The sequence below is a fragment of the Dipodomys spectabilis genome, unplaced genomic scaffold, assembly GCF_019054845.1.
Source record: "Dipodomys spectabilis isolate Male_0828 unplaced genomic scaffold, ASM1905484v1 ptg000416l, whole genome shotgun sequence".
NCBI lineage: Eukaryota > Metazoa > Chordata > Mammalia > Rodentia > Heteromyidae > Dipodomys > Dipodomys spectabilis.
The window spans coordinates 1618048-1740000 of NW_024871093.1; the positions used below are offsets into that span (position 1 = coordinate 1618048).

The 121953-nt window shown below is 46.6% G+C and overlaps 1 protein-coding gene across 3 annotated transcripts; it reads left to right on the forward strand.

The window, feature by feature from the left end:
• Positions 1 to 13599: 13599 nt before the first annotated feature.
• On the forward strand, positions 13600 to 113451 carry Nf2 (neurofibromin 2). 3 transcript variants are annotated; one of them, XR_006145485.1, is made up of 17 exons: positions 13600 to 13784; positions 46203 to 46328; positions 48657 to 48779; positions 51283 to 51366; positions 66577 to 66645; positions 67643 to 67725; positions 70570 to 70645; positions 73974 to 74108; positions 77741 to 77815; positions 79549 to 79662; positions 81782 to 81904; positions 83580 to 83797; positions 87030 to 87135; positions 89593 to 89720; positions 91166 to 91331; positions 103724 to 105102; positions 113438 to 113451. XR_006145485.1 is itself a non-coding variant. In XM_042667639.1 (17 exons), exons 1-16 carry the CDS (start codon positions 13671 to 13673, stop codon positions 93209 to 93211), a joined length of 1776 nt encoding a protein of 591 aa, XP_042523573.1. In that variant the 5' UTR covers positions 13600 to 13670; the 3' UTR covers positions 93212 to 93220; positions 103724 to 105338. The 3 variants fall into 3 exon arrangements, 2 of the variants coding, with proteins under 2 accessions (XP_042523573.1, XP_042523572.1); XM_042667639.1 differs by lacking the exon at positions 113438 to 113451 and adding an exon at positions 93176 to 93220 and having other exon boundaries at positions 103724 to 105338; XM_042667638.1 differs by lacking the exon at positions 113438 to 113451 and having other exon boundaries at positions 103724 to 105338.
• Positions 113452 to 121953: the final 8502 nt, after the last annotated feature.

Consider the following 121953-nt stretch of genomic DNA (forward strand, 5'->3'; position numbering starts at 1 on the left):
CTGAGCTGGCTCCTCATCTATCCATCCTTTCCTCCCTGCCAGGAATGGACCCAGATAGCCTCTTCTCCAAACTCCCTCCTTTCCCAAATTGCCCTCCCAGCAGCCACCTTCATACTCTTTGCCAAGGCCTACTGTCCACTCGTGAAATGGAATCAAAGGAGCCAGGGACAGAGACAGATGAGCCTTGCCGGGTACAGAGGTTCAGGCAGGTTCATAAGTGTAAAATATGGACAAACCTGCCATCATCCATTCCCCAGGACAAATAGATCATCGCCGAATAGGCTGCAGAAAAGCAAAGAGACAAATGACCCAGCTGTGGCGGTGTCACCTGCTCTTTATTGATGGGCTTTTATGACCAGGCCTAACTGCTCTCTGAGAACTATGTTCTCCAGCGCCTAGGGGACCCCAGACTGGAAAGTTAGGGAGAAGAAAGCTTTTATGTCTCCACTGGGACCTGAGCCTCAAGACTAAGACGCAGCCTTTCTAGGCATTATATACAGATAAGAATTATGTGGCTTTGACATACTGTCACATAAAAACATTAACAAAGTTCCACTCCCTGTATAAATGATAGAATAATGCAAATACCGAAAGGAATTCTTTTTTTTTTTTTTTGTCGGTCGTGGGGCTTGAACTCTGGGCCTGGGCGCTGTCCCTCAGCTCTTCAGCTCAAGACGAGTGCTCTACCACTTGAGCTACAGCGCCACTTCCGGTTTTCTGGTGGTTTATTGGAGATAGGAGTCTCACGGTCTCTCCTGCCCGGGCTGGCTTTGAACCGCGATCCTCAGATCTCAGCCTCCTGAGTAGCTAGGATTACAGGCGTGAGCCACCAGCGCCCGGCCCGAAAGGAATTCTTAAGCATTGAGTCAATTTACCATTTCAAATCTGTTGGCATGCAAAGAATTAGAAATTATGTTTATGCTATCACCACAAGGTGGCGGTATGTTATCCAGGAAACAAAATATTGTGTGTGTGTGTGTGTGTGTGTGTGTGTGTGTGTGTGTTTGTGTGCACGCGCTCGCGTGCATGCATGTGTGCACACGTACTGCATTTTGAACTTAGTACCTAGGCACCGTCCCTGAGCCTTTTCTGCTTAAGGCTGGTACTTCAGTGATTGAGTCATACTTCTGCTTCCAGCTTTCTGGCAGTTAATTGGAGGTAAGAGTCTCATGGACTTTTCTGCCCAGGCTGGCTCCAAACTGTGATCCTCAAACCTTGGTCTCCTGAGTAGCTAGGATTACAGGCATGAGCCATCAGCACCCAGCTTTAATTTTGCTTTTGAGATGGGATCTTGCTAAAAATGTCCAGGCTGGCCTGGAATTTGTTCTCTTTGCCTCCACTGCACTTCCTGCCTTATCTGAGCAGGTCATACTGTTGGCATGATTTGGACTCTGTCAACTGCTCTACCACTTGAGCCACAAGGCCACTTCCGGCTTTTTTCTTTTTGCTTATGTGGTGCTGAGGAATCGAACCCAGGGCCTCATGCATGCAAGGCAAGCGCTCTACCACTGAGCCACCTTCCCAGTCCCCAAACATTCTTATCTCCAACTAACCACCAAAAAGCCAGGCGTGGAGGTGTGGCTCAAGTGGTAGAGCACTAACACTGAGTGGAAAAGCTAAGGGTCAATGCCCTGAGTTCACAGAAAAAAAATGAATTAAGTAATAAGTACTAGCAATATCATTTAAACATTTATGGAGTAGAGACATTAATGCCGAAAAGCACATTCATAAATCAATGTGTTTGGAGTAGGTGTGAGACAGGATAAAGCACAAAAATGAAGGAGACTGAAGTCCCCTGTGGTGGGATGTGTGGTTAATTTAGGACAGGCCCAGTGGGCAAAGAGAATGCTATAAAGACTCAAAACAGCATCAAAGGCAGAGTGTGTTAAGATGGCTGTATAGATTTATGAACTGGGGGAGTGTGTTTTATTTAATGCCTTTCCATTCATTACTATAAGGGGAAAATAGGTCCAGCCAGACGGTTTTGAGTTGGAAGTTTACAAAAAAAAACCCTCCTTCTTGAAAAATGTGACTTCCTTGGCCCTTTGCCACTACCTCAGTAAAAATATGGCTACTAGAGCCCATTTCTTAAAGGGGTACTATGAGCTATATACTCCCCTTCCCAAGTGGAAATATTATAACCCCTTGTACCTCAGGATATCAGTTTATTGGAATTAAAGGTAATCAAATGAAAATGAGGTCATTATGGTGAGACCTAATCAAATATTACTAGGATCTAAATGAATTAAGGAGAGGAGCTAGGTGCTGGTGGCTCACATCTGTAATCCTAACTACGTAGGAGGCTGAGATCTGAGGATCATGATTTGAGGCCAGCCTGAGCAGGAAAGTCTGCGATACTCTTATTGACAATTAACAACAACAACAACAAAGTCCAAAAGTGGGAGTGTGGTTCAAATGACACAGAGCCACCCTTGAGTGGAAAAAAACCAAGTGAGAGCTTGAGGCCCTGAATTTAAGGCTCAGCATTACAAAATAAGTAAAATTAAAAGAGGACATTTGGGGGGAAAGGGAAAAGAAAGGATTCGGTCAGGCACAAGTTGACTTATACATCTATTCCTAGCTATTCAGGGGACTGACAACATTGTTTGAGGCCAACCTAGGCAAAAAAGAGTTTGGGTTGAGGGCTGGGAAGGTGGCTCAGTGGTAGAGCGCTTGCCTTGCATCCTCGAGGCCCTCAGCACCACATAAGCAAAAAGAAAAAAAAAGCCGGAAGTGGTGCTGTGGCTCAAGTGGTAGAGCGCTAGCCTTGAGCTGAAGAGCTGAGGGACAGCGCCCAGGCCCAGAGTTCAGGCCCCACTACCGGACCCAAAAAAAAAAAAAAAAAAAAGAGTTTGGGTTGAGAACCCCTTCTCAACCCATAGCTGGGCAGGGTAGTGTGTGCCTGTCATTTCAAACTATGTGGGAGGCTGTGATTGGGAGAAATACTGTCCTGGGCCAGCCAGGGCAGAAAATTCTGACTCCTTTCCCATCATGGAGTTCAGCTAGATGCAGAGGTGTGTTCTGTGAACTCACCAACTATACGGAATCTAAACATAGATGGATCACAGCATAGGTGCTGATCTAGGTGAGGATCTAGACCTCTATTCTAAAACTAAAAACAAAAAACTGGGCTGGAGCCAGGTGCTGGTAATCCTAGCTACTTAAGAGGCTGAGATCTGAGGACCACAGTTCAAAGCCAGCCTGGGCAAGAAAGTCTGTGAGATTCTTACCTCCAATTAACCACCTGAAAGTCTGAAGTGGATCTGAAGCTTAGCGGTAACGTGTTGGCCTTGAGCAAAAAAACTTCAGGAACAGTGCCCAGAACCCAAGTTCAAGCTCCAGGACACATTCTCTCTCTCTCTCTCTCTCACACACACACACACACACAAACACACTAGGGCTAGAAGTGTGGCTCAAGTGGTAGAGCACTGGCTAGGAAGCACAAGGCTTTGAGATCAAACCCCAGTAGCATAAAAAGGGGAAGGAGTTGACTTGAAAGAGATGGGCAAACACAAAGGGAAGGTGGTATACAGACATACAGGGAAAAGGTCTAGATAAGATTTGAAGTATACTGCCACTAGCCAAGAAATATCTGCAGCTACCCCAAACAGGAAAATGTGAGGAAGCCTCCCTCCCCTGTAAGTCTCAGAGACTGAGTATGGCTGTGCTGACAACCTGATCTCCAACTTGCAGCATCCAGAGCTGTGACATAAAGAAGTTGTGATCCTAAGTCATGCAGTTTGTAGTACTATATTACAGTGGTCCTAGAAGACAAATACAGAATGTCAGCTTAAGACCCAAACAAACAGCCAGGTGCTTGTGGCTTATGGCTATAATCCTAGCTACTCAGGAGGCTGAGATCTAGAGGATCAAGGTTCAAAGCCAGCTTGGGCAGGAAGTTCATGAGATTCTTACCTCCAATGAACCAGCAAAAAGCCAAAGTGGAGGTGTGGCTCAAGTGGTAGAGCACCAAATTTGAGCAAAAAAGCTAAAGAACAGACCCTGAGTTTGAACCCAAGTACCTGCTCAAAAGAAAGAAAGACTAGAAGGAAGGAAGAAAGGACGGAAGGAAGGAAGGATGGATGGATCATAGAAACAATGGCAGATTGCAAAGTACTGCATATTAGGAAAGAAAAACATATTTCAGTAGCTCCTGTAGTAAAAGTTCTTTATGATCTTTCAAGCATGATCTTTGAAAGGTTGTGGTTGGGGATTTAGGTTAGGCATTATTCTATTAGGCATTATGACATTTGGCCAATAATTTGGCATTTAGGCATTTGTACTTTCTTAACTGTCAAGTGGGTATAATAACCTAAATCTTGAGGCCCAAGTGTGGTGACACATGCCTAAGTAGTTGGCAGGCAGAGAATGGGAGGATCACTAATGAAGGCCATCGTAGCTTTAAAAAGTCAGTGAGCCAACTACTAGTGGTATACGTCTGTAATCCTAGTAACTCAAGAGGCTGAGATATGGAGGATCACAGTCTGAGGCTAGCCTCAGCAAAAAACTTCTCTAGACTCCATGTCCAAAAATAACCAGCAAAAAAGCAGGCCTGGGGGCTGGGAAGGTGGCTTAGTGGTAGAGTGCTTGCCTTGCATGCATGAGGCCCTGGGTTCGATTCCTCAGCACCACATAAGCAGAAAAATCTGGAAGTGGCACTGTGGCTCAAGTGGTAGAGTGCTAGCTTTGAGCTGAAGAGCTGAGGGACAGCGCCCAGGCCCAGAGTTCAGGCCCTAAACCAAAAAAAATAAAAGCAGGGCTGGCTCAAGTTGTACAGCGCAGGACTAAGTATTGTGAGTTTGAATCCTTTTGTTTGTTTGTTTGTTTGTTTTGAGTCTGGTCGTGGGGCCTGAACTCTGGGCCTGGGCGCTGTCCCTCAGCTCTTCACCTCAAGGATAGCACACTACCACTTGAGCCACAGTGCCACTTCTGGCTTTTGTTTTTTCTGCTTATGTGGTGCTAAGGAATTGAACCCAGAGCCTTATGCATGCAAGGCAAGTGCTCTACCACTGAGCCACCTTCCCAGCCCTGTTTTTGTTTTCTTAAAGCTAGTGATTGAATGGCAACTCCTTTGTAGAACTATTTAAAGATTATTTTATAAAAAGTTAGTGACACCCCACCCATTCTCAACCAATAAACGAGGGTAGATGGGAGGCATAAGTAGGTGGATCTCCCTTCAAGGCTGGTCCTGGGCACCAACTTAGAGCCTTATCAGAAAAATAACTAAAGCAACAGGGCTAGGAATGTGACTCATGATAAAGCACCTGCATAGCAGGTATGTGGCCCTGAGTTCAAACACTAGTATTGCTCAAAACAAAAATACAATAAAACCCAAAACCAACAAGCAAAAAAAAAAAAAAAATCCTTAAATCTTCAGAATTACATGAGAACTCACACATGGGAAAATGAGTGCTTGGTAAACAAGTTTAGTGTGTACTTTAGGCTTTGCTACTGTGATCTCATTTTCTATTCTTCCCCTTTTTGTCAGAGAAAGGGGGCACTGGGGATTGAACTCAGGGCCTTGCAAATGCTAAGTATACATTGTACAGAACTACATACTTTCCTCTTCCTCCTTTTTTTTTTTAATGGCCAGTCCTGGGACTAGAACTCAGGACCTGGGTGCTGTCCCTGAGCCAATCTGTGCTCAAGGCAAATGCTCTACCACTTGAGTCACAGCCCTACCTTTCTTTTCTTTTTTTTTTTTTTTGAGGAGTTTATTGGAGATAAGAGTCTTATAGACTTTCCTGCTGGGCTGGCTTCAAACTGTGATCCTCAGATCTCAACCTCCAGAGTAATTAGGATTACAGGTGTGAGTTACTGGCACCTGGCCAGTCAGATGTTTCCTTGTTTTGAGAAATTGAATTAAGAGAAGAGGGAATGATTCTGGGTTCATGGTTTCAGTTCATGTCGCTTGGCCCCATTGCTGTGAGTCTATACTAAGGCCAAATATTATGGTGAGTATGAGCAGAGCTGCTCACCTCATGGTGGCCAGGAAGCAGAGAAAGAAACAGAAAGGGATTGGGGACCAAGGATATCCTTCAAGGACATGCCTGAGTGGCTTCATTCCTCCAACCATTCTCTATCTTCCAATAGTCTAGTAGGCTGTGAATTCATTCTTAATTCATTGATGAAGTTAGTGTCCTTATGATCCAATCACCTCTCAAGGATTGGCCCCACTAACTGGGGACCAAGACTTTAACACATGAACCTTATACCTCATATCACAACTGTAGCACCATGGTTATGCTGCAATCATTGAATTTGTTAATTAGGCATTGTAGCCAGGCATCAGTGGCTCACGCCTATAATCTTAACTATTCAGGAGACTGAGAATTAAGAATTGAGGTTCAAAGCCAGCCCAGGCAGAGTGGTGCTGTGGCTCAAAGTAGTAGAATGCTAGCCTTGAGCAAAAAGCTCAGGGACAGTGCCCAGGCCTTAAATTCAAGCACTATGACCAAAAATAAATTGTGCATTGTGAGAAATTAACAATAACTAATAACAAAAACTTTTTTTGTCAGTCATGGAATTTGAACTCAGGGCCTGGGTATTTTCTCTGAACTTTGTCACTTGAGACTAGTGCTTTGAAATTTAGTTCCACTTCCAGTTTTCTAGTGGTTAATTGGAGATAAGAATTCTATGGGTAGGGGAGATAGAAAAGAGGGACTGGGAATGTGGCTTAATGGTAGAGTGCTTGCCTAGCATGCATGGGGTGGATTCCTCAGTACCACATACACAGAAAAAGCTGGAAGTAGTGCTGTGGCTCAAGTGGGAGAGTGCTAGCCTTGAACAAAAGAAGCTCAAGGACAGTGCCAAGTTCAAGTCCCAGGACTGGCAAAAAAAAAAAAGAATCTCATGGACTTTCCTGCTCTGGCTGGCTTCAAATCCTGATTCTTAGCTCTCAGCTTCCTGAATAGCTAGGATTACAGGCATGCTAGGATTACAGGTGTGAGCTACTGGCACCCAGCTTGTTTTTTATTTCCTTATTCTTTCTTTTGATTTTTAGCAACCTGACCTTATGGTTTCTTTTATTGGATCAAGAACTTCTATGTGGAAGTGGTGCTGTAGCTCAAGGGTAGAGCGCTCGCCTTGAGTTGAAAAGCTGAGGGACAGCGCCCAGGCCCAGAGTTCAAGCCCCACGACCGACAAAAAACAACAACAACAACAAAAGAACTTCTATGTTGTTGTTGTTGCTGTTAGTAGGATGCACTTTATGGATTCCCTTTGATCTGTGTGTGTGTGTGTGTGTGTGTGTGTGTGTGTGTGTGTGTGATGATACTGGGGCTTTAACTTACCTCCTTGTACTCGCTTGCTTGATTTTTTCACTCAAGGCTAGCACTATACCACGTGAGCCACATCTCTACTTCTTTTTGCTGGTCAACTGGAGATAAGAGTCTCTCAGATTTGTCTGCCTGGATTGGCTTCGAACCTCCATTCTCCCATCTCAGCTTCCTGAGTAGTAAGCTTTTTTTTTTTTTTTTTGGGTCCGGTTGTGGGGCCTGAACTCTGGGCCTGGGCGCTGTCCCTCAGCTCTTCAGCTCAAGGCTAGCACTCTACCACTTGAGCCACAGCGCCACTTCCGGCTTTTTTCTTTTTGCTTATGTGGTGCTGAGGAATTGAACCCAGGGCCTCAGGCATGCAAGGCAAACGCTCTACCACTGAGCCACCTTCCCAGCCCCCTGAGTAGTAAGCTTTTAAGCATAAGCTTCCAGCATCTGGCTCTCTTTGGTCTATCTAAACTGCCAACATCACCAATGTTGCATTTGGGTGCCATGACTAGAATTAAAAAAGGTTTACTGGGACATAAATCCTGTGCCTAATAGCCCAGATGACTAGAAGGTGACTAACAGCTGTGGAAAACATCACTAACCTGCACAAAGTACAACTCACCTTCCAGGTGAGACAAGGCAAGACAGGGCAAGATTTCATTACACTAATCATCATCTAACGCTATAAACCATCAAGTACAAATAAAGTAACATAAAGGTTGTTTTACTTCGGGGATTTTTTTTTTCCGTGTAACATTTTCAGATCACTGTTACTTTACAGAGAAGTTAGTGCCTGTAGTTTACTATCATTCAAACTGTCTCAGGATGGTACTGTAAAGGTATACTCACTGTACAAAGATCACCAGGGCCAAGTGAAGTTCAATGAGTCAGGTACAACCCAAGCCTCAGGCTACAGGTAGTCAGGACATCTTTGTGTACTTGGCTTCTGTCCACCCTGAAAAAGCAATGTGGTGCTGGGTGCTGGTGGCTCACACCTGTAATCCTAGACACTCAGGAGGTTGAGATCTAAGGATCACATTTCAGGAACATCGGTGAGACTCTTATCTCCAATTAACCACCAGAAAAGCCAAAGTGGCACTGTGGCTCAAGTGGTAGAGCATTTGCCTTGAGCTGAAGAGCTGAGGGACAGTGCCCAGCCCCGGAGTTCAAGCCCCACGATGGACAAAATGTGAAATCTGCTGCAGTGGGTCAGACCTGTAATCCGTGCAAGTTGAAGTCCATCTTGGCTACACATTCAGACTCTTGCTCAAAAAAAAAAAAAAAAAAGTTCAGAACATTAGTCTAATCTTGAGAAAGCAGAAGACAATCCCACTCTGAGTTATTTGGCAAATACTTGGTTGATACTCTTAAAAAAAAAGCATGTTGCCGGGCACTGGTGGCTCACACCTGTAATCCTAGCTACTCAGGAGGCTGAGATCTGAGGATCACGGTTCAAAGCCAGCCCGGGCAGGAGAGACCGTGAGACTCCTACCTCCAATAAACCACCAGAAAACCGGAAGTGGCGCTGTGGCTCAAGTGGTAGAGCACTCGCCTTGAGCTGAAGAGCTGAGGGACAACGCCTAGGCCGAGTTCAAGCCCCATGACCGACCAAAAAAAAAAAAAGCATGTCAATCTAGAAAAACAAGGAGAGGGCAGAAGTGTTACAGGTGTAGTTGGTGGTTTCAGAGGCTTCATTCCTGAAAGGAGAAATAATCAAATGCATTGTGGGATTAGCATAGGATTCAGGAAGGAGGATAAATGAAAAAAAGTGCTAAATTTTCAATAAGAGCTGTAATTAATGGTAGTAGCATCTCTCTCCTTCCCTCCCTCCTTTCCTTCCTTCCTCTCTTCCTTTTCCTTTTTTTTTTTTTTTTGTCAGTCATGGGGCTCAAACTCCGGGCCTGGGCGCTGTCCCTGCACTCTAGCTCAAGGCAAACACGCTACCGCTTGAGCCACAGCGCCACTTCCAGTTTTCTAGTGGTTCATTGGAGATAAGAGTCTCACGGACTTTTCTGCCTGAGCTGGCTTTGAACCGTGATTCTCAGATCTCATCCTCCTGAGTAGCTAGGATTACAGGCGTGAGCCACTGGCGCCTGGCCCTTCCTTTTCTTTCTGTGGCAGTTCTGGGGTTTGAACTCAGGGTCTGGGTGCTGTTTCTGAGCTTTTTTGCTCAAGGCTAGGGCTCTACCACTTGAGGCACAGCTCCTCTTCTACTGGTGAGTTGGAAGTAAGAGTCTCATGGACTTTCTTGCCTGGGCTGGCTCTGAACCACAATCTTCAGATCTTAGTCTACTGAGTAGCAAGGACTACAGTCATGAGCCACCAGTGCCCAGCTTTGATATCTCTCTTTTTCCTTTCCATTTCTTTCTTTCCTTCCTTCCTTCCTTCCTTTCATCCTTCCTTCCTTTCTTTCCTTCTTTCTTGCTTGCTTGCTTGTCAGTTGTAGGGCTTCAACTCAGGACTTGGATGCTGTCCCTCAGCTCTCTTGCTTAGTGTTCTACCTCTTTGAACCACATCTCCACTTCCAGTTTTGAGTGGCTAATTGGAGATAAGAGTCTCACGGGGATTTTTTTGCCCAGGCTGGCTTTGAACTGTGATCCTCAGATCTCAGCCTCCTGAGTAGGTAGGGTTACAGGAGTGAGCCACCAGCACCCAGCTTGTTTGCTTGCTTGTTTTCTTCCTTCCCTTCCCTGCCTCTCTCCCTCCCTTTCTTTTCTTCCATGCTGATGATGGAGCCCAGAGATCAATGCATATTGGAATAAGCATTCTACCACTGAGCTTACACCTTCAGCCCTCTTTATGGGGGCCAGTAATGGGCATTGTGCTCTTCCTTGACCTTTTCACTGAAGGCTAGTGCTCTACCACTTGAGCCACAGCTCCACTTCAGGCTTTTTGGTAGTTAATTGAAGATAAGAGTCTCATAGACTTTTCTTCACAGGTTGGCTTCAAACCAAGATCCTCAGATCTAGCCTCCAAATTAGTTAGGATCACAGGTGTGAGCCACCAGTGCCTGGCCATTTTATCTATTTTTATTTCTGACCTTCTGAGTCCCAGAAGTACATATCTTACCTGCATGTCTTCCCAGACATTTTAAATTGGGTATATTTTGCCAATTAACCAGTTGCCCAGAACCTGGTAAGTCTTCTATAAAAATGAGCTATTACTGTTTGTCAATGTCATATTTTAGTCCCTGCTGTCTGATCAGTTTCCTTTTGCTGCTTCTCAGTGGGTTGCAGAACTCACTTATTTTTTGACAGAATCATTGGCCCTGGGTTAAAGGCCTGATTTGCTGTCCCTACAGGGAGCCCAGGGGAGAATCCACTCTGATTCTCCCACCTACAGGGAAGATTTGAAGCCATGGAAATGAAGACCCTCCCATGCCAAGCCTGAAAGTGCCCTGAACTATCAGTTTGGTGGTGGAATTTACTAGCAATATTCAGGGCATAAAGTTCCCCCAATGCAGCCTCCCTGGTGGTGTACCAGAAAATGAGTTTTGGGTCCTGATTTGTGCTTCTCAGAACTGCAAGAGATTGTTATTAGTTCAGTTACAGCAAGTGTATACTGAATATGCATAACCATAGTTCATGCTTCTTGAGGCTGCAAGGAGAAGCTGAAGGCTTGAGCCAGGACAGTGCATGGGTAACACTAATAGCTCTAGATGGGGGCTGGGAAGGGTGAAATTTGAGCTTTGCCTCTGGCTGTAGCCAGCAAGAGTTTCTATCAAGCAGAGCCTCAGTTTCTTCATTTGTAAACCAGGGGTACTTCTACCATACCTAACACAGTGTTTATTGTTCAGTCAGAACACATGTCACTGACTCTATTTCTCCGTTAAAAGCTATTAAAAATAGAACTTAAACTGTGTGCTAGTGGCTCATGCCTGTTATCCTAGCTACTCAGGAGGCTGAGATCTGCTGTTAGTTCAAAGCCAGCCCAGGCAGGAAAGTCTGTGAGATTCTTATCTCCAATTAACTACCAGAAAACCTGAAGTGGATCTATAGCTCAAGTGGTAGAGCTCTAGCCTTGAGCAAAAAAACAAAGGACAGGGCGCAGGCCTTGAATTCAAGCTCCAATGCCAACACACACACACACACAAACACACACACTTAAGACTGGTAGCTTGTGGCTAAAGCCCAGTGATTTGGGCGGCTGAGGTAGGAGGGTGGCTTGATTCCAGGAGTTCCAGGCTAGTCTGGGCAACACAGACACTAGTCTCAAAAGTTAAAAAAAATAAAAAAAAGTGTAAATGCAGAGAGATGTAAGTCTCTTATACATTTTATCACTTTGATGACATTAAAAAGTAAATATTAGATACAGTTAGGCACCTGTGGCTCCCATCTGTAATCCTTGCTATTCAGGTGAGATCTGGGCTGGGGATGTGGCTTAGTGGTAGAGTGCTTGCCTAGCATGCATGAAGCCCTAGGTTTGATTCCTCAGTACCACATACACAGAAAAAGATGGAAGTGGTGCTGTGGCTCAAGTGGTAGAGTACTACCATGCTGAAGAGCTGAGGGACAGCCCCCAGGCGGAGTTCAACCCCCATGACCGACCAAAAAAAAACAAAAAAACAAAAAAACCGGTGAGATCTAGAGAATCAAGGTTCAAGGCCAGCCCAGGCAGAAAAGTCTATGAGGTTCCATCTCCAAACTAACTAGGAAAAGAAGCAAGGGTGCAGATATGGCTCAAGTGGTACAGTTCTAGGCAGGCCAACAAACCCAAGAGGCCAAGTTCAACAACTATCCTCTCCCTACCTTATTGTTCAAAAAAAAAGATACATATGGTGTCTCACACTAAATCACATACAAAGTGAAAATGCTTTATTTCCCATCTTTTCTTATCTATAAATAGATCCAGTTCAAAGGATTCAACTATGTGGCTTTATATGCACTAAACCCGCCTCAAATACAATCATCTACTTTTGAGAACAGTAATTCCCTTGGCGAGGTGGAAAGATTGGGGCGGAAAGTAATGGTAATGTAAAAGTTCTTTACAAGTGTTCTGAAAGTTGTTTTCTTTTGTGCCTGTCCTGAGGCTTGAACTCGGGGCCTGGGTGCTGTCTTTTAGCTCTTTTGCTCAAGGTTGGCGTTCAACCACCTGAGCTATTGCTCCACATCAGATTTTTTTTGGGGGTGGGGTGGTGGTCGTGGGGCTTGAACTCTGGGCCTGGGCGCTGTCCCTCAGCTCTTCAGCTCAAGGCGAGCGCTCTACCACTTGAGCCACAGCACCACTTCCGGTTTTCTGGTGGTTCCTTGGAGATAAGAGTCTCGCGGACGTTTCTGTCCAGGCTGGCTTTGAACCGCGATCCTCAGATCTCAGCCTCCTGAGTAGCTAGGATGACAGGCGTGAGCCACCGGCGCCCGGCCACATCAGATTTTTTTTTAGTGGTTCCTTGGAGATGAGTTTCCCAGGCTGGCTTCGAACCGCGATCCTCAGATCTCAGCATCCTGAGCAGCTAGGGTTACAGGTGTGAGCCATCGGTGCCCGGTGGTGGTTTAAAAGTTTGAGAAATGGCCTGGATCAGTGCCTGTAATTTAGTGCCAAATCGGAAAATCCGTCCTGGGCTCCGAAAGGCAAGCCCCGTGGGGCGTTGTGCCGAAGGCCCTGATTCCAGCGCCGCCTCCTCGAATTGTCCCGGGAAAAGCGAGGAAGACGCCAACGCCTCAACCAATCTTGCTAGAGTAGGCGTACCTTTTTAGAACAAAAGCATTCGGAGTGACTGGCGCTGTAGCTACTCAGCGCCGAGCACAGGCCCGCGCCTGTATAGCTAGAGCGGAACTTCCAATTGGTGGTGTTGCCCTGGAGGGGGCGGAATTGAGTAAAAGTCCCACCTCCCCCTGAGTTTTAAGCCAATTACAAGGCCTGAGCACTAGCTATTGGGTTTGGTTACACAGTGTGTAGCGTTCTGGTGGGCCTGAGGGCGGGGCCGGTGTAGGCTCGCCGCTTCTGGGAGGGGGGGCGCTTCCCGCGGGCACGCGGAGCGAAGACGGTGACAGCCCCGCGCACGCGCGTGCGCGCCCGGTTCCAGCGCGGCCCCGCGACCCCGGTTGGCCGCTGAGAGGCGCGCGGCGTCGTGGCCGCCGCCGTCTAAGGTTCCTGTCCCGGGGCATTCTTCGCCGTCCGCGGCTCGAGCACCCCGGACGCCGGCGCTCGTCTCCCCCCACGTCAGGGCCTGGTCCCCGCTCTCGGCTCCCGGGGCTGCGTCCTCGCGGCCCATGCTGGCCGCCGCGGGGGACCCACGCAGCCCGCGTCGCTCCGGGGCCGGCCGGCCGGCCACCATGGTGACCCTGAGGCCTGCGCGGCTCCTCCAGGGGGGCTAAGCGGTCCGAAGCGCCAGGCCTCGGGGCGGGGTGCGGCGGGAGAGGGGGCCCGGCCCGCGCCCCGCGCCCCGCGCCCCGCGCCCCGCGCGCCATGGCCGGGGCCATCGCCTCCCGCATGAGCTTCAGCTCGCTCAAGAGGAAGCAGCCCAAGACGTTCACGGTGCGGATCGTCACCATGGATGCCGAGATGGAGTTCAACTGCGAGGTACCCGGCCGGGGTGACCCGGGGGCCCGGGCGGTTCGCTGTGGGTCCTCCTCGGGGCATAGGTTAGAGACCTGGCAGGCCCGGCCGACCCGGCGGAGGGGAAGGGGCCGTCGGGGCCCAGACCTATCAGTTAAAGTTCATTGCTTCTGTTGTTTTCTCTTCTTTCTTTTTCCCACGCGCAGCTCTTAGGTTTGTTTTTTTTTTTTTTTTTTTAGCATTTTCCTTTTGGTTGCAGCTCATTCATTGTTTATTGGAAGAGGCTGGGAGAAGCTTTCGTGGTAGCGAATTCTTGTAGTAGTAGCTAACTACTACTAAAAGGCGTTCTTGATGTTAAGAAGTTTCATCTCGTTCGTTGCAAAGTTAATACTTGTTTCGCTTTTCCCAAAGCTTACATTTTTCTGGAAGAAACTTTGAGGGAAGGAGGCGGCACCTTACACTTACTTTCTATCATGATTTGCTAAATACTTTCTTTTTTTCTTTTTTGGCTGTGGCTGGCGATCTAACCCCAGGGCCTTTGTGCATGCTAGGGCAAGTACTGAACCACGAAGCTACAGTCCCAGCTTAGATACTTTGTAAACGCCAGTCTTTCACGTATTTAACTCTTAACAAAACTCTGTGACTGAGGAATATTTGGTCTGGTTTCTTGGGTTGCTACTTCTAAAATGCTTGGAATCTCCAGTGATAAGTTTTCTTTTTGTGTGCTAATGAGCTAATGAAGCTGGCTCAACCTCATAGCTGGAGGTTGCTTACCTTGAGGTAGTTTAGGATTGAGATTCGGTCACCTGAAAGAGCAAAGCTTTTTAAGAGGTCTGGAACTTTTCAGCTCCATTCCCTCAGTCTGGAGGAGAAGGGAGAGGGACTGAAGGTTAAGTTGATGCCTATGTTAGGCCTGAGTGGTTCAAGCCTGTAATCCTACCTACTTTGGAGGCTGAGATCTGGAGGATCGTGGTTCAAAGCCAGAGGCAGAAAAATCCTAGAGACTCCATGTCTATGTAACCAACAAAATGCTCAACAACAAAATGGAGGTGTGGCTCAGGTGGTAAAGCACCAGCTATGAGCAAGCTAACAGAGGGTGAGTGAGGCCCTAGTTGAAGCCATGGTATCAGGGGAAAATAAAAGTTGATCTCTAATGGCTGATTTAATCAGCCATGCCTGTGTCGTACAGCCTCCAAAAACTCCAAAGGAGAGAGTTTGCAGATAGCTGAACCAGTCCAGTTTCCTGGAGCGTCAGTGCTCCAGCTGAGTACATAGAAGTTCTGCACCCCTCCCCCATGTCTTTATGCATTTTTTCATCTGTGGCCTTGATAATAAATAGGTAAACCCAAGTGATTTTTGAGTTCTATAAGGTTCTCTAGCAAATTAACTGAACCCAGAGAGTGCAAGTGGGAACCATGTTTTGTAGCTAGTTGGTCAGAAGCCCAAACTCAGCTTTTTTGGTGGGGAGGAGGAGATCTATCATGGGTCTTGAACTCTGGGTCTGGGCTCTGTCCCTGAGCTCTTCAGCTCAAGGCCAGCACTCTACCACTTGAACCACAGCACCGGTTTTCTGGTGTTTAGTTGGAGATAAGAGTCTTACTGACGTTCCTGCTCGGGCTGGCTTTGAACCGTGATGTTCAGATCTCAGCCTCTTGAGTAGCTAGGATTACAGGTGTGAGCCATCGGTGGCCCAGCCACAAGCTCAGATTTTTTTTTTTTATTCTCCCCAATTGGTTTTTGTGAAGACTCAGCTTGAGGGGTGTGTGTGTGTGTGTGTGTGTGTGTGTGTGTGTGTGTGTGTGTGTGTGTGTGTGTGTGTGTGTGTGTGTGTGTGTGTGTGTGTGTGTGTGTGTGTGTGTGTGTGTGTGTGTGTGTGTGTGTGTGTGTGTGTGTGTAGAGTGGGGAGACGGATAGACAATCTTGTGGTACTGAGCCCTGAACCTGTGGGATCTGCTGCTGTGTCTAGGTAGAGTGTGTGAAAATTGAGTTCAAGGGCCCTGGCTGACGTCTGCTTGCAGAAAATTGGATTGATTGCTTCTTGGTGAAACTCATTGGATCAGGCATGCACCATCATGCCCAACCCAACTCAAGTAATCTTTTTTTTTTTTTGGGTCCGGTCGTGGGGCCTGAACTCTGGGCCTGGGTGCTGTCCCTCAGCTCTTCAGCTCAAGGCTAGCACTCTACCACTTGAGCCACAGTGCCACTTTTGGCTTTTTTCTTTTTGCTTATGTGATGCTGAGGAATTGAACCCAGGGCCTCAGGCATGCAAGGCAAGCGCTCTACCACTGAGCCACCTTCCCAACCCTCAAGTAATTTTATTTTGTTATTTATTTAGTCGGTCTTGGGGCTTGAACTGTGGGTCTGGGCACTGTCCTTTAGCTCTTCAGCTCAAGGCTAGCGCTCTACCACTTGCCACAGAACCACTTCCAATTTTCTGTTGGTTAATTGGAGATATGCGTCTCACAGACTTTTCTACCCAGGCTTTGAACCAGATCTCAGCCTCCTGAGTAATTATGGGAGCCACTGGTACCTGGCTTTATTTATTTATTTGGTGGGGGCCAGTCATGGGGCCTGAACTCTGGGCCTGGGCACTGTCCCTCAGCTCTTCAGCTCAAGGCTAGCGCTCTACCACTTGAGCCACAGTGCCACTTCCGGCTTTTTTCTTTTTGCTTATGTGGTGTTGAGGAATCCAACCCAGGGCCTCAGGCATGCAAGGCAAGCGCTCCACCACTGAACCACCTTCCCAGTCCCTATTTATTTTTAAACCCAAGTATTTATACCTTTTGGGAATGGTTCTAAGGGCATACACCAAATGTAGACTTACTTATCCAAGAAATCTATAAAACTTGATAAGAAAGTCTAGAGTCAATGGAATTGGAACCCCTCCTTCCTTTTCCCTTCTCAGCTCTGTGAGATAGAGAATCCATTCAGCTGCTGTGTCCTGAAACACAGGACCCCGCCCTTTACCCCCTCCCTCTGCCCCCCCCCCCCAACCCCCCCCAGCTCCTCATCAGATTACTTTGCTCCCAAGAAGGACAGAGAACAGGATGTCAGTTTTCCACATCCTACACACAGCCACTTGTTGCTGAGGCTAAGTGGTGGGTGAGTGCCTGTGCCATGGGGCTTCCTTCTTCCATGCAGACCCTGCTATGGAACAGGGCTTAACTTAGACCCCAACCACTCTAGCCCCTGCTTATGAGGTTGTGGTTTTACTGTAGGGCAGGCAAGCTGAAAGACCCCAGGCTAGTGAGCTCCCTTTCAAGTGCTCAGTCCTATAGTGGTGCTGTCACTCAGAGAAGCTTGTCTTACTTTCCTATCTGTAGCATCCTGGGCTCAGAGATTTTTTATTAGCTTAAAGCAGCTCCAGGAGGAAGGTGTAGCTCAGTGTGGTAGAACACATGTACATGTCCTGGGTTTATAATTTTATTTTATTGTCAGTCATGGGGTTTGAGCTGGGCCTGGGTGCTGTCCCTGAGCTCTTTTTTGCTCAAGGCCTGTACTCTACCACTTTGAGCAGCAGCACTGCTTCTGGTTTTTGAGCGGTTAATTGGAGATAAGAGTTTCCAGGGGCTGGGTGCTCGTGGCTCACACCTGTAATCCTAGCTACTCAGGAAGCTGAGATCTGAGGATCACGGTTCAAAGCCAGCCTGAGCAGGAATGTCCAATTAACTACCAGAAAACCAGAAGTAGTGGTGTGGCTCAAAGTGGTAGTGCGCTTGCCTTGAGCTGAAGAGCTCAGGGACAGCGCCCAGACCTAACACTCAAGACCCATGACCAGGGGCTGGGAAGGTGGCTCAGTGGTAGAGTGCTTGCCTTGCATGCATGAGGCCCTGGGTTCGATTCCTCAGCACCACATAAGCAAAAAGCCAGAAGTGGCGCTTTGGCTCAGAGTGGTAGAGTGCTAGCCTTGAGCTGAAGAGCTGAAGGACAGCGCCCAGGACCAGAGTTCAGGCCCCATGACTGGACCCAAAAAAAAAAGACCCATGACCAAAAAAAAAAAAAAAAAAAAAAGAGGGGGGGAGTCTCACGGGGACTTTTCTGGCTGGCTTTGCACCATGATCCTCAGATTTCAGCCTCCTGAGTAGCTAGGATTACAGGTGTGAGCCACTGGCCCCTGTCCTTCTGGATTTAATTTCCTAGCACCAATGTCCTCCCAAAACCAACACAAACCCAGATGGCTCTTAATCTTTTCCCAAAGAAGTAACTGCAGCTGCAACTCAGTGTGGAGAAGTTCATGCTTAAAGGTACTCCAGAGTAGTAGTTTTAGTGGATTTAATGGAGATGATACAGCCTTTGACCACTGGTCTTCCAGTTGCTAAGAAATGATGGAGAAACAAGACAGGTGGGAGGAGCCCTGCTGGGATCTGAAGTGTCAGACAAGAGAAGAGCTCACAAACACTCTCTCAAAACAGCCATCATTGATAGGATAGTTTGTGCAACAAGTTATGCCTCTGGGCACTGTTGACAATAATAGAGCCATAAGCCCCAAATTGTTGAGTTTAACAATTGAATGTGTTCGTGGGAAGGGAAGAGAGCTACTGAAACCACTGTCATCCCCCCCAACAACTCACCTCCCCCTCCCTTTCCCCTCCCCTCTCCACCTTTCCCTTTCCTCTCTTTCCCTCCTCTTCCTCCCTTTTTTTCTTCTTGCTCTCCCCCCCCCCCCCCCATTGTGGGGTGGGGCTTGAACTCTGGGCTTGGGCGCTGTCCCTCCGCTCTTCAGCTCAAGGCAAGCACTCTACCACTTGAGCCACAGCGCCACTTCCGGTTTTCTGGTGGTTTATTGGAGATAGGAGTCTCACGGTCTCTCCTGCCCGGGCTGGCTTTGAACCGCGATCCTCAGATCTCAGCCTCCTGAGTAGCTAGGATTACAGGCGTGAGCCACCAGCGCCCGGCTCATATCCTTTTTTTTTCTGCCAGTCCTGGGACTTGAACTCAGGGCCTGGGTACTGTCCTGTCCCTGAGTTTCTTTTGCTCAAGGATAGCATTCTACCATTTGAACCACAGTACCACTTCTGGCTTTTTTGTTTATGTGGTACTGAGGAATTGAACCCAGGGCTTCATGCATGCTAGGCAAACACTCTACCGCTAAGCCACATTCCCAGCCCATAGCAAATATTTTTTAAAATCTTATTGTTATTATTAAGGTGTTGTGCAGAGGGGTTACTGTTTCATGAGCCAGGTAATGAATATATATATATATATATATATATATATTTTTTTTTTTTTTGAACAATGTCATCCCTTCCTTGGCTTTTCCCCAGTTTCTGTTTCCTGTCAGTGTTGTATGGCTAATTTCCACATAGTGTCTGTTGATCTTGACTGCATTTGATTACCCTTCCATTTCTGCACTCCCCTACTCATCCTCAAAAGACACAAAACAACAACAAAAATAAATAAAACCCAAATGTGAAAACAAATGACACCTCTACCATCATCACCATCAACAAAAAAATCCCATATTTCCATTTCCTGGAATTTGTTTTGATAAATAGTATTTAAAGGGTTCAGCAAAGTTGTGTTTAGGTACCTCTCCTGAGTATTCTCCTTTAGTCTGTTGTGTGTGTGAATGCCTAGAGACTTATATAAATTATCATGTCCAGTTGTATTTTAGATCTCGCTCAAGCAAGTATTTGAGAGATTGAAATCTGTAAATTTATTTAATTTTTAATTCTTTTTATTTTTAAGCTTTCTTTGGTGGTCACGGGGCTTGAACTCAGGGCCTGGGCACTGTCTCTGATCTTTTTGCTCAAGACTAGTCCTCTACCACTTTGAGCCACAGTGCTATTTCTGGTTTTCTGGTGGTTAATTGGAGATAAGAGTCTCACAGCCTTTCCTGCCCAGGCTGGCTTTGGATGGTGATCCTCAGATCTCAGCCTCCTGAGTAGCTAGAATTATAGGCATGAGCCACTGGTGCTCGGCAAAGTATTTATTATTTCACTATATTTTTTAGATTTCATTTTATTTAATTAATTTATTATTATTATTTTTTGGTTGGTCGTGGGGCTTGACCTCTGGGCCTGGGCACTATCCCTCAGCTCTTCAGCTCAAGGTGAGCGCTCTAATATTGAGACACAACGCCACTTCCAGTTTACTGGAGATAATAGTTTCATGAACTTTCCTTCCCAGGCTGGCTTTGAACTGCAATCCTCAGATCTCAGCCTCCTGAGTAGCTAGGATTACAGGCATGGGCCACCAGCACCTGGCTAGATTTCTTTTTAAATAGTTCCTCTAGCACTTACTATATGATCCTAACTTTCCAGAATCAACTTCAGATTTATACTATTTAGTTTGAGTGATATATAGAAATACTACTCACACATAATTCCATTCTTTGTGGATTATTATTATGCTTCTTATGTCTTACATACCCAATAACTTACACACCCAGTAAACTTACACATCCACTAACTCATTGTTAGTGGCTATCACTTCACCATATATAGTCATTTCTGTAGGCCATTACAGCTTTGCTCCCACTGACCTTTTTTGTGCTGTTATGAGCTTTTTTTTTTTTTTTTTGTTGGTTGTGGGACTTGAACTCTGGGCCTGGGTGCTGTCCTGAGCTCTTCAGCTCAAGGCAAGTGCTCTACCACTTGAGCCATAGCACCACTTCTGGTTTTCTGGTGGTTAATTGGAGATAAGAGTCTCATGGACTTTCCTGCCCCAGCTAGCTTTTTTTTTTTTCCCTGTCAGTTGTGGGGCTTGAACTCTGGGCCTGAGCATTGTCCCTTAGCTCGTCAGCTCAGTGCTCTACTGCTCGAGCTACAGCGCCACTTCTGGTTTTCTAGTGGCATATTGGAGATAAGAGTCTCATGGACTTTCTTGCCCGGGCTGGCTTTGAACCATGATCCTCAGATCTCAGCCTCCTGAGTAGCTAGGATTACAGGCTTGAGCTGCTGTGCCCGGCTTATGAGCAATTTTATTATACATATGTTACACTTCTTCCTTTCCTCCTTTCCCTCACTCCCTTCTTCCCTTCCTCTCTCTGTCTCTGTCTCTTCTCCCTCTCCCTGCCTCTCTCCCCTACCCCCCTTCTGCCTGTGCCAGTACTAGGGTGAACTCAGGGCCTCGAGTTCATAGCTTTAACCATGTCTCTACTTCTAACTTTTTGCAGATTAGCTGGAGATGAGTCTTTTGAATATGTCTGCCTTGGCTGACTCCAAACTATGGTTTTCAAATCTCAGTTTCCTGAATAGCTAGGATTATAGGAGTGAGTCACTGACACCCGGTGTGCTACATCACCTTTTTTTTTTTTGGGTCCGGTCGTAGGGCTTGAACTCTGGGCCTGGGCGCTGTCCCTCAGCTCTTCAGCTCAAGGCTAACGCTCTACTGCTTGAGCCACAGCGCCACTTCCGGCTTTTTTCTTTTTGCTTATGTGGTGCTGAGGAATTGAACCCAGGGCCTCAGGCATGCAAGGCAAGCGCTCTACCACTGAGCCACCTTCCCAGCCCCTACATCACCCTGTTTTGATGGGAAGTGGACACTTGGCAATATATTGTAGTGACTCTGGTTGTTTGGCACGTGACCACTGTCCATACAGCACTATGGAGGGCACTACCTACATCTTGCTCTAATTAGTCCACGGTTGTATTCAGCCGAATGACCTCTGCTAGGAACGCACAGAATGAGGTTCTGAGCTGTTGCAACATAGGAGCCACCTTCCCAGCCTGGGAGAATAGTTTAAAATAGCTTAAGTAGTAAAGTTCTTTTGATTTTTCTGTTCGTCCTAGGGCTTGAACTCTAGGCCTGGGCACTGTCCCTGAGCTAGCGTACTACCCTTGAGCAACAGTGCCACTCACGGCCTTTTCTGTTTATGTAGTGCTGAAGAATCAAACCCACGGCCTCATGCATGCAAGGCAAGCATTAGTAGAGTTCTTTTGTAGTATGTACAGGCCTTGGGTTCAATCTGCAGGACTACAAAAATTGTGACTTTACAATGGTAATGTTACTGAAGCTAAGAAAGGACATCACAAGCAAGGAAAACTGTAGATCTATGAATGTGGCAGCAATGTCCTCAACAGAATATTAACAAGCCAAACCCAGCAATGTATAAAAATACTATATCCCAGATAAAAGTAGAATCTATTCCAGGAATACAAGGTTGGTTTAACAGCTGAAAATTCAGTTAATATGGATAAAGTAACATATTAGTAGACTAAAAATAGAAGTCATATGATCATCTCAATAGAAACATAAAAAGGCATTTGATAAAATCTAACATGCTTTATGATGACGATAACACCCATAAACTAGCAATAGAAGGGATCTTTTTGTTGTTGTTGTTCTGGTACTTGGAACTTGAACTCAGCTTGCTTTGTTCATAGCTGGTGTTCTACCACTTGAGTCACACCTCCAGTCTAGCATTTTGCTAGTTAATTAGAAGTAAGTCTTGTAGACTTTTCTGCCCAGAATGGCTTTGAACTGCAGCCATCTAGGTCCCAGCCTTCTGCGTAGCTAGGATTACAGGCATGAGCCACCAGCATCTGCCTTCTTCCTACTTTACTGAGCAATGTTCTGGAGGTTTTAGCCAGGCCAGGGAAACATACTCAAAGCTATGCATATTAGACAAGGAGAAATCAAATTGTCTTTTTACAAATGATATGGTCTTGTAGATGGACCCTGAGGAGTCCACTAAAAATGATTACAACTAACAAGTTTGGCAGGGTTGCAGGCTATGAGATCAATATACAAAAATGAGTTATAATTCTACATACTTGCATTAAGTAATCTAAAATTGAAATTAAGGAAATTTCATTTATAATAATATCAAACAGTATAGAGTAGTTGGCTGGGGATTTCACTCAGTGTTAGAATAATTGCATAGCATGTGCAAGACCTTAGGTTTGATTTCCGGAATTGTAAGATATCTATATATCTATATATCTGTATATATTTAAAGTTTAAAATAATTCAAAGTAAACTTAACAAAAGAAGTATAAAATTGCTGGATGCTAGTGGCTCATGTCTATAATCCTAGCTACTCAGGAGGCTGAGATCTGAAGATTGAGGTTCAAAGTCAGCCCAAGCAGAAAAAGTCTGAGAGACTTTTATCTCCCATTAACCACAAAAAGCCAGAGGTGGAGCTGTGGCTCATGTTGTAGAGCATTAGCTCTGAGCAAAAAAGCCCAGGGAAGGTGCCCAGGCCCCCCAGTACCAGCACACACACACACACACACACACACACACACACACACACACACACACACTACAAAATTTATACTATGGAATTAAGATCTAAATAAAGGAGGAAATATCTTGTTCAAGTTGTAAGAGTTAACAAAGTTGGCAATATTCTGAAAATTGATCCATACATTCAGCCTGTAAGAATCCAAGTTTGCCTTGTGACAGAGATCGACAAGCTGAGCTGGGTGCCGGTGGCTCAAGCCTGTAATCCTAGCTAATCAGGAGACTGAGATCTGAGGATCGAGGTTCAAAGCCAGCCTGGGCAGGAAAGTCCGTGAGACTCTTATCTCCAATATGCCACTAGAAAACCAGAATGGTGCTGTGACTCAAGTGGTAGAGTGCTCTCCTTGAGCTGAAGAGTGCAGGGGCAGTACCCAAGCCCAGAGTTCAAGCCCCATGACTGACCAAAAAAGTAAAGATAAAAAATAAAAAAAGAGATCGACAAGCTGATTCTAAAATCATATGGAATTTCAAGGTAACTAGAATAGCTAAGAACAATCTTAAAACAGCAAATCAGTAGAACTCATAATTCCAAATTTCAAAATTCACTACAATACAACTATAATTTAGAGTGTGGTATTGGCTTAAGGCTAGAAAATGGACTAGAACTGAGAATCTGGAAATAAACCCATACATGTAATGGTCAACTGTTTTTGGTTTTGTTTTTCCTTTTTGAGTATGGGGAATTGAATTCAGGATTAAACTCATTTGGTATGACCCATGCCTTGGCCAACTTATTTTTTTTGTTGTTGTTGTTGGTTGTGGGGTTTGAACTTAGAGACTGGGCCCTGTCCTTGAGCTCTTGTGCTCAAGGCTAGCACTCTACCATTTTGATCCACTTCACCACTCCTGGTTTTCTGGTGATTCATTGGTGATAAGAGTCTAGTAGGTTTTCCTGCCTGGGCTGACATTGAACTGTGATCCTTAGATCTCAGTCTCCTGAGTAGCTAGGATTACAGGCATGAGCCACCAGTACCTGGCTTCAACTTATTATTTATTAACAAGGATGCCAAGACCATTTAATATGGGGTTGAAAACTCTTGTCAACAAATGGTACTGAGACAATAGGATAGCCATCTGTAAAAGAAATGAAATTAAACCCTTAGGCCACATATAAACAATTCAAAATAGAGCAAAGCCCTGAAGTATGAGATAGAACAACAAAACTGGAAGAAGCCATGGAGATATTTATGTCCTTAGATTTGACATTGGGTTTTTAGATATGACATCAAAAGAATGAGAAACAAGAACAAAAATAATAAGGACTTAATCAAAATTGAAAACCTTTAGTTTGTTGCTGATGGCTCACACTTGTAATCCTAGCTACTCATGAGGCTGAGATCTATTTCTTTTCTTTTTTTTTTTTTGCTGGTCGTGGAGCTTGAACTCTGGGCCTGAGCACTGTCCTGAACTCTTCAGCTCAAGGCTAGCACGCTACCACTTGAGCCATAGCACCCACTTCCAGCTTTTTCTGTGTATGTGGTGCTGAGGAATCGAACCCAGGGCCTCATGCATGCAAGGCAAGCACTCTACCCCTGAGCCACGTTCCCAGCCCCGAGGCTGAGATTTAAAAGACTGAGGTCCAAGGCTAGTCTAGAAAGAAAAAATATTTTGTTGGGCTTCATCTCCAGTTAACCAGCAAAAAGCCAGACTTGAGGTGTGGGTCAAATGGCTTAGCACCAGTCTTGAGTAAACAAGCTCAAGGTCCTAAGTTCTAGTCCAAGTATTCATCTCCTCAAAAAAAGGAAACTTTTATGTTTCTGAGGGTACCATTAAGTAAGAGTAAACTGTAGTAAGTCATGTATCATATAAGAGACTTTAACAAGAATTTGTGTGTGTGTGTGTGTGTGTATGTGTGTGTGTGTGTGTGTGTGAGTGTGAGAGTGATTGAACTCTCACTGGGCTTTTTTTGCTGAAGGCTGGCACTCTACTACTTAAACCATACCTCTACATCTGGCTTTTTGCTGGGTAATTGGAGACAAGGGTCTGTTCTTTTTTTTTTTTTTTTTATAGCCAGGCTGACTTTAAACTTTAGATCTCAAATTTCAATCTCCTGAGTGGCTAGAATTATAGACGTGAGCTTTTTTTTTTTTTTTTTAATCATGGGAATGGGCTTGAACTCAGGGTCTAGGTCCTGTCCCTGAGCTTGTTTGCTCAGGGCTAGCACTCTAGCACTCTACTTGAGCCACAGCACCGCTTCTGCTTTTCTGGAGACAGGAGTCTCATGGACTTTCTTGCCCAGGCTGGCTTTGATCCGTAATTCTCAGATCTCAGCCTCCTAGTAGCTAGGATTACAGGTGTGAGCCACCATTGCCGACTTTTTTTTTTTTTTTTTAACACAAATATTATATGTATATATGGTGTGTGTGTGTGTGTGTGTGTGTGTGGTGTGGATGGATGGATAGATAAATGGATGGACAGATAGATCTCATAGAGGCCATTGACTCCAGTAGAACACAGATGCTCTATACACAGGAAAGCCACAGTGAGTCAGCCACCAGGATTCCACATTCCTGGAATCAAAAGATCATTTAGTATTGGCCAGGATGTGGCAAAGAGGAAGTAGGCTGCCAGTTCCTCAGTTCCACTCATAGATACCGACCCAAGAGAAATGAACACATGAATAGAGAACCGTGTCTTAGTTATTACCACCTGAAGAACGATCCCAAAAATGTGGTGTATCAATACAATGGAATATTAATAGAGACAGACTGTAGATCTGACAGACTGTAGGTGGAGGCAAAGCAGTAATAGTTAAAGCAGAAAGAAACTTAGAACTTTCTTTTTGAGGTACTGAAAATGCCCTCTGGGCTCAGTGGTAGAGGAAGTGCTTAGCATGCTTAAGGTCTTGGGTTCAATCCCCAGCCCTGCAAAATAAACAAAAAAATTCTTAAATTGACTGTGGGAATGGTTAGACAGCTTTGTGAGTATGCTAAAAATACTGTGTTATATTAATAGATTTTATTTATTTATTTGCTTTTTTTGAGGTAGGATCTTGCTAGATGGCTCAACCTGGCCTTTAACTTGTGATCCTCCTCTGCCCCAGCCTCCCAAATGCTAAGATTGTAGACATGCATCAAGTATGTGAATTATATGCAAATGAAACTGCTTTTAAAAAACAACCTTAGATAAAATGTAAACAATGAGTGTTTACTATGTTCCCACAAAACTTTATGGATACAGAAATTTGCATTTCATGTGATTTTCACAAGTGATACGGAATTTTTAAGTCTATTTTTAAAACATAAAAATCATTCTTACTCAGATTTCACGAGTGTAGGCAGTAGTCTGGATTTGACCTGTGGGCCATAGTTGAGTGAACTTATCTTAGTATTTGATTTAAGTGTTGTGAGAGAGTACGACAAACTGGCTAGTAGAAATAAAAGGATTTTGCCTGGCACCAGTGGCTCACACCTGTAATCCTAGCTACTCAGGAGGCTGAGATCTGAGGATCACGGTTCAAAGCCAGCCTGGGCAGGAAAGTCCTTGAGACTCTTCTTTCCAGTTAACCACCAGAAAACTGGAAGTGGCGCTGGGGCTCAAGTGGTAGAGCACTTGCCTTGAGCTGAAGAGCTCAGGGACAGCACACAGGCCCAGAGTTCAAACCCCAGGACGGACAAAAACAAAACAAACAAACAAAAAAGATTTTGTACGACATTTCTTTATCTATAATTGTGCCAGGAAAATCTCCTCTTTTCTTCCCTATCTCTTTCCCTTTCTTCCATGCTCCCTCTTCCATCCCTATCCTTTTCTTCCCTTTATTCCCTCCCTCTTGCCCCTTCCCTCATCTAGTTGGTTTCCCTTTCCCCTCCCTTCTTTCTTTTTGTAGGGCTGGATAATTCTTTATTATTGATAGCAGTCCTAAGCCTTGTAAGATATTTAGCACTCAGATCGGTCAATTGTAGTGTAACTCCCTACCTTTCTCAGTTGTGACAGCCAGAAATGTCTTCAGGGGCTGGGAAGATGACTCAGTGGTAGAGTGCTTGCCTTGCATGCCTGAGGCTCTGGGTTCGATTCCTCAGCACCACATAAGCAAAAAGAAAAAAGCCCGAGGTGGCGCTGTGGCTCAAGTGGTAGAATGCTACTTGAGCTGAAGGGCTGAGGGACAGCGCCCAGGCCCAGAGTTCAGGCCCCACTACCCGACCCCAAAAAAAAAAAATGTCTTCAGATATTCAGTGTCCTTAGTGGGACAACTTCATCTCTTCCAGCCCCCTCCCCCTTTGAGAGCCATTGATGTGTAGAAAGGGATTATAGTAGTGATACTTAGGGAGGCAGAATTGTAGTACAATGTTTGTTTTTTATTAGCTGATGCTAGTTGTACAAAGACATTGCACTGTGACATTTCCATACACGACATACAATGTATTCTAATCAAATCTCCTTCATCTCCTTTACCCTCCTTCCACTTTGATCATATTTATCCTCATTCACCCTCTCCAATTGCAATAGCAATTTTACTTTAGTCTATTTTACTTTCCAGTCATTCATTTAATTTTTTGTTTAGTATATGTTTTCACCAGGGTATTTCAGACTTGAAAAGCCTTTTTATGTAGCCCAGGCTGGCTTCAAACTCTGATTTTCCTGCCTCAGCCTCCTGAGTGCTGAGATTATAGGCATGCAACATTTCACTCAGCCTGGAAACTTGTTAAACTTCAGTGTTCACACAAAAGGCATTGAGATCTTGGAAAATGCCATCTCACTTTGAGTTTTGCAGTGGAATTGAAAAGGCTGCATTAGTAACAGGTGACAACAGTGCTACTAGTCCAGGCACTACATTTTGTAGCAGAGCAGTCATAGAAAGTACATGGGCTTTGAAGTAAGACAGATCTGGGCTTCAGTTCCAGCTCAGCTATTTCTGCTTTAGCCATGCTATGAGTAAGCTCTCTGGACCTCAACTTCCACATCATAAAATGGGACTAACAGTAGTGATCTGGCAGAGTTGCTGTAAAGATTTGCCGCATGTTCAATGCCTGCTAGAGTCAAAGGAACTGGAATTGGCCTAAAGCTGAGGATTGGGTCACCTTGAACACTGTCCTGTTGTGCTTTTTGTCAAGTCATCACATCTCTCTGAAACTCAGATTCTATTGGAAACTGTTGGAATATTCTGTTAAAGAAATAGTTTGATTTATGATGAGAGAGAGAACGCATAGGTGATGAGTCTCTGCTCTCTGTTATACATTGAGCAGGCAAGGTGCTGATTTCAGGAGATGAAGAGAGATGGTCCTTGTGGAACTCTTGGCTGTCTTAAGGTCAAATGTTGGTGGCCTTCCAGGAGCCAATGGTCGTTAGCATATGAGTCATGTTACTTTATGGTAATCAGCTCAGGCTTCTTGCTGCAGAGATGGGGGAAAACATCTTTCTTGCACTACTTGCTGCATTGCACCGTTGGCTTGATGCTCTGGAAGATTTTTCCACTTGAAAGATTTGCTATTTGTCATTTTGAGAAAGTGGATGCTGAATGTAATTTGCCAGGAGGCTAAATGGTTATGTTACTTCTTATCTAGACTGGAATTTTACTCTAATAATTCAATCTATCAGTAAGAAGAGCCAAATATGAAAGATTTTTCAAAGTTGACTTGTAGGAGATTCTAATATCATTTTACATTGAAAACGGTCTCCACTTAGTTTGCATTCTGGTGATTTCACCAGAGTGGGTCAAATGCCAACCTCCGTCATTCCTGTAGACAAGTGGACATAAGTTGTCCTTCATGGAGGGAGCTTGTGAAAGGGTAAAATGGAGAAGTTCCATAGGCTGGCGGGCACACTGCCCAGGTCTGGAACACAGACGGACAGGTGAATGTTGAGTGTGTGCATGCTGGTGAAGGATGGGTGCTGGATCGCGCTGCAGTCCCCAGTGCACCACCCGGCAGTGAGCAAGACTATTTTGTGGAAATGGAGACCCTCACAGGCTAAGGAGCCCGAGAAAGCTGTGTGTGTGGTGTGTCTGGTGGGGCTTGAACTCAGGGCTTTGAGAACTGTCCGTGAGCTTCTGTGATCAAGGCTAGCATTCTACCACTTGCCACAGCTGCACTTCTGGCTTTTTTGGTAGTTTATTGGAGATAAGAGTGTCACAGACTTTCTCACCTGAGTTAGCTTAGAACCAGGATTCTCGGATCTCAGCTTCCTGAGTAGCTAAGATTATAGGTGTGAGCCATTGGTGCCTGGCTTAGCCACTGTCTATTCTGAAAGAGAAGGAAGATAGGAATGGGAGGAGGTAGTGGTTATGAGAGAGTAAGTGAACCCATCATTTACAGTCATGTACCCCTTAATGACATGTCAGTCAACAATGGGTTCCTGTATGATAGTGGGCCCATAAGCTTATAATGGAGCTGGAAAATTGCTATGCCAAGTATTTTTTCCTTGTAACTTTCCTCTGTGATGAAGTCTAGATCTACAAAAAGTTACCACTGTGTGGTACAGTTGCTTAAGTTACTGTACTGTATTCAGTACATTCAATGTAGTAAATACTTTGTACAGGTTTGTATCCATAGAGCCACAGGCTATGCTGCATAGACTAGACGAGGTGTGTAGTAGGCTGTACCACTTAGGTTGGTGTTTGGGAATGGTCTGTGATGTTGACACCTCATGGAGTTGTGTAATGACTCATTGCTTAGAATGGATCTGTCTTTAAGCCATGCATGGCTAATTTGTTAACAGCCAATAGGGCCTACAATGGCTTCCTTGAATCTCACAATGAAACTTTCAAGTAGGTCAGGCAAGTCTTAGCTTTCTAGCTTCATAGTCCTAGTTAGGAACCGCGGGGCAGCACAGCCTAGCTAGCTAGCGGGTGTGGGCAGGGATATGATCACAGACTTGGAGCCTCGCTCCCTGGCGCTGTCTCTGATGAGCTAGGCAAGCTTACAGAAGTTCCCTGACCTTTTCCTCATCTATAAAATGGAGATTGTGATTGTTCCCGCATAGGCTTGTTACAGGGATTAAAATGGAGTGATTATTGGTAAAGCAATTAGCCAGCACAAGGTAAGTGGCCTAGAAGGGTTGTTACAGAGAAAGAAGGAAGTACAGAGCCCCTCATCATTCCTTTTACCCATGAGGCCTATATACTTTTTTTTGGTTTTTACTGTAAAAATACTGTACAGAGGGGTAACTGTTACATGAGTACGATAATGAGTACATTTCCTATCAAACATTGTTACCTCCTCCTTTCTTTTTCCCCTACCATCCCTTCCCTCCCCGCTTGCTGAAGTTGTAAAGTTCGATTTCAACATAGTGTCTTGTGCATCTCATTGTTACAATGGGTCATCCTGTATCCTTATTTAAGCATTTTGAGGCCTATATACTTCTATACGTACATACTGTAAGTATCTACTTCCTCCTTTGCTCTGAGATGTTGTCCTGATGGTTCTTTCTCAAGTGCTGTACACACTGCCACACCTTTGTATAGCTTGCTCCCAGTGCCTTAAATGCCCTTTTCACTTGTCACCTGGCAGAAGTACCCACTCTCTTCCTAAGCTCTGCTCTGTGCTTTCTTCCTCTTTGCGGCCAAGGTCACACAGCTGCTAAGGGATCAACCAGTGCATCTGTCACTCAGGTCAGCTCTCTTCACCATGCTGTACCACCCAAATAGAAAGCTCAAAGTAGAAAAAGAGAGGAAAGGTTACAAACTTTTTTTTTTTTTTGCCAGTCTGGGCCTGGGCACTGTCCCTGAGTTCCTTTTGCTCAAGGCTAGCACTCTACCACTTGAGCTACAGCACCACTTCTGGCTTTTTCTGTGGTTCATTGGAGATAAGAGTCTCATGAACTTTCCTACCTGGGATGGCTTTGAACTGAGATCCTCAGATCTCAGCCTCCTGAGTAGCTAGGGTTACAGGCGTGAGTCACCAGCGGCCAGTTTGGTTGTGGAGAGAACGCAAGTATTTGGTAAACAGGAAAAAAGAAAATGGAAAGAAAAGACCCTTCAAAGGACTCCCTAACCGACAGCTATTTGTATGTGACATTATTTTATTTATTGCACTTGGTGTAAGATATCATCTCAAAGCCATTTTGTGAACTTGCCAGAGGCCTAAATTTTGCTGGGTAATGACATGACTAACAACCCCTGCTACAGTGGTTTGGTGTCTAGTTTGTCTTTTTGAATCCTGTGGACATTTTCCAGAAGTGGATCTTTTACAGTTGCCCATAATCTGCTTGGAACTCTTTGCCTTTGGCCTAAAAGGAAGCTTGCTTTTCAAGAGATAAGTATTTTCTAGTTGCATATTTCACGTGCTTTATGGCCAGAATGGACTTCTGTATTCATCCAGTGTCCTCTTATCTCATTCTGTGTCCGCAAAGATGGCAGTTGGCTGACATCTCTCTTCTGAGACCCGTTTGTGTACTTTGAGAAGTTCACCAGTGCATCTATTCAAAGCACATTGTTTCATCTTCTTTAACTCCCTTCCCATCCCTGCCCCTTGGTTCACTTAGAAACAGAAACAGCCCATATTTAAAGCATTGATGTGTATTTCTGAATAGTGAGAGGAAAGGTGCCAGCTTTCCCACGTGCTTATGGTCTAGTTGGAAAAACAGGACACCAATGAAAACAAAATTGAAAGGTCTGTGGAGAGAGAGAGAGAGAGAGAGAGAGAGAAAAAGAGAGAGAGAGAGCGCTGCTGTGGGTAAGAGGATATGGCTTGAGCAAAAGCAGTGTGGGAATCCTGTGGTTTTGAGGGGTATGTGTGCTTGATTTGGTAGGTTGTATGTTGGGGCCCTATGAAGGCCAGGTTAAAGGAGCTTGTACTTACCTGTCAGATACAGTAGAGCTCTGAGGTTTTTACTAGGAACATGATAAAGTGATCACCATGCAGAGCAATTTGGAATGTTGGGGGTCAGGGAGTGAAGATGTCTAAACACCTGCCACCTATGTGGGTCTTGGACATATCATTCCCCCTCCTCCATTTCTTCATCTAGAAAACTAGAAGAAAAACTCAGTATCAAAGGCTCTGGGCTCCAACATTGTATCTTAGGTGACAGAAGCAGAGGAACTTTTTTATTTTACTTTTTTTGTCAGTTGTTGGCCTGAACTCTGGGCCTGGGCGCTGTCAGCTCTTCAGCTTAAGGCCAGCGCTCTACCGCTTGAACCACAGCACCACTTCTGGCTTTTTCTGCTTATGTGGTGCAGAGGAATCGAACCCAGGGCTTCATGCTTGCAAGGCAAGCACTCTACCACTGAGCCACCTTCCCAGCCCCCAGAGGAAGTTTTGTTTCCTCCTTTTCTCCCTCCCTGTCTCCCTCTCTCCCTCCCATTCTTCCCCCTCTCTACTGTTCTTCCCTCCTCCCTACCATGCTTCTGCTTTTCTTCCTCTATGTTCTCCTCTTTCCATTTTTTTTTTTTTTTACTTTTTTGCTTTCAAGACAGGGTCTTACTATGTAGCTCAGCTTGGTTTGGAACTATGATCCTCCTGCCTCAGCTACCTGATCTGGTGGGATTACAGGTATGGACTACTTACTATATGCCCGGTTCTCTTCTTCCATATTTCCTTCTCAGATAGATAGTCAGCTCAGGATCTGAGCACACAAGTGTGAGAAAAGTCTGCCAGAGGACAAGGAGGAGATTGTTCTGGTAATAAGGCCCAGAATCCAGAAGGGGTAAATTAGTCTGGGAATAGCCTGTCACTGCTACCTCCTTCCAAGTGGTTTTGTGTCTTTAAACCACAGTTCAGAATGTGTAAAGTGAGATCAATGCTTTATCTGTCTTATTAGGTGGTTTTTTTTAAAATTTTTTTTTTAGGTCCAGTTGTGGGGCCTGAACTCTGGGCCTGGGCGCTGTCCCTCAGCTCTTCAGCTCAAGGCTAGCGCTCTACCATTTGAGCCACAGTGCCACTTCTGGCTTTTTTCTTTTTGCTTATGTGGTGCTGGGGAATCGAACCCAGAGCCTCATGCATTGCTAAGCAAGCGCTCTACCACTGAGCCACCTTCCCAGCCCCTATTAGGTGGTTTTGATATGAGCAAGGTAGAGCTTTGCAGGCACTGGGTCTAGTACCTGACCCATAGTAAGCATTTATAAATGTTAGCGCCATATATTGTCATGTATTAGGAAGGTGGAAACAAGGAGGAAAAGTCTCTTTGCTGGAAGCAAAATGAATTTCCTCAAGTAATCTCAATTTTCTTTGGGCATTCTTCATATTTTCTGTGCCTTTATAATTATAGATCCTCTAAATTCTGTTATTTGTCTAAACACAATGAAACCTACTCTGTGTCAAATTTCTGCTAAGGGATTTTTTTTTTGTAATGTGCAATATACTTAGATCTCTTAAGCTGGATGTTCACCGTGATAGCAGGATTCTTTTTCTTTTTTTTTTTTTTTTTAAGCAGGATTCTTTTCTGCAGTTCTTCCCCATTCTTTTGTCCTCAATGTGTCATTTTAACATTGTTCATTTTTCTTTAATTTTGATGACCTCTCCAATTCATGCTAGTTTTGCATTGCTGTCCAAGAACATTTTTGGTGGCTGTCACATTTTTAATTTCAGCTAAAACATTTGAGGTTTAAAGCATGTTAAAATTGAGTTTTCTTATAGCTGCTAATCTTTTTAGCCAGCTGGTGATGAGGCTTCTCCGGTTTGTTACAGGATGAAATGTTCTATCTGCTTGTCTATCCTTCATCTCATTTACATTCTAAATCCATGTTTTCTGACATTTTTATTCGACAAAAAAAAAAAAAGAAAGTGTGCTAAAGTGGTGCTGACTTCAAGGTAGAGTCTTGGTTGGCCCTGGTGCTCAAGGTGCTGGTCAATCTTGAGGAGTCACTGTGGCACCACTAGGTGGAGTCAGAGCACCTCATTTCCAGAGACAGTGGCCCTTTTTCTCTGAGATCTTTTACTATTCCCTGTTTTGCTTCTTGGCCAAAGTTGGCCTAGCTTTGTAACTTCACAGAAAATCTCTGCCAGTTAGGTTGCTATGGCTTTCCCATTCAGCTCGCCAGCTTGAGTTTCCTACTTGGAGTCGTTTTCATAGTTTGATTCTCCAGTAAAGCTTAAAACAAGCCCAGAGGAGTTACTAAACTTATCTGATCAGTGGTTTTAAATTCCCCAACAGTACATTTACCTGTGATCTTCCTCATGTTGATTTTGAGATTAAATCAGTCTCATAAATACTTTAAAAAAGTCTTCAGTCCACAGTAGTTCTCATCTAGCTGTAGAAATTTTTAACCAGTCCTAATGCGCACAATACCTCTACCTTCTAATCCATTAAGTCAATGCTGTGACCATTGGTGATTGAGACACTTAAAGTGTCAAGCTAGAAACAAACTCAGAATGCTTACAGCTTCTTTTTTTTTTTTTTTTTTTTTTTTGGGTCCGGTTGTGGGGCCTGAACTCTGGGCCTGGGCGCTGTCCCTCAGCTCTTCAGCTCAAGGATAGCGCTCTACCACTTGAGCCACAGTGCCACTTCCGGCTTTTTTCTTTTTGCTTATATGGTGCTGAGGAATCGAACCCAGGGCCTCAGGCTTGCAAGGCAAGCGCTCTACCACTGAGCCACCTTCCCAGCCCCGGTAGGGTAAGTTTTTTGGGGACATGGATCCAGGGCTTGTTCTACTTCTAAGCTGTACCCATGATCCCACTGGAAGCCTTTTTTTTTTTTTTAAAGAAATACATTTTTATGTATAAGCTATACATTTTATACTGTCCGGGTAGAAATAATCACTTGGATAATCCTTTATCATAGATTATGTTTAACAGCCTGCTAGTTCCCCCCACCCTCCAAGTCCTGGGGCTTGAACTCCAAGTCCTAGGCTTCTCCCTGAGTTTCTTTTGCTCAAGGCTAGCACTCTACCACTTGAGCCACAGTACCGCTTCTAGCTTTTTCTGTTTATGTGGTACTGAGGAATCAAACACCCAGGGCTTCATGCATGCTAGGCAAGCACTTTACTAATAAACCACCTTCCCATCCCCAAGTAGTTATTTTTTGTTTGCTTATTTATTGATACAAGTTCTTACTATATAGCCTCAAACTCATGATCCTTTGCCTCCCAAACTGTTCGGATTATAGGCATGTGCCACTACACTCAGCCAAATAGTCTGCTAATTTTGCCTGATGTTTAGGCATTTGAAATGTAGCTTTGTGTCTCATTGTCACTGAATTTTCTGTTGTTTGCTATTTGTAGCTCTCTGTAGAATTTTTATTGTCTGTATTTCAAACTCTTGAATCATTGATAATTGCTGATTATCAGCAGCATGCTATTTGCTAAAAACTTGTACTTTTCAGCAGCATTATTATAATTTCCATTTTTGTTACATTAGGGAGTTGATTATTATACAGTCAAATCTTGATTGTTAGCGGTAAGGAACTTGATAGCAGACCCCAAATAAGAGAAAGAATGCAGAAATGAAATATTAAAGTATCATTTACATTCCTGAAATGACTTTAAGATATAGAATGATGTCAAAGGAACAACAGAAAGCTATTACAGGAATTATAAATTAAAAAAAAAAAAAAGCCCTGTCTAGTTTATACAAACCTTCTCAAGCTCATGGACTCTGAGGGTGGGATTAATTTTGAAAGACCACTTGATGATTGCAGAAACTGAGCCCAAAGAGGTTAAGTGATTTACTCAACACAGCGGGCTGGGGTGTTTTATTGCTGTTTGACGGCACTGTGATTGATCTCATGTTGTGAGCTCCATTCCACAGTTAGAGATTGTCTTCTTTGCTGTGGAAGCAGTTGTCTTGCCGTTACATGTTATAGTACGGTAATCATATTGTTTCTCTTTGCTTTGTCATCTGTCAGCTGATTTTGAAACAAGTACATCTTTATTTCATCACATCTTAGGATCTAGGGGTTGCATGGGCACAGGTTTGAAGATGAAGTTGCTGAGTCCTATTTGAACGACTCGGTTCACTTAAGTCATAGGCTTGTGTGATGGGGGGAGGGAGTCCAAGATTTTTATCTTTCCTTGGGTTCTCTGAGGAGCCCATAACCTTTTTCCACTTGAGCAGGGAAGATACCAAAGCTGCTAACATCAAAACCTTTCCCCCCTAAAACATATAACTCATTTTGTTTGGAAAGATTAAGACTTAGCAAAGTTTAAAAACCTCCATTTTGTGACTTCTCAAGGTGCTGTGATTTGTTTCTTCCCAGGCTCTCTTGGTCTGTGGAAAAATTTTCTTTTTAGTTCTTTGGGATTTAGATTTCTTTGCCAAGACATTTTTAAGAGGGAGGGAATCAGTAGGTGTCACCAAAAGGGGGGGGAGAATATGAATATACATATATATATATACATATATATATATATATATATATACACACACACATACACCTTAAGGCCTAGTTACGCAATTCGAATTTTAATAAGAAGCGTCATAAATTCTAGCTTCATTGCAGTCATTACTGAGAAGTCTGTTCTGCTCAGAAGCCTCATCACGTTATCACCATTATCATCACCATTACCAGCCAGCCACAAGCATTTGTGGAGTGTCCTCAGATTGAACAGCCTTACGTGGGTTCTAGGAGGTGTTAAGTGTGTGTGTGTGTGTGTGTGTGTGTGTGTGTGTGTGTGTGTGTCTCGGTGTCCTTGCCTTCAAGGAGTTTGTGCTCTGCAGAGTTGGAGGAATGAATCATCTTAGGGAAAGACAGATTCCTCCTTTTCTACTTATGTCAAGTGTAGAATGAGTCTGCGTGCTGTTGTGGGGGAGGGGGCAAGGGCGGTGATGAGATGAACGAATGGATCTTTGAGAGGTCTGGTAACAGCTAAATGGAACAGTAGCTTTGCTGAGTTGGCAGTGCATAGCTGGGCTGTAACAAGGCAGGGTAAGCGGCTGAAGGAGGGAGGAAGCAATTGGTGGAGAGTCTTGAAACCAATAATTTAAATAGATTGGACATAATAATGGAGATGATTAAAGCACTAGAAGAGGAAAATTAATTGCTATCATTGATTATGACAGAAACTGACAGGACGGGACATTGGAATTGGTTTTCTTGGTTGTTTTTAATTTTTATTCTTTTGCAAAGAGGAGGTTTTAGGTTTGGATGTCACCCAGCTTTTGATGAAGGATGCAGGATTTAGGATTGGCAGAGCAGAGCAAACAAATACCTCTGTGTGTGTATATATATGTCTCTCTCTGTCTCTCTCTCTCTGATCTTGTTTCTATTCGGGGGATCCCTGTTTCCTTCTCATTGAGAAATAATGCCTGTGTAGGAGTGGTATATTCTATAATTGCAAAAGGAAACAGCAGGCTGTTTTTTAAAATTTTTTTCTTCCTTTTTTTTTCAGTTTAAATTCATGAGATGGAAGAATCTGCTTTATAGTGTAGTGGTTCTGTATCCCAGGTCAGAGAGTATGGGCACTGCACTGGTATAACTACACTTTTAAAACCTTCTTTGGTTAACTACAATAGATTTTAATGGTGTTCATTATTCGCTCAATGCACAGCAAAATCATTTTTAATACCTTTTTTGGGGAGGTGTTGCTGGGGATCAAATATACTAGGCAGGTGCTCACCTACCGAGCCACATCCTCAGCTTCTATAACTGTTTCTCTTGTGTCTATATTCTGAATCAAAGCATTTGGCATCTATTTTTTTCCAAACACAATAAAAGGTGTATTTAGACACAGATCTTCACATGAGAACCTTAAATTCTCAGGTCTTTTATAAATCGATTCTCACAGGCTGGCTCACACTGAATAAGTCACACAGGGATAAACATGGAGTAGGGAATCACGGCCACCCTTGGTTTTTCCCTTTCTGAAATAATAGCAAATGTAAGCATACTCTGAGTCCAGTGAGACACAGTGCCTTCTGGTGTGGGAGGGGGCTAACCTTTGGACAGTTTTTATGTCAAATGTGAGGGCAGCTTGTGAGCTAATTAGAAGAAACTATGATAAGTGAACACCAGGTTTGCCAGATTCCCCAGTTCTCTTTCATCCTGTGGGATTGATAGGCAGGCAAATAGCATTGCTTGTGTGGCTGGTAACTGAGGCCACCACCCCCCCCACCCCCATCTCTTTGATACATGAGCATTGCTTCTTTCTTAGCTTTTTCTGCATGGAGTCATCTGTAAAGCCCAAATGTCTCTGGGGATTCTAAGTCTTAAGCATTTCGTATCTAGTAGCCAGACTGTTTTCATTTTATTCAAGAGAGTTGTCCTTGTCTTGCTGTGGCCTTTCCCCAACATGTGGCTGGTCCCTTGTTTATCCTGCAGTGTGGTTATCAGAAAGCACGAAAGGTTGGATTGTCAGAGGCTGCATGGCCCAAAGAGTTGCGATGTGAAAACGGACAGAGCCAAAACAAATGGCAGTTGCACGGTTCCAAAGAGCACTGACCTAAGATGGCTGTCAGCCGAAGTTACTCATGAAGTTTCCCGGGTTAATAGACCCCAGTCAGCCCTGCAGGTTACTCATGCCATTTGCTTCCTATAACAGAAAACGTACTGCATCCTCACTTCGTTCCTGCTGCGGAGGCTAAGTGCTTAGTGCTATTTACTTAAAACATTCTAGGTTGATAAATGACAAGTACTTCACTCTGGGTAAAGCTCATAAATCCAGCCCCTACAAAAAAATACCAAGCTGGCAGCACTTAGTCCAGTTTATAAAGTTCATGTGCATCCATCTTTGATACAAGTGCAAGTATATATCTATGAAATTGCTCTGCAGCCTGTTAAAGTCACAGGAAAGAAAGCACAGGCAGAGAGCCCAGTGGCATCAGGCTTGCGGACACCCCGTCCCCTCCCCCTGAAGGGCACCTGGAGGACAGGCCTGCCTTCCACAGAGTCCAGATTTCTGCTCCTTCCCTCTGCCCCTCCCTGCAAACCACCTTTCTCTCTCCCTCTCCTTCTTTCTGCAGAATGAACATCTGCCCCTCAGCTTCTCTCCTCCTTGCTGGGCTGACACCAGGCAGGGGCCTGCAGTGAGGGAGATCAGGTGGATAGAGATGAGTTTAAATGCACACTTCATCAGAACCAGGAGCTATTATTCTATTTTGAGCAACCTGTTCAGGATAAACTATAAGGCCTAACAACAACAAAAAGCCTGTAAACAGTGGGAATTCAGGGACTGAAGGGCTTATGAGGTATTAGGTATCATTTTTATTTTATTTTATATTCTTATTATTTTATTATTATTATTTGTATGGTTCTGAGAATCATGCTCAGGCCCCTGTTGTATCCTAGACAAGTACTTTGCCACTGAGTTATGCCCCCAGCCCAGTGAAGAGAATGTTTTAACAAGAAAATAAATAGAAGACTCTACTTCTCTACTTCACCCCTACTTCTCTGAGCCCCTCAAGTACTATTTCCAGAAGCATCTCTGCGCAGCCTGGTTCCTGACCAGTGTGAAGGGAGAATTGTCACACACACCAGGCCACCGTTACATATTCAGTACTGCATTGAACATTCAGTACTGCAGATCGAGTCATTATGCTGTTTGTCAGATAACTGGAAAAGTGTAGAGAACATTCCTTCACTTTGCAACAGCTTGGACCCAACGGCAGACATGCTGTTCCCTCCTGCTGGAGTGACTGCCCTTTCGTGAGCCCCTTCTCCACAAGCCCAGTCTCCATGTGACTTCTGACCCAGCTCAGTGTCTCCTCAGTGAAGCCCCCCAGCCATACCCTGCAATGCGCAGGCCCACGTTTTGTTCCCATAGCACCTGGCTCAGTTAGCACTTACTTAGCAGGTTCTTTTTCATTATCCGTTTACCTGTCTTCCCCATCAGACAGGAATAGGGACTACAACTTGTCCCAAATTCATCATTTATCTCCTGCGCCGACCCAATGACTAGGACATAGTGGGTGCTCAATAAATGTTTGTCAAATGACTGATTGTGTGGTTAGCTCGATGAGAATTGATGGCGCCCTTTCCCATCTGTCATCCATCATCCATGGTAGGAAGCTAGGCTGGGAGAGTTTAAGCAGCACCACTTGAGAATTTGTGGAAAGGAGGCAGGGTGGGAATTAATAATAACTCCCCTGTATTGAGTGTTTATTTACTGTGGGCCGAGCACTGTCTTAGTCTTTTTTAATGTATTAATGCACTTAATCCTTAGATCAATCTGTTAAGACTGGTTCTGCTTATTATCCTTGTTGCAGCACAGGGAAGTTCAATAACTTGCCCAAGGTCACACAGTGACAGCAGAGATCCATACCAGCGGTAGATAACGATGGCTTATCTATGGTTTCTGGAAAGAATCAAGTCCTACTGTCCAGAGACATTCATCTTATGTGACCATCCAATTTGTCTCTCATGTAACTAGAATGGTACTAGTTACATTCTATCCTTGGGAGATGAGAAAATTATTGTTGGATCATCTTCTGTGTGCTGTGGTTCAGATGCAAGAGGTGGAGTTAGACAACAAAGAATTGGCTTTAAGCTGTGTTCTGGTGGCTCATGCCTGTAGTCCTAGCTACTCAGGAGGCTGAGATCTGAGAAACATGGTTCAAAGCCAGCTGAGGCAGGAAAAGTCTGTGAGACTCTTATCTCAAATAAACCACCAGAAAACCGGAAGTGGCCCTGTGGCTCAAGTGGTAGCTAGCTTGCCTTGAGCTGAAGAGCTGAGGGACAGCACCCAGGCCCAGAGTTCAAGCCCATGACTGACCAAATATAAAAAAAGAAAAAAAAAGTTTTAGATGGTAGGCTTGTTTTTGTTTTTTGAGATGGATTTGCTTCACTGCCTAGACTGGTCTGAAACTAGTAATCCTCTTGCCTAAGCTTTCTGAGTGCTGGGATTACAGGCAGATGCCACCATGCCTAGCTGTAGAAGTACTTTCATGGAAACATAGAAGTAGTCTCCACTCAGACTAAACTACACTTCTTTATTTCCTACAACCATCTTCTAGATCTTTTTTTTTTTTTTTTTTTTTTGGGTCCGGTCATGGGGCCTGAACTCTGGGCCTGAGTGTTGTCCCTCAGCTCTTCAGCTGAAGGCCAGTGCTCTACCACTTGAGCCACAGCACCACTTCCAGCTTTTTTTCTTTTTGCGTATGTGGTGCTGAGGAATCGAACCCAGGGCCTCGGGCATGCAAGGCAAGCGCTCTACCACTGAGCCAACTTCCTAGCCCCCATCTTCTAGATCTTTGCAGGTACCATTCTCACTGCATGCTTTTTTCTCTCCCTCCCTGCATGCTTTTCTGCTGCTCCTTCTCTAAGCCCTATCTTTTCTCTTCTTTCTTTCTTTCTTTTTTTTTTTTTTGACCAGTCCTTGAACTCAAGGCTTGGGCTCTGGCCCTGAGTCTCTCTGTGCTCAAGGCTAGCGCTCTACCACTTGAGCCACAGCGCCACTTCCAGCTTTTTCTGTTTATGTGATACTGAGGAATCAAACCCAGGGCTTCATGCATGCTAGACAAGCACTCTACCACTAAACCACATTCCCAGCCCTTCTAAACCTTATCTGTACTTGTGTTCTTTCCCACAACAAGCCAATGTATATGTCATTTCTCTGCCTCTCTGATAGGAGCATCCCTTCCCAAGGCTCCCCAAACCCCAATACTTCTTGGGGCACTCACAAGAGCTGCAGGATTGAAAAATCACAGCTGAAGTTTGTTGTTGTTGTTGTTTTTTTGGGGGCAAAGCTGGTGCTGATCAGTTCCCAGCTGACTTGTATACTAGCGCTGTGAGTGGGGGACTTGCCCCTTGCTCTCCTTTTCTTTCCTCTCTCTTTTTTTTTGGTCGGTTGTGGGGCTTGAACTGTGGGTCTAGGCGCTGCCCCTCAGCTCTTTAGCTCAAGGCAAGCACTCTACCAGTTGAGCCACAGCGCTACTTTCAGCTTTTTCTGTTTATGTGGTGCTGAGGAATCAAACCCAGGGCCTCATGCATGCAAGGCAAGCGCTCTACCACTGAGCCACCTTCCCAGCCCCTTGCTCCCCTTTTCTCCTCTGCACCTTTGGTGGGCTTAGACACTAAGTATTTGTGGGAGGAGTAGATGTGGGGAACTCAGGTCTCTGAGCCTTGAGTTTTGACGTCGTGTGATCAGTTGTGTTGGCCAGCAGCTCTTTGCCGCTCCTTCTGCACTGTGGGGAAGAGGAGGATGACTAATGCTGCCCGTACGGTCCAGGGAGACCTTCAGATGACAGTGAATCACTTCACAGCAGCAGCACAGTGCAGTGGACCAGAGAGAAAACAGGACAAGCTGGGCTGTGTTCTGGCAAGTCTGCCCGGACCAAAAAAGCCCCACCCACAACCCAAGACCCCCCCTTTCTATGAGATCCTGAATCCCACCCCACTTTGAGCAACAGTTCTTGTGTGTGAAGACATAGAAACACAGAATTCCATGATCTTCCTTGATCTCAAGCGTGTGTGTGTGTGTGTGTGTGTGTGTGTGTGTGTGTCTGCCACTACCAACGGAGCCACATCTCCAACCCCAGGAAACTTATTACTTACTTGAAGACAGAGCATTCTCTTATTTGTACCTTATTTTGCTTTTTTCCGGGAAGAGGTCAATATATTACGGCATCTCTATCTGCTTTTTTCAGGCAGCGTAACTAATGTCATTCAGCCTTAAGTAATTTAATGTGTCATCTATCCCCCACATTTCTTCCCCCCAGTTTGCTGTTTTTCCTTGTTCCATCTTTCCCTTAGTAGAACCACCTGATGTGAAGCCAGAGTGCAGGAATCCTCCTGATTCTTCCTCCTTTAGGCTCTCTTCAGGCACCAGCCTTCTTTCTATTCTCAGGCTGTCTTTCTTCTGTGCCCCTCCCTCTCCCCTCTCTACCTCCTCTCTCCTTTCTTCCCTCTCCCTCTCCCCGTTTCTTTCCTCCTTCTCTCTTCCTTTTCCCCCTTCCCTCTGCATCTCCTCCACCCTCCATACCCCTTTTTTTAAATGGCTGGCATAGTTTCCTTTCTCCCTTCCAGGTCCAGGCTCCTTTCTTCCAGCTCATTCTCTTCCTGTTGTCAAGAGAGAGTCCAGAGTGCAGATCTGAGTGTTGTTCCATTTCCCCAATCCTCAAAGCCTCTGTGGCTTTTTGCTCAAGTCCAGCCTGGTCTGGCATTCGTTCCCACCATGCCCAGTCCAAGCCCAACTGTCATTTTCTGCTCCACCTAAGGACTTGGGGTTCCCTGTAGCTGTCATGACTTTTTAGAAGATGCATTTTCTTCCCTCCCTCATAGACTCTCCCCTGGGTCTCTCCAGTCTTCTCTGTCCTGAGTTCTTGCCTGTTTCTCCTGTGGGCACATTGCTGCCATTGTTTTGTGTTCTCAGTGTCTGATACTGGCTGGTACCCTGAGTGTGACTAAATAGGAAGCCACAGGATCTAATCCAAGCAGTTATAAATGAAGCATGTCTGAGTCTTCAAAAAAGGGGTTTTGTTTCTGACACTGGTCACTTACTGGCAAAGTAGAGAGCAAAAAGAGCAGAAGACCGTAGAGCAGAGAAAGGGCAGCCAGGGATCTGGGGACTTGCGGATCTTAGATCAGCATAAAGGCCGGGGACTGCCAAAGAATCTGTGACTTATTTGTACAAAATGGGGGTGGGTCTGCAATAGTTCTTCAGGCTTAGTTCTAACACTAAGAGCCTGTGATTCTCTGCACCAAAGTTAAAAGTCCAAGTAGGTAAGAAAAATCTTAAGTAGGGCATTCTTAGTAGTGAGGATTCTTTCCCTCCTCCTCACTTTATTGTAAGCTCCATAGGGGCAAAGACATTGTCTTTCTGCATTCAACAAAAATACATCTGCATTTTAAAAACAAGTAGAAAGGAATACAGGAAAATTGCACTAATACAATATTATGTTTGAGGGTTTCAACTCCCAGGTTGGGAATTTACTCATGGTTCCCTTGGCAGCTTTTCTTCCGACTTGCTGCTCATCCCACTTGCAGCCAGCCAGCCCCTTCCTGCCAAAGCCTGGCCTGGCCATGGTCTTGAGTTATGGTGGACTGGGAATCATTACCTTCATCCTTTGGCCCTAGGGTGTTTAACTTTTCCACGTTAATGCCTGTTCTTCAGTGGTACATTATCTTGTAGCGAGGTAGGCATTTATAATTTATATACTGTGTGCTGGCTTAAAATAGACAAGAGGGTAATCAGCATCCTGAAGCTTCCAGTTTTCCAAAATAACATTTCTTCAGTGAAGTCTGCCTGTAGGAATTAAAACCTGCTGTGAATTAAAAAAGAAAAAGAAAAGAAAAAAACCCACCATTGTCCAATTGTCAGACAGGGAAGTGAGCATACTCAGCCTTACAAAAGGTGGAAGATGATCTTCCTTTTAAAATATCAAACTTATGATTAGTCTCTGTTGGTTCATGCCTGTCATCCTAAATACTCAGAAGTCTGAGATCTGAGAATTGTGGTTCAAAACCAGCCCAGGTAAGGGGAAGTTCCTGCAACTCTTATTTCCAATTAATCACCAAAAAGCTAGAAGTAGAGCTCAAGTGGCTCAAGTGATGGAGCACTGGCTTTGAGCAAAACTAAAACAAAAACAAAAAACAACTCAGGGATAGCACCCAGGCCCTGAGTTCAAGCCCTAGTACCAGTACACACACACACACACACACACACACACACACACACAAAATCAAACTTGTTTTCTTTTATCTAAAGTAGTCTAAAGACATCAGTCTTTGTAGTATTCCAGATGAGGCCAAGGCTGCAGGACAGGCAGGAGAAATGCTTTAATGAAGGACAAGGGCTGATATGCACCTCAACCACTTGTCTGCTGCAGCCTTGGTGTCCTTCCATCTGGGCTGCTGACTTTGACTGTGAATGCTGAGAAGAGATGGCCTCTCCTGTTGAGTGCCCACAGAGAACACACAGTTCATTCGCATCTATTAAAAATAGAAGGCCTGGAGCTGGAGCTGTTGCTCAGTAGTAGGGTGCTAGGTAGCACACTGCAGACCCTGGCATCTGTCTCCAGGACTGGCAGCCCACTTGAAAATTCTCAGTACAATTGGGTTTTAGTAAAAAGCACACTGGCTATCAGGAGTCTACCCTATTTTTTCATCTTGCTTTTACTCAAATCTTTAGACCATACATTTTTCCTCTGTTCCCTCCCTCCCTTTCTCTCTCTCTCGCTTTCTTTTTGTCAGTCAGTCATGGGTCTTGAACTCTGGGCCTGGGCGTTCTCCCTCGGCTCTTCATCAGCTCAAGCCGAGTGCTCTACTGCTTGAGCCACAGTACCACTTCCGGTTTTCTGGTGGTTAATTGGAGATGAGAGTCTTATAAACTTTCCTGCCTGGGCTGGCTTTGAACCGTGATCCTCAGATCTCAGCCTCCTCAATAGCTAGGATTACATATGTGAACCACCAGCACCTGGCTGGGTAGAGATTTCTAATGTGGGCATTGGAACAAAGGTTCTGCAGTTGAACGGTCTCAATTTTCATGTCAGGCAACTTTGCATTTGAATTCATTATGGATCTTACTGTGGTCACCATTTATGTGCTATGCTGTGCTGTGTCAAGTGTGATACAATTGCATGCATGTCCCCCTGATACTAGGGGATGGTTGAAGTGGAGAAGGACCCTGCAGTAGTGGGTGGTATTGGACCATCTTCGGTGCTTTAACTTAAAAGCCACTAGGTGGCAACATTTACTAAGCTGCCCAGAATCCTCTTCCCCTACTAAGATACTGAACTTGCTTTTTCAGTTCCAAGATTGAATAAGCTTTGAAAGGGTTTAGCTTAGTAGCCATTGCTTCCGGTCCTTTTAAAAGTGCGGCTATAGAATAAACACACCACAGTCTTCATGTCTGATGTCTGTCTGTCACCCGTGTTTGGATACTGCAAGTTTGGAATTGCTCTGTGTGACCATGGGCAAATTGCTTCTCCTTTGGCCCAGCCAGGTATGGTGAGAGTGGAAATCTGTCACTAGATGATCTGGTTTCTCTAGGTTCTTTTTCTCCATGAATTATGACTTTGCTTACAACTTAGTCCCCTATATTAAAAAAAAACACTTATTAAAACTACACTTTAGGTTAAACATACACAGACATACAACACCAGCCTTTTTATCAAAGGGCAGAATTATGATTTAAAAAAAATCAACAACATCAAGGGAATTACTGCCTCAGAACCGGGCCATCATCCTGGGTTAACTCGGGAGATTCCACTCTCCTAAATGAGGCTGCTTATTTACCAGGTTTCCTAAATTAGCAGCTTTGGGGATATTAAGTAAGATCTGTAAAGAACTGTCCAAGGGAGGTATTGTGTGCGCTGTGCAGTGATTAAGCTATTAAGCTCTAATTGGTATTTTCCTACTCATGGTTTTGTGTGGGAAGCTTTAAAATTCCTTAGGAATTCAATGCTCATCAGCCATCTTCGTGACAGTAGAGAGTGCGGGAACAGTTTTGTAAGCGAGTATGTTGTGAATTTTGCTCCCAATGTCCTTTCCTGTTGGTCTATTACATTGCAGATGAAGTGGAAAGGGAAGGACCTGTTTGATTTGGTGTGCCGGACTCTGGGGCTTCGGGAAACCTGGTTCTTTGGACTGCAGTACACTATCAAGGACACCGTGGCCTGGCTCAAAATGGACAAGAAGGTGGGCTTGAACTCGGTGACACCAGCGGAATGGGGCTTGTGCTTTCTGGTTTTTCCCCTGAGAGAGCCCCTAGTTTATTTGCTTATCTACTGCTGTGACATGCAGGAAAGGGGGTAAGTTCCTAAGCTGTGCAAAAAGAATGTCCTGCAGGCTCTGCTAGACAAGCAGCATTCAGTTCACTAGGATGAAACCCTTATCTGCCTTGGCTTTTTTTTTTTGCCGTTTCTTTTTGGCTTTATGCCCTTTGGTGTATTAAATCATTCATCAAGCTATATAGATACAAATGACTACTGTCTTCTTATACATAAAAAAAATCTCTGAAAGATTCTCTTGGGGTATGTGTTCTTCAGGGAATTTTTTTTTTTTTTTTTTTTTGGGTCCGGTCATGGGGCTTGAACGCTGGGCCTGGGTACTGTCCCTCAGCTCTTCAGCTCAAGGTTACTGCTCTACCACTTGAGCCATAGCACCACTCCTGGTTTTTCTGCTTATGTGGTGCTAAGAAATCGAACCCAGGGACTTATGCATGTGAGGCAAGCTCTACCACTGAGCCACCTTCCCAGCCAAATTTTTACAAGTCTTTACAAGAATACCAAGGCCCAACTGCTCATTAATGTGATTGAAAGAATAAAGAAGTTGGTCCTCGGAATCTTCTGAAGTACAGAATGTCTGGGCCCCTGATAATTTTAAGGTGACTTGAAAATGAATATGGCTTTGGGGAGCCACCTTCTCAAGAGTTCATATAATCCCACAGACACTTTCCTATTTTCCTGTTTGCCTTATCATAAAGACAGCTGGGGAGCTGGGCCATGTGCTTTTGCCAGCCTCTCCTAAAAGACACTAAGGCAGCAGAGGGTACCCCTAAGTGATACCTCTACAACTGCCCGCCCTTGCCAAAGTCATCCACTGCGTAGCCTGATAAACAAAGCTGTGTTTTGCCAGTGAGAATCTAAGCCAAAGTGTTCCAATTATGTTCACATGTATACATAGTCCTCCACTTTCATGTTGGAGTCCCTGCTGGTTGTAAATTTCAAATGCTAATTCCTAGGGATCATAAATGGGCCAAGTGCCACAGAAGGCAGTGTCAGCGAAGTTGTCCTCAATCCTGTTTTTTTTGCATCTCCTCGGTCTTGTCCCTTGGAATTTGAGCAGGGGCATGGAGAGAGATATATCAGACACAGCAAAACTTTCTGCATCTTTTTATGATTCTCAGTGAAGTGAATTTTAAATCATACCTGAGTGGTGGCCAAATGGATATTAGATTGGGGGCACGAGGAGCCATGGAGCCTGCTGCTCAAAGGAAATAAATTACGACACATGTTAATGGAGCCTGGTAGCCTGTCACATGGCATGTTTATGTCCTAAAATGAAATTCACTCTGGAGAGCAGATGGTTCAAGCTTCTCAGGGGGTGGATGGAATTGTTAGAAGATTAAAGGCAGTGGTTTACTTACTGTGCTACAAGCATTTTGTGGGGCGTCTCTGGAGGGTCCTAGAAACAAAGGGTTGCCACATTTCGAAACACGGACACATTTTGCTTCGCTTCTGTTGCTTAGTTAACATCTAAATGAAGACACATTTAGTTCATTGTCTCTAAGCTGTATTACCTGGTCCTGCATAGCAGAGGTGGGCAGCAAAAAGTAAAGAAAAAATAAATAATTCTACTACTTCAAATAATTTTCAGATTATCCTCATTCTTCACCAGGTATGGTATCACATGCCTGTAATCTAGCCACTTGGGAGGCACAGATCAGGAGAATTCTACTTCCAGGCCAGCCTAGGCAAAAAGTTTGTGAGAGATTTACCCCCCACCCCCACCCCCATCTCAGCCTATAGAAAGCTGAATGTGGTGGCATAAGTCTGTCATGTCATTTACAAGAGGAGCATATACAGGAGGATTGCAGTGCAGGCCCACCCAAGCTTAATGTGAGACCCTGTTTGAAAGACAACTAAAGCTGAAAGGGCTAGAGGCATCTTCCATAAAGGAGAGTGCTCGGTACCTCTGTGTTACACATTTGTAGCTTGTAACTGTTTCTGTGACCTTGAGAACATTGGTGCCTTCATCTTAGCTCCACTTACCCCTTGGGAATAGTGATTGATTTGGTTCAGAACCCCCTCGTGAAGCGGATATTACCCCTTGTTATGGATGGCTCTGTGAATGCTTCCAACTATGGAATCATAGCCTTGGGGAAATGTGAGGAACATAACACGGTGTGTGGGGGTTGGGCAGGGAGATTTATACCTTCCCTGCAAAATGGGCTTTGATGGTAGCGCAGGATAGGGAGCACCACTGTGTGTGTATGTGTGTATCTTTTGCTCTGCAATCCTGCAGGTGTTAGATCACGATGTTTCAAAGGAAGAACCAGTCACCTTTCACTTTCTGGCTAAGTTTTATCCTGAGAATGCTGAGGAAGAGCTGGTTCAGGAGATCACGCAACATTTATTCTTCTTACAGGTACGTCAGCCCCCATGCCGCCTTCCCCCTGTATCCCTTCCCTCCTTCCACCCCGGAATTCTGGGAGGCAGCCTGAGTGGACCCCTCCTTTAGAGTTGACCACTAACACCTCCCTATTGCAGAAATGCTCTGCCTTTAGATAGGCAGTTCTTTTGGTTCTGTAATGGAAAAAAATCTTCCAGAACAGAACTATAGCCAAGTGATGAGATTGGTGTCAGATGAAATTGTGAAGGTGTGATGATAAAGCATGGCTAGAAGCAGCTACCTAATCTAAGCCTGCTTGAAGATGGATCCCTGTTTCTTCTAACTTGAAAGTACCCTGCAGTTGCAAAAAATGTCTAAGAAGAGTTTATAAAGCAGCAGTGCTCTGAAGTTCAAAAATCAGCTCTCATTAAGACAGAACTTCTGAATGCCAGCAATACTTGTTTTAGCTCAGGTCTGCTGTACTTCAGTCATCCGGCTGCAAGCTACTCTTGGTAGTCTTCTTTCTCCCCCTCCTCCACTAGAGTATAAGCCCCTTTAAAAGCACAACTTTCTGAATCCTAAGTAATTGCTCAACCAAATTAAAGGAATTAGAGGACCCATAATTGTAGGATGACCACCTAGTGTTTCAGGGAAGGGGATTCGCCTGAGGACACAAACTTTCGTCATCTTTATGTGTGTACTGCTTGGTTAGAGCACTTCTCTAATTTCCTGGCTACTTGCAGTGATCAGCACTGGGGCTGCTTGTATACACCAAGGTATCCACTGTTCATTGCATGATTTCCCAGGAGCAGGTGTGTGGTTTCTCCACAGTCCTCATAATTAATTTGAGGTTCAGTGTATTGTGTTCAGCAAACAGTGAGATGTAATAAAAAGTCCTAAAGAATGTTTTTTTTTAAAAAATATCTCATTGTTTTGTTTTGAAACAAAAATCTTGCTATGTAATAGCCCAGGCTGGACTTCAACTCTTGATCCTCATGCTGCAGCTACCCAAGTGCTGGGATTATGGGTGTGCACCACTATACCTAGTTAAATACCTAATAATAATGTTATCAGTTAATTACATACACATAGATGTGTATGTATACACAGTCACCTATATATATATAGTTCATAATGTATTATATACTGAACAGAATATGTATTATGCACTATATATAGTTCATGTATATGTTTATATAAAAGGAAATATAAGTGTATGTGCATAGATCGGGATATTCATATATACATACACATAGTATAAGACAAATTTCTCTTCATTTTCAGGTCAAAGGGTAGCTTTTCAGGTTTTTGGGTTTTTTTTGGTCTATTGTGGGGCTTGAACTCAAGGTCTGAGTGCTGTCCTTGAACCTCTTTCTGTTGAAAGCTAGCACTCTACCAATTGATCCACAGCTTGCCTTGCATGCATGAGGCCCTGGGTTCGATTCCTCAGCACCACATAAGCAAAAAGAAAAAAGCCGAAAGTGGCGCTGTGGCTCAAGTGGTAGAGCGCTAGCCTTGAACTGAAGAGCTGAGGGTCAGGGCCTAGGCCCAGAGTTCAGGCCCCATGACCGGACCAAAAAAACAAAACAAAATTAAATACAATTTTTCTCTTTGAAAAGAAACTAAGGGATTTGAAAGTTGCTCTGCTTCAAAATTTCTCAGATTTTGCTTTCTAAGAAAGTAAAGTCAGTCCTCTTCTGGGAAGAAGTCATGAGTGCAAAGAAGCCACCTAGAGACCGCCTGGGCGCAGAAGATCTTAACATTATTGAAAAGTGCCTGTCTCTCCTGTGAATTTGGCTTGATTTTCCTTGAGCTATTGGGGTGTTTGGGGTCTGAGCACGGCACCATTTACTACTAGTGACATGTGACAGGAGCTGGCCTTGCTGTGGTGTTTACTCCAGTATGCATTCACTTCCTGCAGCTCTCTTGCCTCTGTGGCTGGAAAATCATATGCCGCACCATTCTACAAAATTAAGTGCAATGAGATATGTTAATTCAACATTATGGGGTTTGGAATTATATTTCCTGGACCTCATGTGTACTTAAAAGTTGAATCGATCAAATTTTATTGCTTCCTTTTTCCTTACAGCAGCACATTGAAAGTGCTGGCGTTTTTCTGCAGTCATTGCTCTGTGGCCTTGGTGGCTTTTGTGTGTGAAGACTTGAAAGTAGAGTCTGTTTCCTCCGATGTTGTGAGTGCTCTGTGGGGGCTGACGCTAGTCACCCTTGGAGCACTCCTGACACTTCTCTAGCTCACAGCTGTCACAGCCCAGATGTCAACCTCTGTTGGGGCCAAGATCATGCTTACTCTCCAATCTTGATCGCTAAGAGGGTTTTCATGCAGAGCCAGTGTAACGTCGTAGAAACTGAACTCTCAACTGGTCTGCTGCAGTAAAAATGGTCCCCTTTGTCAGAAAATCCACGAACAGGCTGCTTTGGCATCCCTCATTTAGAACACCCTGCAGCCATCTGCCGTGAGCAGTCTGCACGGCGCACTTGCACGCATGCAGTCTCATGTCTCCCTTGTTGCCCCTTTCAGGTGAAGAAGCAGATTTTAGATGAAAAGATCTACTGCCCTCCTGAGGCTTCTGTACTCCTGGCTTCCTATGCTGTCCAGGCCAAGGTAGGCGCAAGGGGAAAATGCCCTCTTCCTGGACATTAGCTCCTGTCACAGGATGACTTCCTGAGATGTCATGAGACTACTGGACTTGAGTGCTGTGGCTGTCCAACTTCTGTGGAAATGTACTTGTGCACGCGCGTGCGAGTGTGTGTGTGTTTAGACAAATAGTAAGTATTACTCTAATGAATTAGAATTCATTCTAAGTGAATTCACTCAGAAAGATGAAATTTCTGTGCAATCTCATTATGCATATGTGATTCATTACATTGACCATGCCAACTTCTTTTTCTTAACCAGGAAAAATGAATTTATGATCTGTTCTTATGGCCAGATGTGGCTTTTAGATCAGTGTGGTTCAGGTCCTCCCTCTAGCCTTCCTTTCTGAGCGCCAGCTGCCCTGTGTGAGGTGCACCTTTATATGTTCTCACAGAAGCCACACCCTCACAAGTCCTATCTGCTCAGCTCCACTGGTGTTCACCTGCTTGCCACTATTGGCTTTGGGCCCGCTGAGCCCAGCTGAGTTTCCAGGTAGCAAAAGTTAATCCACTTTTATATTTCATCACTGCAGACTGAGAATGGTGAGAGGAGCATCATCATGTATTTATGTCCACCCTGGTTTTTTTTTTTTGGGGGGGGGGGGCTGGTCCTGGGGCTTGAACTCAATGCCTAGGTGCTGTCCTCGAGCCTCTTTGTATTTTTATTTTCAAGGCTAATACTCTACCACTTGAGCCACAGCATCTCTTCCAGCTTTTTTCTGAGTAGTTTATTGGAGATAAGAGTCTCATGAGACTTTCCTGCCCCAGTTGGCTTTGAACCATGATCATCAGATCTCAGCTTCCTAAAGCAAGGATTACATGTTTAAGCCACTGGTGACTGGTCTCTTTTTTTTTTTTTTTTCCCCAATACTGGGGCTAGAACTTAGGGCCTCACACTTGTTAGACAAGTGCTCTACCTCTTGAGCCATCTACCTAGCCCATTTTTAGTTACTTTCTCACTTTTGTGCTCCTTGGACTATGGTCCTCCTACCTTTGCTTCCCAGGTAGCAAGGATGACAGGCTTGTGCCACCACTCCTGGCTGATTGAGATGTGTGTGTGTGTGTGTATGTGTGTGTGTGTGTGTGTGTGTGTGTGTGTGTCTATTTTGCCCTAGCTGGCCTTGAACTATAATCCTAATGATCCACCTCCCAAGTAGCTGGGATTACAATGGTGAGCCATTCAACCTGGCCTATTCCTCTGTTCCTATAAAAAGAATAGAGGGCTGGCTAGGAATGTGGCATAGTGGTAGAGTGCTTGCCTAGCATGCATGACACCCTGGGTTTGATTCCTCAGTACCACGTACACAGAAAAAGCCAGAAGTAGAGCTGTGTCTCAAATGGTAGCGTGCTAGCCTTGAGCAAAAGAAGTTCAGGGACAGTGCCGAGGTCCTGAGTCCAAACCCAGGGACTGGCAAAACATACACACGCACACACACACACACACACACGCACACACACACAACACACACACACACACACACATACACACACACACACACACTCTAGAGGATCAGCCCACAGTGCCTCATGTCCCTTGGATTTCCTACTTTAATCACATACTACTTTTTTTGTTGTTGTTGGTCATGGAGCTTGAACTCAGGGCATAGGTGCTGTCCCTGTACTCTTTTGCTCAAGGGTAACACTCCAGCACTTTGAGTCACAGTGCCACTTCCAGTTTTCTGTTGGAGATTTTCCTGCCTGGGCTGGCTTTGAACCTGGATCCTCCTGAGTAGCTCGGATTACAGGTGTGAGCCACCAGCTCCAGCCATACTACTTTCTTTGGTCCTCTTGCTTCCTGACTTTCATTAAAGCATAAGAAGATGGCTCCAGAATTAAGACACTTTGATGACTTGCCACTCTAAAACATAATCTTTTCAGTTTATTTTTCTTTTTCATTATAGGTTTTTATAAAGCTATCTCTACAGTATTAGAAACATTCATAAGATAGTCTTCTTAGCTCACTTCTTTTTAGATAGCTTAATACAATTTTAGATCAAAGCCAGGAAGAGTAGCTGGCCTGTCATTGAGTTAGAGAAAAGGCTGTACCTTGTCACACTGGACAGGCCAGTAGAAATACCAGAGTCAGTTGAATCATTTGGTGACTCATTTAATGTCTGCTGAGTAGTCACCAGATCTTGGGGTGCGGGGTTTGACTATCCTACATGTAGGTACTAGAGCAAGTATCTAACCTCAGTGATTCCCCAAGGTCACTGGGCAGTCTTGGGTTACATTAAGGACAGAATCCATGGGTTGGGGATTGCATTTTGTGCCTCCCTCTTCATCTTCTCTGGAAAATGAGTAATTGAGAAAACAGAAAATGGGCCTTGATTCAACTAAAACATATGCTTCCTTTTATGCTTTGATCAAGGATATTAGTAACAGGAAAAATGTGTTCTTTCAATCAGTAGCATCTTGACAGTGATGAAGCAGTCATTGTCACAGTCATTAAACCTGGGCACTTAACTGGCCCAGAGTCCATTTTTTTTCTGCTGTACATTTCTTTCTCCAGCAGAGGGAAGTCCCAAGCTCTCAAGGACTTTACCTCAGCCTCAAAGGCTACATTTTTCTGTGTATGGATTTGGTCCACAAATTCAAAGGCCACCTGTTGGGAAGAAAAAAAAATCACTTTTCAGGGAACCAGCAGATGTTTGCTTAAACAGATTTCACTGTAGGAAAGCCCTACTGATTTGGATCCTACTAATTTGGAGTTAAAAGTGATTCACAGATAGCATATGTGGTTCATATGGAGGAGGCTGTTCTAACTACTTTTTTCCAGCGTAAAATTTAAGGATCTTACAAATAAAGGTAATCTCTGGCTTAAAAAGTCTGCATTTGGTTCAAACTCCAATACCACCAAAAAAAGTCTTCATTCTGGAAACTAAAGTTTACTATAAGAAGCTTGCAGTTTCTATTTTCTAGTTAATATTAAAATGGTATTCCTGGTTATAATATTAATAAGATCTTGCATCTCTATACTGTTTTTGTGGGGGGAGGGCGTTGGTTGATACTGGTTTTTGTTGTTGGCAGTACTAGGGTTTGAATGCAAGGCCTAGTGCTCACTCCACTTGTTTGCTCACTCCCTTGGCTGTACTTTGCCATTTGAACCACACCCCTAAACCCCTCTTCTTTATTTTTCAAGTAAGTTCTTGAGTTTTTGCTTAGAGCCAGCCTTGCTAAGACCTTCTTACCTCCACCTACCTCTGCCTAGATGGAATTATAGGCATATACCCCCATTCCTGGCTTGGTTTTGAGGTAAGATCTCACTTCCTTTCTTTCCCAGGCTGTCCTTGAACTAGAATACTCCTATCTTCTGAGTAGCTGGGATTATAGGTGTGTGCCAACATGCCCTCCCCTGTCTCTACTGTTTGAAAAAGTGTTATAATAGAATATCTCACATGTTACCTATAATAGATCATGTAGTGTTTTTTTGATGCCAAGCCTTCACGAGTATTATGTCTTTCGTAAATGGGGAATTTAAGGATCAGAAAGGATTAATGATTTGTCCAAAGTCCCCCCTTTTTTTTCCTCTTTTAAATAGGGTATCAGGGTTGGGGAGGTGGCACAATGGTAGAGTGCTTGCTTCGCATGCATGAGGCCCTGGGTTCGATTCCTCAGCACCACATAAGCAGAAAAAGCTGGAAGTGGTGCTGTGGCTCAAGTGGTAGAGCCCTAGCCTTGAGCTGAAGAGCTGAGGGACAGCGTCCAAGCCCAGAGTTCAGGCCCCATGACTGACAAAAAATAAATTAAAAAAATAGGATATCACTGTGTAGCCCAGGCTGGCCTCAAACTCAAGGCCCTCTTGCCTCAGTTACCTGAATAGCATAATATTTTTATATTAATGCTGCTTCTATTTTTATGGTATACACATACAATTTTTTTTTTTTTTTGCTGGTCCTGGGTGCTGTCCCTGAGCTTTATAGTTCAAGGCTGGATAGAGCTCTACTGTTTGAGTCATTACTTCACTTTGGCTTTTTGAAGATAAACTTCTCACAGACTTTCTTTCCTGAGCTGGCTTTGAACTGTGATCACCAATCTCATTCTCCTTCAGTAGCTAGGATTACAGATGTAAGCTACCAGTGCCCACCTATAAAACACACTCTCTCTCTCTTTCTCTCTCTTCCCCCCCATATGTATGTATGTATATATTTTTATATATATATTGTAGTAGTGGGGATGTAACTTAGGACCTCACCTATGCTAGGCAAGTATTCTACCACTGAGCTGCCCGCTTCTCAATGGGGATTGAAGCAGAGTGGGCCAAGGGAGTGGAGCCTGGCCGGGAACGCCTTTGTCTGGTCCCTGAATCAGCACTTTGCTCTTTCTCCCTCACCGTCTGTTGAGAATGAGGTCTTTGGGGATTACATGTTGCTTTCTACTGGCTTCCAGTACTATTTGTGTGACACAGGCAGTAGTCTAAGCTTTTAGCAAGTCATACTGGTTCCTTCCATTATATGTGTTTCTTTTCTTCCACAACCTTTCAGAGACTGAAAGGAACTTTAGAACTATGGAATTGAGCTCATTAACACATGCAATGTAATTATGCACAGATATATTCATTACAGTATTTCAGCTGTTCAAATGATATAGGCACAGTCAGTTATAAAGCATAAAGAAACAATTACACTCAAAGTATAAATACAAATATTAATCACATTGTTCAGTTAACAAGAGCCATATTTTTTGGTTGGAGTTTGAATTATGCCTGAATCAAAAGTATGGGCATTTTTATTTTTGGTCCAGTCACATGACACAGAAAACCATCTTACAATGTTTGCACCACCTGTTGAATTTTATATTGGCAATCTGGTAGTTGAAAAGTGTTCTTAGTAAAAGTGACTTTGAAGCCAGGCACTGGTGGCTCACGCCTGTAATCGTAGCTACTCAGGAGGCTGAGATCTGAGGGTCACCGTTCAAAGCCAGCCCATGCAGGAAATTCCAAGTGGTGCTGTGCCTAGAGTAAAAGAGCTCAGAGACAGCACCCAGGCCCCAAGTTCAAGCCCATGACTGGCAAAAAAAGTGACTTTGAGGTATATAATTTATGAATCTTTTAGTGCTAGTTAGAAAAGAATGGTGGGAGAGGATATGTGTGTTTCTTCTCACTTAGTACATTTAACATAGGCAGTTTATGGTTCTAAGGAGATTACTGCTAAAGAAAAACTGAATATTCAGGGTGCACAGAGCTCAAGGATGTACCGTGGATACTCAGTTCACTTCTGCTAATGGCATATCACCTTCTAACAAACCTCACATTTTATCACTTAAATTGAGCACATTTACATTTTGTGTGTGTGTGTGTATGTGTGTGTGTATGCCTGCATGCTGATCCTGGGGCTTGAACTTAGGGACTAGGTGCTTTCCCTAAGCTTTACCATTTAAACCACTTCCCACTTTTTATAGATTTATTGTAGATAAGAGTCTCACTGCCTGGGGTGGCTCTGAACTGTAATCCTCAGATTTCAACCTCCTGATTGGGTAGGATTACAGATGTGAGTCATCAGTGCCTGGCACATATACTTTCTTCTTGCTATGTGGGCATCATTTGCTTTTTGGGAGGCATGCTTTCACACAATTCAATGCAGGGAAACACTTAGATGATGATAATGAGAGACTAACAGAACTTCTCTAGTAATCTATGTGTAATGCATGTGGAAATTTAATTTTTTTGATTATTTATTTTTGGTTTATATTTTTGACTGTGCTTGGCCAAAACTGCATATTAAAAATTGTGGGAAAAGTTGGGCTTATGAGGCTGGGAAGGTGGCTCAGTGCTAGAGTGCTTGCCTCGATTCCTCAGTACCACATAAACAGAAAAAGCTGTAAGTGGTGCTGTGGCTCAAGCAGCACTGGCCTTGAGCTGAAGAGCTGAGGGACAGCTCCCAGGCCCAGAGTTCATACCCCACGATCGACAAAAAAAAAAAAAAAAAGTTGGGTTTACTGAACTTTTTTTTTTTTTTTTACTTCAATTCTGGGCTTGGTTGCTATTCTTGTGCTCTTCAGCCACAGCCACTTCTGGCTTTTTAATGGTTTATTAGAGATAAAGGTCTCATGGACTTTCCTGCCTGGGCTGGCTTTGAACTGTGATCCTCAGATCTCAGCCTCCTGAGTAGCTAGGATTACAGGCATGAGCCATTAGCACCCAACTTCTTTCTGTACTCTTTTTTTTTTTTTTTTGGTTGGTCGTAGGGCTTGAACTCTGGGCTTGGGCACTGTCCCTGGGCTCTTCAGCTCAAGATGAGCGCTCTACTGCTTGAGCCACAGTGCCACTTCGAGTTTTCTAGTGGTTTATTAGAGATAAGAGTCTCACAGACTTTCCTGCCTGGGCTGGCTTTGAACCGCGATCCTCAGATCTCAGCCTCCTGAGTAGCTAGGACTACAGGCATGAGCCACCAGCACCCGGCTCTTACTGTACTCTTGAATGTAATCAGGGATGGGGTGCCAAAGTTCAGTTCAGTTAAGAAACTGCATACATGTAAAATGTAATTGTGTCAAGAATTGAAGCTGAAGAGATCTACAGAGGAACAGATCATAAAAGGTCTTAATTTTACAAACCTTTGGGTGAAACTAAGTCAGTGAAGTTTATATTGTAGACAGATCCTGCAGTAGCAGAATTGTCAGGTTGTCATGCTGATGAGATTCACACTTTGTTAGCAGTTGGCTGGCTAAGAGGAGATTTTAAAATGTTCAGGAGTTTTTAGTATATTCAGAACGTGATCAGTCATGACCACTACCTAATTGTAGAATATTTCCATCGCCCCTGCCCCCACCATCGGTTACTCCTGCCCACCCCTCCCCCTTCCTCTGGCAGCCACTAATGTGCTTTCTGTCCCTATAGACTCACCTGTAGTAGACATTTCAGACAAGTAGAATTCTATAATATGCAGCTCTTGCACATTTCTTCTTTTTTGCTTAAAACCATCAGAGCAGATTGACTGGCTTATTTTTTTTAACTGCTGAGCAGCGTTTCATAGAGACACCATGGATTATGTAGACATCTTTATTGGCAGATATTTTGTTAAATTTTGGCAGCCCTAAGGGTTGAACTCAGGACTTTGTACTTGCTAGGTAGGGTGCTTCACCAGTTGAGCCGTACTTCTAGCACTTAGTTACATTAATTTTATTTGAGGCAGATCTTACTTTATGCCTAGCCAGTCTGGACTGTGATCCTCCTATTTGTGCTTCCTTTTGTGGCTGGCATGAGAGGCTTATACCACTATTCTCAGCCCTTATACTTTCTCCATAGCCTGGGATTGCTAGTGTGCATTGTACCCAGCCAATGGTTGAGATAGATTTTTGCAAACTTCTTTTTGCCCAGGTTGGCTTTGAGCCCTGATTGCCCAGTCTCTGCCTCCTATAATCCCATAGCTAGGATTATAGGCTTCAAGCACCATAGCTTTGCTTTTCTTTCTGTTATTTCTCTGCTGTTTATAAACAAATACAAATGTCACTTAAGGCATATATTAATATTTCACTGTGATAGACACTATAAAATGACAAACTGAGTTTTGTGGAGTTTTTTTGGGTCGGTCATGGGGCTTGAACTCTGGTCTGGGGCACTATCCCTCAGCTTTTCAGCTCAAGGTGAGCTCTCTACCACTTGAGCCACAGTGCCACTTCTGGTTTTCTGAGTGTTTTATTGGAGAGAAGAGTCTCATGGACTTTCCTGCCTGGGTTGGCTTTCAACTGTGATCCTCAGATCTCAGACTCCTGAGTAGCTAGGATTACAGGCGTGAGCCACTGATGCCCAGCTGACATACTGAGTTTTAAAGGATATTAAAAAAGTCTTTTTGGTAGTATTGGACATTGAAGTTGGGGACTTGTGCTTGGCAGGCAAGTGTCCTGCCATTTGAGCTATGCTCTTAGTTCTTTTTACTTTCATCTATTTTTTAGAGAGGTACTATCCTTTTGCCTGGGCCAGCCTCTCCTTGTCTTTCCAGTAGCTAGGATTATAAGCATGAGCCACCATGCTGTGCCTCATTTAAAATTTATGTAATGTTTAGCCAAGTGTGGTGGTGCATGCCTGTAATCCCAGCACTCAGGAAACTGAGGCAGTAGGCTGAGCCTGGGGCATGTGTCGTTTTCAAGGCTGGCCTATACTACAAGGTGAGATTCTGTCCTACAAAAACCAAAAATAAATAAAATGGAAGTAATATTAAATAAAAGAAGTCAGAAACAAGACCACATATTGCAAGATTCTGTTGAAAGGAAATGTCCAATGAGGCAAATCCACAGAGACAGAAAGTAGATTTAGTGGTTGCCAGAGGGCAGGAGGAGGAAATTAAGAGTGACTGCTGTAGGTGTGGGTTTTCTTTTGAAGGTGATGGAAGTGTTCTAGGAGTAGAGTAGTGTTGGTTGCACAACATAGTGAATATACTAAAACTCAGTGGAACGTATACTTAAAATGATAAACTTTACATATGCAAGTCTTATTTTTAAAACATTTAAATATATATACATATGGCCAAATCACCCTATGCAAGTGTTGTCCTAATTAACTTCTAACAACAATGTATGAGAATATCCAAATATATACGTGTTCTCCAAGAGTGGCTACTGTCAGCCTTTTAATCTTTACTAATCTGATAGAAAAATGGAACTTAAATAATTTGCATTTCCATACTTGTTGTACTAAGTATCTTCTTTTTTTTGGAGGGGGGGCGGTCCAGTTGTGGGGCCTGAACTCTGGGCCTGGGCGCTGTCCCTCAGCTCTTCAGCTCAAGGCTAGCGCTCTACCCCTTGAGCCACAGCGCCACTTCCGGCTTTTTTCTTTTTGCTTATGTGGTGCTGAGGAATCGAACCCAGGGCCTCGTGCATGCAAGGCAAGCGCTCTACCACTGAGCCACCTTCCCAGCCATGTACTAAGCATCTTCTAATAGGTTCATTGGCTGTTTGTATTTCTTTTCTCTGCAGCATCTGCTTATGACTTGTCCTGAATTGTTTATCTTTTTCTGATTGATTTATAACATACTTGAATTTACGGTTTCTTTACTTTCATTTTATTGATTTGTGATCCATATATTCTGGATATCCACTTTGTGTCTATTTTTACATCAGACTTGTCAGTCTTTTGTTTATGTTTAGAGTGACTTAGAAAGGCTTCATCAACCATCACTAACTGTACACATACACACTATTTTTTCTGACATTTTTATAGGTTTTCATTTGTAGATTTGAGTCTGATCTGCCTGAAAATTAGCAACTATGTGTGCTAGAGATCTGTTTTTTTCCTATGTATGTATGCACTAAGCATATATAGAAAGAGAGAGAGACACACACACATACACACATATATATAAATCCTGTTTAGAACATTTAATTTAATTTCCCATTCATATGAATAAAGGCAATTGCAGGAAAAGCCTCCATTTAAAGAATCGATTCTAGGTAGACAGGTGCACCTGTAGTACTAGCTGTTTGGAAGGCTGGGACAAAAGAATTTATCCTAGGAGTTTCAGGACAACCTGGGTATTTTTTTTAAAGTCAAGTAAAGAAGAAAATAAAAAGAGAATTGTCTCCCAGAATTGTTCAAATGGTAAGGGCTTTTTTGTTTATTTGCTTGCTTTTGTTTTTGTGGTACTGGGGATCAAATCCAGGTAAATGGGTGCTGCTGCACCACCGACCTCCACCCCCAGACCAAAGCAGCTGGAAGTAAGTTGGAAAGATCATTTATCTTATGACATGATTTGTTCTTAATTGCCAAATCCTCAATGTGATAATAGTATTTGTTTTGTTTGATGTTAGAGATTGAACCCAGGTCCTCATACATGCTAAGCATGGACTCTACCACCTAGCCAGACCCTGAACCTTCTCCCTTCTTGAATTTCAAGTGCTTTATATCAGGAGTAGAGCCAGACTTTGTGGGTCCTGATGTGGAGATAATATAGGGGCATTCTCTTTAATGCAAAAATACCAAATGATAAATATAAGATTAGGCCAGGCAGCTGCAGAGACCTGAAACCCATGCTTCCTTACCTTCCCAGCAAATCCAACCTGTTTGTTATCAGATTGCATCTGTTACATAAAAGCATGAGAAGCAGCTACTCTGCATCTACCAAGCGCAGTGACTTTCTTTCATATTCACCATTGCCATGACTGCAGGATTAGGGTTTTCTTCCTTTGGTTTTTAAAGAGACATTTAAGAGCAGAAACATACATCAAGGTGGCTTTAATGTGGCAAGTGCAGTTAGTCCAATGGCACAGTCCTTTCAGCCGTCTTCGCCACCCCTGCATCGCTCAGATGTAATATATTTGATCAGTGAAGTAGCTGGGAGCACCATATAATTTAATAATGGGGATCATTAATCTTGCAAGTGTTGGGAACCTGAATTTACAACTTGAACTTTGCATATCTGCTTACTTCTGCATTAAAGTTTCCTCCATGCTGTTGAAAGATTTGCAAATGCTACTAACAGGGCTGTCTTTCATATCTTTGTCCTCCTTCAAACACTAGGGAGGCAAGGCAGTGACCAGTGGGATTCTAACTAGTGCAGAGATGCCAGTAATAATCACACTCAGTTGGGTGCTTGTGGCTCATGCCTGTAATCCTAGCTACTCAGGAGGCTGAGATTTGAGGATCAAGGTTCAAAGCTAGCCAGGGCAGAAAAGTCCATGAGTCCATTTAACCACCAGAAAACTGGAGGTGGAGCTATGGCTCAAAATGGTAGAGTACTAGCCTTGAGTGAAAAGGCTGAGGTACTGAGTTCAAGCCCCATTGACTGACCAAAAATAAAAAATAAATAAAATCACACCTGACTCTAGGCAGGAAGCAACCACTGTGAAGGGCTTACCATGTTTGTCTTTCTTTCTCCTCATCACCTGTTAGGAGGCAGGCTCTGTTTTGCCCTTCCTTTGTACCGAGGAGACTGAAGTTTACCAAGGAAATGCTTTGCTTAAGACCCCAAAGATGATAGGTATTCTAGAGCTCTGCCTTCAGAATCCTTGAAGGCCAGTGCCTTTAACAAATAGCCAAATAGGCTTGGAGATCAATCTTCTGCCATCTAGTTGTATCTGTCAAAGATAACTCTTTAAAACTTTACAGGCATGAACTGGGTGCCAGTGGCTCACTGTAACCTGTAACCCTAGCTAATCAGGAGGCTGAAATCTGAGGATCATGGTTCAGAGCCAGCCCGGGCAGGAACGTCTATGAGACTCATCTCCAATTCACCACCAGAAAACTAGAAGATGCGCTGTGGCTCAAGTGGTAGAGTGCTTGCCTTGAGCTGAAGAGCTCAGGGACAGTGCCCAGGCCAGCGTTCAAGACCCACAACCGACAAAAACAAAAAACAAACTTTTCAGGCATTATTTCCTTTATTCTTTACAATAGTCCTGTAAGGTAATTACGAGTATAAGCCCCATTTTACAGAAGAGAAAACTGAGGCGACAAACTTTTCAAAGCCATATAGCTATTGAATGAAACCTTGAATGGCCTACATCCAGAGCCTCCTTCCTAGGCTCTGTGGTGCCTTCCAGAGTGCTTGGCAAACCTCCTTACTGTCAGGGCTTACTATGTCTGCCAGAAGTAGGGAAAAACCAGGTCCTCTCTGTGTATTGTATTTTTGCAGTGATGGGAGCCACACACTCAGTTCTCTTTTGTTTTTTGAGACAGGGTCTTGATATACAGCCCAGGATAGCCTTGAACTCATAGTCCTCCTACCTCAGCCTCCTAGGTGCACATTGTACTTGATCCAAAGATGTAATTTTTTTACCCCATCTGCTGGAAATGGAACCCAGCAAGTGTCTTACCACCATGGTGGTTTGTTGTTTGAGACAGAATCTCTCTATGTAACAGGCCTCAGACTTGTGATCCTCTTGCCTCAGCTTCCTGAGTGATGAGATAACAGGTGTTGCTAGGTTTTTTGTTTTTGTTTTTGAGATAGCAGTGTGGCAGTGTAATACTGGGGATTACACTTAGGATCTCACATTGTTCAAGTGCTTTAACCACTTGAACCATGCCCCAACCCAATTAAGAGCTTCTGAAGAAATTATTAATTTATGGGGGGCTTTTACTGTCAGAGTAGTATGGGAATGAGTCATGATCTTGTCAATCATGTCTATGATTTGGTGGGCTAGTTCATTTGGATAGTAGTATACTAGAAGTAATCCCATCAGAAAGGTGGCAGCCTGACCTGATTGGATGGGACATAGTACCAGCAGCAATATGCCTGACCTTGTGTTTTACAGTGTTGGTGACTAGAAAGAAATACTCATAAAAGAGTATTCTGTGATATAGAACCTTGTTGTTGTTTTTTTTTTAACAAAAAGAGAAGTACTGAATGCTGATTAATAAAGACAGGCTTTTCCCTGCCACCCCAGGGGCTCATGGACAATTCCATCTATTCTCCTGAGCACCCTGGGAAGGTACTGGCTGTTCTGTAAGCACCATGGTTGTCTAACCAGCTTGCTCCCCACCTTTGGTGAGTCTGCGCCGTGTTTATCAGAGTGGGCAGGGTGAGAGACACACAGCGCTTGCGGCGTCCTTCCTTCAGGAAAGACCCTCTTCTTCTGGGCCACACAAGTGTGGATCCACCTGAATGGATTTCTCTCCTTTCTTGAGGAGCAGTTCTCCACTGTGGGGTGTGGATGCAGGCACTGCAGACCTGCACAGTGGGGTGCCTGGGCCTCCTCAAGCTGGGTTGTGATGCGTGGAGCACAGGCCTGGCCGGGGTGCATGGCTCTAGGCAGCTCTGGCCAGTTCTAGGTGAGGTGGCCCATGCACCGGCTGTCTGCTGATATGTGATGGATTTGGGCGAGTAGCAAAGTCAGTCAGAGTGGGAGGTTGGATGATAAGAAGTAGATTCTTGGTGAGATTGAAGACTTTATTTGGGAACCAAAAACCAGAATTTATCTCTTGAACCTTGAGCCACATACTTTCTTTGAAGTGTGCAGCTTTCCTGCTGATTTTCGCTAGGGATTGGGATTCCGGGGAAGCATGGAGAGGCTCGTTTCATGGCCTACTATACTGGAAATCTGCAGGCCTGCAGCAGATTTAAATTCCAACCCTTGTTGTATCTGATAGAAGATGTTGAAAGTATGCAAATGCACACAAATGGAGTTGAGTCCTCTGTAGGATGGTGGGTGGCGTGGTGGACGGCGGATATGAAGGGAGCTGTCCCTGTACCATTTCTTTCTTTGGATTCTCAGGCATGGTTTGGCAGTGCAAGAGCTCTGTGCCATTAACAAATTCAATAAAAAGTACGTATAGGGGGGTGGGGAGACAGGCTTTGATTTATGGGTTTCACAGTTAGCCTCTTTTTTTTTTTTTTTGGGGTCTGGTCATGGGGCCTGAACTTTGGGCCTGGGCGCTGCCCCTCAGCTCTTCAGCTCAAGGCTAGCGCTCTATCACTTGAGCCACAGTGCCACTTCCGGCTTTTTTTCTTTTTGCTTATGTGGTGCTAAGGAATTGAACTCAGGACCTCAGGCATGCAAGGCAAGCGCTCTACCACTGAGCCACCTTCCCAGCCCCAGTTAGCCTCTTTTTAAACATTGTTTTCTTTTTTGAATTTCAGGAGATTGGATCTAGGGCCTGCTAATATAGGCCAAGTGAAGTATGCCCTTAGCCTCATTCTCCCTTGTTTATTTTGTGTGTCTGTGTCTGTGTCTGTGTGTGTGTCTGTGTCTGTGTCTGTGTGTGCTAGTCCTGGGGCTTGAACTCATGACCTGGGTGCTGAACCTGAGTGTTTTTGCTCAGAGCCAGCACTCTACCACTTGAGCCATAGCTCCATTTCTCATTTGTTGTTGGTTACTTGTAGAGAAGAGTTCCATGGACTTTCTTGCCCCTGCTAGCTTTGAACCACAATCTTCAGAACTCAGCCTCCTGAGTTGCTAGGATTACAAGTGTGAGCCACCAGCACTCATTTTTAATGAGTCCCTGCCTGGACTTGAGTTGTCTAGGAAAGAAAGAAATATTTACTTATTTATTTTAATTTTTTAATTGTTATAAAGGTGATGTACAGAGGGGACATAAGTCAGGTAAAGAGTATATTTCTTTTTGGACAATGTCATCCCTTCCCTCAAAAGAATTTTTTTTTTTTTTTTTGGTCGGTAGTGAGGATTGAATTCTGGGCTTGGGCACTGTCCCTACACTCTTCAGCTCAAGGTGAGCACTCTACCACTTGAGCCACAGTGGCACTTCCGGTTTTCTAATGCTTTATTGGAGATAAGATTGTCATAGACTTTCCTGCCCGGGCTGGCTTTGAACCGTGATCTTCAGATCTCAGCCTCCTGAGTAGCTAGGATTATAGGCATGAGCCACTGACACCTGGCTTAAGAAATATTTTTTAAGCCGGGCGCTGGTGGCTCACGCCTGTAATCCTAGCTACTCAGGAGGCTGAGATCTGAGGATCGCGGTTCAAAGCCAGCCCGGGCAAGAAAGACCGTGAGACTCCTATCTCCAGTAAACCACCAGAAAACCGGAAGTGGCGCTGTAGCTCAAGTGGTAGAGCGCTCGCCTTGAGCTGAAGAGCTGAGGGACAGCGCCCAGGCCTAGAGTTCAAGCCCCACGACCGACAAAAAAAAAAGAAATATTTTTTAAAACTCAGAAAATTTCTAAGTCATTGTTCCTAGAGAACTGAATTAAAATGCAGGTCCCATTTCCAGGCCCACTAGTGACTTGCTCTGCAGCGTTTACAAAATCAGTTAACCTTTTGCTCAACTCATTACATAGAAGGAATGACAGGGATGACATGAGTTTTCTGAAGCAATTTTCAGACCCTTGTGCGAAAGGTATTAAAAAATATTGCCTGTGTTATTCCTGGTTCCCACCTAGCAATTGGTTCCAATTACCAGCCACTTAAAAGCTTGTGTGTGGGTAAGACTCTTATCACACTTTGTTAATCACAACTTTCAAGGTAGTGTTTTGTTGTTTCCATCCAAAAGCTAATGTTTCCGAGGTGATTTCTTTCTTGGAGGGTTAGAAAACAAGACTACATTTCCATACAAATGTCACATTCTTATTAGCACATCACCCATTCATCCCTTATGGGATTTTTGCAACTCTGCTCCTAGATATAATCAGCTTTGTATTTTCATTCAAGGATAACAAACTGGCAAGGTTGAAATCTTGACTTGTCATCGGAATTGAATTGCTCCCTGGAGCTGGGAGGAGGGGATGAGCGACTTGAGCCCTGTTCAGAAATGACAGCAGTCTTTAGAATCTCAATCACCTGCTCTCTTCTTCTTCCAGTATGGTGACTACGACCCCTCTGTGCACAAACGGGGATTTTTGGCTCAAGAGGAATTGCTTCCAAAAAGGGTAAGAAATCAAATATCTGCTTTGGGGGCTGTGGCAGGGGGAGGGGGGAGGGGAGGAGAAGGAATCTACTAGTTGAAAACACATGACAAGTACATTTTCATAGTTTGTAATAAATCGGTTGTGGGGCCTGAAAATCTGGGCCTGGCACTGTCCTCAGCTCTTCAGCTCAAGGCAAGAGCTTTATCACTTGAACCACAGTGCCACTTCCAGCCTTTTCTGTTTATGGGGTGCTGGGAATCGAACCCAGGGCCTCATGCATGTGAGGCAGGCAATCTACAACTGAGCCACCTTCCCAGCCATGTAATAAATCTTGAGCTAAAAGACTATAGAATCTCAGTTAAGCGTATGTTTTTACTTGCTATTATTACTTTGTTTTTGGAGACAAGAATCATTTATAGACTAGGCTGGCCTCAAATTCACTCTGTTGACCAGGCTGGCCTTGAACTTGAAATTCTACTACCTCAGCTTATCCATTGCTGAGATTATGGTACGGAGCCTCAATGCCCAACTTTCTTGATGAAGCATATAAAAAGCTAGAGGTCCTTGGAGTTAGTTCAGTGTATTTCTCTAGCATGGTGAGTTCTTTAAAGGTGTTGAAGTGACAGGGAATCCCCAGGAGATGTAGAAATGGAATAAAGGCCCTCCTCACCTTTCTCAACCTCTACCCATCCTTTGGTACCTTCTGTGCAGGTGAGGGCCTTGGGGTTAGCATTGCTCTGCTACCAGAGGTGGTCCTGGGATATATAGCCAGGCAGAAAAGGAGGGCCGCTGCCAGCCAGGGGTGCAGTTAGACCTGAGAAATCCTGCGGCTTCAAGTGCTCTGCCAACTGAATGCTGCTTGTTTATACACCAGCTCTGCATGTGACTCCCTGCATGCAGCTTTTTAAAAATAGCTTTGCCGTTTTGTAAAAATGATCCATAATTATAAAAATGGCATACAATACCCAGACTTACTTTGTGTGTGGGTTTTTTTTTGTTCATTTTGCTTTTTCAATAGGTAATAAATCTGTATCAGATGACTCCGGAAATGTGGGAGGAAAGAATTACAGCTTGGTATGCGGAGCACCGGGGCCGAGCCAGGTGAGGCCACTTCATCCTTGGTTTATATTTCTTTATGTCCCCCCCGCCCCCCCCCCCCTTAAGGAACTGTGAAAATAGGACATGCTTGTTGAACAAAATGCAGTATTGAAAAATATAAAAGGAAGGGAGAACTGGGAGTAATGTCACTCTTCAGTTTCATGTGTATTCTTGTCTAAGCTTTGCTCTAAAGTAGGCGTGTCTATTGCTTGTCAGTGTCTGTACTTTGTCATTTAATTGGAAGTATGCTATTGTAAGAGTAGCCGGTTGGTTTCGTATCCAGCCCTCTAATGAATGCATTTGGAGAATCTGCCTATTACTCCCTTTGACAAAAAAGTTCTGCAGCTGGGCACCAATGGCTCATGCCTGTAATCCTAGCTACTCAGGTGGTTGAGATCTAAGGATCGCAGTTCAAATCTAGCCCAGGTGGGAAAGTCCATGAGGCTCTTATCTCCAGTTAAATACCAAGAAACAGAAAGTGTAGCTGTGGCTTAAGTGGTAGAGTGCTATCCTTGAGCGAAAGAAGCTCAAGGACAGTGCCCAGGCATTGAATTCAAGCCCCAGGACTAGTACCAAAAAAAAAAAAAGCTGGGCTGGGAAGATGGCTCAGTGGTAGAGTGCTTGCCTTACATGCCTGAGGCCCTAGGTTTGATTCCCAGCACCACATAAGCAGAAAAAGCCAGAAATGGCGCTGTAGCTCAAGTGGTAGTGTGCTAGCCTTGAGCTGAAGAGCTGAGGGACAGCACCTAGGCTCAGAGTTCAGGCACCACGGTCTCATCTATAGTTAAGCAAATGTATGAGCTGTGTGAGGATAGATTCTCAGAGAAGAGCTGCTGGTCAAAGCATCTAATAAGCATTTTGTATTTTGCTGGGTATTACCAACTTGCCCTCCAAAAGGGTTGTACCTATGAATGCATGGTCCTCAACAATGTTACATGTTTGTCCCCCTACACCTTTATTTTTCCTCAACATTTGTTCTTATCAGTCTAAAAAATATGTAAAATAAAAGATAAAAATTTGTGCTATTAATAGTATTAGCCTGATGGCTTTCAGGACTGATTATCTTTTCATTAACCTTTAAAGTTTTATTTTTCCTTTTTTATTTGTGGTAGTGAGGCTTGAACTTAGGGCCTCAGGCTAGCTGCAGGCTCTTTACCACTCCTTCTTGTTTCAGTTGCATTTCAGATAGTCTCTTATTTTTGCCCAGATTGCCCTACACCACAGTCCTGCTACCTATAGTCCTGCATAGGAGTCAGGAGCATGTGCTGCCACTTCCTAGCTTATTGGTTGAGTTTATTTTTTTGCCAGGGCTGACCTGGAATTGCCGTATTGCTGCTCTCTGCCTTCTAGGTAACTGGGGTTACAGGTGTGTGCCACTGTTCCTGGCTTTTTTTTTTCAAATTAACTTCCTTTCACATACTTTTTTTTTTTTTTTTAACTCTCAGCATGTATAGCAAGAGTGGACAAATCATAAGTAAATTGCTTGATTGGTTATCACAGGTATTGGGAGGAAATAGTTCATGATCCATCCTCCTCCTGCTTCCTCTCTCCCCAAAGGTAACCGAGTCTTTGGATTTCCAGTATCATAGCTAGCCTTGTCCATTTTATTTTGCTTGTGTGTGTATATATGCTCCTCCCTCCGGCCCTACTGTGCTGAGTATTGAATGCTGGGCTTCACATATGCTAGGTAACTACTCTCCTGCTGAGCAACATACTCAGTTGGGCGCTGTCCATTCTGGACTTCAGATAAATCCAACCAGTGTCTTTATTTTTGTGCCACACTTCTTTTACTCAAGCTCATCATGTGAGATTTGGGTTTGTGGCATGTGGTAATAATTTTCTCATTTTTTTTTATGACTGCACAGAATTCCATTGTATTAATATAACACAAGGTATTTATCCACTTTTCTACTGAAGGACATTTAGATTGTTGGATTGTCTCATGGCTTTTGCTGTTGCAATAATGTCAAACAGTTTCCCAAAGTAATTCAGCCAATTTACATCAGCAGTGTGTGATTTTTGGTTCCTCTGCCGGCTTGCCAACGCTTGGCGTTCTCTCAGGGTGAATTTTTAAAATCCATTTGAGAGCATTTTGAGATGGGGGAGGGGGGAGACAAGGTCAGAGAGAGGCCTGAGTTAAAATATTTTAATACTGTTACCTACTTGGTAGTTTTCTGCAAGTCATTGCTGCTTCCAGAATTGACTTATTAGACTTAGGACGTTGAATTAGGTAACCTGGCTTGGGTTTTACAACCCAGATTTTGCCCTAACCTGCAACAGTGCCTCAAGAAATAAAATCAGAAACTAGCTATCAGGTAGTGCTCAGAAAAAGTTGTTCATTAACAGAGCTTTCTAGATGAGGAAGAACACTAAAATAAGACAACAGCTTAAATAAAATTTGAACATCAAACCCATTTGAGATTACAAAATAATATACTTCACCCCATCCTTCCCTTCTCCCCCCCGCCCCCCATTGCTGCAGGTAGAAGCCCAGGGCCTGTGTGTGCAAGCACTCTATTCCCAGCTATGCTCTCAGCCTCTTCCCATCCCCCCACCCCTGTGTTTTTTTCTTCAATCATTGAGACAGATGTCACTATTTACCAAGGGCACAGCATGAAATTGAAACCAAGAGATAGTCTAATGAATTCGTTTTCTTATTTTGGCCGGGGTAGAAGATTGTGATTGTGTATAGTAGACTACAGGGTACAAAGAGCTTCTGCCAATGTCTGTTTGGGCTGGTGTCTTGACTCCAGAGGGATGGCAGGTTTAGAATGTACAGCTTGGTGGGTATCTGCCTTCATCCTTATCAATTGGCTCCAGTGACATTGTCTTCCCTTCTCCTCCTAGGGATGAAGCTGAAATGGAGTATTTGAAGATAGCTCAGGACCTGGAGATGTACGGTGTGAACTACTTTGCAATCCGGGTGTGTGGATACTCCCCCAAGTTCCTTCAGACACTGAACCAGGGCCAGATGGCCAGTGGGTTGCTTTTTTTTTAATCGCAGGGTAGTAGAGGTAGAACCTTTCACAGTTCAGTGGTAAAGAAAAAAGGGGATGGGGGAGGGGAGGCTCCTTAGAGCCTGATTTTCTATTTTTGAGCCTCAAATTAGATCAGAGGTAATTAAGTGTCAGTAATGCCTTGGGGGACTCAGACCCAGTGTAGCTCTCAGCAGAGACCTGTTGAAATGCTAGAAGTGTAACATTTGATTATTTCAGGCTCTGAGAGAGCCAGGGAGCACCTAGAAATACCATCTTTCCCCAGGGCCCACAGAAAGTAAAGCTGCCTTTATAGATTACTGATTTGTTTGTGTGGAACTCTTGTTCTTACTGTGAGGCTAATTGGTTTTCTATTCAGCCCATTAATGGTCCATGGTCCTTTGGGAAGCCAATTCTTCTGCAGAGAGCAGAGTTTGTGTTCAGCTCAGGTCTAACCCTGGAGCTGGTCTTTGCCAGGCAGGCACCTTCTTCCAAAGGAATGCATGCCATATGCTGAAGCGTTTCATCACTGGGAAATGAGTGGATCATAATGCAGTCAGTCACAGATGAGTGGGCGTTAAAATGATCAGCCACAGTGGTACACCTTTATGGTCAGCTATGCTTTGCTTTCCCTTTTTGGGTTCCTACAACTTTTATATTAAGATTCAATAAATCAAAGCATATTTTTAATATCCTAGGATAGATTACTTAGTTTCTTTCTTTCTTTCTTTTTTGTTGTTGTTGGTCGTGGGGCTTGAACTCTGGGCCTGGGCACTGTCCCTGTGCTCTTCAGCTCAAGGAGAGCGCTCTACCACTTGAGTCACAGTGCCACATCTGGTTTTCTAATGGTTTATTGGAGATAAGTGTCTCAGGGACTTTCCTGCCTGGGCTGGCTTTGAACCATGATCCTCAGATCTCAGCCTCCTGAGTAGCTAGGATTTACAGGCGTGAGCCACCTGCACCCTCTTTAGTTTCTTAACTATAGGTTTTTATGGATTACTTGTATACAAAACATCACTGAAATGTGATGTTTTGTAAACGAGCCTAAAATGTGCCATTGTAATATAGAAGGTTGTTTTAAAGTTTCCATGATTTGTATTTGCTAATTGTACCATTTCTTTGGGTCCAACTAATACTTTTTTTTTTTTTTTTTTGTCAGTCATGGATCTTGAACTCTGGGCCTAGGTGCTGTCACTGAGCTCAAGGCGAGCTCTCTACCTCTTGAGCCACAGCACCACTTACAGTTTTTTGGTGGTTAATGGGAGATAAGAGTCTCTTGGACTTTTCTTGCCCGGGCTGGCTTTGAACCATGATCCTTAGGCCTCGGCCTCCTGAGTAGCTAGGATTACAGGCATGAGCCATTGGTGCCTAGCTCCAATTTATACATTTTTGTGGATTTTAATTACTTAACACCTATCTTACTTAACACCTATATGCCCATCACCTACTCTAAAATATTAGGCCATTTTAGAGGCTTTATATTACAATTTCTGAAACTATACAATTAATGAAGACAAGTACTTAAGTCAATTTTCAAAATTTTTATTTACTTTTAATTCATAGATTAAAATATATAATATATATTATAATAAATATAATAAGCCGGCCACTGGTAGCTTATACCTGTAATCCTACCTGCTCAGAAGACTAAGATCTGAGGCTTGCAATTCAAAGCCAGCCTGGGCAAGAAAGTCCATGCAACTTTTAGCTCCAATTAACTACCTCAAAACCGGAAGTGGAGCTATGGCTCAACGTGGCAGACTGCTAGCCTTGAGCAAAAAAAAGCTCAGGGACAGTATCCAGCTCCTGAGTTCAAGCCCCAGGATCGAGACACACACACACACACACACACACACACACACACACACACACACACACACACACACACACACACACACACACACACACACACACACACACACACACACACACACACACACACACACACACACACACACACACACACACACACACACACACTAATGAGATACTGTGTGATCAAAACAGTTTAATAGGGGATGTTCTCCATTTAATTTCTAGAAGTGTCATAGATAGGGACCAAGAGGGTGATTTCTTTCTTTTTTTCTTTTTTTAAGTTTTAACTAAGACGTAAGAGATACCATGAAATAGCTAATTTTCCAGAATGTGTTATAGATGGAAGAATAGAAAGCATCCCTTCTATTAGCACGTGGTTAAAAGCTTTGCAGAGGAGCGGAAGGCTCTTGGCTGGGTGGTAGCGCCTGACTTCAGGTGTGAGGACGAGTAAAGAGATTCATCTTGGAGCCCTTGCTTCGTCTGACACCTGCTGTTAGATTGCTACTTCTAGTCAGAGTCCAAGCACTTTCTCCATTTGCAGATCTGCTTTCCACCCTTGAGTCTTGCTTCAGTTTCCTAGTTGTCAGCAAGAGGTCAGGAGCTGTGGTGTCCTTGTGTGGGATTTCCTTCCTTCACCAAACAAAGGCTGGTCTCGGTGCTGGCTGCTGGCCAGCACAGCTGTTTGTAAGGTTGTAGCTTACTGTTCATACTTGAGTGTCCCCTCTGCTGACCACGTCCACTATACATGTATAGTCAATGCTTTACACAGCTTTAGTATGATGTAACTTGTATATAATTCATGCTAATATATGTTCCTAACATTAAACATTTCAAACATTCAGAGAGAAGTCAAAAGAATTTTTTAGTGTGTATATAATATCCACTAACTAGATGTTATAGTTAATCTTTGACTCTAGTAGAGTAAAAATACATTGAGTCTGCATTGTAACCTAAAATGAGACTGACTAGTCCCAGAATTCAAGATTTTAGTAATCCAATAGTCTCTCTCCCTCCTCCTCTTCCTTCTCTATTTCTCTCCCTCGCTCCCTCCTCTTGCACTGGGGATCTAGTCCAGGGCTTTGTGCATGTTATGAAGTGCTCCACCACTGAGTGACATCCCCAAGCCCCAACAGTGTTTCTTTTTATATAAGAAATGTTTTATTGTGTAAGTTTTAATCTATGAGGTAATATTTAGATTACCCCTCCTTTAGACATTGAACCAGTGAGAGGAACCCTAAAATGACCCCTTCCAGGGACACTTAACTCACCCAAACAGGATAGTTTTGCCTCTGCTTGCTCCAGTTCTAGAAGCTGGAAGCCCCCTGGGTTGCAAGACAGTTGTGATTTCTGTTGGGACCTGTTGAAACTTGTCAGATGTAACAGTGTGTGCCAGGTTCTTAAGAAAGTTGAATAAAATCTCCCCTTGGAGCTGACAGTGGCTGCTCTTTATTGGCTCTGCAGAATAAGAAGGGCACAGAGCTGCTGCTTGGAGTGGATGCTCTGGGGCTTCACATCTATGACCCTGAGAACAGGCTGACCCCCAAGATCTCCTTCCCATGGAATGAAATCCGAAACATCTCATACAGCGACAAGGAGGTAGGACATGTCTGTACTGCAGATGCTTCTCGTGGCCCTGCAGCCCGGTAAAAGGTCTTTCCTGTCTCTCCTCTGTGCTGGCGCTTCCCCAGCCAGGCCATCTCCTGCTGTCAGTGAAAGGACTTTTAATTCCCAGGCTTTGAGATTTTGGTTGTTGATTTTTAAAGTATTTACAGAACAGTATTGTCATCCCCTTTTCAAAGAGAATTGCTAAACCCCACTATTGACTAATGAGAGACAAGGAAGCTCAACCTGTCAGTGTTAAACCCCAAAGAACAGTAAAAAAGAAAAGAAGAACATTTTCTGATTACTTAGCTTTCTATTTCTGGTGATCAATTCTCTTTGTATTTTAAGTGTTGCCTTTTTGAGCTCTTTCTGTATCCAACTCTTTCTGTATCTGTGTCTCAGTCCTATGTTCATTCATATATTCAAACCCAGGACCTCGTGCATGTGGGCAAGCACTGTCACTAAGCTCTGCACCTAGGCCCTGTTCATTTTATGTATGTATATATGTATGTATGTATGTTGGTTGGTTGGTTGGTTGGTTGATTGTGGAGCTTGGACTCTGGGCTTGGACATGGTCACGAAAAAAAAAAAAGAAAACTCAGTTTCAGCCCTTTGAGCAGCTGTAGTGTAGTCACACTGGGCTCTTATGATGGACAAGTACAGTAGGCGGACCAATGGTTATGGTGGTGAGAGTGCTTCCGCTGACAAGCACTCTCCCCTGAATGTGACTTAATCCTTGTAAGAGCCCTGCTGTTAAGGCCTGGGCTTTGTTTTGAGTGTGGGTGTTATACCAGGAAGCAGGGATGCAGAGGGATCTAGTGGCTGTGTCTGATAAATGGAGTAGCAGAGGCTGGGAGCCAGGGTGGCCCAGCCCTGGATTTGCAAGGAGACCCAGAGACTTGACTGTGCTCAGTGCATTGCTGCCACCTGCACATCCACGGCACAGAGTTGAGAGTGAATCACATGGTTTGTGTTGTTGCCTGCAGAACCCTGAGCTTTAAGCAGATTTTTCATTTTCTTTCTTCGTAGAAACTCGAGGAAAGGAACACTAGGCCCTGGTTCCCAGTCTGTGCTTGAGATCTATCTATTCATGCTTGCTAAAGCAGATTGGGCTCTTTTTTTTTTTAACACAGCAAGGTCTTGCTGTGTACATGTAGCCCAGCTGGTCTGGAACTCACAGTTCTGCCTAAGCCTCGCAATCGCTGGGATTACAGGCGTGCTCCATCCAGCACAACGTAGCTCAGGTTGAAATTTCTTAATCCTAACCATCCTGACTTTGAAGTTCTTATAAGTAGTTAGTCTGGGAAGTGAGCATTAAGTAGTTCTTTTTGAAAGCACTTAGATTGAAAGCCCCATTTAACTTAAGCAGTAGATGTACCACTGATTTAACTTTGTTTTCCCATAGCATAGAATCTGTTACTTCCTAACACACATTTCTGCACTGAAGACTCTCCAAGCACACATTTTTTCCAAGAACCCAAGGATTACAGACTCCCCTAGTGTGGCCTGACACAACAAACTCTAAAGTACCCTCTCCTGGGGCCAGGCGCCATCATGTTCCACCACCTCAAAGACTCACACAGTAAAGCTGCCTGGGCAGGACGGGAAGTTGTCTTGGTAGTTATGTATGACAGCCAAATAAGACTTTCTTGGGAATAGGTATGCATCTTCTGAATATTTTTTTTCAATGTCAATTGTATGGCTTTTTGTGGTCTTGTTTGTTTTTGTTGCTGTTTGTTGTTTGTTTTAGGTGCTGTTATTGGGACTTGAGCTCAGAGCCTTGGGATTGTCTCTGAGCTTTTTCTACTTAAGGCTACCACTTGAACCACAACTCTACTTCCAGATTTTTGTTAGTTAATCCAATATGAGTCTCACTGACTTTCTTTCCTGGGCTAGCTTTGAACCATGATCTCAACCTCCTGAGTAGGGAGGATTAGAATACGATGACTTTTTTTTGTTTTATATTCCCATCCATACACATGATGTCCTCTGGTCAAATTCATCCCCTCTATTGCTCTCTCTCATATACCTTCATCTTTATTGTTCTTTTTTCATATACATATAAAGTACTACAACTGTCTTCACCCTCCTTTATTTGCCCTCCTTCTCCCATTGGTACCCACTCCCCAACAGAACGTGTTCTACATTCCTATCATTCCTTTATCTTTAGTGTAAATTAATTGTATCAAGGGGTTTCACTGTGGCATTTCACACTGCATATATTATATTTTAATCAGATTAGCCTTCTGTATTTGCTCTTTCTACCCCTTATTAAATAGCTTTCAGTGAGTTTCCTTATGCCATCTTCATACATAGACACCATGTATATCAATACTATTTACCCTCCATGAGTCTCACTCTCCCCTCCCCCACCATCCCCTGAATAGTCGCATAGGTGTGTACGTATATGTAGATGTGTATGTATATGTATATATCTGTGTCTATCTTGTAGTACTAAATTCTGCAAATCAGAGAGAACATGCAGCCTTTGTCCTTCAGGACCTGGTTTCCTTTGTTTAACGTGATGATGTGCAGTTTTCAAGGGCATCTTTGGAATCTAGAATCTGTCAGGTCTCCTCCACTGGCTGAGAGTGGCGGTTGTCTTTGTTTTTTTCTAAGCTTCCCTGCCAGGGGTCTGGCCTTGTCCTCTCTTATTGAGCTGCAACCCTGTTCTTATCATTCATCTTTCTCTTCTCTTTGATTTCAGGAACTGTTTCTCTTGTACAACAGTCCATTGTACTTTATGTTTTATTCCTTCTATTAACAGCTTTTATCAAACACGGTCCACATTCAGTAAGCTGTAGTGACCAGCTGTGTCCTACCATGTGAAGTCCAAACCCCTCTAACTCTTGCTCCACACATACCCAGCCTCCTCTGCCTCTCTCCTGCTCTGAGCCCATAGTATCATTACCATCACCAGGAAACTAATAACATCAAATATACCCTTATTTCCCTTTCCCCATCTCTGCTTTATTCCTATAGTTTACCCTCTCCAGAAAGCCATCCACCCTGCTTCTTTTTACTCTGTCAGACTCTTCTAAGTCCAGCACCAGTCCTCTCCTACTTCCCCAGGACATTTGTTGTTGTTGTTGTTTTTAATTTTTTGTGAGCACACTGTACAGAGGGGTTACAATTACATGGGCAGGTTAATGCGTACATTTCTTATCAAGCATTGCAGCCTCCTCCTTTGTTTACCCTTCACATCCCTTCCCAGCCTCCCTCCCCACCCCCCTCCCCAGGACATTTGTGAGTCACTACTTGGTACCATTTTTTGAGTAATTGATGGTTATTAGTCTGGTTCCTGCTAGATTGTGAGCTTCATGAAGGCAGAAGCAGAGTTGTAGACTACATGGCTCTCCTAGGCTCTAATTTGAGGTCATCAAGCATCCTTTCCTCATAGCCACCTAAGGTATCGCATGGTGTAAAACACAGTTTAGGATCCTGAACTTTTGGAGCCCTGTATGCCTCTGATTTACCAAGGCTTTGTTCCTGGGCACCAGGAAGCGAGGCCAAGGCCTAGCCTTGTGCTGGACTGTGGCCAGGGTGGTTGTTGCTTTGTGGAACTTCCCAGTTGGTGGTAGCATTCTAGGCTGGCCTGCTAAAACTGTTCTACTTCCTTTTTTCAGTTTACTATTAAACCACTGGATAAGAAAATTGATGTCTTCAAATTTAACTCCTCAAAGCTTCGTGTTAATAAGCTGGTAAGTTAAGTACTGGTTTTCATTATTAATAACTGGATTTTTTTTGAGAAATCGAATGCTTTTTTAAAGTTTATTTTTGGTCAGTCATGGGGCTTGAACTCTGGGCCTGGGTTGTCCCTCAGCTCTTTGGCTCAAGACAAGTGCTTTACCACTTGAGCCACAGCACCACTTCTGGTTTTCTGGTGGTCAATTGGAGATAAGAGTCTCACAGGCTATAATCCTAGCTATTCAGGAGGCGGAGATCTGAGGATCACAGTTCAAAGCCAGCCCAGACAGGAAAGTCCGTGAGTCTCTTATCCCCAATAAAAACCATTAGAAAACTGGAAGTGGCGCAGTGGCTCAAGCAGTAGAGCCCTTGCCTTGAGCTGAAGAGCGCAGGGACAGCGCCCAGGCCCAGAGTTCAAGCCCCACGACCGACCCCCCCCCCCCAAAAAAAAAGGAGTCTCATGGATTTTCCTTCCCAAGCTGGCTTCACACCATGATCTTCAAGTCTCAGCCTCCTGAGTAGCTAGGATTATAGATGTGAACCACTCCGCACCCTGTTGAATGCTGCTTTTTAAAGGAAACTTTCCTCATCAGAGTAACCTCTTATGAGGTGTAGAATGATAGCTTATTTGGTATACATTTTTCCCTTTAGCTTTACCTATTAAGTCTAAAGTTTAAGTTTACCTACTAATAGTTTTAGGAGGGATAGCAATGCTGGGAACCAAACCCAGAGTCTCAGACATGTCAGGCACTGTGTCATGTTGATTTACTTTTTTTTTTTTTTTTTTCATCATGGGGCTTGAACTCTGGGCTTGAGCGCTGTCCCTCAGCTCTTCAGCTCCAGGCCACCGCTCTACCACTTGAGCCACAGCACCACTAAGTTTTCTGGTGGTTAATTGCAGCTAAGAGTCTCTCGGACTTTCCTGCCCTGGCTGGTTTTGAACTGTGATCCTCAGAGCTCAACCTCCTGAGTACCTAGGATTACAGGTGTAAGCAACCAGCACCCAGTCTTGATTTACATTTTTGTAATTAGTAATGAAGTTGAATATTTTTGTGTATATTTATTGACAAAATCATCTTTCCAACTTCTGTTGAGTACTTGTTTCATGTCATTTGGCCATTTTCCTCTTGGGTTGTTTACTTGTTTTATCTCCCAGTGTGTGGCTTGTTTTCTTTTTTATAATGTTGTGAAAAACAAAATCTTTTAGTTTTAATGTTGACAGATATTAAAAAAAAAACTTTTTCTTAATCATATGTGCTTTTTGTTTCTTATTTGACATCATTCATTTTCCTAATTGTAAAGAATTTCTTGTCTATTTTCTAGTATCAATTGCTAATGCTTACCTTTGCATTTATGTCTTTAATCCCCTTGGAGTCAGTTTTTGTGTCCAGTGTGAGGGCAGGATCCCATTTATTTTTTCCCCACATGAATAACATTTTGTAACAGCCCAACTTACTCAATGACCTTTCCTGTCTTTCCTGACCTCTAGAGCCACATCTTGACTTAAGAGAGTGAGGTACATCTGAATTCACTTGTGAATTTTGCCTCCTCTTCTCTGAAGCGTGTTCATTTTATGTGTCCAGAGCCAAGAGCACTAGAGGCCATCAGCAGAATGCCTATTACTCCATGCTTTCCTCCTCAAGTTTACTGCCACCCACAAGAGCCCAGGATGCTGTAGCACAGGTGGCCTGGTAAGCAGCAAAACCAATTTGTGGGTTTGACATTTTTCCTGCTTCTGTGGCCACAGATTCTCCAGCTGTGTATCGGGAACCATGACTTGTTTATGAGGAGAAGAAAGGCTGATTCTCTGGAAGTTCAGCAGATGAAAGCCCAGGCCAGGGAGGAGAAGGCTAGAAAGCAGGTAAGCAAGACTAGTTTTTGCTGGTGCTACGACTCCTTGCAAGTCTTCTCGTGGGAATTAGTCTGTAGTGTGGGTCATCAGGAGTCTTTTGGTCATAGGCACATCTGCTCTTATTTTATCCCAGTTGGATCTTATCAGGATGTCAGCCATGGATATGAGCAGTCCATTCTAAAAGCACATCTAAAAGAAACCTTTCTAGTCATTTGTCCACTTAAGTGTGATGCGCCAAGTTTGGGATAGGGAAGCCAGGCATGCTTTCATCCCTCCATCCACCTATCTTTCTTTTTTCCTGACTGTCTCCTTTGCCCTGCCTTCCCCTTTTCTAATTAGATGATGATAGAATACATGGCGGCATTTCAGTGCTTGCTGCAGAATGCTAATTAGGCTCTGGCTGCACTTCCTCCCTGCAGGTCAGCCTGGGCATGGCACCCGCCACGGGAGGTGCTGGAGAGGGCCTTTCAGCAGACTGGACGAACAACATCATTGTTTTTTACTCACAGACCTTCTCTACTCACTGAAATCCACGCAGCTAATTTGGGTTTTGCTGCTGAGAATATCAATTTTGTTTTTGGGCAAACTGCTAGATAGAGTAGCGGCAGCTGCAGTGAGCTGCCCTCAGGACTTGCCAGCTCAGAGGTGTAATAATTAGCCTATGTGCTGCTCTCTGCTTGGGAACCCCCAGAGAGGCTGGCTCCCAGCCCTGAGATTTAGAGTAAAATGCCAGTGGCCCTTCTGCTGTCCATCTCTTGGCTTTCTGGGACAACAGGCCATCAGTGTGCACTTTGGGGTACTGTGGGGATGATCGGATAGGTTTTGTTGGACAAAGAAATGCTCCAAAGCCAGCATCGAGTCATAGTGGCAACTTTAAAGAGAGCTCTCTTTGACCTTGTCCTCAGCAGAGCCAAGCTCAGAAGTGACAGATCTGAAGGCGTCAAGGACTGTGGAAGTATGATGGCCTCTGGGCCCTGGCAGGGAATAGTGTGTACACGGTCCAGCAGAACAGTGACCTTGGAGCCAGATCTGACGCTTCATGTGTGACTTGGTTTTCCCATCCATCAAATGGAGCCAGTGATGCCTGTTTTCTATCTCAGATCAGAGAGCACATTGTAATCAAGGTCTTTGTAAGCAACAGACTGCTTAGCAGATGAGATTTTCTTTATTATCAAAGCAGAGATCTCCAGAAAGGTCCAGTGCTAGGAATTTAAAGGGGCTGCCTAGCCATGGAGAAGAATACAAATGAATATTTTAATTTGGTGGTGGTTAGAGAACAAGTTTTGGGGTTTGTTTGTTTTTGTCAGTACTGAGGATCGAACTTTGGGCCTCACCCTTGTTCGCCCAGGTGCTCTACCTCTTTAGCTACATCCCCAGCCCAGAATAGACAGAATTTTATTGCTTGTCTTTGGCATTATTCTTTCAAGTTCCAATGCACTGGTTTTTATTTCATATTTGGAAAAAAATCAGCCGTCTTAGAAATCTTATACTACTAGAGTTTGGTATGAGATTAAAGCAAGAGAGAGATAATTAAATGTATGTTCATTATTTAAGACAGAAAATAGTGCAGTGGTCACTTCTGGCTTGTGCATTTTGAACTCAGCGGAGTACCCAGGGATCACAGAGAATAAGGACGTCCTCCACTTGTTCCCCTCATTGAGCTCGGCAGGTGGCCCAATTAACACAGTGATCCAGGTGGCAGCGGAGGCTTTGTTCTGTTCCCTTAAGGATGGGGGCTGTGTTCCCTGCCTGGCTCAGGAGTTGCCTCCACCGGGGCTGGGCAAGGCTGTGTTGGGGCTGAGATATAGGGTGGGAGCCATGGATGCAGTATATTTTGCAGATGAAACCGGGAGAGGTGGGAAAGGTCTGCGTGGCTCACAAGTGGTGAGCTTGGTTTGTTGTTGTTGTTGTTTGTTCATTTGTTTGCTCATCAGTAGGAGTTTCTCCAAAGGGCATAGCTTTCAACTCTGTGGCTGGTTGATAAGGATAGAGCGTGTGGGGCAGCAAGCATGACCCGGGCTACTTAAGTGAAGGATGATAAGGGTTCCCAAAGGGGAAGCTCTCAAAACTGGGCATTCTTGGGTCTCTGGAGCACCAGGACTCAGTCCCGGCCATTGTTCATCCTCAGATGGAGCGGCAGCGCCTTGCTCGAGAGAAGCAGATGCGGGAGGAGGCTGAGCGCACAAGGGATGAGCTGGAGAGGAGGCTGCTACAGATGAAAGAAGAAGCAACCATGGCCAACGAAGCACTGGTGATTTCTGAGGGTCCAAGTCCCAGGAGGCTACATGGGAACTCCTGAATCACACCTCCTGAGGACCTTGACTTTGCTTTGATATACTTTATGTCAGTGTGTGCGTGTGTGTGTTTTGTAATGTTGGGGTTTGAACTTGGGCTCTGAGCTAGCTAGCAGACACTCTACTACTTGAGCCACACCTCCAGAGATTTGTGCTTAAATAAGGTCTCACTGTTTGATTGGGCTAGCCTGAACCTCATTCTTCATATTTATGCCTCCTATTTAGCTGGGATGGTAGGCATACTCTACCATGCCCAGCTTTTATTGATTGACATTGAGTCTCTTGAACGTATATGCCCAAGCTGGCCTTGAACTGCAATATTCCCAATCTCTGCCTCTCAAGTAGCAAGAGTTGTGTGATCCACAGTACTGAGCTTGTTTCAGTTTTTTTTTTTTTTTTTTTTGGTGATAGTCCCAGGGCTTGAACTCAGGGCCTAGGTATTTTCCCTGAGATTTTTCTGCTCAAGGCTAGCACTCTACCTCTTGAGCCACAGCTCTACTTCAGGCTTTCTGGTGGTTCGTTGGAGATTAGAGTCTCATGGACTTTCTTGCCCAGGCTGGCTTTGAACCATGATCCTCAGATCTCAGCTAGGGTTACAGGCATGAGCATCAGTGCTCAGTTGTTTCAGCTTGTTTGTAAAAGGTGGATGCCTTTTCTTGGAACCTATGCTGGCAGAAGGAGATTAGGTTGAGCTTCTGTCCCTCCAAACTCCTCTGTCAGGGTAGCATTTCCTTCAAAGCTGGGGTTGGTGGCTTCGGCAATACTGACCCCTGGAGCTCATCATCTGGGGCACCTCTCCTTAGGATAATTAGCTATGTTCCTGCCCCAACTGATAGCTATAGCTACCCTAAGGACAGTTAAAAATGCCTTGAGGGTCGGGCACCCGTGGCTCATGCCTATAATCCTAGCTACTCAGGAGACTGAGATCTGAGGATTGTGGTTCAAAGCCAGCCTGGGCAGGAAAGTCTGTGAGACTCATCTCCGATTAACCACCAGAAAACCAGAAGTGAGCTGAGTACTGAGCTCAAGTGGTAGCGCACTAGCCTTGAGCTGAACTGTTGAGGGCACCACCCAGCCCTAGAGTTTAGCCCCACAACCAACAAAAAAAAAAACACAGAAAATAAAAAAACAACCAAAAATGCCTTGAGGGCTGAGGGCCATAGGTGTAGCTCATCGGTAGGGCACCTGCCTCCACTATGTGGGCCCCCAGAACAAGCCTCCTTTGGTTTTAGACCACTGATTTAAAGGGAAAGAGAAGAATTTTAAGTTGTTCTTCTCCCTCATAAAGTATATGCCTCACCTAAAGAGGGTACTCTAGAAAGGATGCTTGCTGGACTCCCAGCATGGTGTAAATGATAAGAGTGCTATCTAGTAAATGTGAGGCCCTGAGTTCAAACCTCAGTACTGCCAAAAACAACCAATGGATGCTTGCTCTTGTTCTCCATGGTGGAGCCTAAAGAGCTCTTCTGAATGGATGTGGCATGTGATCTATTGCCAGGGTGGTGCTGGGGGAAGATGACCCTTGTTAAAGCCAAGAAGTCTGAAACTGGTTCTTGCTGCCCTGTGTGTTGGAGGCCAGATGAGAGGAGATAGGTCCCCGGCCTGCATCAGCTGAGACACTCTTCTCTGCAGATGAGGTCTGAGGAGACAGCTGACCTGTTGGCTGAGAAGGCTCAGATCACAGAGGAGGAGGCCAAGCTGCTGGCCCAGAAGGCTGCAGAGGCAGAGCAGGAGATGCAGCGCATCAAGGCTACGGCCATTAGGACGGAGGAGGAGAAGCGCCTGATGGAGCAGAAGGTGCTGGAGGCTGAGGTGCTGGCACTGAAGATGGCTGAGGAGTCAGAGAGGAGGTGAGGGGGAGGCCAGGGCCTTAGGACCCTGACTAGGTCTGTGTGTTCCTAGCCTTGCCCTGAAGCAGCGCTGGAAGCAGTGTCCAGATGCTTCTCCTTCAGGAAGGGAGGTGGGGGAGGACTTTTCCTTATCAGGCTGCTGGAGCTATCGGAAAGACACGGGAATAGAGTTCTGTTGCCCAGGGGTCACATATGCACACACGTGCACACACACACACACACACACACACACACTTACATACACAAACCGCCCCTTCCGTAACTGAGTTTGCAATAAAATTACCAAGTGTATCCATAGACTACTTTTAGCTGACAAGATGCAAAGAGGCTCTTTTTGTATTTTTTAAAAAAAAGTGTTGTTTTCCTCTCTTTATTTGGAAGGCAGGTAAGCAGCAGTTGTTTTCCTTTGAAGTAAAAGTAGGCGCTCACTTTCCTGAAGCCTTCCTCACAGATGGAGCTGGAGAGCCATGGTTTTCTTTGTGACCAGGATGCCCCAGCTCGTGATCAGGTTGAAGGGTGGGACTATTGTCTGTACTTCTCAGGAACTGTTCTAGGCTCTGTGTTGTTCAGCTTTAACATAAACACTGGCACGCTCCCCACAGCATCTGGCTCTATTGATTTAGGACACTTGAATTTGGCTTTAGCTACAAGGTACAGTCCCTGCAGTTTTCTTCACTCTGCCTCCTTGCTTGTCATTCTGGGAATATGGTTCCTTGTCTGGGACCTTTTTCAGGTCCCTTTCCTTCTGTGTGAGGGTGACATTTCCTGTGAGTTTGATGCGAGACTGGGTCCCACTGCCAGCTTGCATGCCACACCCAGCCCTTGTCCTGTAGGGCTAGGATCTGCACCAGCACACAGATACCATCAGTGATGGGCACATCCTCCTGCCCAGGGAGGATGTGGGAGCTTGGCCCACACATGTTTCACACTCACTCTTTTATGTTTTGCCCTTTGTAATCCAGTATAAGATGTTTTTGATTCTGGTTTTTCTTTTATTTTTTAGGTCTGAGACTGGGACTCAAACTTGATGTTTGACACTCCCTTATCAGCTAGTGCTCTACTGACTAAGCTACGTTTCCAACCTCTCATTTCTGGGTGTTTTTGTTTTCTTTTTTTGGTCAGTGTGTGGCTTGAACTCAGGGCCTGGGCACTATAACCCTGAGCTTTTGTGCCCAAGGCTAATGCTCTACCTCTTTGAGCCACAGCTCCACTTCTAGGTTTGTCTGGTTGTTAATTGGAGTTAAGAGTCTTGTGAACTTTCCTTCCCAGACTGGCTTTGAACTGTGATCCTCAGATCTCAGCTTCCTGAGTCACTAGGGTTATAGCCATGAGCCACCAGCACCTGGCTGTTTCTGGCTTTTGAGACAGGATCTTCCTGTCAGATCTTCTAGTTCAGACTAGCCCAACTGTTAGGATTACAGATGTGTGCCACCATGTCTGGCCCTGTATCAACATTTTAGATCTTCATATTCTCCTTTGCCCAGTCACTCTTCACCCATTACCAAGAAAAGAGCACATCAGGCCCCTACCTATTACCGAAGGACTTTTTTTTTTTTCCAGGCAGGGACTTGTTATGTTATCTAAGCTGACCTCAAACTCCTGGGGTCAAGTGAACTTCTTGTCTCAGCCTCCAGAGTAGCTGCGACTATCGTCATGCATCCCAGCATTCAGCTGGCTCAAAGAACTTCTTGTTTGGTTCTTTCCCCACTGGCTTCCAGTCTGGATTTGCCAGTGGGTTTTTTTGTTTTGTTTTATTTTGTTTAATTAAGTAGTTGTACAAAGGGGTTTGGATTCTATATGTCAGGTTATAGGTACATTGCATCTTGACCAATGTCACCCTTCCCTCATTCTCTCCTACTTCCTCTCCCATCCCTACCCTCAAATTACATGTTTTTTTTTTAATATTTTTTATTGAGATTAGGTGATTACATAAGTTTCATATATTTCACACTGTTGTGGAATAGTGATACTTAAAGTTGCAAACACATTTTAACCTTCACAAGGCAAATTGTGATTATCATGGTCTATAAAGTTTGTGAATTCCATGAGCTTTGACAGTGCAACTATTTCTTCCATCAGGTGATATTTTCATTTCTTTCCTTGTGCTTAGTGTAAGCTGTTCCCTCTTTTCCCTCTCATTCCCTTCCTCCCATTGCTGCGTTTGAGTTACTTAGTTCATTTTCATCTATGTCCAGTGCTGATGGGCCCCTCTGTTGTATGTTTTCCTGTTTCCCTCTGATTCTGTGTCCTCCTCCTAGCTTCCCTCAGTTGCGTGCGTGCGTGCATGCGTGTGTGTGTGTGTGTGTGTGTGTGTGTACACCATATATGTGATCAAGAACATAGAGTCAGGGCTGGGAAGGTGGCTCAGTGGTAGAGCGCTTGCCTTGCATGCCTGAGGCCCTGGGTTCGATTCCTCAGCACCACATAAGCAAAAAGAAAAGAGCGGGAAGTGGCGCTGTGGCTCAAGTGGTAGAGTGCTAGCCTTGAGCTGAAAAGCTGAGGGACAGCGCCCAGGCCCAGAGTTCAGGCCCCACGACCAGACCCAAAAAAAAAAAAAAGAACATAGAGTCATTTAGCAATGATACAACTACATCAAACTGAGTGTTGTTCTTTTTTTTTTTTTTTTTTTTTTCTGGTCCTGGGGCTTGAACTCAGGGCCTGAGTGCTGTCTCTGAGCCTCTTTGTGCTCAAGGCTTGCACTCCACCACTTGAGCCATGGTATCATGCTTTTCTGAGTAGTTTATTGGAGCTCATGGACTGGGCTGGCTTCAAACCATGATCCTCAGACCTCAGCCTCCTGAGTAGCTAGGATTACAGGCATCAGCTACCAGTGCCCAGCTACATGGTTCAATTTTTACATAATATACAAGTATAATGACTGTGTTTGCTCACCCTTCTTTCCTCCATTCATGTACCCTTACCCTTGCCAAGGAGAGGGATTTGTTCATATGAACTATAGGCTAGAGGCATGGCTTGATAGTAGAGCACTGGCCCAGCAAGTGCAAGACCCTGAGTTCAAATCTTAGCACTGCTTTGATTAATTAATAAGATTATTTTAAAAACATGGAAAAAATGAATAATATTCATGTTGTCACCTTGGAAGTTCTGACTTCTGCAAAACCTTCCTGCTCTGCTGTTCCTATTTGCCTTATCAGATACCATCCTTGGGATTAACACAGGTACCTCCTCGCATGGCCTGCTGTGGAGCTGACATTTCTTCCTCTCTCTGCAGGGCCAAGGAGGCTGACCAGCTAAAGCAAGACCTGCAGGAAGCCCGTGAGGCAGAGCGGAGAGCCAAGCAGAAGCTCCTGGAAATTGCTACCAAGCCCACATACCCGGTGAGCGTGGGTGGGGCCAGCTCGCTTGCGGCTGTTTTAGACCTGTCCTCCCAGCCCTTTGGTTCACCTGCCGGTACCTTTAGGTTGACCATTTAAGCAAACAAGTTGGAAAGAGTGGCATTGGCTGCCCCCCAGCGAGGGTCTGGCTGGGACACCCATGGTCTGCTATTGGCCTTGGACTAGGTAGTTAACACTTTGGTTATCTAGATTACAGGCAACAGGCCGTTTTCCAGCTCAGGAATGCTTTTCTTACTCTTAAGTAAAACATGATCTCAAATTAGCCTCAAGCGATTTTGCTCCCTAACCTCCTAATGCTGAGTTGAATGTAATCTTCAACTCTGAGTATATACCATATGCCACAATCCTTTTGTGGGAAGGATCGAAGGCACTCCTCAGAATGAATTACTGCCATGCAAGACCCAGCTGCCAACTCAGTGTTTGACTCCTGCTAAGTGGGGTCATGAAATAAGTAGAAGCTGCTTCCCTTCCCTTCCTCTGTGTCTTTCACTCAGTAACTCTTTACACACCTGCTCTACACACGCATAGACCATGCAGTTGGAAATGTAGATCCTGACAGGTATGCACAGGTACCTCAAACACAGCCCGCCTGGGGCAGGAGAGGATCAGTGTGACACCTGAGCTGGCTCTTGACAGGGAGCGGGGTCTAGCCAGGGGAATAGATGAGAACATATTCTAGGCAAGTGTACAGATGTCCCCACATCACAGATACACAGCTTGTTCACGCACATACATGCTGTATCTCACACATGGCCCAGAACACTGAGGCACAGAGGACCCAGATTTGCAAGGGGAAGGGGAGAACATGAACAATTTGCTGTCACTTTGGATCCTGGTTATCTATTAGTGTGTAACAGACAACTCAAGCCAACTGTGTGACTCCAAACAGCCACACATTACTTCTGGGGTGAAAAAAATCATTCTTTTTGGCAGTACTATGAATTGAACTACTCAAGGCCTTGTGATTGCTCAGGGCAAGTGCGGTAGCACATGAGCCATGCCACACAGTCCTTTTGCTTAATTTTTCAGAGTCTCATGCTTTGGCCCTAGGCCAGCCGCAAAACTCATTCTTCTTTACCTACTAGTAGGTGAGATTACAGGCATGTACCACCACACCCAGTTGGAAATTTTTACGAAGTATAATTGTGTGTGTGTGTGTGTGTGTGTGTGTGTGTGTGTGTGTGTGTGTGTGTGTAAGGTAAAGAGAAGTACTTAAATTACCATTGTATATCTTGATGAAGTTTCATCGACTGAACACACCCACATATTCAATATTGAGAATAAAAAAAAAAACAACCAATATCCCTTGTATTGCAGAAGCTCTCACTTAATACTGTTTCTGACACCATCCATATACCTTGCATTAGGCTTCATTATCATTCCAAATGAAAGTTTTGAGGCTCTCCCCCTCCCAGACACCATCCTAATCTCAGTGAAAGGTCTAAGGATGAAATGGAGGCAGATTCTGCCCTTGGGAAACTTTAAGGCTGTAGGAAGGAGAAGACACATCCGAAAGGGAATGGTTTACAAGGTGGAAAGAGTCACTGCAGAAACGTGCTCATAGTGTGTGGCATAACAAAATAATGTCAATTTGGCCTAGAGATCTGGAAACTCTTTGGTTTTGGTGAGAGATTGAAGGAACTGAGGGAGGTAGAGGGAGAAAGGATAGAACAGAATGAGAAAAACAGCAACACAGGCAGCAGTGCTAAGGCAAGAAGGCAGCCTGGTCAGGGATGAGTAGCTGGTTATGATTTAGCAGCGCAAATAACAGGAGGCGCTGGAGAAGCAGATCAGGGCCATATTTTAGATGACCCTTTGTTCTGGGATGAGAAGCCCTAAACACAAATCTAATGGTTTCATCCTGTGCTTCCTCTTGTTCTGTCTTCCAAATCCAAGCCCCACGGTTGGTCAGCAAACCCTCCCGACCCAGGGCCAGCCTCCAGCGCCCACATGGGCACTGCAGATGCCTAGCATTATCACTGGTTACTCTGCCCTACCCACTGTCGTGTCTCTTGCCTGGCACCCTTCTTCTTCTGGCACATTCTCTGATTCCAGCGGAAGCAGCATTCCTCCTAGCATACTTCCTCCAGCCCCCTCTGTCTCTGTTCCTTCCCTGACTACAGTGTTTACCTTATTTAACTGCAAGGATTTGTGAACACATCTGTTTCCTGAACAAGACTTTCAGCTGCCTAGAGCCAAGGACTCTGACTTGCGTCCTGCATTTCCAGCTCCTAGCACTGGCCCAGGACCTTCCTTAGTGAACAAGTGCACAGTGGGGGAGGAGGGGGAGCTTGTGTTTGATTTGAATGAGCATGAAAATGGTCAGATTTGAGGGGAGAGGGCTCATCCTTTTGGGGTGGGGTTTTTTTGGTACCTGTCACCTGGCAGCATGGTCTTGTATAACTCGAACCTCCTAATTGGAAGCTTTCTCACTGACAGCCCATGAACCCAATCCCAGCACCATTGCCTCCGGACATACCCAGCTTCAACCTCACTGGCGACAGCCTGTCTTTCGACTTCAAGGATACTGACATGAAGCGGCTTTCTATGGAGATAGAGAAAGAAAAGTACGTAGTCCCTCATGGCCTGCTTGGGGCAGCTGTGAACAAGAGTGAATGGATCAGGGCCTGGGGATAAGGAAGGTCATCATAGCAGCCTGTCACCAACTCTGCAAAGGGCTGCTCTCTTGTCCCCCCTCTGGAAGATGAGTTTCCTAATTAGAAATTAAGCACAGCAGATCAGCAGTCAGTCTTCCAGGATAAAAATAACACTCGAAACTGCCAGGCACTGGTGGCTCATGCTTGTAATCCTAGCTACTCAGGAGGCTGAAATCTGAGAATCTCATTTTGAAGTCAGCCCAGGCAGGAAAGTCTGTGAGACTCTTCTCTCTAACAAAACTATTCAGAAAAACCCAGAAGTGATACTGTGGCTCAAGTGGTAGAGCACTAGCCTTGAGAAAAAGAATCTCAGGAACAGCACCCAAGACCTGAATTTAAGCCTCAGGCTCAGCACAAAAAAAATAGAAATAACACTTGATTGGTGGTTAGGTGGCCTGGAGTTTATAACAGCTCTTAACTTTGAAGAATAGGACCAGGTTGTTGGGTCAGTCAGAGTGCTGTTCCCCTGGGACTACATGTGGCAGTCTCCTGGCCATGTTCTTGGCAGCTGGCATCTGCAGTGTGCCTAAGAGTGAAGGTGAGACAAGAAACTTGGCTTGAGGAAATCCAGCAGCCAGGTAGGGTCCGTCTGCTGCACAGGACAGCGATCTCCTGTGGGGGAGGTGGAAGTGAGCCCCCTCCTTCTCAGAGCCAGAGAAGCTAGTGAATGGTGCCATAGCTGGCAGAGGACAATCCCAGTGGTTCCCCAGAATGCACATGCATGCACCACAATTTTCTAGCTCTCGTCTCCTTTAATTCCTGCTAGCAAACAAATAGCACACTGACATCAAAAGAGATGTTAGTGTTCCCATTTCATAAATGAGGACAGACTTAGTTAATGAGCTCACTCAGCAGTACACAGTTGCTGAGCAGACCAGGGGTTAAAACCCTACACCCATATGTGCTACCTCAGGATAGCCTCTGGGAATGTGTCTCTGTGGAGTCCAGTGTGGACCACCCCAAGCCAGCTTGTATATCTCTTCAGACTGTCATAGCTAAGAAGCAAATGAGCGACTCAGAGCTGCCAGTGGTGGCATTTGCTGTGTTCCTTTCACCGTTGTCCAGATGTATGTATTTATGTGGTTGTGATAAATGTAAAGCAACAAGAAGCATCCAATGGGTTGTTTTGTTTTTTGTCTGTCATGGGGCTTAAACTCAAGGCCTGGAAACGGTCTCTGAGCTCTTTTGCTTAAGGCTGGTGCACTACCACTTTGAGCTACAGCTCCACTTCTGGTTTTTAAGTAGTTAATTGGAGGTAAGAGTCTCACCCCCACACAGAGCTTGTGGGTCCCAGAGCATGTCAGCCATGCCTCAGTGTTTGTCAAGGCCTGATGCACCATGTCCTTTTGCTGCAGAGTGGAGTATATGGAGAAGAGCAAGCACCTGCAGGAGCAGCTCAACGAACTCAAGACAGAAATTGAGGCGTTGAAGCTCAAAGAGAGGGAGACCGCTTTGGACATTCTGCACAATGAGAACTCAGATAGGGGCGGCACCAGCAGCAAGCACAATACAATTAAAAAGGTACCCAGAGTCTTGTGGCTTTTGCTGATCAGGACATTCATTAATGAAGTGTGAGGTTGGCATCTGGTTTCCTCAGGAGCCGAGTCATTAAACTGTTGTCATTTTTTACATGTACTTAGTTGAGGGAATTTTTCAACTCCTGCCAGAAAGGGAATTTAATCTGCCAGTGACCATGAACCCATTGGCTTGATGGAAGTGGAGCTCGTGTTGAAAGCCCTGATGAGATGAATCTCTGTTAGAGGCAGGTTTTGATCCGTCATTGAGCACTAAAGTGATTCTGTCTTTAAAGCCAATGAGAACTGCCTTACTTAACGAGGAGGGACAATGAATTAGAGGCTGTGAAGAATGAAGTCCCTGTTGGTCTTGCTTTGTTGGTTGAGAAACTATATTCCATATTTTCAACTTTTGTCATCCTTAATATCTTAAACAACTTTAATACTTTTTTAAATGAGGCTCATAGTATCCTCTATTTCTCCCTTGATAATTTGGAACCCTCAGTATTTTAGGGGTTTAGAAATTAAATTCCAAGCCGGAGGTGGCGCTGTGGCTCTAGTGGTAGAGTGCTAGCCTTGAGCTGAAGAGCTGAGGGACAGTGCCCAGGCCCAGAGTCAAGGCCTCACGACCAGACCCAAAAAAAAAAAAAAAGAAAAGAAAAGAAAAATTAAATTCCATGTTCATTATCAGTCCAAGAGTATATATATATATACTTGAACTAAGTAGAAAGGTCCTCTATGACCAGTTGACACTCTACCCTTAACTGATTGTCCAGGATCAGGTTAAACCTATAAAATAGCCATTATTAAGATCTGATCATTCTCTGGAAATGGTGGCACATACCTATAATCCCAACTCTTAAGAAGCAAGAGGATGAGCCGGGTGCCAATGGCTCAGGCCTGTAATCCTAGCTACTCAGGAGGCTAAGATCTGAGGATCATGATTCAAAGCCAGCCTGGGCAGGAAAGTGTGTGAGACTCTTACCTCCAATAAACTACTAGAAAAACAGAAGTGGCACTGTGGCTCAAGCAGTAGAGCGCTCGCCTTGAGCTGAAGAGCTGAGAGATAGCACCCAAGCCCAGAGTTCAAGCCCCACGACCGACAAAAAAAAAAAAAAAAAGCAAGAGAATCACAAGCATGAGGAAGCCTGGACTACATAGTAGCTGCATAGTGAGACTCTCAATAAGACAACAATAACAACAACAAAAAAAAAAAAACAAAGTTTAGATAATGACTGATGGGTTATATTTCTAGTTCTTACCTTGGTCTTTAAAATAGTCCCCAGTTTTAAGGACTGTTGCTGTTTTCAGTAGGTAAGCTGTGATTAAAAACCCCATAAAAACCTGTGCCTCCTGGCTATCACATGGATACAGAGAAAAGCCTCTGCTTTTTCCCTCTTAACTCATTATAGTTGGCACTAGGTAGAAAATTCCTTCTAATGGTATATTCTAGGACATTCCATGTTCTTCTTTTCTCTGGCTTCTGTCATTTCCTAGATTGCCCGTCCAAAACAAAATTACAGAACAGTTAGTTAGCAAAAGGCAAATTAAAGGAAGGCCTCAGCCATGAAGCAAAAAGGTAAAAGTGATGGCACCGGTGAGTTTGTCAGTGCCCAGGGAGCCACCTCTCCCTTCCCCCTTATCCCCTGGGTACCAGGCCCAGTGAGCCTGTCCCTCAGCCACAGGAGACTGCGGTGCTCAAAGCTAGGGAGGCTCATTTTCAAGCCACGAAAAACAAAGTCACTTGTCATGATTTCAGACCTGTCTGAACATTTTGCAAATGGCACGTGTAGCATTGTTGATTTCACAGGGTATGTTTTTGTTTTTCTTCATTTTATTTTGCTGGTTTAGCCTCAAGCCCAAGGCAGAAGACCTATCTGCATTTGAGCCCTCAAAGTAGGTTGTTCGCAGGTACTCTGTCTGTGGTGATGGTCCTGCCCTCTGTGATACTAACCATGCATGAGCTTGCCTGTCTCTGTCCTTGGACCACTTGGAGCCCTTCTGAGGGCAGGTGGCTTCTGGGTACTGGCCACAGCATGCTTTGGGACTGAGAGCAGGCCTCCGCCATAGGGGGCCAGACCAGCCTCCAGAGCCTGGAAGGCGGCCTTGTCCGGGCTGCAGGACCAGCCATCCTGCCCATCTTGTGTCACTGTGTCACTTGTGTCACTGGGAAGATAGTGACTTCCTGTCCAGTCAGGTCTGTCTACAGTTCCTTTGTCTTGGTGGTGTACTTCTCAGATCAATAACCCTAGCATGGAAATGGGCCAGTTTGGGTGCTTTTATGACTGGTGTCTCTCCCTGCGTGGTGGTGCGCTCTGCAGACTCGTGGTCACAGCTGGCAGCATCTAAGCGTGGTCACTCCTTTCCCCCTGGAGCTTCTGTCTTTTGTACACACCTCTTTTCTTTCTGAAAGCAGCAAACACTCCAGGGTCTCATCTCTAAGTCAAGCTGCGTGGCCTGTGTCCCATTGCTGCTCTAAAGGGTGTCTGAGCTTCTGTCTCTCGAGTGGGAATGGTCTCACACTGGAACAGTCCTGTCGCTGGCACCCAGGGGATGAGCAATCAGCAGTTGTTGAGTGAATTAATGGAACGGTTGCTACTTATTCTTTCAACATGCCTAGGCAGTGGAGAGAATTTATTTTGCCTAATAATAAAATGATATCCTGCCTTTGCTTCTCGCCTAATCCCCAGTCGTACCCCTGCCAGTGAGCCTAACACCATCCAGCAGGGTGTAGGATGCGTCCTTCGGAGTCCTCACTACAGTGGAATCGAATAAGCTCCCTGAAAGCTTCATACCAGAAGAGATCTGGCATAAGATAGATGGTATTTATTCTCGTTATCCCAGCAAGAAAGGTTAGCGATTAAAGCCCGAGATAGAGCTTTAATCAGATGGATGAGAGCTGTCAGGGGCTCCGAGACTCCATGGTGTGAACCCTGATTTGGGTGTGATTTGAGCCCTGATTGATTGAATAGGCTCTGTTTCTTCAGCTTCATACCTACCTTGACATTGGTATCTCCAACACAGAGCAGGGTAATGCTGAAGCAGGATGTCAGAGTGGACAGGCCAGTTGGATCTTTGCCCAAGTGGCAACCCCAGTGCACCTGGGTGGACCCATTGTGCTTTACTGAACTTTGTAAGTAGAAGGAGAATCAAGAGTTCAAGGCCAGCTTGGGCTCCATAGCAATACCTTATCTCAAAGAAAAAGAAAATAAAAGATTAATCAGGGATTACTAAAAGTGGAGACTTGGCTTTTAAATATTTCTGGAGCTGTTTTTAGCGTGACTTGGTCAAACAGTGCTGGGTTTTGCGGCATGCTAAGTTTGAGGCATGTTCCATTTGTCACATGTTGGCAGTCCTTATGACCAGTAGCTTGGACTATTAATTGCCTACCTGTATCAAGGTTCTTAAGTCATGCCTGTTACAAGCTGGGCCAATGCCAGCGTAGCAGAAGACAAGTGCTGCTTCAGGCTTTGGAAGTGTGGGTCCCTAGGTATCAAGGGCAGAGTTCCACCTAGATCACTGGGGATGAGAAATACAAAGGCTGGTGAAGAGTTTCCTGTGTCTAGAGAGCTCATTAGTCTGGATCCAAACCAGCCTGCATTGGTTTTTGTTTGGTTTTAATCATTTTTTTCATCGTAGATTTTGTAAACCAAAGTGTGGGTTTCCTTCCTACTAACTAAAATTACAGGCCTCTTCCTCCTTTTTGCAGTACCATCTGCTCCACTAAGGGGTTGTGTCTGATTTGGTCTCAACAGATCCTATGGGGTCTATAGAACTAGCCAAGGCTATCTCAAAGGCTCACCCTTGACTCCCCAGGAGTGAGCACGATGATTTGGGATGCTGAGAGGTGGTACTTTCTGTTTACCTGGGGTTACCCACTCTTCCCTCCTTTCTCAGAGTTCTTACTCTTAAAAGCATCTGGGCTGGGATGTAGCTCAACTAGAGCACTTGCCCAGCACATACAAGGCCCTGGTAAAAGGATTTGGGAAAGCAGAGCTGTGGTTCAAAGTGGTAGATCTCTAGCCCTGAGCCAAAGAGCTCAGAGACAGCGCCCTGGCCCTGAGTTCAAGCCCCATGACCAACCAAAAAAAAAAAAAGCTGCATTTTGGTACATAATTGTAAGCTCAACTGTTTGTAAGATACAGGAGAGTGGAGAGATCAAGGTCACCCAGGTAGAGTTAACAGAGTGAGGAACAAAAGTGCAAGCCAAGGGCTGGTGGCTCACACCCATAATCCTACCTACTGAGGAGGCCAAGATCTGAAGATTCAAAGCCAGAAAAGTCCCCTGAGACTCTTACCTCCAATAAACCACTCAAAAACTGGAGGTGACACTGTGGCTCAAGTGCTAGCCTTGAGCACAAAGAGGCTCAGGGACAGTGCCCTACAACCAACAAAAATAAAAAATAAATAAAAAGTGCAAACAGAAAGGCAAGGCATATAGCTCCATTATAAAGTGCTTGCCTAGCACTAAGGCTCTGAAAGTGTGGATTTCTATATGTCAAGAGTGGAGCTCCCCCTGGGACACTGGGGATGAGAGATACAAAGGCTGGTGGTAACCTGAGCAGGTGACCCAATACCGCAAAGATGCAAAAAGAAAGAAAGAAAGAAGGAAAGAAAAGAAAGGAAAGCAAGCAAGGAAGGAAGGAACTGACACCCTGCACTCCCCCAGGATTATTGTGATGTGAAAGATGAGGCACGCAGTGGGGACTCGGTGACACACAGGTCTGCTTGTAGACTTGTGACAGGGACATACAAAGGCAGGCAACAGTGGGCCCCCTGTTTGTGCCATAGCTGGTGATGAGCCTGTTCATTGATGACATTAATTATAATTATATAATCACACATATTAACACTGTAAATGTCGTTGAGGTGAAAACTTCTCAAGAGCCAGAATGAACTTTACTTCTCCTGGTCATGTTTGGTTTGGGTTTGCACAGATCTGGGATTCTTGTCCTGCTGCTCTTGCGACCCCCCCCCCCCCACACACACACACACACATTTCCATTCTCCCCAATTGATGGTCAGTGCAGCTGGTTTGGCATTTGCTGTTGAGTCTGCAGTACTAGTGATCGAAACCGCCCTGGGCAGCTGGAACTCTTCCTTCTCAGGAGGGAGCCCCACTTGTTCCTGCCATCTGAGCCGGCAGTCAGGCTGGGTGGGCCTCAGAGCCGCTGTGCTGCTGACAGCAGTGGCCAGGGGTGGGTCGCTAGGCCACCACACCTGGAGCAGAAAACATGGTCCCAGGGTATGTCCACTCCTCCAGGGGACTGGTTTCAGTGCCCTGGTTTGAGGCTAGCCCACAAGTTGTCCTTTGTGTGCCCCCTAGTCTCTGAAGGATCCAAGTTTCAGAGGAAATGGACAGATGAGAGATTGTGGGGGATGGAACCAGGAAAGCTTATTTCATTCTCAGATGGTTGGGAGCAGCGTGTCCAGCTGCGGATCCAGCCATGGTCCTGCTGCAGAGGAGCGGGAAGAGCAGAGCCTTGACATTGATGGGAAGTGCAGCCGCCTCTCCTGGATCAGGGAGACGCAAAAGTCCAATGTCCTCTTCTATTTCTGCCCAGTCCCCTTGGAGACACGGGATTGGCAAAGTGAAATAGAACACTTCAGACACCAGAAGAGTGATAAATCACAGGGAGATTGAATATGCATGAAAGGCATCACCCACAATTAAAGTGAGCCACCACCAGAGCCTCCCTCGTCACCTCTGGTATACTTGGCCAGCCTCGAGGCTGCTAACTAGTTTAATATGTGATTCCTGTGTCAGCTCTCCTTAGGACCCAGTAAGCCAAATGACTCTGCTTGCTTTTAGAAGCTAGGCGTTGTCTGGTAGAGCAACCTTGGCCCTGATCTAAAAGCCAGTGCCCTAGCTCCTATGTTCCAAAATCTTTCTTTCCTTGATATATTCCAGGGAGGAGGAGAGAAAGAGGAGTGGGTTATAGCAAGGGGGGTGGGAGTATAAGACCCCCCAGAAGAAAGTGCCGTGGGCACGGCACTCTTCTTCTTGGCTCCTGGGTTCTGGGAGTACATGGAAGGCATTGGGCACCAACTCTGAGTGCCCTTCCTGTGTCTCGTCCCAAAGGCTGTTCCTGAAACCCGTGCTCACGTGTGGAGTTTCCTGGAATCTTGTCACTGCTGAGAACTGATGCTTTTGCTAGCTCTCTACACGGAAGATTCTGCTACAGGCTTTTTTCCAAGAGGACAACCCAATCCTGGTTGATTGGGAGACTTTACCTAGTCAAGCAATTGTTGCTTTTGTGGAAGTATTGAGCTTACAAACCCTGCCTTGCAGCCTAGGATGTTTTATGACTATTTAGAAGTGCCTCTAGCCATTACTGAGCCTTATTTGATGCAGTAAAACATTCCATTTGGCCCCTGGGTGCTCTCCCTGGGCACCTTATTTGTGACTGTAGCAGTGGGAAGGAAGAGGCAGGATGCAGGCTCATTCTGTGGACTCAGGGTCTGTTCTTATGAGCCTTGCCATGATCTCTGTTTTGAGATTGGCAATTTAAAAGTGACATCAGTATAACTGGACCTTTTTCCTAAGACTTGCTTGGAGAGCTTGATGGATACCATTTAGCCTCCACCTGCCCAGTGAGGTGAATCAGGCTGATTAGTGCATTTGTCAGCTGGAAGAACGGAGTAGCAAAAGGCTACGTGGAGACACAGGCAGGTAGTTTGCAGAGATGTTGATACTGCTTTAGGTCTCTGAAGGATTCGTATACAAAAGGGCCTCCCAGAGGTTTCCTGGGTAGATTTCTCTCTGGAGCTAATATCAAATTGGGATAGCTGTGGCCTTTCCTTCCACCTCTGCTTAGAGATATGTGTGTGGACAGATGGCATTTGGGTGCAAGCTGTCACTAGCAAGACTGCAGAAGAGCTTAATCTGGCCACTTTGCAGCAGCGACCTCCCCCTCCCCCTCTCTAGGTCTCACTTGGCTTCAGTTTACAGAGGGGAATGTTTATCACACCCCAAACCAAAGATGATGCTGGAATTCTCCGCGACTGGATCTGGCTGTCACCTTTCTGCTCCAGAGCCTGCTTTTTCTCCCCATGGATTCTCTTGCCAGCGAATCTGCATGTCCTTTCCCATCTCCGCCCTCCCCCGCGCCTTCCTTCTCAATATGTAGTGGCAGGGAGGAAGTATAGCACGATTTTAGGGCTGCATTTCAATTCCACTGCATTTATATGGGACAAGCAGTCTCAGCACCCGGAGTTATTAGGTTAGTATCTAAAAGGAGTTTAGCGATGTGGGTCTTATTGTTTAAAATGGATGATGTTCCCCCTCTCCTCCCTCACCTTCCTTTTCACCTCCCTTGGGATGAGTGGATTGAGGCGAGGCCCCCAGAGACTAGTTGAAGGAATCTTGGTGCTCTGATTAGTTTTGCTCTCCCAGCTTAATTGTAGAGCTTCCTCTCGTCCGCCAGTGATAGCCCAAGTGGCTCAGTCTCCTGCCTGCTTCCCCCGCCCCCTCTCCCCGTGCTTTAGGAACAAGATTATCACAATGCTGCCTTGTGAATCAATTTTCTTTCTGTGCTGATGAGAGTGTAATTCATTCTTAATCAAGCACTAGCTGCTGCAGGCTCCACATGGAATACATTTAGCTACCCTCTCCTCACCCTGGAAAGTGGTCCCCAAAAGGACTCTTAGAGGAGAGCTGGCCATGGGGAGCGGGCAGCCCACCTGGCATAGTGGCTTTCCCATAGGGGCCTCTCTGAGGAATAATGTTGGAGGATCCCTGGCGTGTTGGCAGTCTTCCATTTTGGCCACCAGGCAGGGATGCATTTGTCACAGGTGCCTTCCAGGTTTGATGTCTCTAGGCCCTAGGGCCCTTTCTCAGAGTATCTCCATGCACTGCCTGTCTGTCAGAGCAGTGAGCAGGAGCCGGCGGGGACTGCAGATTGCGTGCCTGGGTTAGGGAGAACTAGCAGGGTCCCAGGTCCTTTTCCAGGTTTGGAAGAAGCCAGTTTCATATTTTATTTTAGTTAATTTTTCAGAACTAAGGATGGAAACCAAAGCCTTGCACGTGCTAATAAGCAAATGTTTATTTGTTTTATTGTAAAGATACTGTACAGAAGTTAAATGAGTTAAATGAGTACATTTCCTATCAAGCATTGTTGCCCCCTTCTTTGTTTTTCCCCTACAATCCTTTCCCTCCCACCTCCCCAACTCCTCCCTCCCCTCCTGTTTGTTTGTTTGTTTGGGGGGGGGGGTCCAGTTGTGGGCCTGAACTCGGCCTGGGCGCTGTCCCTCAGCTCTTCAGCTCAAGGCTAGGGCTCTACCACTTGAGCCACAGCGCCACTTCCAGCTTTTTTTTTCTGCTTATGTGGTGCTGAGGAATCGAACCCAGGGCCTCATGCATGCAAGGCAAGCGCTCTACCACAGAGCCACCTTCCCAGCCCCTCCTGTTTGTTTTTGGGGCAAGGACTTAACTCTGTAGCCTAAGCTGGCCTTGAACTGGAGATCTCCTACCTCAGCCTCCCAAGCGTTGGGATTACAGGTGTGCACTAACACATCCAGCCTCATGCTTTCGTTTTTGTTTTTCTTTTTAAAAAGATAGATGTGTTTCCCAAGGCCACACTGTCTAAATTTGATGGATGTGTCCTTTTTTATAATATCACACATAGCTTGGAGAGTGGAAAGGTGGCCTAGCTCTGCCAAGAAGCCTCCTGTCCTGCCCTTCCACAGCCTGGTGAGGTCACACACCACTGGCCTGCTGATGGAGTGGTGGGCGGAGGAGAGGTGACTTCCAGGCCCAGTCTGTTGGTGCTGGGCAAGGAGAAGCCAGGCCCCTCGCGTGGGGCAGAGGCCTGTAAGAGAAAAGCAAAGCCATTATATAGATTTGTCACAGAGGGAAGAAAAGGAAATGGGTCTCTTCAGAATGGAATTGGATTGGTGACAGACCTGAACACCCGCTTCAGTCAAAAAAGAACTTAATTCCTCTTGTATTATTCACGCGGCCAATTCTAATCAGATACAAGGAGACAGCTGGGAGAGAGCAGCAGGTTAGCCCAGTGCCTGGCGAGGAGACTTTGTGTGTGTGTGTTTAGTGAACTGGCAAGAGCACTTGGGGTTGGAGACTTTGAACAGCCTTCTCGAAGCAGCAGGGCTTGATTACCATGTCTGCCATGGCTGGCTCTGCGTGGTGTTTGGACCCCAGCATGAGAGTGGCATGGCCGTTTGTGGTCCCATTCAGCAGAGCTTTGCGCATTGTCTCAAAGGAGGACCACCAGAGCGATGCAGCATCACTCCCGAGGGCCTCGCGGTATGTCCACACCCTGAACTTTCCACATTCATGGCCTTCTTGGTGTGTGAGTGAGCTTGCACCACACATTTAAGGGGTCCACTCTTCCAAGCTCCCCCATCCCTAGTCATCCCCCGCAGCAAGCAAGGTCTACTGTTCCACCGCCAAAGGGAACACAAACATTTCCCTTGGGTTCTGCTGCAAAGTGTGACTCACAGAGTGGGTGTAGCGCTCCGATCAGTGTGCCATGGGACAAACAAGCACCTCAGTGGACCCCTTCCATGGCACTTTCTCCTCGTCTCCACTGTGAAAAAGAGCCAGGCTGGTCGCAGCAAGGTGGGTCAGCTGTTGGTGTGGGAGCATGCACCTTAGGGTGTAAGAGTTGCAGCAAAAATAGAGCGTTTAATCCATTTTTCTGAATGGAAAAGCACTCAAAGAGGCAGAATTTAGCTAGTGAGCGGTTTGCTTTGCAGCATGTCCTCTGAGCCTTCATCTGTTCCAGCTGTACTGGCCTTGTGAGGGCAAGCTCTGCGGGACAGGCCCTGCCTGCTGGGGTGGCCAGCAGGGAGCATGGGTGGCCCAGGCCAGGCAGACAAGTCTGTGAGACTCATCTCCAATGAACCACCAGAAAGCCAGAAGTGGCACTTTGGCTCAAGTGATAGAGCACCATCCTTGAGCGGGAAAAGCTCAGGGACAACACCCAGGCCCCTGAGTTCAAGCCCCATGACCAAAAAGAAAAAAGCAAGTCACCCAGGGCTTCTCTTTCCCCACTGCATGCCTCCCTCTGCTCTGCAGCACGTCAGGGGAGGAGGAGGCTGAAGAGTAGACGGAGGCCAGGTGGCACTGGAAGGGTTCACCATGGGAGAGTAAGTGCATGCTTTGACATTCCCAATGGCATTGGAAGTACAAGGGGCTGTACGGTAAGCCGGGGGGGGCGTGGGGGAGCAGGTAAAACAGCAATGCCAGGTTTCAGCTGACCCATCCAGTGGGTCCAGCAGCCTCCTCGGATACCCAGCATGGTTAGACTAGTGGCTTTGAACACTTTCCTTGGGGCTGAGGTGAAACTGCTGGCACCAGCGAAGAGGATTGCTGAGTCCTGCCACACAGCATAGCTGGCAGGGGTGGTGGGGAACAGTACCCATCCCCTGAGGAGCACCCTATGTCCTAACGGGCTCGTGCTGGAGTAACTGGAATCTGGCACGGCTGGCACCTCAAGGGCACAGCCAGCAGCGCCTTGGGTTGAGGATCCAGGAATTCTTGGAGCCAACATTGTGTACTCACCACAGGAGTCCCCCATAGCCTGGGCTCCCTGCCTGCAGAAGCGGCCCAGCCTCTCAGGGCAGCTCAGAGGCCAATACAGTGTGTGACCCTGGCATTGCCTGCTTACAGGAGCACTGGGGGAAGAGGGTCCAAGCTGGGGTGGGGCTGGGCTGGGGAGAAACCCATTGCCACTTCAATTAGCAGTGAGGACTGCCCAGGCCTTGGCACACACCTGGTGGGCATGCCCAGGGTAAGGCGCTGCGTCTGCTCTATGTACAGGCAACAGGATTGGGGCCTGCCCAGGACTGCTCAGCTACTTGTTGGGACAGAGGCCTTGAGTCAGCTGGTCTGTGTCTGACCAGAGTGGCTGTGACACAGCCCTGTCCTTTTCATTCAAACCCTCCTCCAAAAGCGTCTTTGTTCCAGAAGGTCTGGCAGTGGGTCTCTGTCTTCCCCAGTTGCCATCCTGCTTCCCCTAGCACAGGCGCACACCTGCTGGGCCCTCTGATGGCACCGAGGCAAACCGCACCCTTCTGAAGGGAGCTAGCATCCCCAGAGCACGTCTCTCTCCCTTCCCCATGGAACTAGGCTTCCAAAGGGCTCCCGGAATCGGTGCCACTGAGGAAAACAGCTCCAATGTCTTCCCTGCGTTCAGCTCGTTAGTCGGGAACTTCAAGGCCAAAAGATTTGGCAGGATTTAAAGAGTCGGCTCTCAAGCTGTCTCCTCTCGAGCACACTAATGCCGTCTGCCTTTTGATGGTGAAGTGGTCGGTTTGGGCCTCCCTTCCTGCCTTCTGAGGCCTCTGCAGACTCAGAGCTGCCCCAGGGCCAGGCCAGCTGGCCTTGCCCCATGGCTTATCTCTGCCCGAGAGAGGCTCAGCGAGGCCAGGACGTTCTCGGAGGCCGCCAGCTCTTGCCTTCCCACCGTGGCTCACATCCCACCCACCCACAGGGTCTGTGCCAGCAGTCAGCTGGACATTTGAGAATGTGGAGTCCGCAGAGTCGTCCCCCCTCCAAGGGCCAGTTTGGGAAGCAAAGCAGGGCAGTGCTCAGAGCTCAGGCCGAGCCGCCCTTCCATCCTGCTGCTTCTCACCCTGGGCAGCCTTCTCCGGGGCATGTGCCGTGCTGGCTGGGGTACGCTGCCCCCGGGCACTGGTCCTTGCCGAGCCTCTGGCCTCCCAGCTGTCCACTTCTGGGCCATGTCTGGGCTGACTTTGGGCCGCCCAGGGAACCAGGAACAGCCCTTCTCATCTGACCCAGGCCTGCCTTGCCCAAGGCTGTGCACTCGTCAGGGTACAGAACCTGAAGGGCCTGCCCTATACCCCAGGTGCAGTGTGTGTGAGGATGGGCTGGGTCCCAGTGGATCATACTTATAATCCTGGCTATCAGGAGGCTGAGATTTGAGCCCCCCAGCCTGGAGCTAGCCCAGGGAGACAGATCCTTGAGTCTCATCTCCAGTGGACTTGGAAAAGGCAGGAACTAGGACTAGAGGTATGGCTCATGTAGAATGCCAATCCTGAGTGGAAAAAAAAATGAGGGGTCCTGAATTCAAGCCCCAGAACTAATATAAACGAACAGCAACCACCAAAAAAAGTTAGAATTGGAGATGTGGCTCATTATCTGTGAGCTAAAGCACAAAGTCCTGAGTTCCAGTACTGGTGGGAAAAAAGCAACATTGAAGACATTTCCTGCTGCCTCTGCCTGCCCGCCATCCTTCCTGGCATGTCCTCATCTGTCACCTCCACATTTGCATTCCAAACAAGGCTGGGACCTTCTTTTGGCTTCCCTGGCAACACTCCAAGCCACCTTCGAGGTCACGCCACATGGCAGGATGGGATCAGCGTGAAAGACCAGACCCCGAAGCCCCTTTCACCCTCTCCTCTGCTCTCTTACAGCTCACTTTGCAGAGCGCCAGGTCCCGGGTGGCCTTCTTCGAGGAGCTCTAGCACGTGACCAGCCACTTCTGCTGCTCCTGGCGCCAACAGGATGGGCCCGACACATGGGAACCCTCCACAGGGCTGGTTTGGAGGCTCCTCAGGGAGCTCCAGAACTTTCTCCAGTTGAGTGGGAGAGCCTTGTCTCCTTCATGTGCAATCGCCTTTGAACTATGACCCGGTAGAGGTTCCTTCACATTGTTCTTCTGACGTGCATCTTTCATTTTTTTGAGATTTTTTTTTTTTTTTTTTTTTTTGGTCTTATGTGGGATCCCATACTTCTTCCTGTATCCCAGGTGCCCTGGTGCGTGTGTGTGCGTGCGTGCGTGTGCGTGCGTGTGTGTGTGTGTCTGCCCTGCTGCAAAGGTCAGGACTGCTCCCACCCCACCCCCCGCGAGGACCTGGCACACAGTAAAGAAGCACTGCCCTGCCTGCTGCATTAGCCTGGAGAGCTTGTCTGAAGCTCAGGACCAGCCAGGCACTCCCAAAGCAGTACTCTGGCTGACGGCTAGTGATGGCCAGGCAGGGCAGCTGTGGCTGGGGAGAGGTAGGGGGCAGAAGCTGTGGTGAGGGGCTGAGGACTGGGAGGTGGGCAGAGCCGTGTGCACGGGGATCTGATGGGGACAGAATGCTCACCGCCCTCCACCAGCCCAGGGCCAGAGGCAGACGGGAGCCACAAGTGTCTCCCGTCCCTAGGAGCTACCAGCTCAAGCTCATGGGTGCCTACAAAGCCAGCCGAGACTGGGGATCCCTGGGCTCTGAGACCCCCACAGGAACTTGTTCTCATTGGCTCCTATGACATGGGAGGTTCCAGATGTGCTGCTGGTCTGAATCTGCCCTCCACCAATCCCAGCAAGCCTTCTGAACGCTGTGCCTGAGCCTCATTTGGCCTGTACCCTGCCCTGTCTCTGGGCTCTCCTTTATAACTCCTCAGGCCCCAGCCCAAACGTGACACAAGAATCCACTCGGTGACAGCAGGCTGGCACACACAGGCCTCCATGGCAGGTGCAGAGCACCCTCCAGGCTCACTCACTCCATGCCTAGGGCCCATTTTCGGATTCTTTTTTTTCTTTTTGGAGGGGATGGGGGTGTATCAGTCTGTGGCTTTTGAGCCACAATCCTCATATCTCAGTCTCCTGAGGAGCTAAGATTACAGGCCTGAGCTACTGGCACCCAGCTATGTGTAAACTATTCTTAAAGATTTCAGATCATGCCCATGTGGAAGTTTTTTCTTTACATTTCATGACTAGAATAAGTAATGTTATTTATTAGTGAGCATTTCAGTGCAGAGGACACTGGCAGTTTTTCTTGTCTCTGCTTCCTAAACCTTAGGGAGCCCTGTGTGTCCTTGCTCACTGTAGTAGAGTGGACACAGCTGCTGGCCACCCCCCCTCGGACTGCTCATGGGACCAGCACAGGGTTCAGTCTGAGATGGGCTTGGGTGAACAGCTGGGCAGCCACAGTAGAAAATCACTGAGGAGCCAGAACTGAGACTTCGGTTCTTTTGTGTTTTCTTTTTTGTGCCGCTCTAGGGCCTGAATTCTGGGCCTGGGTGCTGTTCCTGAGCTTTTTTGCTCACTCTACCTATTGAGCCACAGCTCTGCTTCCACTTAATCAATTGTCAATAAGAGTCTTATGGACTTCCCTCCCCAAGCTGGCTTCAAACCACCATCCTCAGATCTCAGCCTCCTGAGTGGCTGGGATTACAGGTGTGAGCCACTGGTACCCAGCTTCTGGTCCTTTTATTCCTCCCTTGCTGATACTGCTGTGGCCAAAAAGGGCTCCTTCAGATCTTAACACTTGGCCTATGGTGCAGAGCAGGGGATATTACTCAGTCAACAAGAGGTCCGGTGGGGCTTGAGATCTGAGAGCAGAGGCAGTTGATCGCTAGTGGGTCTGTTTGATTTTGGACAAACAGATGGCCATGAGATCCTGCTGTTTGCACTCGCAGGCAGACCTAACCAGGTCCCTGGGCTGACCATCCCTTCTAGGCCACCTTGCGTGTCACTCTTGTTCTCTGGGATCCAGGGTAGGAATATGGTATAGAATCCAAGTGGGGGCTGTGGCTGAGTCCCCTTGAGCTGAGCCATAGCTATTCAGAATTGAAGCCTCTCTAAGCAAGACTGTCTGCTCGGCCTAGAGCCCCTCCTGCATGTCCTCCAGGGCTCCCTTTTCTCCTGATCTGTAAATTTAATCCTTAACAGTGGCTACGGGGCACAGAAGTGTGATGATGGTTTATAAAAAATGATGTTGCGCCTTGTTGTTTTTTTTTTTAACTGCAGTGTGTCTCTCTGAAGTCTAGGAGATATTTGTGAACTGTGGCAGATGTATCTGGGGCTGACCCAGGAGGGAGACCTTCCCCCCTAAACCCACTCAACTAGAAGCTCAGAGCTCTCGCTAACGGGAGAGGATCAGGGACCCCGAGGGTCTCCAGCCCCAGGAGGAGGACGCTGAGGAAAAGTGGTGCTTGCGGCTGAGGTGGCGGCTGTTTCTATGCAGGGTTTTAGAGGGAAGAGCCTGTCAAGGAAGGAAGTCTCTGGAGTCTGGGCTGAAGGGGGGAAGGGAGGTGGGGGTTGCAGGGCCCTGGCCGCAGTGTTACTGGTGGACCTTGGGCAAAAGCTCCACGATACCAAAACCAGCCAGGGAGTCCGTGCAGCATAGTGCACAGCCCATGCTGTGGGCCATAGCCGGTCACACATCATGATCAAGGCTGCAGCTCAGCCCTGGCCGCGCCCTGACCCGTGGTCGCTGCTGTTATTCATGTCCGGACGGGTCTGGCAGACAGCGCTCCATGGCATTACATAACACGTCCCGAGTGACTGCACTGTGTCGTCCTGGGGACACTTTTGTCTCCCTCCTTGTCTCTCTTTCTCTCCCTCACAGAAGTCCAGAGGCTGACAATCAGCAAGAGTGACTAAGAACCCCTGGCCAACAGGGCTGGGCCCTCCAGGCCTGGGAGGACTTGGGCCTCCCGTGTTGTCCCGGGAGCTTCCAGGGATAGCCATTCATTCTCAGAGTCAAGTGGCACTTGTCCCTGTGGGTCCTGTGTTACACCTTCTGTCAGGGCCAGGCCATGGAAAGCTGTGTTCTGTTCTTGGGATTGTTGTAATTAAGTGATTGTTGTAATAAAAGTTCTAAGCTGTAATGGCTTGTCCTGGACTTCCTCGGCCTGCTTCTTCCTCAGACACTTGAGGAGACGGGGCAGGGCAGTGTGGCAGGGCCACCTTTTGTGGCTCCGTGAGGAAAGGGGCCTCTGCCATCTCCTGATTTCACCTTCCTTGGCCTTGGCCAGAAGAGAATTGCCTCCTGCCCCCTTAACCCCTTCACTTGGGGCCCTTAAGTCCAAACCTGAGAAAGAGGGGCCCGGCCAGGAGAGCTCTCCAGGCACTTCTGCTTCTCAGTCTCCTCATTTTAGTTTTTGGGAGGTGGGGGAGCTGGCAGGTGCCCATTTGCCTGCATGACAAATGACGGCTGCTGTCACTTGAAGTTGGAAACCACTCCTGCAAAACTTTGTGTTTGCTTCTATTTTTTAAAATCAAAAGTCCGTTATTAAGACCAAAATTATTGTAGGATATTTCCCGAACTTCTGCACCCTACAATCAGTCAGTCATGTGGCACATTGTGACCATTGGGGCTTCTGAGAAGTCTGTTTCCACGTGTGTGAAAACGTGCTTCAAGTTTCCATCATACAAGCCAGCCAGGAAAGAAGACATCAAAATACAGTGAAGTGGTGCACGCCTATAATCCCAGCACTCAGGAGACTGAGGCAAGATCTCCGATTTTTAAAGTCAACCTGGGCCATACTGATCTCGTCTCAAAAACAAGCAAAAATGCTGGGCTTTGAATTTTCCAAAATCAGGCTCATAGCCTAGTGATGTCATAGTTGTATACGTTTCTCAGCATGTGTCTTTATACAAAACATTCCCAAAGTGAGTATCACCAGATTTCTGAGTATATTTTAAAAAGAGGTGAAATTTAGAAAATTATAAAAGTAATATTTTGTAAGCTTTGAAGATGGAGAGTTAGTAAATTAATTTGACTTTATATTAGGTAATACAAAATGTCTTCCTCATGTAGATCATTAAGTATCATGTAGATGATACTTAATAAGTAGTAGTCTGGTATCCTGTGTAGTCAATAAAACAGAAAGCTCCTCATACCTACTAGTCATTTTAAGCTGTCCAGGCAACATTTTTACCTAACTGGGGGGGGGGGGGGGGGGGGAGGGGTGTCAGAATGACAACCCTGCCCCACTCTGAAGATACATTGAGATCCTAAGGCCCCCATTAGCACTGCAATTGATTATAGTACCTGCCTACACAAGTTCTCAGCTAGCGTTATGGTGATGACCAAGATGGTAAATGCACAGCAGCTGGCCAGACCTTGGTGCTGATTTGTGCCCCTTGCAGACTGTCCCCCGGAGAGCCCCAAATCGCCTCTCCAGGCCTCCTTGCCAGCTTCATCCTCTGCCCAGGGCCTCACTTGAGTGGGAAGTGCCTGGCAGCTATTCCCCAGGGCTGCCTGCCCCACAAGCCCTGGCGTGGAGAACAGGATCAGGAGCCACCCACAAAAAACCAAGAGCTGGCAGCCCAGCGCTGGGGCGAGAGGTCTGATCCCATCGCTAACTATCTGCAGAGCCCCCCTCTCCTCTCAGCCAGTCCAGCCAGGCATCTTTCTTTTCATCCAGCAGGAGAGGCTGAGGGCTCCCCTGCCTGGCCCTCCCCGCTGTGCGGGGGGGCCCCCTGGCAGCCTGTCATTACTGCATTATGTCAGGATCCTGCGCTCTCTCACTCGCTTGCAGTCTCGGCCCTGGTAAGGAGACAGAAGCTCACTTGCCCACAGCCCTGCGAGCGGTGACAGGGCAGCGCGGGCAAATTACAGGGCTGTTTATCAGCGCAGCAAGGTCTCTACCTGACTCAGAAGCCCCTACCGCGCTCTCTCCTTGTTTCTATTTGATGCCCACTGCTCACTGGAGTGGAGGCCTCAGAACAGCACCTGGTATGTTGCCGCTGAGTGGAAATCATGACATCTAAGAAATCCATCGCACAGCCGGAACCACAAGAGCCAGGCCAGCCCAAATGGGGCTGAGCTGCTCTTGGCCCAGGTGGAGGAGACCTGGCTCTACCTTCCTCGGGCCAGGGGCCTTGCCTCCCACTTCCTCCCTCCCCACCCCCACCCCAAAAGACACTGCCAGGATAACACCGAGAACAGCAAGGTGGCTGGGTGCTGGTGGCTCACGACTGTCATCCCAGCCACTCAGGAGGCTAAGATCTGAGGACCAAGATTCAAAGCTAGCCTAGGCAGGAAAGTCTATGAGATTCTTACCTCTAATTCACCACCAGAAAACCAGAAGTGGGTCTGTGGCTCAAAGTGATAGAATGCTAGCCTTGAGCCAAAGGAACTCAGGGACAGTGTGCCCAGACCCATAGATTGCTTCAGGACTGGCCAAAAAGAAAAAAAAGAGGGTGTGGGTATATAGCAGGATTACCCATTATTTACAAGTACCAGAGGCAGCTAGTATAAAGAAACAAAACCTCTATACCCCTAGCTATGGATGAGCAGAGGAAGTGGCCTACCTTGGCCTAGGGACTCTGAATCCTCCCTGTCTCCTGGTTCAAACCCCTGTTCTATCACTTACCAGCCATTCATGCCTAGGCAAGTTTGGGGCCATCTGTTTTTTCATCTGTAGAATGGGACTTGCTTGAGAGAGTTTTGTGGCCCTTCATGATGCTCTGATTCTCTAAGCAAGGGGCCTAGACGCTTGTCACCCCTCAGGACTGTGGCTCTTTCCCTGAATACTTCCTTTTGAGGTTGGAGAAGGAAGAAAGCAGAGGAAAGAGCCAGAGGGACCAGGCCCACCCTACTGCCCCCATAGCGGCCCCATCTCTCCATCTGCACCCAGAGCTTAATGACCCTGCGTGTGGCCTGTTTGTCCTTGCTGTTTGCCCAGTGCCAGCTGTGAAGCCCAGAAGATGATAGATAGCCGGGACCGGGGCTGTGCAGGAAGGATGTTCCCGTTCCTCACGTTAATGCCCTCTGCTCAGGTCAATAATTTACTGGAAGCTCAGGATGAGCAGGGGCTGGGTGGGTCACACTCGGCTCACCCCTGTACCCGTGGGCACCTGGGCTATAAAACCTGACTGCAGGCAGCAGGGAGGCATGACTGTGACCCAGTTTTCTCTTATCAGGCATAAAGAAGTCCCCGTGGAGTCTTGCCCATTTCAATATAAATAATGTAATGCCCCCCTCGCCCCCCCTTGGGGAGGAGGGAGGGGTAGCCTTTGATCTGAAGGAATTAAGTCAGTAAACAAAAGCTACAAGGCACAGAGGCCAGAGGCGTCTTTGTGGCAGGCACCTGCTGTGCTAGTTACCCTGAAGAAGGGATAGCCCGGCTTGGGTCTCCCCAAGGCTTGCTTTATTCTCAGTTAAGCCCGGGACAACACTCCCTGGGGGCCCTGACACACACCTGCACCAGCCATCCTTTCCTTGTGGATGCCATGTGATTCTGGAGTGGACAGAATGCTTGGGAACTTCGATTGATCTAGAAGGTGCAGTGGAGTCCCAGAGCCTCTGTTGAAGGGGGCTTCACTCTGGGAGGAAGGCCCCACTGGCTGGCTCAGGAACTGGACTGTCCAGCCCAGGTGCTGGCCTCAGGGGACTGTCCTAGCTCTTTGATTCTTCTGTGTGGTCTTGAGTTATTCCTTTATCCCCTGGGCTTTTATTCCTTGTCTGTAGAACTCCAAGGCTCTCTTAAATTCCAGCCTCACAGGTTGATCCTCCCAAGGCTCTCTTAAATTCCAGCCTCACAGGTTGATCCTCCCAAGCCTAGTGAAACCAATGTTACCCTCTTCAGAATCAAAGAAAGAAGCAGGCGCCAGTGGCTCATGCCTGTAACCCTAGCTACTCAGGAGGCTGAGATCTGAGGTCAAGTTTCATATCAGCCTGGGCAAGAAAGTGAGATTCATATCTCCAATTAACTACTCAGAAAAAGCCAGAAGTGGGCTGGGAAGGTGGCTCAGTGGTAGAGCGCTTGCCTTGCATGCTCAAGGCCCTGGGTTCGATTCCTCAGCACCACATAAGCAAAAAGAAAAAAGCCGGAAGTGGCGCTGTGGCTCAAGTGGTAGAGCACTAGCCTTGAGCTGAAGAGCTGAGGGACAGTGCCCAGGCCCAGAGTTCAGGCCCCACGACCGGACCCAAAAAAAATTAAAAAAAAAAAAGAAAAAAGAAAAAGCCAGAAGTGGAGCTGTGGCTCAACTGGTAGAGTGCTAGCCTTGAGAACAAATGCTCAGGGAGCGCCCAGGCCCTGAGTTCAAGCCCCAGGAATGGCACCAAAAAAAAAAAAAAAAATCAAAGGAAGGTATGTGCTCACAGGCGAGGCCATGAGCTGGACTAGACCCAGGTGCTGTCCTGGGACAGCGACCCTGCGCCTGGCTTAGATACTCCCTTGTGCTGTCCTTTCCCCTCGCTCTATCCTCCTCTGGCACAAGTCGGGAAGGGGATCTGACACTGGCCGCCTCAGGTTAATGCACAGGACCCCTGGGCAGAAGGTTGGCGTGGCTAACTGCTGGGTTTTCCCAGGGCTTCTTTCTAAGCAGTGAGTTCCAGCTCCTGCCAGCCTGGGCAGAAGGGCCACGGCATCCCTTAGGCCTACAGTGGTGACTAGAGAGGCTCTGCCCTGAAACCCACAAGGGACTCCGTTTCTTTTCCCACACCCCATCCCTCCCCCCCATCCTCCCAGCCTTCTGCTCCCAGCCCGAAATCCCAAGTTCCTGAGGCTGAATCTATTAAGTCCTTCATATTAACCAGCGAAGGGGGGAAACAACCCTTTTTCATCTTAACGGGAGTGAATTTGCATTAGCACCTGGGGAGTTCTGTTTGCCTTGAGAACACATTGCTATTCTGAGCTGCACCGGCTGCGGGGTTCGTCCCAGTATTCTATTCTTTTATTAATATGGCTTTTCTCTCCTCCCTCTTCTTTTCCTATGGAAGACAGTGCGCGGCAGGCCTCCCCACGTAGGCAGGTCCCCCACAAACGCCAAGCAGAGGCATCAGGTGGAGCAGTGCCCGGGTGGAGCGGCCTTTCCCAGGAAAGGCGGTTTGTGAGCTGATTCCCTCCCTGAGACCCCCCCTCCCTCCCTGGAGCAGTGCCCTCTGTACTGACAACACTGGGCCAGTCCAGCCTGGGCAGAAGGAGGAAGGCTGTGGCTTGAGGCTGCACATGGGCAGGGAAGGAAGGGGTGCTATGCTAGGAGGCCCAAGCTGTGAATAACTGCAGAATGGTGTCTCCTGGGCCACAGGTCCCTGACTGTGGCAGACACCCTCAGAGCCTGCCCTGAGGATCCTCGCATCCTACCCAGGCAGGAACCCATCTATGTGAACTAAGGTGTGCTCAGACATCTTGAAAATGTGGAGTCTGGGGTGGGGGTGAGGGCCATCGGGCAGACCTTGGTTTGTGAGTTTCAGACCTAGAGATCAGAGGTCCAGAAGGAGAGAGAAGGGATCATGGGGTACAGTGAAGAGGGTGGCTCTACTTTGTGCACTTACGAGGTTGAGCCGCCTCTTGCCTCTAGGTCTTTCTGGAGGCCAGGCTTTCCTGGATGAACCATGGGAAAAGCAATGACAAACCCTCCAGCCAGCTGCTGGTGGCTCACACCTGCAGTCAGCTATTCAGATGGCTGAGAATAGGAGGATGGCTCTTTAAGGCCAGCCCAAGCAGAATAATTCAAGAGACCCATACCTGGCTGGATACAGCATTCCATGCCATTCCATGTCATTCCATGCCACATGGGAGGCTGGGGTTGGGAGGATCACAGTGAGAGGCCAACCAGGGGGGGATGTCTATGCAACTCGCATCTCCTTGGAGGGAAGCTGGATGCAGAGGTGAGATGTGGGAAGCCAGGGACAGAGGGAAGCTGGAGTAGGCAGATCAGGACTCAGGGTAGGAAGTGAGACGTTATCCTAAAAATAACAGGAAAAGACAGGGCTGGAGGTATGGTTCAAGATAAGACAGGGCTGGGAAGGTGGCTAAGTGGTAGAGTGCTTGCCTTGCATGCACGAGGCCCAGGGTTCGATTCCTCAGCACCACATAAACAAAAAAAGCTGGAAGTGGTGCTGTGGCTCAAGTGGTAGAGCACTAGCCTTGAGCTGAAGAGCTGAAGGACAGTGCCCAGGCCCAGAGTTCAGGCACCATGACTGGCAAAAAAAAAAAAAAGAACAAAAATAAAAAAGATAAGACAACGCCTTCCCCGTGACCCCCACTGCCTCCGTCCTGACAATCCCATGCGAGGAAGAAAGGGAGGGTGGTAAGTGGTAGATGGGATGGGAGGCCAGGCAGAGGAGGGTCCTCAGGGACTGAGGGGGTCCCAGGAGAGAGAAGGAAAAGGCCAGGTCTCTGCCTTCCAGCCCTCTCCCCAACAACGGAGTTGGGTTCCCCTGGGGTTGAATGAGATGATGGAGTCTGGGTTCTGAGCCAGCGCCTGCTGCGGCGAGAGTTTATTAAACGAGGCCTGCTGCTGTGTGGCTCTAGCTATTTGTTATTAGCTTGTCCAGGGTCAGTTATCAAAGGCGACAGCATGGGGCCCGGAGGACTCGCACACAGAGCTCCTCTTCTGGCTCACAGACCCAGGGCGGCTGAGCCCGTGCCCCCCACCCCCTGCCAGGTGAAGCAGGAGACAGATGTGGCCAGCTGGGGCATGTCTCTCAGCCCTGGCACTCAGGTTATTGTGGACTCAGAGCATGACTGTTAGGGTACTTGCAAATGTCCCCAAGTGGGTGATACAGCTTCAGAGGGGCCAGATGGAGGGCCAGGAGGAGGGGCCGGGGGGGGGCAGTGTCCAGGCCCAGCATCAGCATTCCTAGGGTATCCCCAGCCCCTCGGGCAGCCTGCCCACCTGATCCGCTACTGAGCCGGTGCCGGGTGCTTCTGCTGCTCCATCCAGTGACATTTACCAGCTGGGAAGTGGCCACCCAAACGTGAAATCAGTGCGGCCCGGGGCTAGCTCACTTCATTAGAGCCGGCTCTGCTCCACTGGCTAGATCAGCATGGGCCAGGCAGAGCCCCAGCTCCTCCCAGCTGAACCAACCCACCCACCGGCCGCAGGGGAAACCCCCACCCCGTGTGCACAGGGGAAGCGCCCCAGTCCTCTTGGACACCTGCTGTGGTCAGGCCCTGAGGAAGAAGAGAGTAATGACACAGACCCTGGCCTGTGCGGCCCTCACTCATTTGCTCTCTCAGTCCCCACAGCTGACCCAGCGCTGGGTCTCTTCTCTGTCGGGGCACGCACCAGAGCCCACCAGGTATCCACACTTTCTTGTGTGCCAGTCCTAGGGCTTGAACTCAGGGACTGAATGCTGTCCCTGAGCTTTTTTGCTCAAGGCTGGCACTCTACATGAGCCACAGCTCTACTTTCAATTCTTTTGCTGGTTGGAGCTAAGAGTCTCACTGGCTTTGAGCTGTGATCCTGAGATCTCGGCCTCCTGAGTAGCTAGGATGACAGGTGCGAGCCAGTGGCTTCTCAGATTTGAACTCCCCCACCCTGTGTACCCCCAATCTGCCCTCTCCTAGGCCTGAGCCCTTTCTGCAGCTCAGCTTCTGAGAAGAGGCCCTTTGAGCCCAGGGGACTGGAGTCCTTTCTTTTATGTGGTCCAGATGTGGCAGAGGGGACCAGTAATGGGATCAGTCCGGCCTGACCTAGGTTGTCCAGGATGAGGTTGGGTTTGGAAAGGGCAGTCCAAAGCCCGGCTCTTCCTCTAAAGTGGGGGGTGGAACTAGCAATAAGGGGGCTTCTCGCTTCCCTTGGGGGTGAGCACTCTGCCCCAGCACCCCCCCCAGCTATGGGATCCCAAGCAAATCACCTCTGAGTTCCAGTTTGTTCGGCTGGAAAATGGGGTCATGGGTGTCTGCCTTGGATGAGTAACTGAAATAATGCCCATAAAGTGCTTACCCAGCGCCTGGCACCGAGCAGCACCGTAACTGCCAGGGAGCTCGCGCCACCCAAGGGCTGATGGCCCGTCACTTTCATTTATCTGGCAGCCCCACGTGGGACGCGGAACTCAGTCCCCTCCACCTGTAACCTCCCAAGTGCTGGGGTGAGCAGGACCCGAGCCTGCTCATCAGCTTCCTCCTTTCTACCCCCCCTGCCCCGCCACGCCCAGCTCACAGCCTGGCCTACAGGAGATGCCCAGTCCAGACAGGACTGCTGGAAAGAATGAATGAATGAACGAATGAATGAATCCTAGTGTGTGGAAAGAGAATCTCACTGCCAGAGGCTCTCAGCCCACTGAATTGCAATTCAGGTAAAATAATGGCTCGGAAAGTGCTTGTTTGTGTAATTAAAAAGCTGAGGAGGAGGAAGGGGGGGGTGGCTGGGAGAAAGCCAGTGGGTGCTGTCGCGCAGACCATGAGCTGTGACCACCCGGCCTCAGTCATCACTCAGCTGCCCCTCCTCCAGCCTCTCTGACTGGAGGCTCATCCGTCAACATCTCCTTCCCCTGCTGGCGTTGGGCCTGCCCAGGTCCTCCAGGGCCAGGGACCAGGTGGGCTGGCCTGCCCTGAGCACCGCCTACATGGCGGGCACGGTGCCCCTCCCCCATCAGGGGACTCTGTGCCCCCATCTCTCTGGGGAATTGGGCACCCCAGGCCATGCAGACTCAGGCTGAAATGAGTGGCAGAGCTGGCATCCAAATGCTGGGTTCCTGCTTTGAACCTTTGCCTCTCCTATCTAGGCCTCAGTTTCCCCTTGGCCCAAGAGAGCTCAGCTTTCTGCAGGTTCTATCCAAGGGGCCTGGCCGGGGCCTCCTCCCGCACGATGATGGATGGGGAGCTGTGGGGGGCTGCTTCCGTACACCCACGGTAGGGTGATGGATCTTCGCCTCCTCTCCCTCCCACCCAGGGGCTCAGCTCCATCTGGTCAGGCACAGCGCCAGGCTGATGGATGGGCCTCCCACCGGGCCACCCTGGCTGCCGCCGCCCGCCGCTGCCGCCACCCGCACCCTCCATGCTGCGCTCCAAGGGGCCAGGAAGGCGACTGTGCGGCTGCTCCTTCAGTCATTCACCACACACGCTTGTCCAGGGCCTACAGCGTGTGGGAGCAGAGAGGGAGCAAAGGTGAGGACGCTGTCCTGTGCAACTGATGAGCAGGCCCGAGCCAGGGTGAGGGCAGGTGCAGGGGCCACGGGGAGGCTGACGATTGGAACCCGCAGTGCTATGTGCTAGGAACCCCATTTTAAAGAGGAAAAAACTGAGGCAGGAGATGGGGAGGGACTGGCCCAAGGTCACCCAGGGCAGGGGAGGCAGGGCTGGGTTGGAAGTGATCGTGACCCCCCCTGGACCCTCCAAGTTCAAGGCCTCCTCCTCCGCTCAGCTGGAGGGGCTCAGCCCCGACACCTCCTCATTCACCGAGACAGCTGTCGCCTTCCTGCCTCCACGGACAAGGAGCCAGGCAAGAAATATCACCTCATTAAAATGACAAATTCCTTCACTAACTGAACCAGAAGGCCCGCGCCCAGCCGTGGATCCCTCCTGCCCCTCCTTTCCCCCACCCTGGGCTCATCTCCAGGGCCAGCAACAAAAGCCCGGGCCGAGTACAACCTGCTGCGGTCAAGATCATTACCTCGTCCCAGAGATGACCTTGGTCCCCACACCTGCCATGACCCTGGTCACCACATCTGTTGGGCTGGGATGTTGCCGGGGGGGGGGGGGGGGGTGGGGGGGTGGAGGGGGGGGTTAGAAGCTCCTCCCAGTAGGACCCAAGAAGAAGGGGGCTTCATTCCACAGGTGAGAAAATTGAAGCTTGGGGAGGGGAACCCTCTAGGTGGGGTACCCCCCAAGCAATCCCAGAGGCCCCCATTGGGCACTACATGACCCATCCCTGCTCGGAGGAATAACTGCTCCAGAATGCAGATCCTGACCAGGGTATGCTGACCTGTGCATAGTGTCAGACACACACACACACCCGACACACACACAGACCTTGGTGCACAACATTTTTGTTGGTTTTTAAGGTGCTGGGCGACTGAAACTAGGACCTTATGTTTAGTAGGCAAACACTCCACCAATTTAGCCATCCCTCAAGCCCTTTGTGTTGGTTTTTTGTTTGTTTTTGTTTTTTGTTGGTCGTGGGGCTTGAACTCTGGGCCTGTGCCCTGTCCCTCAGCTCTTCAGCTCAAGGCTAGAGCTCTACCACTTAAGCTACAGCACCACTTCCGGTTTTCTGAGTGGTTTATTGGAGATAAGAGTCTCATGGACTTTCCTGCCTGGACTGGCTTTGAATCGGGATCCTCAGATCTCAGCCTCCTGAGTAGCTAGGATTACAGGTGTGAGCTACCGACACCCAGCTTCCCCCCCCCACCCCCAGTCTGGTGGTGTTGAACTTGAGATCCTACCTTGGCCTCCTGAATAGCAGGGATTACAGGTACACCACCAAGCCCAGCCTGTGATGGGACATTTTCTGAGCATTTTTTTTGACATTTTCCCACCTTATGAGACAGGGTAGGATCATTCTAGAATTTTCACCAGCCTTAGGCAGGCTTCTGCCCTCAGTTTCCCCATCTGACAGGGGGGCTGCCCCTCTCCCTTGTGACTGAGGCTGTTTGCGCAGAACCTGTGGGTGTTGACCGTATTTACCCTCCACCGTGTATATGCGCGCCTGCAGTGAGCACACCACCCCAAGATGCATAGTGCTCTCACGCGCTCATCTCTGGTGTGCCAATTGGTCATCTGCTCGGCCCAGCCCTAGGTTCTTAGGTGCAGATGTTAGACCCTTGTAGGTACACACAGCCCAACACCCGATGGCCACACACACATATGCACGCACACGCACTCACATCTGCATCTGTGTCACATGCACATAGCACTGGGGCCCCCACGTGGGGTGCAGGATCCTCTGGGGAGCAGGGCAGCTGAGCAGACGGCAGGAGATGCTGCCCAGCCCGGCAGGCGGCCCTCGCTCCCCGAATGCCCCCCCTTCCCCATCTCTCCTCCGGGCCGCCTGCAAGGACACGCCGCCCGTCCTCCCAGTGCCCCAATCTCCTTGGATGCCGACAGCGTCCGCGGAGGTGTCTGGCGCGGCCTGCCAGCTGCACTGGCCGCGGCCCCTTCCCTGGGCTCAGCCCTGCCTGCCTGTCCTTCCCAGCCTGCTGGGCAGTGGACACGGCGGGCAGTCCCCCACCCTCCCGGATCCCAGTCTGGGGGTGGGGGGGGGCTGCTTTCAGGATTCTCCGTGGGAAGTCCCCCCTAGGCCTCAGGCCCTTGTCCTCAAAGACCACAAAACAGCCCCTGAGGGAAACCTGTTTTTCCATCTGGAAAATGGGAAGGTGGGCACGCTGCGATGGCTGATGGTGTGCTTCCCCTCCCAAGCTGAGAGGGTGAAGAGGGGGAGGGATAAAGTGGGGGGACAGAGGAGGAAGGAATGAACGGGGCAGGGGGGTGTGATAGGGTTGGGGGACGGGAGTGAGCTGAGCCTGGGCTCCATGGATCCTCCCTGCTCCCTGCCACTTGACAGATGAGGAACCGGGCCTGGAGAGATACCGTGGGAAGGGGGGGGCAGTCAAGAACACCCCATTTCCCCGTACTACCCACATACCAAGCGCCAGAGGATAGGGCACCATGCCCGAGACAACTGCAGCTCCTCACCCTGCCCTCGCTCAGAGAGGTGACGTTCCGGGAAAGGCTTTCTCCCCAGCCAGGCCCCTGGCTCTGAGCCTGCCCCCCGGCACTGCCTGTCCATCTGCTGTCGCTTCCTGGCAGAACCAGTGGCCATCCATCACCTGGCCACGCAGGGTGGCCAGGCCAGGTAGCCATGCAGGGTACCGCCTGCTTGGGTGCCGATGTAAGTTCTACACCATTCCTTCCCAGGACTGAAGACCTGAGGTCAGGAGAGAGAGGCATTGGGGGGGGGATTCCCTTACAGCCCACCCCAGAGGTAATTGCTTCTTCTGAAGCGGAGCGCAGAGGCAGGCGGAAACCCAGGGGAACCTGGTTGGAGAGTGTGGGTCAGGTGAAGGGGGGCAGCTCTGAAGTGTTTGGCAGGAGGACAGACACTTTTATTTCTCCCCCTCCCAATCCTGGGGTAATTAAGATCTCTGGGGTACATCTCCAGACTGTACTGCTGTCAGGGAAGTGGGGTATAGGAGCCAGGTTAGGCAGGGGAAGCAGGTCTACAGCTGGTGTCATCTGCCCAAGTACCTGTGCCAAGTACCAAGTGCTGCGACCCGTGTGTGTGTGTGTGTGTGTGTGTGTGTGTGGTTAATGGATCAGAGTCTCATAGACTTCCCTGCATGGGCTGGCTTTGAACCTCAATCCTCAGATCTCAGCCTCCTGGGTAGCTAGGATTACCGGTGTGAGCCACGGTCACCCAGCTTTCAACACTTGGTTTTTCTCATCCCACAGCCCCCCAACTGCCTTCACTACCCACGCCAGTTTCTTCATTCACTCAGCAAGCCTGTAGAAGTATGAGTACTGGGTGCCCTGGGGCACAGCAGTGAACAAAACCCAGCCTCGGGCAAGAACCAGAACCTCAAATGGGGGTGGAGTGGGGAGCAGAGAGGCAGGGTCCATCCTTTCTTTGATTGTTTTGTTTGTTTTAACCCTAGGGTTGCCAGAGAAGGCTCACTAACTAGTAAAAGTCTGACTTTGGAGTAAAGACCTGAAAGAGTGAGCCACAAAGGTATTTAGAGGGAGAGCATTTTTTGCAAAGGGCAGCAAGTGTAAAGGCCCTGAGGCAGGAAGGTGGCTGGCATTCTGCAATCAACTGGTTTGGGACTAGATCAGGTGGTGAGAGCTCAAGGAAGTGGGTCATTGCTGGTCCCCCTGGGGATTTGGGCTTTCCCTGAAAATAAGGTGGGTACCCTGTGGATGGCCATCATTGAGGGGCGTGGCTATGGTAGTCTGGGGACCAATGGGAGAGAGATACTAGAGGGCCTGGGTGTGACAGAGGCCCTACCAGTGCTTCCTTCCTCTCCTCCTCACCATTTTTCCCTTTCACTAATGAATTCAACAAATATTGTTTGAGTGCCCGGTACAGTTTAGCCTTTTGTAAACTCATTCCATCCTGTCCCCCAAAGTACTTTGCGGCTCTGCCCCATGGGCCTGGAATGGGGTTCAGTAGGGCATCCCTGGTCTCTATGCCTTGGAGGGTCTTTTCTGTGCACCCACAGGAGAGAAGCTGCCATATGCTGATTTCTGGGGCAGATGAGCAGCTGCCGTCCACATGTGCCCAATGTTAGCCGTGTAGCACCCGCAAGTGAGTCCCGCCTCTCCTGGGCCTCAGTTTCCCGACATTAGAAATGACTGGAAGACAGAACAGAATATTCTTTTCTGTTCTAACACGAAGACATTTGGGAGCAGAAGTGCGGCTCAGTCTGTGGCAGAGCACTTGCCTAACATGTACCAGGCCCTGGGTTCCATCCACGGCACTGGAAAACCAACAAAAGCAAGTCCCTATGCTCCTCCCCCGCCCGCCCCCCGACCCCTGCCCCCCGTACCCCCCGAGGGCTCAAGGTTGCAACGTGGTAGAGCCACATGAGCTCGGGAACATGGGAGAATCTGGGTTTAGGGGCCTCTGCCCCTGTTATCTATAGAATTAAGCTCTGAGTGTTGTGGCTCCTTCCTGTAGTTTCTCCCAGGCCCTCCTCCTTCTCCTACTTGATGGGACCCAGGCTCCCTCAGCCACCTCCACCCCCCCACTCAGACACCCCAGGGACTTAGTGTGGCAAAGCCCAGCAGGACAGCAATCAGGCCTGCGACCCAGCCCTAACCTGGGAAAGGGCACTGCCTGCTGCTCTTTGCCCCCGGCCCCACATGGCCCCCCATTTCACCCCGACCCCCCATGGCTTCTCTAATTACACAGCCATAAAGCACAAAGCTCTAATGATCCAATTAGTAACGCCATTACTGCTCTGTCCAGGATTAAAATGACCAATTAAAGTGCTGTCGATTTTATCATCACTTAGGCTCAACACGGCCAGGGCATGGCGGGTCCAAAGGCCCGTTATTGGGATTTTAGGCCAGGGACCAGCCAGGAATGTTAGCTCGAGGGCGGCCTTGGATGTCTCTCCATCCACTACCCCTGCTGTGGCCAGCCCATCTCCTGACATCTGGAACTCCTAAAGATTCTAGGCAGGTCCCCACAGGATTGGTGGGTGACGGGATGAGGGTGAGGTCCCCCAGCCCAGCCTTTCTCTGGGCAATGTTTCAGTCTAGATCTAGTCCCCCATGAACAAAGAGCTTTCTTTTTTGGCCACAGACTCAGCTGGGCCTAGGAACTGACTCTTGTGCCTTGCCCCCTTCCAGCACTGGCCGCTCTGGTGCACAGTTGCTGGTCAGGCCACACCCAGGGGCCCTGACTCAGTGCTTTGCCTCAAAACAGGGACATCTTCTTCTTTTTTTCTGTCGGTCGTGGGGCTTGAACTCTGGGCCTGCGCCCTGTCCCGGTGGTCTTCAGCTCAAGGCGAGTGCTCTACTGCTTGAGCCACAGCACTACTTCCTATTTTCTAATGGTTTATTGGAGATAAGAGTCTCAGGGACTTTCCTGCCCAGGCTGGCTTTGAACTGTGATCCTCAGATCTCAGCCTCCTGAGTAGCTAGGATTACACGCGTGAGCCACTGGTGCCTGGCAAAGCAGGGACATCTTTGAGCATAAAGTTGGAGCCTGCTTGCTGTCTCAAGGACTGAGCTCCCTGTGGTTGGAGGTGTGCAAACAGGCCACACCCAGTCATGTGACCTCTAGTCCTCTTGAGAAAGAATATGGGGGTGTTCCATATTAAGCTGTCCATCCCTTGTCCTAGAGATGCTCTCAGAAAACAAGAATCAGGGGCTGTGAACTGGAGGCCCAGTAGGCTAGAATTGTAGAATTGGAGCAGGAAGCCACCAATCTGAAAACCTAGCGTGAAGAGCTATGCTAATAGAGGCCACCTTGGCATTGCCAGACTCCAGCAAGACATGTGTGCTGTCCTGACCATGGGGCCTCTGTACCTTCGTGTTTTATTCTTCCTGTGTGAACCTGAGAAATAGGTGTCCTTGCTGGGCGCGGGTGGCTCACATCTGTCATCCTAGCTACTCAAGAGGCTGAGATCTGAGGATCGAGTTTCAAAGCCAGCCCCCGCAAGAAAACCGGGGCTTATCTCCAATTAACCATCAAAAACGTCTAATGTGGAGCTGTGGCTCAAGTGGTAGAGCACTAGCATTGAGCAAA

Bases quoted from the DNA above. Each gene is read 5' to 3' on its own strand.
- Nf2 (XM_042667638.1), top strand. From the start codon at position 13,671: ATGGCCGGGGCCATCGCCTCCCGCATGAGCTTCAGCTCGCTCAAGAGG. The intron at 83,798-87,029 runs GTGAGGGGGAGG...CTCTCTCTGCAG, and splicing joins GCTGAGGAGTCAGAGAGGAG to GGCCAAGGAGGCTGACCAGC. The intron at 87,136-89,592 runs GTGAGCGTGGGT...TCTCACTGACAG, and splicing joins CTACCAAGCCCACATACCCG to CCCATGAACCCAATCCCAGC.